Source organism: Glycine soja, chromosome 2, assembly GCF_004193775.1.
Source record: "Glycine soja cultivar W05 chromosome 2, ASM419377v2, whole genome shotgun sequence".
NCBI classification, from domain to species: Eukaryota; Viridiplantae; Streptophyta; class Magnoliopsida; order Fabales; family Fabaceae; genus Glycine; species Glycine soja.
In genome coordinates this window covers 43,876,296-43,998,833 of record NC_041003.1, presented here as the reverse complement: position 1 = coordinate 43,998,833, position 122,538 = coordinate 43,876,296, and the positions used below count along the sequence as shown (strand labels likewise).

The following is a 122,538-nucleotide window of genomic DNA, read 5'->3' as shown; positions in this document are numbered from 1 at the left end:
AAAGAAATTTCGACAATCATTTACCACAATGGTCAGATTGCAGATGACCCAGTTTGTGGATCGGTGTACACATCTGCAAACCCAATATTTATTTACGTCAGTCGTTCTGTTACGTTTACACAATTCATTAAAAAAAATTAACAATCGTCTCCCTGCTCGAGTCACTTAAAAAGTTGCTCAATTATTATTTTGTGTCCCTATTTCATTTCATCAGACATGTTATATTTCAGCACAACTACAAGACAATGACGATCTTAGAGGCGCGATGGAAACAATTCTTCAGAATCCACAATTGAATTCTGTCGAATTCTATGTTGTTACTGACCTTATTCCTCAACCACAATCATCATCACCACAACTCTCATGTCCACAACAACAACTATCGTCTCCACAACAATTACCGTATAACAACAGAGACCTCAATAATCCAGTATCTTCATATAACAACCTTGAAACACAAGACCCCTTTGACATTTATACTTCATACACACAACTATTATCCGAAAATCCATCTTTTTTTGATGTCCAACAAACCTCCTTTGACCAAGAAAACCATCATTCATATCCCTTTACGCCACCTTCACAATAATCACAAACGCAAATATCAAACCGAAATGAACATCTCATTGCTAACGAAGATCTCATTATACGATTTCATGATGAAAACATAGATGATTTTAGTGAGGATGAGGACCCACAGTTCTTTGATCACATCAATGAGGATAGCGATGACCAAAGCGATGACGAGGGTGTTGGCAGACCAACGACACCTTCGTCACCTCCATTGCAGTATCACCAACCTAGTTGTCCAATAGACTTGAACTCTGACCACTTACCACACTACATTGATCGACACCATTTTGTTCAGCAGCAACATAATGTACAACCACCAACAGGTGCACTCGAGGTTTGCATGACCTTCAATGAAAAAGCACAATATATTCGAGCATTCAAAGAATACAACATCATAAATCATTTTGACTGTAGAATAATTTACTCTGACCAGAAAAGGCTAAACTTCGTGTGTAAATTACATGAAAATGGTTGTACATGAAGCTTAGGCGTATGCAATTCAATGAGGCATAACCAATGGATTATCACGAGTATCAGATGTCATCACACTTGTCTCACGCCAATGCTTAGATAAGATCATCGACAACTTGACAAACACATCATAACATAGATCATCCAACCAATTGTCAAAACAAACTTAATCGTCTCCATCAAGACGTTGATTGCAGAGATCAAAACGTTTATAAATTATATCTCATCCTACAAGAAGACATGATTAGCAAAGTAAAGAGCGTTAGAGATGATTCATGGAAAACTGGGAAGAATCATATGCTAAACTGCCAAAACTTTTGGGAGCTGTGCAATCTTCTGTTCCTAGGACTGTGGTCGCTGCTCAAACAGAATCTGTGTATGACAAAGGAGAAATTGTACCGGGCAAAAGAATGCTTAAACGTGTCTTTTGGTCATTTGGTCCATGCACTAAAGGTTTTGCATATTGCAAACCCATAGTACAAGTAGATGGTACATGGCTTTACGGGAAGTATACTGACACACTGAATAGCTACCGCACAAGATGGAGCTAACCATATCTTCCCGATTGCCTATGCCATTGTAGAAGGGGAGACAACTTCAGCTTGGGGTTTTTTCTAAAGAATTTGCGAAGACATGTTACTCCGCAAATTAACATTTCTCTCATTTCAGACAGACACCCCTCAATTATAAGTGCCTACAACAATTCAACTAACTTATGGGGTTCAGGACACATCCCATTTCTTTTGTCTGCGTCACATTGCACAAAAATTTCTTCGCGGTAACTCAAACTGCAAACATTTAAAAAAACCACTCATGCTAGTGAGAATCTTTTTATATTTTCTTTAAATTTTACTTTCAATTAAATTTTATAACGTAATAGATTGATTGAATATTTACAGATTACGCATACACTGAGAAGATACACTGGCGACATCTTGGGGATATCCGTGCAAATAAGTCAAGTGCAGCTGGCTTGATCAATTACCCAAACAGAATTAGGTACAATGCTTCGACGAGGGAAAACGTTAGGGACATATGACAACCAATTTGTCTGAGTCTGTTAATTCCATGTTAAAAAACACAAGACATTTGCTTGTGTCATCGTTGGTTGAGGAGACGTATTTCAAAATCGCACAACTCTTTGCTATTAGAGGTCAACAAACTCAGGCAATGATCAACTCTGACTCACAGTATTCTGAAGTCGTCTCTGATGCAATGAATAGCGGTCAAGAAGAATCTAATACACACATTGTAAATGAATTCGACAGACACAATCACACTTTTATTATAACAGAGACTCAACCCCTACTTCAAACACCCAGACCACCTGAAAGGTTTAGAGTAATGTTACAATCCCAAAAGTGTGATTGTGGTGAATATCAGGCTAAACACTTACCGTGTTCTCATGTCATAACTGTCTGTAAATTTGTCAATGTTGATCCCATAAACTATGTGTCGATACTATTCACTTTACAACACATTTTGCATGTCTACGAGAACTCCTTTGATTTACTGCCACCCAAATCAATGTGGCAAGAATATGAATGAGATCAGTGGGATTCTTGTCCAAGGAGGAAGAGGACTGCAAAGAGTCGTCCCGTTTCAACTCGCATTCCTACTGAGATGAAAGAAGAAGAAAATGAACGGAAAAGTATAAAAAAGTGAAATTTGCCATCAACATAGTCATAACAGAAACAATTATCCTAACATATCTCAATCTCAAGTTTTTCCTTAGTCAAGTGTAATTGTTTAAGTATTTTATTGATAATGTAATATAATGTTCTTGTATAAATAAATTGTTAAACAAAAAGTTTTCTCATTTTGAATTAAATCTAATGACATAAACAAACTAATTATATTTAGTAATATAATTATATTAAAAATAATTATATTAGAAAATTTAGATTTTAAATAAAAAATTCACCTAAAAAATATGTTAAGTAAATTAAATAATAAAACAAAAATAATTATATTTAATAATATCATTTTCTTTAAAAAAAATTTAAAAAAAATTATAAAATTTAATTTAATAAATAAGTAATTTTAAAACCAATTAAAAAATTATATATTATAATATTTATATTTTATAATATTTTAAATTAAAAAAAAATAAAAAGCAGAGAGAAAGTCCCAAATAATATATATTAAAAATTAAATTATAAAATAATGTAGATTGGAAAAAAACAGGAGAGAAAAGGTGTATTTACCGGGGGAAATAACCTTATAAGTAAAATTACTTTAAATTTAAGGATAATTCTAGGGTGAATGGCTACCTCATATGGTTCTTGGTGGATCAGTATCAATTGGTCACGCCATGGCACCACCATACCCTTATCTCCACACTTGTCTTTCAACCAAGAAGCATCTGCTCAAGCCACCCAAAGGTAAAGAGGGTCGCTACTGTTTGGTGCTTCAACAATTTGATCCATCTGGGTAGTAGATACTGAAAGGAAACTACCCAAAGAAATGTACAATACTGATTGAGGTGGCTGAGAATCTAGCCATTTTATATAGTCGTGACTATGATCATTGTTCAAAGGGTTGTGTCCTAGTTCAATTCTAAATAAGATATAGCAGGGCCAATAGGATAGACTGGAAAGGAAAATATAGCTTTTAATTAAGGATTCAATTGTTTCAGCTTCTATCTCTTGTACTGTGGTGAGTAAAAGATATTTTGCTTTGGGAACCTTTGAAATACATTCCAAAGCAAGCTGCAGGACTCGTTGATCATTTTCATGAAGCACAGTTCGAAGGTCTGCCAAATGAGCTGAAGAAATTCCCGGGATGTTCTCTACTTGTCCATTTACATCATTTATAAAACTTCACGGATCAGACATGCACTCATATACAATTGCATCAATCTTTTGCTGATGATATGCAATAAAAAATGTTTCACCCTTTAACACTTATGCCTTCTCATCAATCACCACAGTTAGAGGTTGAACAATGATTGCTTAGATCAATGAACATACTTCCAGATTCCTGATACTTTAATCTGAAATTTAACATTCATTCCCTGGCCCTTTTAGATTGTTGTTAATAGTGTCCACATGGAAAGATAAGGTTGTTGTAGTTTAATAAACATCTTATTTTTATAAGTAATCAGGAGAAGGAAGGAATGAAATCTCCAACCAACAATATTCAACCAAATATAAATTGTTGAGGAACTATATATTATCCCCCCCCCCCCCCCCCCCCCCTCCAAAAAAAAAGGTAGAAATTTGGGATGAATGATGTAATAACTTAACATAAGCAATAAGCTTTAAATAACGCCAGTTATATAACAATATGACATTTGGGTCGGATTGTTAGACATCCAAGTCAACAAGTCTGTAGATTAATTCAATAAGAACTGAATGATACACAATCCTTTTGACTCAAACATTGTGGCACAAAAAGGTTATATATGTGCAGATGTCGGTTCAAAGATGACCGGAGGATACTGAAAGATGCATAATCCCTTAGCTTCAGTAGCATAAAGAGGTTAAAGCATGAAAAAGGGTTGGCTCTTGTACATTTTAGCATATCACTCGAAGGAGTACACAATTTCACAACCTCAAGCATTGTGGCCAGAACAGGTTAAATAAGTGTGGACCTCGGTTTAAAGACAACCTAAGATTTATCGGTCGGTTACCCAGGATGCATAAGGACTTGATTGACATATGATTGGAAGGTTTGATATAGAGAACGGTCAACAATCAATCGATGAGATATAGTAATGTACTTTAACTGTAATTAAGGTGATAAAGACTCCAATTGAAGATTAATTACAAAAATGATTTAAAGGATCCAAAGTTCAAACTTATAAAAATGCCTTTCAGTAAAAAAACGCCTTAAAGTCTATCAGAAAAATAATAATAATTACAGTAGTTAAAAGAAAGGGGTGTGCAAAAGATTATTTGTTCTCATGTCTTATTAATATTATGTTGTTTTTAGTAAAACTAAAATCTAATTTATTAAAAGAAAAGATCCCATTAATATATTCATTTTTTTAATAAGATTAATTATTGATAAAATGGATTGATATTCTAAACTTCATTAATTCATTAGAAGGGAAAAAGGAGAATTGGGATGAACAATGAGTCAATGTTGGAAAAAGAATTAATTGACACCATTGTCGCCTGATACTGCAAAACCAGTTTGGAGCATTCAAAACATTAGACGAAACCTTTGCTTATCTAAAACTATCACCCTGTAAATATTTGATAAAATAAATTCATTCGCTTCTAAGATGCATTTTTTGTTTTTCACAAACCCTATCATCGACTCGTTGTTAATATACTGTTTCCATTCCACTTCATATGATGTTTTAATAAAAAAAAAATTATAAATTAATTATCATTTTACAAAACTAATGATACTCTCATGCTGAAATTAAATGTATTTAATTACACATACGACCAGAAAAATAATTTTTGTCCTAATGTATGTTCACGGGAGTGATACTCACATGCTGAATTTTGACATGAATACATCATGTAAAATTTTGTCTTTATCTATCACTTTCTAAATGTATACGATTTTTTCATATGAGAACTGAAATTCACAAATTTTCATCATTTTCAGTAAATTTTGATCAATAAAAAAATTATTTTAAAAAAGTGTGTTTGAAAATATCTTATTCACAATCCCCTCGATGAGATGATGTAACAATGCCCGGGTCATTTAAAGCATTATTAATGTTATGGTATTTCTTGTATCGCTCACACAGCTTCTAAAATCAAGCATCTCTGTTCAAAGGCTTGGATGTCTGCAGTAAACTCAACTCTTGAGCATATTGATAAGTAATTACACACAATGCTGCAGAGTGCAGAGTGCAGCATGCAAGTCTCAAATTGCTGAATGTAAAAGGACAAATTGCAAGACACTCTACAATGCTGTATGCATCCTTAAATTCAACAACAATATACAATTGCATTACTCTTTTGCAATGAAAAATGTTTCACCCTTCAACAGTTATGCCTACTCATCAGTCACCAAAGTTATAGGGGTTGAAGAATGATTGCTTAGATGAATGAACAAACATACTGCCATAATCTTGCTACTTAATCTCAAATTTAACATTCTTGATAGTTGTTAATAGTCTTGACCAAGAAACAGAAGGTTGCAGTAGTTTAATAAACATCTTATTTTTACTAGTAGTCAGGAGAATGAATGTGAATGCAGCTCAAACCACTATATATATAAGCCAAATATAATTCAACACTAGTGTTCTAGTCTCGAGGATGCATCTCGACTCTCACCTTATCCCTTTTTTCCAATGACAATTCCGAAGGAACAATGTAAATATTGTTTGAAGAAAAACAAATTATTTGAAATTTCGTGACTAGAACCTCAATTTTTTTTTACATAACACTAATATATTTACTTATTTGGAACTATTCGTTGACATTTGACCTTAAATTGGCTTAATTTATCCAGTAATTTCGGATTAAAGGGGAAAAACCCAAGAGTTTTACTTCCAAGAAAATTCTATGAAGCAATATTATTTAGAGTTAAAAATTTAAAATAGTGCTTTTACTATATGTTTACATATTTAATTTTCCCTTTAAAAAATTGACTTTGAGGATAAAATTTATTTAATTTAAATTTAATTTTAAATAAATTCTATATTACTTTTTTTCATTTCAAAATAAGTGTCGTTTTATTTTATTTTAGACAGATTAATTAAAACTAATAAATAGATAAAATCAAATGATAATTTTAAAAAATTAATCTTATTAAATTGATAAAAGAAAATAATATTAATATTAGATTTAAAAACTAAAGCAATATTTATTAAAAATATTAATAAAAAATAAATTAATATTACATTAAAAAGTCAAATATATCACTTATTTTAAAATAGTTTTTTAAAACAGATAGGACCTGAATTCATCACTTATCTAATATACTATTAATTGCTTTAAATCACTAGTCAGTGTAAGTTGGGATCTCAAGACTTTAGTATTTGCATTTATTCAAGCTTTGAATGATTGTACCTGGATTAGTTGCATTTACATATCTTGTACGATTTCACTTTTTATATGGGTATAGATTTGAATTCTCTTGAGGCTACATGTATAGTAAATCCTTTTGATGGATCTTTGCAGGCGTCCTACGTACCCGATAATACTATAAATATAAATGTCTCTCCATTCTACAATCCTTTGGGGGAAAAAAAATAGAAGAATAAATATGTAAATTAATGATAATTTAATTTTGAAAGAATAAAATTTTTTATTTAACCCATAAATGTATAATAAGTATGATAATTATATGTTGTGTGTAAATTTATGATAAATTAATTTCTAAATTTTATAATTTAAGGCTAAATTGATCAGAAAGAATATAACTTATAAAATGATGTTATAAACTTGTTATATATTTTACATATTTAGAAATTAAATTATAATTTTTTGTTTTTTTACTAAATTATCTCAAGTTTATATATTTAAGGACTAAAATGATAATTTATTCAAAATAAAAGAAGGAGCTGTTGTAAGTAACTTGTGTTTAATCTTTTGTTTTTGTATTTAATGACAAAATAAAGTTTAAACATATAAGATGCTGTAAACTATCCAAATTTCTTGGCGATCCAAGGAAAATATAATTTACTAAAAAATATATATGTTAAATACATAATAAAAGTCCTAACAGTCACTTTGTGCTTCATAGTTCATACTTTAACTGAGAAAGAATCTATTTGAATTATCACATTTGTACTTTGAACAGGTAAATGTTTAGAAAGTAACATGAAAATATCTCCAACTAACTATGCATAATTAACTTGAATAATTCAGAAAAAAAAATCAGATAGACTTTTTTTTTTGTCTAGTAGACAAGCAAGATCTGTCTTTCTTGCTTACATGGTTAAGGTAACTATAAATTAAGCGGAACAATTCATCACACAACTGATGAATTGCCAGAAATAAAATACTATTAGTATTCAAAAGTTTACTAAAGTAGTTACTGCCCTAAAATAAATTTGTATAGAAACTAATCAAAAGGAAATTAATTCAAGTAGCATCTAAATAAAAATCAAAAGGAAATTAATTCGAGTAGTATCAAGTTCTTTTGGATTATTATCATAACAAAAAAAAAAAAAGTTCTTCTGAATTATATGATTTCAGAATCGAATCTTAAACCACTTTTGTACCAAATCAAATCATACCAAATCATAAAACCGCTTTTGTACCACAAGGAAAAAATGAAAAAGAGGAAGACTGTGGTATATCCACCATAATTTTTTCTTCTTTTTTATGAGTGTTCTCTATTTTTGGTTTTTTGATGACTGGTGAGTGGGTTATGGGTATATCCACATTTCTGAACATTGGGATCAATCCATCAGGACCATCACTGGACGACAACCATAGACCACACCTTAGAAATAAGCAAACGGGAAAGACAGAAGAAAAACAACGAACAAAGAAGTTAAGGGCTTAATTATTAATGTGTTCATATTTATTATTTTGACTTTATGTGTAAAATTTATAAGTCTTGGTTCTTAAACAAGTAAGTTTAATGTATTTGGATCTTTGTCATTGTTGTCTTCTAATTCGATTTTAACTTTGGCCGCTATAATATTACTACAAATTTTTGTCAGCAATTGTTAAACTAGCAAATTGAGTTTCCAAATTATCAAAATCTTAACAACAACATCGGTAACTACATTAATAATTGTGTTAATGACATGGACCAAAATACATTACATTGTTTGTTTAAAGATTAAAATTTCCAATTTTTAATATAAGATCAAAATAGTAAAATGCAGATAAATATAAAGACCAAATTAAAAATTAAACCTGAAGTTAATAATAACAACTGTGGACCTAATAAGAAAGTTCAAGACACGTAAAATTCCAAAAAAATAAATGAAAAAACGGAATGAAAATTTTATCCTGAAATTTGGAGCAGAGAAATTTTGTATTTTTCCTTTCCAATTCTATAGGAAGAGAAGGATAATTTGAATGGATAAATACAAGAATGTTTTTGAGTTGAAATTAATTAAAAATAAATGTACAGGGAATGGTCCTAGATATTTGTGGGAGATATTTTTTGGTTTGGGGGATCTTTCTCGAGCAACTTCAGAGTCTCTTCACAAAGCGACCCTACAAACAAAAATATCGGAAAAAGCTGCTTTCAATATTAGAAAACAAAATGAGCATACCCAATGGGACGAAAAGAAACAGGAAAATTTAAAAAAGTGACCTTGATTCTTGGTCTTTTATCAGCGTTTAATTTCCGAACTTGGTATCTTATCTTCTTTGAGAACAACCTGTTCTGGCGCTTCTCTTTGTACCTAAGAACACATGCTTCTCTTCTTGCTCTCTCTTCTTCCAATACCGGCACTTCTCCCATCTAAACACAGTTATATCATTCATATAATTAGAAATAAGAAAGTAAAAATTAAATCTACTCTAGCTAACAAAACTAACGTTAGAGTTATCCAAATATAAATATACCCTCTTAACTAAAATCAAGTAAAACTATGAGTACATAAAAGAATGCCAAGCACTATATATAGTAAAGCTTTCTACCAAAAAGTTATTTCAAATATCATATCTCTTAATTACTAAAATCAGGTAAAACTATGAGTACCCAAAAGAATTCCAAGCACTATATATAGTAAAGATTCTACCAAAAATGATTTCAAATATCAAATACTAAAACCAAGACTAATAGTTATAGGACATTAAAAGAATTAAAGAATTGCAACTTATTAATTTATCAAAATGTTAATTTTTAGCAGAAACGATCAAGTCCACGACCAATTAATTGTAAACATGCAGTTGAATAAGCATGAACATAGGTAATGAAAGTAAATATGATAGAGGAAGAAAGCTTATGATAATGAAGAATAATAATGGATGGTAAATACTAACATAGTAGGCATTATTGGTGGCGAATGAAAGAGAACAATCATCAGCCCATAGAGAGCCTCGGTCAGACCATGCATCCAAAACCTCTTGATAGTTCAAGTTCAAATTCAAAGCCACCATCTTCTCATCATCCATTTCCCAAAACCCAACAATATTATTATTGTTTTCAATCTTCATCTCTTGCTCCTCCTCATCAAAGAGGCATTTGCTCCTCCTGTTCTCTTTCCCTTCATTTTCATCTTCTCCTTCCTCTTCAATATTGGGGGGTTGAAACTCCTCCCATTCCATGAAATCCCAATGGAATTCACTACTAGAAGATTTTTGTTGCGGCAACGAAGAATCTTGTTCTTCCTTGGTGCTCAAGACCCCTTCGAGTTCGTCCAAAATATTGAAATCTTCATAGGTGTAAGGTTGGTTAGAATTGGCATCGGGCACTTCTTGTTCTTCTTTCTTGGGGCTTCTAAGCAGCGAAGTGCATCCCATCTTATCTCTACGAAGTTTCTCTCTCTCTCTCTCTGACTTTCTCTCACCTCTAGACTTTGTAATTGCATAATAATGCATGTGCTCCTACCATCCGACGTTATGTAACTATCAATAATAGTATGAAATACGCATGTTATGTAATGGGAATAATTACAATGAAATAATTGACCTCTTCAATTCCCTTCATTTTTTCCTCTCTTTTTTTTATCTTTCATTAAAAAAATACCTTAACAAAAGAAAAAATATTAATAGAGAAGAGTTTCTATTTAAAATAAAAATATAATATAAATAATAGGAATAATAATAGTGATATTAATACCAATAAACTAATAAATAATTATGATAAGCCATTAAAAATAATTAATAGCAAGGGACAAGAGTGATTTACACTGAGTCGTGCATAAATCGAAAGTTTAATTTAGTGCTATCATTGTTTAAATAATAATAATAAATTAGTCAATAATAATTATCACTTTGACAAATGCTTATAAATTATCCTTTAAGATAATAAAAAATTTAGAGTTGAATTAATAAAATATATTATTATATTAAACATAATAAAAAAGTGTGTATATGTATATATATGATTTTTTTTCCTTCTCCTTAAAAGGAAAGGTAAATCAAACACATTTAAGAAAAGTTTTAAAAAACTAAGTACCTTAATCGTGGAAGACCTTCTTGCACTATCTATTTTCTTGGTGATGGCAAAGGGCTTGAGTAGTTGGATGAGAGAAGCTAAGAGGAAGAAAAAGAATTAATTGTGGGAGTCAATATGAAAAATGACAATTTAAAAATACCACTCGATCCTCCAATATACGGATGACAAGATATTTTTCTTTAGAAAAGAAATGAGTGAGGGACTCCATTACATAGAAAGCAATATATAAATTAGTATGCACAGTAATAATATTAGACTATCTAATAATTTCTCCTGAAGGCTACAAGGTATAATGGAAACACATGAACATCTCTACTAATAATCCGAACTGTGTGGGTAATTTGTACATGGTTCACAATTCAGATCAGCTGCCTTGTAGGGTTAGTGTAGGGGCACCCATCATACCAAGGATTAGACCCAATGCTGAGCTGCCTCAGAATCTGATTCAATCTTCAGGCATCTAGTTCCCTTTTGGTGAGCAATTAGCTTATTCAAACCCACCATTATTGCCCAAATTCCCATATTGGCTAAGAAATTAGCCCACCACCAACTTCCCACAATGATCACCTAACAAACCTCCTCGAGAGGCTTTGTGACTTATTTTTTCATAAAATAAGTAATACACTAATATATGTGTATTACTAATTATTTTATGATAAATAAAATATAATTTCTATAGTAAAAATTAAAAATAAATATAAGTAGAAAATGTTAATCATATGTGAAAACCTCTTACGTACTTTGTTTAAATTTTTTTAAAACAGAACAATTTCGATGGAAAAATTCATTTAAGTTGCTTAATTTTATTGTGTATCATTTTTATATAGACATATATATTGTGACGCATTATTTTAACCATTTATGAAATTCGAGTAATTATCCTTTTCAATCTACAACTCTAAATTTCCCGCCAAAAGACTCATCAATATTCAATGTATTGTATATGAAAGAACCAATTCTTATGACTTAAGCACAAGATGCAAATTCAAATTTAAAAGACTGATTCATTAAGTAGAAAATTCCCATAACTTAATACCGCATTAAATCTATTGTTTTGCTTAATATGAAACTCATAGCAAACCATTACTTTTACTTTATCAAACTCTTAGAGATGTTTGTTTCATGGAAATGTTATTACATTTTTTGAGAATGTTATTTTCTGGAACGACATTAACAATTAAAAAAATATGTTTGGTTAATGTTAAAATTGGTTGAGAATCTTTTTGATGATTCTCAAAAATATTCAAAACATGTGTTGGGTTCACATTTTTTCCAAGAATATATGTTATAATTATAAAATGTCATCCCTGTATTAAAGGTATTAGATTTTATATAAACAACCAAAGTTTTTCAATTTTTGTATGCTTCTCGTACGGATAACCCGGTGAAAAGAATAGATATACCTCACACATAATCATAAATAACTAAAAACATGCGAGCATAATTGGCATAACTCTTTAAAAAATGGCAACAAATAAATCTGAGGGAAATTGTATGTAGAATATTTTACAAACATAGCACAAAATGTTCCAATCAACAGTTATTTTACAATTGAAACAAACATCCAGTACATAACTTAATATGTTATTGGCCCCAATGCCAATTCCAAACATAGGTATATGAAGTACGTGGGAAAAAATATGGCAGGTATTATTTAGATGTAGCAATTCAAGCAGTGGGTAGTCCATAATAGGTATTATTAATAAGTGTATAATATAATTTTTACATAATAAATATGATTCCCACAAAATAGGGATTCATATTCTTGCCCTTCTTTTACGGGAGTCTCATTTATCTGGGAATGAGAGATATCCAAATTTTTATTATTATCTTCTAAGAAATATGGAAATATATATTTTTATTTTCACATTCTCAAAAATCTAATAATATTGTTTGAAACAAACATTTCAATTAAATCTAAATTTAATTGAAATGAATCAAGTTGAATTAATTAAAATAAATTTAATTTAAATTAATTCAATTCAACTAAACCTCATTTCATTAGATCAAATATCTTTTTTTCTCTTGGGACCTGACCTGAACCATATTTGCTGAATTTATTCTGTAACTACATGAGGTGATACAATTAGCGAGTGAATTTGCAAGGGATTAGTGAGGATGATGACAGGTTAGAGTGGGAATATTTCCGCCTCTAATTAGCTTTTAAAAAATAGCAAGAATTTGTTCTGTTGCAAACTTTGTGAGGAATTTGCAAGAGATTAGCGAGGAAACACTCCGTCGCTAATCCGTGATTTTCTTGTAGTGATATGCCATTCTTTTTCCCTCTCCCTTTTCATCATATATATCCGTCAACTAGATAACAAGCTTTAAAAGGCACATTCTGTGTAGTGTTGACCGACATAATGAAGATGAAACAGTAGCGAATTAAGTCCAAAATTTCTAAACCAAATTTGAGTCATTTGTTTAAAGAAAAAAAAAAATCAAAAATTCAGTTTTTTTTAAATTAATTTAGTGTTAACACCATTCTTTTTCGATTCAGTATCAAAAACTAGTTTATGTGTATGTTGATTGTCAAAAGATGGTCTCTGTATTGCTTTCACTTTGACATAAACTATGTTCAATTTCTTATGTTCATAACTCTTAAAACAGCTATATGATTGCCACCTTGGAACGAAATATTGGATACTTGAATTGTTGCTCGTTTAGGTAGACCTTTCAGTATATGTTTTTGACCTGTTCGTCAAACTGTGTCTGTGTGTTGTTTGAATAAGCTGTGCAGAATCTAAGAAACTTTTTACGCTTTTACGAAACAAAAACTAGCCTTCGGAATTTGAACAGGTCTCACGAAAGAATTAAAGTGAACCTGCGCAGACTACCTGAAAATGTATACAAGCTTAAAAATTTATAACCATTTTCATATATCAGCAAAACTATATGCCCTATTATTGAATAAGTTTCTAGGCACTTGTGTATGTTGCAGGTCATTCGGATGATGTAATGGTGCTCCAGCTTCATGTGGAGAATGTGTGTCAACCACAGCTTGCATCTGAAAAGTTTAGCAGATTTATTATTATCCTCCTAACCTCCCTCTATAGATGAGGTTATGTATTGGGAAGACTATCAAATATGAAAACAAAATATCCACTTGGATGCATATCCATTCAGCAGTCGAGTACTCAGGCAAGTTAGCAGAGCAAGTTTTTCTTCCAAGAGATAACATGACTTTAAAAAAAGAAAACGAAAAAGATAAAAGATGATAGTAAAATATTAAGGAAGTACGTCAAATGAGCAAATTGGCGGCAAATCGCAAATACCTATTTGTAAAGTTAGATATGACTGTCCGTTCTCAAAAATAGGTTTTTTAGAAGTTTAGATTTCAGATATTACAATCTTTTTTTATTTTTCAATTTAATAAAAGAATGTTCGCATTCAAGAATCATTAGTATTGCAGAGTTTTTCTCCATTGTTTAAGTGAATAGTGTGATTGGTTATATTTCAGATGCAGACTCAAGACTCCTTAATGGTGTGTTTGGTAGAGAGGAGAGAAATAATATTGGAGAGAGATTTTGTACTTTTTTTTTGGGACCTATACCTTTTACACTCTACTTTAATTAAAAAAAAATCTATTTTCATCCTCTAAACCAAACACACCATAAGAGTTCTCTTGATGTAAATTGATAACATAATTACTTCTAGTGTGTTTAAATCCATTCTATTTGAATTGGCATTTTCTCCACCATAATTATTGTGAAAAAACGTTTACAATAATGAGTCTTGGTCAATTTATTTGCGAAAATGTATGTATAGTTCAAACGAAAAATGCACCACACCTAAAATCGGGTCAAATTCTAACAGTTCAAATGGATTCTGTAGGAATAAGATCGGCTAACCCTTATTTGGCGACTCCTGGAGCTGTTGGGCTGGGAATTTAGGGAATATTTGACACATGTAACTAAAACAAATATAACTTGCTTCTATGTCTTTTTGATGCATTTGAATTGAATTAACAGAAAATTTGCGTTCATAAAAAGGCATATACAACTTGTAAGAGTGTCATACATACCTGATGCGTGCTATAAGAATCAGGAGGGCATGTGGTTCCTCCATATCCCATCTCAGGATTGTCATAGTTAGCAGGATATCCAGGACCTGTGTAAAAACAACTCCATAGATTTACAAGATGCGTTTAAGAATAATTAAAAAACGTGTTTAAGCGTTTTTCTTAAAACTAAAAAAAGTAATCTCTGAAAAATAAATATATAAAAAAAATGCACTATATCCTAAAAACAGTCTCAAAGCTTATACAAATGGATTCAAACTTTCTAACTTGTGAGAAAACAGTGAAACAACCATTTTTTTGAGGTTTTATATTCATCATAATTTTTAAAATGTGCTTTTTAATTAAATGAATTGTTTTTCTTTTTAAAAAAATCAAACAGGTCCCTTAAGAACAAAGTTTAACTAAGTTTTCAAGTTAAACTTCTGTTGTATCTATTAAGCACATAAGATGAATGACCAAGAAAGTCAAATTACTTGGTTTTGTATCAGCAGCCATCGCAGCCCTAGCCCTTTTTTCTTCATTGGCCAACTCAGCACGTAACTTTTCAACCTCGTGGTCCATAATAATCATATTATTATCCATAGTCCGTCTGTGCTCAAGGTTACTAGCATGTGTCTTCTTCTCAAACTCAATAGCATTCCTATATGCATCAGTAGATATTTCAGATTGAATGATTTTTTTCCCTATCATCTGACTAGATGCAGGAAACTGAATATAGGCTGATAAGTAACTGAACTGATCACAGGGTTCAATATTAGAAATCAAAGAAAACAGAATGAGATATAAATCAGACACATTTCTACACACATTGAACAATACCCATCAACATCAGTTTTCTCAATAATTCATTAGAAATGTAATTGCAGTCATTATTATCCAAACTCCTATTTATTACTGCAATTCAATTACATAACCAAAGATGAATACTGGTCTAGTTTGAATTTGAAAGGGAAAAAAACAACAGAAGCTAAATGGTAGTAAATGATGGTAATGTGGAGTCACTACAGCATTGAAACTTGAAACAGAGGACTATTTGCAGCAAGTATCTGAGTTTGGAAGTCAGATCACCACTGTCTTCATAGAAACAAATAGTCTAGCATGGAAACAAAGCAAAGACAATGGACTGACAATACATAATAAATCCAGAAGCTAACAGAAAGAATATCAGTATTGTCAATGGCATGGGTCAAATGACATGCAGTAGCCAAAAGCTAAAAAGAACACCAGGGCACATGGGTGTGTAAGTTGCCATATTGACATGTAAATCTCATTTTTAGGGGAAACAAAGATTAAAAACCAATGCAATGAAAGGAGTAGCAAGGGACAAACACAAAGAACAAAAAAAAGGTACTAGACTGATTTTTCCCATGATCTCAATGATCCAAACATGGGTTTCTATCATTCTGTGCTACAATTCATTCTAGTTCTGATGGGAGGGGAACCTAACAACTAGCTAGGACAAACAAAACATGGTCCTTGGGGAAGTACCCACAACAATTTAGCAAAAGATCTTGTACAAACTAAACAAGAAAATCAAATCAAAAACACTTAATCTGTGTTTAATCCAGAGCACCTCAAATACAAATTGTCCAAAATGTATGCATTCACCCAAGGTTTTAAACTAGAATCGCGGTTACAGTCATGGTTTCATCGCAATCCTTACTTAACATAGCGAAAAAATTGCGAGACAAATGCTGCTAATGCGACCACAATTGTGTTCGCGTAGTCCCCAAAATCACTGTCAAACTGTTTTATAAAACATAGCATTCACCCAATTACATTCAGCTTCCACCTTCCTTTTTCTATTTTTTCACCTCCAAGGCGAAAACAAAAACAAAAAATGCAATATTCCGCCAAAAATGCAAAATGAAAACCAAAATGTCCAAGCCATCTCACTTGAAACTCATTCTAAGAATACCCTAAATAAAAAAATATTCTCACAAAGCTATTAACACAGATTCACAAATAAAATTAACTAATTAGTTAAATTAATTAAGTTAATTAAATAAACAATTTACCTTCCTCGTTGAATCTCATGGCGCATGGTCTCTATATCTGCTTTAATCGCCGGCACAAACAGCGCCTCCGCGCGCGCCTTTGCAAGCTCGCTCTCCACGGCATGCAGCTGCGCCGCGAGCTCATTCCGCTCCGCCGCGAGCTCCTGCACGTCCGTCCGCACGCGATCCAGCTCGGCGCTGATGGCGGCGACGGCGCGGACCTCGGCGTCGACCTTCAGCGACTTCTCGTAGATCTCGCGCACCTCGGCGTCGCGCTCGGCCTTGATCTCGGCGGCGGCGGCGGAGAGGCGGCGGAGCTCCTCCTGAGTGGCGGCGAGGTCCTGCTTGAGCGCCACGTGGATGCCGGCGAGACGCTGGTTGTCGGAGAGCAAGGCCTGGATCTCGCGGTGGCACACCTCGACGCGCTCCTCGAGGGCGCGGACCACGGCGGCAGAGGAGGAGGAATGCGCAAGGCGCGTCTCGTCGAGGCGCGTGAAGGAGGAGGGTGCGTGCTTGCGCCCCGCCATTTTTTGCAGTGTGGTTCAACTAACTATGAGCGCGAGCGAGTTTCGTTTTCGTTTGAATTTGACTCAAGTGAGTGAGGAATGAGTATAGAGACGCAGTGATTAATAGTGTCAAGCTAAATCTACGCTTGTTTTGTTTCTCTCTCTGTTATGTCCTTCACTGTTTTTACCTTTTAGAGTTATTTTATCTACACTTCTAGTTTATTGATTTTTCTTCAAATTTAATTCTAGAGTTTTTCTTAATTATTATAAGTAAATTATTTTATTAGTTTTATTTACTTAAACGTTTCTTTGTTATTTTCTCAAAATCTCTATAAACTGAATCTATTAATTTGTTTGGAATTTTTTCTATTAAAAAATATTAATTAAAATATAATTTTCTTTTTAAAAATTTATTCAGAATTTATTAATTTATTTTCTTTTAAAATTTTATAACTGCATAAAATTTGGACTCATGAACCTTTTAATTTTTTTCCTACCTAAACTTGTTTTATACTTCTAATTATTTCAGAATAAAATAAAGATTCAATGATTTTATGTGAAAAATATTATGGAAGGTATTAACTGTAATAATAAAGAAATTAAAGGATTAATTTAAGAGAAAATTTATTAAAAATTCGAAGTCATACATTAATAGGAAAAAATGAGTTTATTAAATATTTTAAACATCAATTGATACTCCTAATGTTAAAGCGTCAGTAATGACAATTTTATTTGAAAATTAAGTGGTTAAAAGTGATTAATGTATTGGAATTAAGATTAAATCATTTGATTATTATGTAAGTTTAATCTTTGGTGAAAATAATTTTTTATTAGACTCAACTTATTTTGATCAAATTTTGCATTAATCAGGTTCTCTTTCCTTTAAAGAATCATAAGACAAAAAATAGTTATTTGAATTAGAAGTGTTTAAAATTTATTACATCCTCTTAATTTATCTAATTAGACTACTAGAGATTAATTTTGACAAGCTTAGCATATTAAAAAATTAACTTGATGTAAAGATTAATAGAGATCATGATAGTCTGGGACCCCATTTAATAATTTCTCTTGTTTAATAACTTTGTTCACTCAACTTGAGATTTTATGTTCTTCAATTTATTTTTCTTTTCAAATATGGTTTGGTCAACATATACAGCCTTCAATTGTATATAAGAACCCACACCTTTCTCATTGACCAGTTTAGTCTGGACCTTTTCCATGAATTATTTTGCTTTCTAATTTGTAGCATGTCCTATATTCAATTTATGAGTTATTACAAGTACACTAGTGTAAGAATGAAATGTGCGTAAACATGTTTGAGAGAGCTTCAATGGATCCCAAAGGTGTCATAACTATCTACTAGGGAAAACACAATTGTGATGTACTTGCCACCGAAAATAATAGCCACAATATTGTTACTACTTGCAATTCAATGAACCGTAAAACAATTTCTCATTGTGGACGAAGATGAAGTGAGTCTTGGTGGGATCATGAGGGAACATGAAGGGTGAGTTAGGAGATCATCGTAGGCCTTCTTCAAATTCTTTTCCTTTGTATTGACTAGTTTCAAAGAGGCATAAAAAATGGTATTCAATAAGGCCATTGGCTGAAACATGACACAAAAAAAACAAAAAGGATATTGGAACATTCTTATTATCATTCATTGTATGACTTTGTTTGCTTTTATTTTCAAACTATTTAGATGCAAACAAGAGTTCACAGAACTGTTGGAGAGAGAAGCTATAAAAACATTTTGTAGGAGAGGATCCGGGAACCTTCATTTAGTAGTTTCTATTTCCTTTTATAATATAAAAACGGGGTTTAAAATATTAAAAATTACACATAATTTGGAAATGCATTGATCTATATATTTATCAGATGTTGATATAGGTACTAAGATAGTAAGTTTATATCAAATGTTTGATATAATGACATAACTCATTATCAATTTCTCTTGGCTCGTGCCAAACAATCTTTTACAATCACAGGTTAGGGTTAAACATGGCCAAATCAATTTTGCTCAAACGAAAAAAGTATTTTGCTGCATATCAAATTCGCATTCAACCATATAACATTAACCTGACAATCAATTACTACCTAAATGATTTTTAACAATCAATTGCTTTCGTTTCTCGCTACAGAACGGTCTTGTGGACTAACAAAGATAAATAAGGACATACATATTAACAAAATCTATCTACACTTTTATATGGCGAACAAAACTTGTAACACTACTACTACACAGCATCAATCTATGCAATAACTTAACCATGAAGCAAACAAACTCTGACATGGCACAAACGACAACATTCCCGGCAGCTACCTACAAGGATTGATCAGAACCGAACAAGGCCAACACATGACATATTTTTAATCCAATCAGAACACTAATGGAACACTATGAAACCTTAGAGCTGCAAGGATCGATCAGAACGAAACAAGGCCAAACACTAGGTGTTCCTACGTATGAAACCTTACATAAACCAGAAGCTAAACGAGCAAGTAATTGATCTAACGTACATAACCATTCAACTCGCGGAAGGAAAGTTTGCTAATGATAAAAATAAGCAAAACCACCAAAAAATCTAGCAACTCTTACCAGCGCAACTAACCGTAGACCTTACTCATTAAACATTCGAAAGAAGTATGCAAATAATACTGCTATGAACATCAATAGCTAGAGGCTCACCATGCAATAGGCATAATCAGCATTCGTATTTCATATTTTTAATTGAAGATAAAACACATTGCCTAGGATTTCGTGCATTACATGATATGATTTCCTAGCTTAAGTTACATGGTTCAAACCTGATTGAAAAAGGCAATATGAAAATAAAAAGAAATATTCCGAAACTCTTGGATGGTTAGTTATTTTAAAAAGATGAAGCAAACAAAATAATAATAATTCGAAAATTTTAAGTAAAAGAAAATAAAAACAGGACCAAATTTGTTTAATTTTAAAAATAAAGAAACTTAATTAATTCAGAGAAAGAAATTGAGAAACCAAAATCACAACTGATTCAAACTAAAGGAATAAAAAAATGTAAGAAATACTAGCAACACACTTTTTTAAACACATTCTCTATTATTAGTTGAAATTAATTGAAAATCCCAAAAACTTATAGATCTCACTTCTAATTTAATGAGTTCCATTGATTATTGTATAGTTTCTAATAAAATTTAATTAATAATAATGTGTTAGAAATAATGTGTTGCCACTTACTAGCACTCCTCAAAATGAGGGTAATTCGGCATATAACACTTTTGCAAAATACATAATTGTACAGCTTGTACTATATAGGTGTTAAGGTTAAATACAACACTGCCAACATGTAGCCAGGAACAATTTTTTCTAGAAAAGAAGCAAACAAATTACAGCTCAAATTTTCTCGACTTAGGACTTATTGATCCATGAAGCTCTGACTTAACATAAAACATCTCATTAATGCCACCACCTGTTTGAACCAGATGCCACATGGGACAAGCTAGGGAATAGAGATTCAAGCATTTATCCACAAAATGACACGATTTTCAAATTCCAAGCAAGCATAAAGCATGTTTTCATGAAAGTAGCACACACCAGAAACAATCAAACTACCTCGGCAGCTTGGAGACTATCTATCCACTTCCCTCTCTAAAAACATTCACATGCTCAAATTAATCCCTGCCTAAAAGTAAAAATCCCCCGGCGAGTGACAACAAAACCAAAAGGAGCAAAGAGGTCTTGCTAAAAGTAAGTGAACAACCTACCTCTTTGCTTCCATTTCAAGTTACCAGCCAACTGAATACAACAAATCCCTCAGACCATAAACCATAGTACAGAAAATGTTTACTATCGAAGCCCTCAGTATGGGCGTGATCGATTCCCACCATAATTATCACGCCTATCAGGTCCAGAACTGCCTCCATCTCTATAATTGTCTCTGCGTCTATCTCCACCGTAGCCACTCCTATTTCCCCTATAGAATTTTAAAAATAATGATAAACATAAACAAACAAAAATTAATATATTCATCCGTAAACACAAACATTTATTTGTAACTTAGAAAGTCAATTGTATAGTCAATAATTACATTCAAAACTGTTATAGTGCAAAACAAAATACATCCCAATCTAATCAACTCAACCTCTAGAACAAAATCAACTGTTGCCTTTTCATTAATCTACAGTAATTTTTTGTGCATCTCATTCAGGCATTATTCCAATGTGATTTTACCCACTTACTATGATAGACATCCACAATAAAATAATGAGCAAGTTCAAAGATTTATAACAAGATTAATCAGCCATCAGCTGATATCTATATTTTAGGCATTCTAACCAAATCATTAATCACAACAAATGGAGACGCTAGATTTCTAGTTATAAGTATGATTATATGAGCTTTTAAATAATAAATATGCCTGGTTCCATAGTTGCCAATCCCAGATAGTGCTATTTACTGACCCCAAAAACACTCTTTGGCAAGATGTTTGCTATACTAAAGCTTATGGACACCATAAATAATTTAAATTGCCCACACTAAAATGCTCAAAAACAAAATACAAAAAAACCCAAAATTAAAGATATATTCATCATTAATTATATAAAATTTTCGACACGTGTCACTATTAGTTTAAGGCATACTTAACAAGTCAATAATCGAACAGAGCAAAATCAAAGCAGGGAAATGGACACGGCTGGAAATAAGGCAACATTATCTGGGAACTTCCAAAGAAGAGCAAATAGCAAATAAAAACGAGTAAACAGGTAGCGAAAAAAAATTGCCTACCAAAATAAAAATAAATATCAGCTTGGGCCTTGGAATGGGTAAAAGATGTGAATGAGAAACAAAATGAGTAAGCAAAACAGAGGAGACAGTGCAGAGCCCTGGGTGCAGAGACTGGGGTGGCTGGAAAGAGGACAAGTTTGGCCAGAAAAAACTTGTTTTAGGAGGTGGTAAAAAAACAAATAGCTGGATCATTCATATTAGAGGGAGAGAGTGGGGGAGACACCAAAAATCACCAAATGTACTAAAAAAATACAAAAAATAAAAGAGGGACAAAGTGGTGTTTTTACTGCTGGGGTTAAAGTAGCAGCTGCAATTTCAGCAAGCAGTTTCTACTCCATTAAAACACACCATGATGCTCCACACATCGATATCATGAGGAGGCCAAACAATGCAATACTTTGACACAATAGCAATGTGAAATGACACATTTTACACTTCTACTCTGACAGGTTCTTCTTTAGATATATTATTTCATATTATGGTTGTACTTTTACCTTTTGAGAATATATCATTTAACAAGTTCTAGAAAAAATAAATATTAAAATAACATTTATTGATTTTTAAGCATACAACAGTAAACCAGAGAAAGATATGAGGTTTATTCATATGTAATTTTAGAAAAATAAGATTTTTAACCTTCAGCTCAAGAGCATCCTGACGAAAAAATAAAAACGTGAGAGAAAAATATTAACCCCCAAAAGAATCAAACAGTAGAATCTAAAACATATTGCGCACCTCCTTTTCAAATTCTAACAAATGATCCCAGCATCAACCCAATGAACTACCTTTATGCAAAATCTTTTAAGATTATATAGAAAATTGGTATCAATATTTTTTTATCATTATAATTATTATTAAACGTGGTGGTGGAGGGTGTGCTGCCTACAGATGCTACTACTATGACATCATTAAAAGAGGAAATCGGAACCTAGAAAACACTGAAATAACAATCACACAGCATTTACATACTGACTCTGACACTGCTACAACTAAATATTTCAAGACCAGTCATTTTCAGGGACAAAATAAACACAGTCAACATCAATGTGAAAAATGATAAATAATGGAATACCCATGGTTATATGCAGGTGGAGCTTTTGGAGCAGATTTTTCTGCCATTGCAACACCTATTTTGTAACCCCTCAAATCATAATCTGAAATGAAAGATCAATGGTAAGTGCCACTTCATGATAGAAGATAAACAATAAGTATCTTAAAAACAAGAGAGTAGTAGCAGTTAGCTCAATTACTATTGTAAAAACTGCCGGCAGAATGAGCTGCAGAAGGGTCTTCGTAGACAAGACAACCATCACCCTTGTTGTTTCCTTTCTCATCAGTGTATAGCTTTATGTTCCAAGGCCACTGGTCTTTATACCCCCTCTTCTGTTTTATTCTTCCAACCTAAACAGTTACAAAGACATGTGAGTATGAAGCTCGACACATTGCCAAAATCAGATATACATATACAGGAACCAAAATCTATAGCATGTTCTGCCCATGGAGTCCACAAGAGAAATGAACAATATGCTCAGGAAGCCGGGGGGGGGGGGTGGTCAACTATTTCTTGCGTAAATAAAGCTGAATTCTCAGATATACACATGCATGCTCAATTGCTCAGTAAGAAAATGGATAATAAGTTAATTTACTCTGAAAAAGGGCATTTTCATGCAAACCATAGCTCAAAGAACAAATAACTCTCTTTATAGAGCTCGTACAGAAGTCAACAGATCAGAACATTACTTGTCCAATGCCTCCAAAAAGTTCTCTCAATTCTTCAATAGTCACATCCGGTGGTAAGTTTGATATGTAGATTCTAGAGTTGTCACAGGAATCCCCACAATTCTCATCACATTGCTTCACCTTAGCAGGGGGCTCAGCGGGAGCTCCACCAAATCCACCTTGACTACCAGCACCATAACCACTGTCATTTCCAACTGGTGGCCCGGACCTACCACCATATCGTGCATCAGCTACATTGTTGCCGCTGGTTACGGCATTACTCCCATATGATGGAGGACCAGATGCAGGTCCACCTGTATAGCTTGCAGGCGGAGGAACCACATCCGTTTCATAATTTGAATTTCCACCATAAGAACCGTACGCAGGTGGGTAGTTTCCACCAGCACCGCCATAAGATTGGGCTGCAGGCGGAGGAACTTGGCCATACCCACCATCATCAAAACCTTGACTACCACTGAATGAACCACCTCTATTGCCTCCCCCACTTCTACTACTATTGTTATTACCCCTACTACCACCGTTATAGCCATTACCTCTTCCACCATCAAAATTACCAGATCTACCCCCACGACTGTTACCATGCCCCCCTCTATTATAACCACCGCCACCACCACGGTCATTAGAACCAGAAGGAGATGGAGCACCACATTTGTTACATTCAGCCCTTCTCGCAAAGTTCAAATTCCCACAACTATATTATAATACCAATTTTCCAATCAAATGCATAAACGTAAGAATCATCAGGTGCATGATATAATAAATCCACAGTTCCAATTACTGAAAACACAATATATTTTTCCAGAAAATAAATAACTAAAAAAAAGTAAAATTCGCAAAAGCAGGGTAAAATTTCAAACCTTGGGTTAGGGCAACGCCAGTCTCCGTCTCTACCACTGCCGCCACCGCGGCCGCCACTTCGTCCGCCACGATCTCCGCCTGTAGCAATGAAAATAAAATTAAACTAATCAAGACGTTTTACGATTAAAGAAAAAGAAAAGGAAGAAAAATATAGAGAATATTAGAAACCTCGACCACCGAATCCTCCGCCTCCTCGACCACCATGACCATATCCAGCACTAGCTGCGCCTCCGTAGCCGCCGTCTTGATCGTAAGTTCCAGACATGATCCGATTCCGGTGAAAGAGAGAGCGAAAGAGAACTTGTCTGGGTACAAGTGCAACTACATGGGGACTTGAAAGTCTGAAACTGATCTTAAATACTAGTTTGAGAATTTGATTTTAATGTGGGAATGTTTAGTTTTTGTAAAAAGAAATTACTGAAGCCTTTACTTTAGTCTTTTTTTAAAAACAGTAATATTTTCTATAATAATTTTTTGTGATATTGAAATTTTTTTATGTTAGTATTTGTTAAATGCTGAGGTGAATGAAGAGTGAGAGACTGAAATAAAAAAAAAAGGTATATTAAAAATTGTAAAATAAAAAGAAAGTATATCTATAGGAATTAAATTGAAAATTGTATAAAATAAAATGAGTCATAATTAATGACAACTACGGGTACAACTAAACTACTGTAAAATAATAATTTCTTTCTTCTTTATTTTACACATTAAAATTCAAAAATATATATTAAAATTTGTAAAAAAAATATTTTTTTTTACTTTTAGCTAAATATAACCATAGACATTTGTGTTTTAGATGCGAATATTTCAGTCTTAGCATTTGCATAACATAGTAGAAAAAGAACATATAAAATATACGCATAGAGGAATGAGGACTCGAATTGAAACCTGTAGGAATAAAACTCCTAAAAAATTCTCCTTTAAAGTGAAGAAAAACCTAAAACTAAAAATAAGTTGACGCATAACTTTTTTAAATCAGCAAAAAATATTTTATATAATAGGTACCAATGATACCAAAAATTAGAGAAACATCAACAAGAGTCATCCAACTAGAGCTAAAAAAAATTTATATAATCATCTAATACTAAAAAATATATATATAATCATCTAATCTCAACTCATTATAATAAATTTATTGATTTTTAAAATAAAATTCAAATAATAATATATAATTGAAAGACATATAAATTAGTAGTTAATCATTAATCTATGTTTATTATGCCAGTGCTGCAGGAGTTTATATCAATCTTCCTACAATTCCTTTCCGCACTCTCTAACCCGAACAATTCGCGCACCTAGACCACAAAGAGACACCTCACACCATCAAACACCCGAGACTTAATCTTACGATCTCCTCCCCAAAAGCTCACAACACACGTATTACATATGCATCCACATATATCAACCAATAAGGCACGCTTGTATGTTACTGAAACTGACTTTTTTACTGTTCTTTTCTCAGCTGTTTTTGTGTTGTCTATGTAATTGTGTTAATGGGATAGCCGGAAAAAAGACAACAAAGAAGTCAGGTCCGTATGTTATTGCTCCATAATGCAAACGGAGTAATAAAATCTGTTGTTAAGGAGTGAAGCCAAGACCAAGCAAGAAATTTAATCTGTTGTAACAGCAGCTGACTATCCAGTAATTCCTGCTTAAAAATGCAATTGTTTCTTTGTTTCCATAAGCTGTATATAGTTGCCCTCCAAATGATCTTCCACATGTGGCTCTCCCTCTTTGTTCTTTCCAACTCCGAGTGTAACCAAAAAGTGACCGCACACGGATCCAGGAGGGACCATTGCCAAATCCAAGGATATCCAAGTATAACATTCATTCCATACTAACTTATGCTCATTTTTTAAACATAAATTTTGTCATCATTTAAAACTAATGTTATTTTTAAATTCATGTTAATGTTATATAGAGCATTATATTTATAAAGTGTCCTTTAATTTTTAAATTTTAATTTAATTTATTCCCATTTCCTCCTATCTTCCATTCCTAGTATGTGGCTGATTGGGATATTTGACATAGTATGGGACAATGAAAATGTGTTTATTTGATGGACTATATGTTGTTATTTGTGTTTGTTGTAATGTTATGTTTAACTTTTAATCATGTGACAGCAAATGTTATGGTTGTAATGATTTAACACATTTTGTTGAATTATAAGATTGATTAAGTGATAAAAGGAGAAAGAAAAAAAGTCATGGGTTTGATTTTTTCTCTAACAAAAAATTAATAATTAATATTTACTGATAAAAAAAATGACACATCTTGTACTTCACTTTTTTATTAATAATATATTCCCGGTAGCTTATAAAAAAAATCCTACATTACTTCGCACAATATTAATCAGTATTAATGTGATATGCAATTCCTGGCATGTTTAGAGCAAGATGAAATGTTCAGGAAAATGTTGAAAATATCCATGAGAGTCAGTGATATTCAAGTCCTTAACCTCTCCCGGTCTATTCTAGCTTTTATTTTTTATTAATAAAAAAGCATCAGATTGACAATACATATCGAGTCAGCGCCAATTTGCATAGCATCATAGGCATAGAGGAAACAAACTATACATTGCAGGCTCGTGTCATAAGTACTCATATTGCAAACATTACACTCTGGTTCTAAATAGCAGCAGCAGCAGCATTATTTATGAAAGGAACCCTTTGCTCTTCAAATCCTCTACAGCATCCTTAATAATCTTCTCCATTGGAATGAATTGCAAACCCAAATCCATCAGTTTCTTTGCTCCATCCTTTGTTCTCAATAATCCCGGCTGGGTATCTCGTTGCATCCTTTAAAGGAAAATGACACAATACAAAGTAAGTTCTGTATAAATGATCACTAGTAGCATTATATCAACCTTATATTTTGATTATGAAGACAATATACAGACAAGTCTAAAATAACTATTCAGCTTCAAATGCTACTCTAACTAATCACTTCCTCACTTTGCATGTTTGAGAAAGACTGGAAAGGTGTACACTACAACATGCACTATCCATTGCAGTAAAAGCCATGTAGGGTACTGATCAGGTCATAACTCATAAGAATTAAGAAACCACAACATTGATGGTACACAAGATAGATTAGTTAGTGCATGACTGAAAACCATTGCTCTACACATGAACCAAATTGCTTGGTATTCAAATAAGAATCAGAATTTCTTCAACAACTCATTCAAGAATCAAGCAAAATCACCTACCAAAAGATGATTGCATAGCATTGCCAATACATGTATCAAGTGTGTGGCTTACTTAGGCACATTATACTCTGGATAGAGTTCAGCAACTTTTGCCACAAAGTCACCATAGTGAGAGATAGCTTCAACACACAAATGCCTACCAGCCGCTGATTTGTTCTCATACACCAAAATATGTGCCAATGCTACATCCTTAAAGTGGACCGATCCCATAAAAAAGTCCTCATATGTTTCGGCACAGCCTGCAACACAGCATAGAAAATATCACAAATTCTCAGTAGCCCCCAAAACATTATATATTGACTATAGCAAAATCAAAACAAGTCATCAGCGAAGTAGCAGATCTTAATGAAGGCATCAAGTTCTAATTTTCTATAGGTCCTATCCAGTGATCCTATCCACTACACAGTAACAGATTTTATAAAATGAATCTCCACCAGGGCCAAAATTCTTGGATACTTTGGTAATTAACAACAGTCAACAACAATAGTTTTATCCTGCTAGGTGAGGTAAGTTACATGATTGCACGACACAATCAGACAATTAAAAATCAAATTCTTAGATATATTATTCACTATAAGATCTCCTTTATAATAACTTAAAATATTCTTCTTGGTCTCCCTCGACCTCTTTTCACGTGACTAAAAACAATGCTATCTACTCTCCTCGCTGGTGCCCCTTGGATACTATTTGGCAACACTGCCACTAAATTTAAGAACTTCCTTAATTTACAAAGCCAACATTCAGAGAAAGAGAAAGCAAAACAAAAGTGCACACTAAATCAAAGATACTTCTACAGCAAAATATGCGAAAAAACAATTTCTTATCCATTCACCTTGTAGAAGGCGCACGAGCATGACCATGCTCGCATTAAGCCTTGGTGGAATAACAGGACCCATCACAGTGCCAGGATTCACCACCACAACATCCAAATCATTCTCTTTAGCAAAATCCCAAGCAGCTTTCTCAGCTAAAGTCTTCGACAATGGATACCACAACTGTTCCACACACACACACACAAAAAACACAAACACAAACACTTAACACACGAAGAAAAAAACAACAAAAACAAAGAAAATGAAAAATTGAAAAATTGAAAACCCTTTCTAACCCCCTTTTGCTTGCAATATTCAACGTCGGTCCAGCACTCCTCCGTCTTGGCAACATCGCCGGGCCAATTGGGGCTCGGCGTAACCGCGGAGATGGAGGACGTGAGCACCACGCGCCGCACCCCTGCTTCCTTCGCCGCCGTGAGCACGTTCATGGTTCCCTTAATCGCCGGGTCCAGAAGCTCCTTCTGCATTGAAACCGAAATGGGGTCATGCAAAAAGCCAAAAAGATTGAAGATTTAAGAGAAGTTTGGTTAAACAAGACCTGGGGGTCGTGGACTTGGTCGACAATGCAGGGAGAGGCGAGGTGGAAGACGCCGGCGCAGCCACGCACGGCGGCGAGGACGGTGTCGTGGCGGAGGAGATCCATCTGGAAGAGGCGGAGGCGCGTGGACGCTCCGTCGAGGGATTGAAGATGCTTCGTCTCGGCTTCATCGTCTGTTGTTAGTGAGAGAAGAAGGAAAAGCGATTTAACTTAGAAAGGTTTTGTTGCAATGAAGTGATTAATAAATGAATGAAAGAAAGAGTGTGGGATGGTAATAACTGAGGTTTTGGACGGTGGCGTGAACGGTGTAGCCGCGATCCAAGAGGAGATGGACGAGCCATGAACCAATGCAGCCGCTGCCGCCGGTCACACATACCACCTTCTCCATCCTACGACACTGTCACTGTCACAATGTTGCTGTTGCAGATAGATTAACTATCAACCTCCAGTTTTTTAATGTTTCAGTGTAATCTACTATAGCTAATAGCTTGAGGATTCGTTTGTTTTATGTCCAATAAAAATTTCTCATGATAAATCTACTTGTTATTATTATTATTACATAAAATAGCCTACTTAGTGAAGTTGTACTCTCTCATTCAATACTAATTCTCTTTAAATCACATGTACGGAAGATTTTTGAGTTAGGCAATACTATTAATTGTGATAAATCCGTCATTTTAAATATTTAATATAATTGTGTTAGACTCAAATTAGTGATCAATCGTTAATTTGAATAATAAGTTTTTTATTATTATAATAAAAATAAAATATATTTTTTATTTTTACAAAATTCGTAAAATTCGTTATTTTGATTTTTTTTTATTTTTCGTTCTCATAAATTATAATGTGTCATATTTTGGTTTGGTGTAAAATTTGGATCAAAATTATCAAATTCGAGAGTTTACGTAGACTTGTGAGAAATTTATACACTCAACTTGTAAAGTCAACTTGTAGACTCGTAGGAGTCTACTTCATATAAAAATAATAACAAAATATCTATAAATAATATATTAATTAAACATTTCAACAATATAATAAAGCAAAATAGTAAATCATAAATTTCACAATACTTAAATAGCCAATTCTAATAATGCATTACTACTAGATAATAATGTGCAAATGTTATAGTAGTGGTAGATCATTCTCATAGCGGATTTGATGTTATTAGAGAACAAGGATTTGATATTATTAAAGGTGATAATTTTTGTGTTTGAAAATAATACACTAAATGAAGGTATGTTAAACACTAAACAGACAAAAAACAACCCAAAATGACTTATGTTTTTGTCTACTTTTTTTAATTTACTAACTTGTTGACTTGGTGGTAAACTCGAGAGTTTATCGAGTTTACTTAGAGTTTATAAAGTATATTGAGAGTCTATAAAAAAAAGAGTTTACTCAAGAATCAATTCATAAAGAGTAAGTAGACTTGTAAACTCGTAAGAGTCGTAAACTCGTAAGAGTTAACGAGTTAACTCGAGAATTTGATAATCATGATTCGGATAATTATGTCTAGGTGAAGATTTTTGGAGATTAAAATTTGTTATAAATTATTAAAAAAACCGTCACAAATAGCAAAAAAAAAGTACAATTTGTGATAATTTTTCTACCATTTATAGTAATTTTTCTTCAATTTATTGAGATTGTTATGTAATGTGTGACAATTTTTAACCCAAGATTTATAACCACCATAAATTGTTATACATAGGTTTGAAATTACTTAACCTTATTCTGAGTCAAAATATAATATATTTTAATTTTGAGAACAAAAACTTATTTTAATCCTATAATAAATATTTAAAAATGGCATTAACAAAGATTTTTAATTGCTTAATGGTGAATTCTATGATAGGTGGTTCACTGTTACACCATTAATATTAATCGTTTGATATAGTAATAATGTTAAGTAAAAAAACATTCATGTCTTAAAACGAATCATGACTCCTAATTATTTTAATTAGATATAAATAAATACAGATGTTAAAAGTTGCATTTGATGTGTTATCAAATTATGCTATGCAAGTCTACGTCTGAATTATTAGATGATACCGAACTTAAGTCATCATCTGATACAACATTTAAGAGTTGACATTTATATCTTCACTTAATATGTTGTGTCTGAGATTCACTTTGTAGATACATTTTTCTAGGATATATAGAAATCCTATGATTAATAAATGGAGATCAAGATTTGAAAGTGTCAAACTCTATCAAAAAGGCACATTCTACTGCGCAAATCTGCTTTGACTTATAGGGAAGCGCTTTTCTGATGAAGTACTCAACACGGAAGCCAACGAGAGTGAACTCTCTACATGAAGAAAGGATGTACATTTAATGCAAGCATTAAATGTCTCAATGACAATTATCATTAGATGAAGAGCAAGTGAAAAAATTTATCCATTGTGAGACAACGGATACTTTAAGGTGAAGGTTATAAATACCATAAACTTTGAAGAACAAAGACACAAACCTTACGCGAGAACATTATTTATTCTAAAGCTTTTTGTATATTTTTGTAAAGTTTAAAAGCTCTCAAAATACTTTGATCATATTGAGAGAAAAAGACTAAGTGTTGATTGTAAATTCGTCTATAAGACGATCATAGAATTAGTCAGTGTGCAAACCCATCAGCAAATATTTGTTGATTTGTTTAGAGTCGACAATGATTTGGTAGGACAAAGAATATTGGGTGATCATCAAGTTGAAAGTAGAGCTTGAGTTTTAGAGCCAAAAGTAGCAATGGAAAATATTTGTAACTTGTGTGAAGTGAAACTTGATGTTTTTGCCAAGAATTAGACAAAGTTTCAGTGATTGAGACGAACTAGTATAAATCCATGTATATCTGATTATTTTCTTATTTTTTGTCTACTTTGACTAGTCTAGGGTTTGAATTTGTTTTTAGACCATTGGTATATCTCTTTGCAAAAATATTTTTCATCAACTAACTAAGATTTTCAAAACCTGTTATCTATCTTTACAAAGATTTTTTTAGACGAAAAACTTTGTTATTTACAAAAAGAAATTAAAAATTTCTAAAATCACAATTTAATATCTTTTTGTGATATTTGTCTTTACAAATAATTTAACAGACATTTAGATGGCTTTACCGATTACCTATTACTTGTTGATTTTAATTTACAATAATATCAATATAGTTCTTAAAAGTCTAAAAAGCACATAATCAAGAAATGGACATCCTATGCCACCCATCTCTTTCCACCAAGCACAAGAACAATATATTTATCATTGCTTATCGAATGAGGTGGGTTGACCCACCTAACCAAATAAAAATGGTAGGGGTGAGCTAAATTGCTCAACCCATCAATTTGGGTTGGTTTTCCAATTTGTGTAATTGATAAAATTTATGTTGTTTAACTAAATTTTTTAATTGGGTTAATTTTATGAAATAAGATATTAAAACTTTCTTTTATTTTTTTTTTATCTTTTTCTTCTTTTTTCTTCACTTTTGTTAGTTAAGACATTCTTGATAGTAAAATAAAAAATGAATCAAGTAAAACATATATTCTAAATATAAGAATCAAAACATAAAAAAGTACAAGAATGGAGAAGTATAAATGAGAAATTAAATATAATTTTTATAATAATTGTTCATATAAATAATAATAATTTGAGTCCCAATATAATTTTTTAAAATATTATAAATAAATATATTATTTTTCATGTACTATTTTGTAAGAGAGATTTATAATTAATAGAGGAAATTTAAAACTTTTTTAAAAAGTGAGGTAACTTTTAAGATTCAAGGCTCATGGGTTGGTTCTAACATACTGGACGATAAGTTTTTTTTTTTTTATATATATAGTTTATGGGCTTTATATAGGTTTGGCCCAATGGAGTGCATTAATCCATTTTGATGGCTTTGAGTTTAGGACAAATTTGGTAGAGAATAATTTTTTAGTTTTTTGGAAATCTTGTATCGGGAGTTATTGTTTCTCATGTTCGATATATCTTTTTTTAAAAAAAAGTAGTCCTGGAAAAGATTTTTTTCAAGAATGTTTTTATCTAGATTTTTCAAAAAGAATTCTTATGGGAAGGTAATTAAGAATCTAACTTTTTGAGCTAATTTTATTTTATTCCAATAAAAATATCAAGATTACTCTAATTAGATTATTTAATATAATAATAATTAAGATAACTAATAAAAATATCACGTAATTATCTAATTCTAAAATATATATATATATATATATATATATATATATATATATATATATATATATATATTCTAAAGAATATCTATGAGCAATGTTCCCTTAGGATGATCCAAGAAAATTATGTTGTCTCATCTTTCACCATTACTTTCAGGTTATCATATATTTCCACGGTGATCATCACGTTTCCAAACATATCAATTATATACATCAAAATTAAATTTAACTAAAATAAATTTCATTTAAAATCAAATTTTCAAACACTCATCTTCACATACTTTGAATACATACATAGCAAGAGGTGGGAAGAGGAGAAAACAATGAGAAAAACATTTCGTAGTTACTATTGATATTTGACACATATAGAGAAACAATTTGTCATCCTGATATATATCAGCGTGGGTAAAGCTAGGCTCTTCCTACATTTGCATGCTAAGAATCTCTGCCTGAGCTACCGCAAGCTGCTTTTGTAACTCAGAAACTTGACTTTCTAGGTAAGATATGATTCCAACACAACCATACACGGGGTTTGTAACTCTTGCACTAAACTGCTCACTGCATCTTCTCTTTGGTGAACTGGAAGATCCTGCATACATATAGAAAAGTAAAATACACAAACAGATTAATTATATATAGGATACACTACCTAGAACTACGCTGAGCTAGCCATGCTACTTAATACTATTCAACGTAAGCTAATTAGATATTGTAAATTGTTGATTATTATCTCAATGAAATTCTTTTAGCTTATGAGAAACTAGATATTAAAATGACCTTTAGCATTTTGGTGACATTGCTGCAGCCAAAGACCTTGTGCACAATGGCAAACTTGGAGATCATTGGAAGGAAAATAAGGAGCAAAGATGCAATCCTAGGAGCAACGACGTCTCAACAACTTGCACGAAGCACAAGGTAAGGAATTACCCACCATTTCAAAATCTAATCACGAATGATCACAAACTAACCAAGGAAACAAGGTATTTTTGCTTTCCTTAATTTGAATATATATATATATATATATATATATATATATATATATATATATATATATAAGAGGAAGATACGTTAATATTTAAACATGTTTATAATGGTGAGGTTGTCTAACTAAAATAAGTAAGATGCGTAAATATTATAAATTTTTTTATACTTTTTTTTCTTTAATTTTTATGATAAAAAATAATGATTTAATTAAGGTTTTATACTAAAAATAGATTGTTTTTATATTATTACATAATATTTATTTTTTTCAACTAAGTATATGAAAAAAATATGTTTTAATTTAATACATGTCGTTGGTCTTCTTTTGTTGGATGATGACAAAGTGTTACGTTATCACATCTTATTATCACATCATCGTAACGGAGAGAGAGATTAACGACAGGTAGTAAATTAAAACAAAAAAATATTTAAGTAGTTTTTTTGATAAAAAAAATGAATTTTTATGTAGTAATTTGAAAACAACCTATTTTCTAGATTTGAAAAATATATTTAAGTCAATATGAAAAAAAAATTAGTTAACAAATGATAAGGAAGACTTTTATCAAAATAAATAATTTAATTTTAGATAAAATAATAAATGATAAATTTTATTATTTTATTGAAAATAAAAATAAAAATGATAATCATAAATTTAAGTTAGGTTTAAAAACAAATCTTATAAGCAAATAAGAAAAACTCATTTTTCAAAGACTTTTATTTGATCAAATAAATTTGTAAACTTGTCAAAAAAATTAAAAATTAATTAAAATAACTTGATGTATGTAATTTACTTTTATATAGACTTAAGAAATTTTATCCTATTTATTTTTTAAAGATAATTCCTCATTCAAAATAAGAAATACATTAAATTAATAAGATCTTTTTATTGGTAGGAACAAAAAAATATTATTTAAAATAACTCACCTATCAATTTATTATATTTGACCAACTGAACTAGATTAATAAGATAATATTAAAGATAAAATTAAAGAGTTATGCTTACATTTAATATCCGGATAAAATTAAAAGAAAACACACCAAAATAATAAGTTGAAATATAAATTTTTTTAGATACTTAGTTGCAAAAATAAATAAATTTTAGATAATAATCTAGAAATCATTTAGTTTTGGAAAACTTATTTAAGTAAAAAATAATTATACGCATGCACGTGTCCATTTGAAAAGTAGTATCAACGAATGTTGACGTTGAACTGTAAATTTCGCTTGGTTGTATTTTGTATTTTAAGAGCTAGAAGCAATGCACTACGTGCCGGAAAAGGTGAAGTGACTTGAGAAGTAATAATGACTCTAATGTAATATTTCTAATACACTATTTATCGTTGAAATTTATTACAAACTACAGAAGTAACTTGAGAAGTAATAATCACGCTAATGTAATATTTCTAAGAACTATATTATTTATACAATAACTAGCTTGTGCAACAGTTAATTTATAATAAACCACTATACTTTTATTTTTTCATCATATCATTAGTTATATTTTGTACTACTCTTTTTCTTTCTCTTTTGTTCTCTTTTAATGGTATCATTAATGATTATATTTTACAATTAAACCGGGCACTATACAATGTTTTCGCATATAGATGCTTAATTATATTATTATAAATGACATAGACGCATAGGAAGTGAGTGAAGTGAAGCACTATAAGATGTGAGTGAAGTGGAGATCAAACTAGGAAATAACTTTAACTTCTCATGATTAATAAAGTAGTGCGCGATGGTTTACAACCAATTAGGTGTGGGATATATAGGTGGTCAATCCTTCCAGTTGTATACTTTCCACGTCCTCATTTGACTACGTACAAGAAATTTCTTTTTAAAAATTGTGTGATTCTCATGCATGTATGATGATCTGTACTCATCTTCAAAAATTGTAATTGTACACAAACATTGAGTTTTGCGTGTGTGTCTAATATCGTTGTTGATCTTGTATAAACAGGTTTACTGTTACATGCTAGCTGTTAATGTAAGTGTTTGAAAACACTAACTTGGAAAAACACACCAGCTATCAGAAGGGTCAAAATGTTTGTGGAAAGTAGGAGTGAGAATAGGTCACACCGGTCTACTGGGTCTAAAAGGCTAGACTCATGCTTTTTTAAAAATTTATTAATTTAAATAAATCAAGTTTAGGCTTATTAAAAAGTCTTATAAGTCTGATAGACCGGTCTATATATATGTATATATACTTATATTATTTTTTGGATATCAATATATACTTATATTATTTTTTGGGTACAATTAATATTTTTTTTGGAACTAGCTGACTTTGATTATACATTAGTGCTCCATAACTTTCATTCCTATAATCAAATAAGACTTTAATTACAATTTAGGTGTGAATCATGTGTTCCTTTATATTTCTCATTATTTTTATTGGCTTCCTATTCACGTTTTTTTTCTTCTATTAGGTTTCCTTTTCCTTTTAACTTTCCTATTAGTTCTTATTCCATAGCAAACAAAACTCATATCTTTTCCACTTCAAGCTTTAATAGAGGTAAAATTTCAAAACCTTACCTTTTATTTTCCATGCATATATTCTTTCTTAGTTGTGAAAGCCTACTAGCGTTTCTCCTTCTTTTCCATGAAGGAATACTAAAGATTTAATGTGAAGAAGACTTTTAAAAAAACTATCAGGCCAGACTAGACTTTTAAAAAGGTCAAGTTAGGTCAAAATAAAAGTCTTTAATAAATTATAGATCAGGCTTATGTCTCAAAATTTCATCGTAGGCTAGACTCAGACCTTTTCAAGCCTAGCCTGACCTATTCTCACCCCTAGTAGAAAGGATTGGATAATGACTTTTGAACAATATACAAGTATAATAAAATGGTTTTTGAAGTGGTCTTTTTCAAATTTTTATTTTTTAATTTATAATCCAAAATATTTTTAAAACAAATGAAAGTACATATTTAAATATTTCTTCTAAGTATCAATTATTTTTTAAATATTATTAATTTTATATTTTTAAAAGATTATTAATTTTATATTTTAAAAGATTATTAATTTTATCTTATAATCATATAATTTAGTACGTCATTTATATTAATTTTTATTTTTTAAATCCTTATTTTTTAAAATTTTATATTATTTTATTACTTAATGTATTATATAGTATTAAAAACTATAAAACCAGTTAAATCTTTGAATCTTAAATCTTAAATCAGTACATTTACATGTTGAATCACTAATTCAATTTTAAAATATCGGTTTTTAATATATATATATATATATATATATATATATATTAATTTAGAAAATGAGCATGAGCCCATGCATAAAATGACTGGTAGCTGCATGCCTGTAGCAGGAACGACCCAAAACCTTATAAAGGAAACTGAATTTTTTTTCTTCCTTTATAATTATTTAAATATTTAACTTTTAATAAATAATAGTTTTTAAAAAAAATAATTTTCACATAAAATTAAAATTAAATGTATATTAAATAATGATAATTTAATAATTATTATTTTAATAACAAATACACAATTAATTTTACATAATTTTATATTAATCATTACAATAAAATATCAAATATAACTAATTATATATAATTTTATAACAGAGTAGAAACTCGAGACCTTGTTCATCCCTTCTTGATCCGTCCCCGTGGCTTCTTAAGCAAAAATTTCTCTGTTTTCGTGCACAATATTTCTCTTTGTCAAATCAGCTTTCATTCTCGATGCAAAAGATTCCCGTAAAAAGGCACAAACGGAATGTTGGATATTCACAAACGTAACTCATTTAGGAAATTTTTGAAGGATTAATTATGTTTTTCTAGTACCTGAAATTTAGAGTGAATTTGATTTTGGTTTTCTAATTAAAAAAAAAAAATCATTTTAATCACTTAAATTTGAAAAATAAAATATTATATTTTAGTTTTTTTAGGGACTAAAATGACTGTTTCAAAAAAAAAATCTCTAAATAATAAATTTAAGAGATTAAAATCATTTTTTTTTAAACTTAAGGAACTAATTTATTTATTTATTTTTAAATTTAAAGACTAAAATGATCCTTGTTAAATTTGAGAGATAAAACCAGATTTATCATAAATTTTAGAACTAAAACCATAATTAAGTTACATTTAAAATACAAAAATCGTTCAGCAGCCATGCTTGTCCATTTTATAAAAAGATAGCTAATGGTCTAGTAGAATATTCTAAGCCACGCGTGGGCACTGTAACCAATTTTCTTATTTCAATTTAAGTCTATTTTCACTTTCCCACCTCGCAATCAATTTTCTCTAGCTATTATGATGTTTTTGAATAAGAATTTTCGTGACTCGTGATGCACATTGCACACCATATACCCATTTCCATCATTCCAATTATTTCCCTTGTTCCCTTTTCCTTGGTTATGACTTATGAGAACCAAAATTTCGAGTTGATGAGGCGAGTTAATGATTCCATAGAATGCAATGGAGTTCATCTTCATTTTGCTCTTTTTAATTCTAGTGTAACCTCAATAGAGTTTCTGATTTAGCTTTCAATTTTGTATCCTTATTTTGGGAGTTACTTCACAAGTTAACCTTAGACTTGAACAGTATGCATAATTTCTACTTTTCTAATAGCATCATGTATGATCTATCTGTTAGAATTTGTAGATTAATACTGGCTAATTATTAATATTAACTACGAAATTAGCATTTAAATTTTTAACTAATAATATTAGCTATTTAGACTTATAATGCAAATGTGTCTATAATAGATTAAGCTCCTTATTAAAGTGATTTCAAAGGTGAGAGCATATGTCTGAATTCTTCAGTGTCTACTGACTTTTGAACTCCATCTATATTAGACTATTACTGAGATGTATCAATGATCACTGCTAAATAATTGTGAATTTATAGGAGTTAAATAGTCAAATTTTGGCTTAAAATTAATTATTTAGCAGTTATTTATGATTAAAAGTTGAGAAAATTAATTAAATTGAATTTTTGGTTGCAGATGTGAAAAATGAGGATACATTTAGCAAAAGTAGCAACAGAAAGGAAGAAAAAGAAGAAATTCTGAAGCAGGCCCAGCCCAATAGGGGCGCTAAGCGCGCATCAGGCGCTAAGCGAGCAACTACAGGCGCTGAGCGTGACGTTAAGCACAAAGGCAAAAACCGTTACGCGCGCTAAGCCCAGCTAGGCGCCCAGCGTGCATGGCGCGCCCAGCGTGCATGGCGCGCCCAGCGCACGATCTGAACGCGCTAAGCGCGAGGTGTGGCGCTGAGCGCGACTACGAAGGCCCATGAGCCCACTTCAGCAACTATAAATAGAGAGGCAGTCCCAAGGAAACTTCATCCCGTCTCAGAGCACTACTCTCAGTCCTTCAAACCGGAGTTTTCTTTCCTCTCTCTATATATTCTTTGTTTTATTAGCCCTATTCTTTTCTTTCATCCCCAGTTGTAAGCCCTCAATGGCCATGAGTGGCTAATCCCCTAGCTAGGGCCTGGCAGGCCTAAAAAGCCAACGATGTACAATGAGCTTGAAGAGTTATCAATGCAAAGGAATTTATTCCAGGTTTTTCTGTTCTATTTCTTTTCTTTTATTCTTGCATTCATTCTTAGATCTCTTTTTGGGTTTTATTCGCTCGGAAGAGGGTAATTCCCAATAAATATTTAAGATTCAATGCATGCATCAGTTTTAGGGGTTATACGCTTGGGAAAGGGTAACGCCTAATAGAACATCTAAAGAAAAGAATCATTGGGTTAGCATTGCTAGGCATAGAATGATAACTCACTGCCCATGCATTTAAGCAATATCTAGAATTTAATCTTAATGCATTTTAATTATTGAATCTTCGCAAAGGCATTTGGGAGATAGGTAGTTAAAATAGGCTTGCCAACCTGAGACATCAGGGGCAAGTAGTCAACAGATGTGGGTAGAACTAATATCATTTCATTGATAATTGAATATCATATTTACATGCATCGTAGGCCAATTGGGTTTGTCTGGTCTTGGCATTTTTATCAATTATTTTTTCCTTTTTACTTATTTGTTTGTGATAGCACTCTATTCCTACTTTTATTCTTGTTTTTACTATTTCACTTTCACTTACAAATTGAGGAGTATTTAATAAATGCAATAAAATCCCTGTGGACACGATACTCGGACTTCCGAGATTTACTACTTGTAACGATTTGGTGCACTTGTCAAAGTCTTAACAATCAACAACTTTTAACTAAATCTCTCAAATCTCTTTCTTCCCCTACTTTGCTCATTTTATGATAAACAGATACTTTTACTATGGCCAATATAATTGAAGATTTTCCAAGACTCTGTATGCTATGTTTCACTCATCTTTCACGATTCAAGGTACCTCCGTATCTAATTTAATTTTTTTACTGTCATTACCTCGGTAATGAATTAGAGAAACCCCTACGTTATAAAGATGTACTAATATTAGTTATTATGTAGTATTTTAACAATGCTCAATGTACCATTAATCATATATAATATGAAAAAAATCATGGTGTCATTAGAATAAAAATTGGTCATTTACATACAGTTATTTTTATATTTTTTTCAGATTAACTATGCAAATTTCCACTACAATACTAAAATTTACCTTTAGCAATCTTACTGCATTGGTTTGTCGGAGTTTATAAATTGTAAGTGAACCATTCAAATTGCACTTGAAGTGATCGTCATTTAGAATTTTCCATCGTTTAACATCATTGAAGGGGGCAGTGTTGAGACGTGAGGCATGATGGTTATAATTATAGCAACCTCTACTTGGATTTTCTACATATATAAGCTAGTAAAAGATTGTGAGTTCATACTCAATGAATAGCTTCATTAGTTTGCATTTGGCATTGACAATCATCTAAGATCGGAGTAATATATATACCATCATATCTTTTTTATCATAGCTTCTTTGTTTAAATAATTAAACACATTTATGCACAATCAGAAGCCTCAAATTTACTGAGATTCAAGGTTTACTCAAGTTGAAAACTAACCCCAACCTAACTAATTTGACTAGACTAACATTTCACATAATAATAGAAAAAGAAACTAGGACAATTATTGGTGAAAATATGTATGAGTTCATCGGCATAAATGTTTTCTGCTTAAATGCTAGTAGGCAATGTTGTAGATAAATATCATGGAGCTACACCTCCATTAAGGAGCATCTGATCAAAGTGCCAAACACTTGCAAGTCCACCAAAAATTAAAAAAATACTTTAATTTCACTACCAAGTATATGAAATATGAATCAACCCTTTGGTTTATAAGGCGCAAGTAATTAACGTATTACCATGTCCTCTGCCCATTCTTCTTAACTGAGCCACATATTCTGAGATCTTTTTAATGTCTTCCACCTTATGCAACAAAAAGAAATTAATGAGAACAATTTTTTTCCCATGCTACTCAACTACTCTTGACAGCAATGGAAAGAATCACACTTGACATTGATTTACCTGACCAACCAAAAACTCGCTTTCTAGAAAGTCAACAAATTGAACGTCATTGTTTTCATTTGCTAACTGCATAGTGAAACAAAAATAAAAACCTAGTTATTGTCATACAGTATAGATAAAGAAAACAGTAAGACACTTGAAAAATTCCATTGGTGTATAAGGGAGGCAGTGGAATTAGAGGGTTTGAGTTGAATTGACAAAAATACTGAGAAAGTAGAACTATAGAAGTGGCGTACGCGCACTTTAACAATTGAACTTGTTTTTTGTTTATATTTACATCATACGCAAATACATAAGAAGCCTTTGTAAATTTAGAAGCTCCATTCCAAAGACAATGCAAGTTCCGTTGCTGCGAAATATAGCAAGTATAATTAGAGAAACCCTCCAAATTCACAAATAATAGAACAAAAAGCACTCATCAAGGAAGAGAAAACCAAGGTAAAAAGAAAACAAATTTAGAAGTTCGATGTTTGTTACAACTTACCATATAATGCATCACCCTTTTCTGCGTGATCAAATTTTGAAAATGGCATCAGCATTGACTGCAGCTGAACCCTGCCTCCTCTTTTATTCTGGAAATATCATCATCAATGAAAATAATTAGCGAAAAGAATGCTAGAAAATTATTGGTATGAAATATAATAATCAATGATATAGCAAAATGCCTGATATTCCATCATAATCTCAGCATGCTGTCTTTCCTCCGTACTTGATTCCTTGAAAAATCTGAAAAAAAAAATTGTAATTTACAGGCATTTGTCATAATAAAATTCAAATTAATTACAAAAGAACATGAGATTTTCGAGGCTAATACTTGGCCAATCCCTTCAGAGCAATATTGTCTCTGTCGAAGTAGGCATACATGGCATGATACACGTAGGAGACATTGTATTCCACGTTGTATCAAAAGAAAAAGAAAAAATAGCATAAGACATTTGCATGAACTATAGAGAGTTGCTGTAGTACCCAGAGAACTGTAAAGATTTTAGTACAATTGTTTTTGGGACCAATAATTGAATGTGTTTAAAGAGAGATATGGATGGAGAACTTCTTAGTACCAAACCCTTAAATTTCTAAGGGTACCATAGAATTTCTCTACAGAGTAACTCAAATTAACCCTCACACAACATAAAAAATATATATAACTTAGATTTAGTTTCATAGGGTTTTTTTTAGTGTTGTTCTTTGGTCAAAATTAAAGTTTTAGCTCGTTAATCACCAAAATAGTCTTTCCACAATCATTCATCACCAAAACATACCATGGTAAGGGTTGACACACATGCAGCCGGCCTGATGTGCTATTTTCTTAGAATGTGAATTATGGTGTAACTCAACCATACAAAACAGTTTGTATAAGATGGAATTTGCATCTCACTTACATACTCTGTTTTAGTTGTATCACTACTACTAAGTCGATGCCTTCACAACAACAAAAAAAAAACTAGTTGATGTGAGATATCCAGCCTACATGCCAACAAAAGCAAAATAAAGGTTCTTTATTTTGTCTTGGAGAATGTCAAGAAGCTCTTTTTTCACTTCCTCAAAAAAGGTTCAAACGCTATACCCAAAACGGGTTGTTTCTAAGCTTCCTTGGAGGCCTTAGCCACAACCCCACAACCCACATTTCTCTTGGAGAATCTCACATCATAAAGAACTATTCAGAGAATTCAAAAAGGGTGCAGAGGAAGACAGAGAAGGAACAAGTTTTGCTCTATCTGAGAGCGAGACAGAGATGGATGAAGAACTTCCCAAGAGCATGGTCAGAAAGATTCAGAAGCTCTCTGATGAAGTTAGAAGAAGGTGGAAAGAAACACAAGAATGGGTTGGAGCAAATTGTGCAACCGAACGTGAAGTGTGCTGGTACTAATACTAGTAATTGGAGAATAATTGACCGTTCAGATTAATTTGACTTTATTTATGAAGTGAATTGATTCATCGGAACGATTGTTCGATACTAACTAACGATAATTCTGAAACAATAAGATTCTCTAGTTATGAATTCACTTTTTCCTCTCTCATTTATAACCTTGCTATTATTCCTCCGAAGTGGAAGAAGAAGAAGAGGAGGAGTTGTTATTTTTGTTTCAAACTCAAACTTTATAATTTCTGAAGCACCCCATTATATTTATTATTGATAGTGTCATCGTAATAACTATGCAAAACTAGCATCCATGCCAAATGTCAATGAGAGAAATCAGAAAAGGACTAACTAACTAATAGCAGGAAAACAAGAAATCATGAAGCTCACTTATCTTAAATGAAACGCTATTAGCTTATTGGCTTTAAAAGAAAAGGTGTTGAGCAAGACTAATTCATTCTCATCCGGGCATGAACAACATTTGACTTGTCTAAATAGAAGGATTCACTTCGGATAGATAAGTTTTGGGTTACAAGTAGAAGAAGATTTCCTTTCAAAAGAATGATAATTCTTACACAAATTATTTCATCAAAATGAACTTTTCATATTTTTTTTTTCATGAGTTTGGGTTTGAATCTCATTACGTCCCTTTCTTGATTGGGTGGGCAACTCTCCTGTGAAGATTTAATGGCACCGGGAGACTAGTTAAGCAGTTGTAATTAGATGAAACTATTTGTGACTCATGATTTTGTGCAAAATTCTTTTAGGTGAATTTCTATTGGTAGTTTCAATATGTGATTGACATCTTATAGTATTAAAAGTTTTTCTTCATTTAGTTTTTCTCCATTTTATCATTTTGTTATGAAAAAAAAAAAAGACACAACGATTAAGAATGATTTCTATCAAAGTATAATATGTATTTTAATTAATTTAAAAATATCAAAGTCTGCATCAACATGAGACGTTTTTATATAATTGTTTGGTTAACATAAAGACTACAATGTTGGTCCCAAATCCAATTTCAACAACCCAAAAAAATCGGGTGTTGTTAGGTGCACCAGCACCATTACTTGTGCATCAAACAATTTAAGTGAAGTGACAAAAATGTCCTTCACTTAAATTTAAAAAGTCAGGCTCTCTCGTTTAGTTCGTACGTCGCTACCGCAACGAAGCTTCTTCCTCTTGCATCTATGCATTTTCTTTGCCCCGCTGCCGTCGTCCTTAGCCTCCATTGCCTCCGTTCAGACTGTCTCTACCACCGTCGTGTTGTTTCCAACTTTGAGGTAAGGTTTTTTTCGTTTCCACCGTGCTGATATGTTGCGTTTCAAATTCATGTAACGCATACGAATTAGATAATCCGTATGTTTTATTTATTTTTTAATTATTAATATATTAATTTTATTTTTATTTTTTGATAGTTAATGTTTTTTTATTCATAAATATATTATTTTTCTTTTCTTTAAATAGTTATTTTTAAAAAATAAAAATAGATTATTTTGAATTATGTTTCTAAATAGTTATTGTTTTTATAATTGTAAATATGTTAATTTTATTTTTGTTTTTAAATATCTATTGTTTTTTAATTATAAATATATTATTATTATTTTTGTTTTGAAATAGTTGTTTTTTATTAATTATAAATATATTATTTCGATTTAAAATAGTTATTTTTTATTTAAAAATACATTATTTTGAATTATGTTCTGAAATAGTTATTGTTTTTTTAAAATTAAAATATATTATTTTGAATTATGTTTTTAAATAGTTATTGTTTTTTTAATTATAAATACATTATTTAGAATGTTGTTTTTAAATAGTTAATCTATTATAATAAAAAAATAGATTATTTTCATTTTTGTTTTGAAATATTTATTGATTATTTTTTAATTATAAATATATTTATAATTATTATATATTAGTTTATTTTGTAAAAAAAAGGCAAGGAGACATATTTTTTGTTATTTTATTTAATTAACTAATTATAGTGTTTTTCTAAGTTGGTTTTTAATAAAGAAGTTATTTTGATTACAAATAATTAATTAAAAATAGATTTTGAAAATATATAAAAATAATAATTTTTTATTTATGAATTATTAAATAGTAGTTGATTGAAGTATTGTTTGATTTTTGACATAAACTGTTATGATGGTTTAAATGTGTAGATTATGGTTAGAACCAGATATTTGAGTCGGGCTTTGGACAGAGTTATAGGAAGAGTTCTGGGAGAAAAGATAATCGTGATTCAGATGAAGCTCTCAAGAGGCGAAGGCCCATAGCATTCGCATGTAGGCAACGGGAAGCTACCCCTGTTGTTGAGGATGATCATCACATGGATGACGCAGTTGATGAGGTCTTCCAATAGCCTTAAGAAACAGTTGTTGATGCCCAAGGTTTTCTAGGCGGGCCGCATGACACCTCAGTTCTGACTAGCTTTGCTGATCATGTTGCAGTCATTCTTTGGAATAGAGAGGTATTTATATTTTTAAATAAATTATACTTCAATAAGTATTTGTTATTGTTGTTAAAATTATTTAATTTTTTTAAGAACGTCTTGAATTGAAGTTATCCTCCCATGGAAGGAAGGTTCAGAAATTCGGGAGGCTTGCTGCAGAGATTAAAGGATTAGTTATTGTCACAGGATTAAGTCCTCTGATCGCATGTTCATTAGACACTGGCAATCGGGGACTTATATCGGCTTTTACAGAGAGGTGGCATAAGGAAACTAACAGTTTCCATCTTTCTATAAGAGAGGTGACCATCACCCTCGATGATGTGGCCTCTTTGCTTCATCTGCCAATCATAGGCGCCTTCCATAGCTTCGATCTCTTCATGTTGACGAAGTGGTGTTGTTGTTAATGGAATTACTTGAAGTGAGTGCAGATGAAGCCAGAGCTGAGACAGTACAATGTCATGAGGCATATGTACGACTATCATGGCGACGAGACATTTATCTAGCAAATGTGATGTCACATACTGGACTGTAGTAGCTCGAGCTTATCTATTGCATTTGCTAGGTTGCACACTTTTTGCTAACAAGAGTGCAACACATGCGCATGTGGTGTTTTTGGATGCCTTTCGAGACCTCACTTAGAGTGGGAGTTGTCGCCCTAGTGCATATGTACGATAATTTGAATGGTACGTCTAAGAGCAGCGGCATACAACTTGTTGGATATATCACTATTACAAGTAATTATAATTGAGTTTAATTTTTTTTGTTCTTTGATGTTGACTATTATATTGATTTGATTTTTTTTGTTTTAAAAATATGTGTAGTGTTGGATTTATGAGCATTTTCCATCTGTTGCTGAGACTATTATTGCTGAAGACTATCATGAAAGGAAACCACGTGCCTACCGTAGGACCTCTGGGAAAGCATTACCAATGTCGACATATTGGAAGCTTCTAGATTGATTGACGTTTAATGTTGTTTACTAGATGCCTTACGGTGACCAACCTGCAGTTAGAGAATTCAAGCTAATTTCTTGTTTTTCCAGACATATCCGATGGGGTCCCATTGTTGTCATACACCGACCATAGAGGGTTGTGCGATAGTTTGGGTATGTTCAGACTATTCCTCCACACTCTCCAGGTTCAAGATTATGCTTAGAAGATATTGACGACAGATGGATGCACTTCTCTAAATACCTTGCACCGGTGGGTCAGATTTGTGTTGTACCTGGATAATGTGCATCAAACTACATCGACTAGTTTTACATGATTTCGCATCCCTTCATGAGGCCGACACAGCTTGAGGATCTAGTCAGACATCTACCTGTCGTGCAAGATGACACATATGTCGAACCAGATATTCTTCAGTACCTGGTGGCGACAGCAGCTATGGAGAAAGCACTTGCACATGCACATTCTCATGTGGAGCAGCCTCAACTTTCAGTGGTAACATATATATTCATCTTACTTTGAATTTTATTTTATTTAAACATGCAATATGTATAAACCTTATCCATTGTTGTGAATGTCATAGGAGGCTTGCCAAGCAATAACTGAAAGTTTAAAGCGGTTGTTCAACCTAAGGATAATGACTAAAGGCACAAAAATATACTATGTAATGGAAGACTGCATAAGGATCGCTAGAGGTGTGGCTGCGGATCAGAATGTATATGTGCGGTCGTGACGAAGGCGGTGCATAAAAGACGCATGAAGACATTTATAATTTTTTAGGAAATGTGTAGACAATGTTTATCATTTTATTTTATTTGACAACATTTTTATTTTACCAATTTTATTTGAAATATTTTTTATATTACTATCGAACCACTTATATCATAGGTCATGAATTAAACCACAAACCCTATATTCCACATGTAACAAAATTTTTAATAAGTTTCGAATTAACCCTAGTCGACAAAACCCTTTTTTTTTATGTACCACTAAACCCTGGTTTGCATGTAACAATTAACCCTAATAACGCGCGTAACACTAAACCCTAGGTATTATAGTAACCCTAAACCATTTGAATGTAAAGTATATACATAATTATGTGAATTTCCAATGAAACAGTTGTATATTATTGTAGTACATGACAATTACAGAAGTACCTAAATCTTCACTGTTCACTTAAATCAACATAGTCTGTTTTCAACATCATCAAATTTTTGTATTGTTGCATTCTACTAATATATGGAGTTGATCACTGCTTTGCCTAAGGATGACAATTTCTAGACCATAACAAAGCTAGAGGCGGTAAGGAACAATGGTCTATTAAATAAACGTGTTACACATGCACAAACAATTTCAAGTTATTATGACACAATTAATTTCATAAAGTAAAAAACAAGATTTTGATGAATCTACCTTAACAAAGTGATTGTCATACACATGATTGATACATATTATGCGATGCACAGAAGAATCTGTTGGTAGTTGACTTCTAAGAAGAAAAAATGTCATGCTTTGTTGGAGAGACAGAGAAACAAGGATGACATTATACCTTGATGCAATGACATATACCATGTCGATTATATTCATCCACTTATCCACGGTAACCTACATGTTACAGTTATTATTACATTTATTTAAACTAAATTTTAAACAAAAAAATAACATAAATTACATACCATGGACAATCCATCAACAAGTAGGGACCTCTTTTAATTCCTCAAACATGTCTATGCCATCAAGGAGGTTGATATACTCATCAGATCATTTGGTAAGTTCTTTAAGCAAATGGTTGCGCACCAAAGACCATGAATCTTCACTCATACCTAATAAGGTAGCAATTGCACGATATCTACAATTACCATCAACTTTGACATAGACAATGTTTTCAACGGAATCATGAATTCACAGATGAAATTGATCCAACATCGGCATAGTCCTTCTTGGAATTGCTTGGTCAGATGATGATGCACTACGTTTGATTGAAGAATTACTATTTTGCATAGAATGTAAAGCATCAACATACTCCCAGTAAGACAGATCACACTTTGTTGATCTTTGATGTTTGTTCATCGGTTTTTTTTAAACACCTTTGGTGTTGACCTTTTCTGGAAGAAGACACATATAGTGTAGATCAGGGTAAGCAATTTCCCAAAGTTTACTCTTTAAAGTAACTTTTCCACAAACACCAAACTCTTCAAATTGTTTGGATATGATTTTCATCTCTTCGGTTATGCTCACTTGGGACTCAAATAACCCTTGGTCTGAAAAACTTAGCCTCCACCAAAACATTTGAATTGTCTCAAGTGGTATAGTACCAACAATATCTTTGGATAGCTCATATGCACATGGAAGACCGTGAGTAGTTCTCACGACACATCCACAACGAGAAGGATTTTTGTCAGCATAATGTACACGCTCAAACTCAATAGCAATATGATTTAACACATACATTGATACTATGTCAAGTAGTCTCTTGTATAAGGTAACTTTAAAAACATGCCCTACCACATGTGTACTTGTCTAAAAAAATGTCTTAATTTCAGTGTGTTGCAGCATGATCATGTTGTTCATGGCTTTCCAAACACCACATAAGTCTCCAAGGCTATTTTGTAATAGTCTTTTTAAAGCCCAATGAGTAGATTCAACCTTGCATATGAAATACACAAAAAACACTAAACAAATTCAAGTATTTTTTATCCATTAAGTCCTAAACCCTAATAAAAAAATGACAATTTTCATACCTGTTTGTTGTTGTGTTTTCTAAGTGCATCACCTTATTCGACGAGGTTTCAACAAATTTTTTTTGTGGGACATTATCCATGTTTGGTTGACATAGTCAACAAACATTGACCATGGTGAACAAATAATTTCAAACTTCTTGAGGCAATCATCGAACTGATCCTCGGAAGGACAATCAACCAAACTCCCCCAAGCATCCATCACATAATCTCATGCATTTTTTTGACCAACTAGGGATTTACATTTTTCCTTGACATTCTTGTCAATGTGAAACCTACACAACAAGTTGATACACTCAGGAAATACAATTTTCACTGCATTCATCAGTGTTAGGTCTCTGTCGGTAATAATAACTCCAGGGAGGGAATCATGTCTTAGAAAAAGACATTGAAATCGTTCTAGAGTCCATGCCACATTATTTAGACTTTTTCCCTCCAAATAGGCAAAATCAATAGAGAATGTCATCCCCGTTGGAGTCACACCAACGAAGTCAAGTAACGAGAGCTTGTACCTGTTCGTTTTTGAAGGTACTATTTATAAAAAATATCAAATTACAGACATTGCATAACTTCACTGCATCAAGATGACACCAGAAGATATCACATACAACATCTTCATCCTTTAATCTATGCTAATGAATATATTGATCCCGTTCAAGAAGCTTTATTAGTTGTTGCATTTCAATATCACTATCTCTTGTGGATGAACGGTATGCACTTCTTGCATTGTATATTTATTTGATTGTGTTAACAACCCCTAACTACACCATACATGTACTATCACACAAAACCCTAGGCAATTTTTTACTGCATATAATATTATAAAACATTAAAATTGATAACCCTATATGTTAAAAACCAATATCATCAACTTTTTCTACTTAAAATTATAACCATATAATAGATAAAAAAATTATAACCTAATCATATGTACTAAAATAAATTATATTATTCAACTTAATTCTAATTTATGAAATTATAACCACAAAAAACAACCAATTTTAGACCACAATAACTCAAATAAATTATACAAAAATTATAAATGTAAATTATTTTACAATTAATACCATTTTCAAAATATAAAAACAAATACTTACAAATTAGTTATCAAACTACACTTATATAAAAATATTTAAAATAACAATACTAATTACATTTCAAATAAATTTTTTTTATACACATTAATTTTTATAACAATCATATTAATATATTTAAAATTTAATAAAATTTAAAAATTTAAAAATTTCTTTTAATTAAAAAAAATTATAAATTTGTATAAGTCATACAAATTGATTAATCCGTATTTGTTATAAGGATTAAGTAATTGACTGAAGCGGCAAATTTGAATGCAATGCACGTTTGGATAATGGGATGTGTTATAAACCACCATCGGCGTACCTCTGTAACACTTTCACCTCGACTGAAGCGACACAATGCACCTCTCATGACAATGAAAAAACCAAAAGAAACCGTGAAAATGAATGAATGAATGTGTTGCCATAAAAAAATAACTTAAAAGAAAGAAGAAAGCAGTTAAGGGTATTTTAGGAATTAAGTTTTATTGCTGGGTGCACAAGCAATATAGCTGGTGTACCTAACAATACCCAAAAAAACCTCATTCACTTGGGTATGGGCTCATCACTTCACGGCTTTACCACTCTCTATGGACCCCGGTCACTTCACGAAACTCAGCGTTCCCCAAAACGACGCCGTGGCTCCGCTCCGTCCAGAACACCATTTCCCGGCACGGCGGCTAAGTCATGCGCGCCACCATTACCTCTTCGAAGCGTTGTCTCCTGAAGCGACTACCTCACCGCTTAATCCCAACCCTCTCCTTCGCGTCGGAAACTTGGCCGGCTCCGGCGGCGTCCGTCGACGATGGATTCCCGTACTCCGACGTGCCGAAGCCTAAGCGGAGAAACTCGGAGAGGAAGCCGTACGTGACGCCGATGAAGGCTCTGATCGAGCGGGCGAAGGCGGAGAGAGAAGCGCGAAAGGCGCAGCCATGTAGGGTTTTGGAAGAGCCACCGGAGAACGGGTTGTTGGTGCCGGAATTGGTGGAAGTAGCTCGTCGCGTTTATCAAGCTCGCGGCTCTCTCCTCTTCGGGCTGAGTCAACTCGTCCGAGTCATTCCCGTTTTGCGCTGCCGGTACGTGAGTTCACTGATTCGTTATTTGTTTAGCTGTTACTTTTTAGTCTTTAGTTACTAGTACTCATGTCTGACCTATAAGTTGCTTCTAATTGAGAAATTAGGTTTTGTCATGTTGTTAACCGGTTTTGCACAATTGAGTTTCACATAGAATGAGTGAAATGTTGTAAGCAAAATTGATGTTTGAATTGCATAATAGGCTTTATGTGGGTGTGATTTTTTTTTAATCAAAAAAATATACATAGGAATTGTGAGTATTGCTTTGCAACATTGGATGTTGTTGATTGTACGTGCTCCTTTTGGTTCTTCCTTTCTTTGTTACTTCATTCATTAATCTCTATTTAGATACAATCATAGAGTATGAAGACTTGGGGACTGCACAACTTACGGGATTGCATTTTGTGTTTTTGAGTGTGTGTGTGTGTGTTCCTTTAAATTAATTATATTTGAAGCATCATTCAGTGATATATGACGAATAGATCTTGTAGTTGACATAGGGCTACTAGAACCTTTATTCTTGAACATTTATGTGTTGTTGATTTAGGCTTTATACTGTTTTGTAAATCCAACAATTGCATTGGCTTTGTACTTGTTGGATTCACATTTAATGGTGGTTTTATCTTATCAGGCTTTGTAATGAGGTCCACATTGGTTATATCGGTCATGAAATTCGAACATGTACTGGACCAGAGAGTTTTTCACGGAATGCAATTCATGTTTGGACAAGGGGAGGTGTTCAAGATGTGGTTTTCTTCCCTAAATGCTATCATCTTTATGATCGTGTTGGTAAGCCAAGAGTTGGGCATGATGAAAGGTTCAGCGTTCCTCGTATACCTGCCATTGTTGAACTCTGTATACAAGCAGGTCTGGACCTTGAAAAATATCCTACTAAAAGGAGAACAAAGCCTGTATATTGTATTGAAGGAAGAATTGTAGATTTTGAATCAGTTGTGAAAGAGGATGAAACTGAAAGACAACACTTTTTTGAAAATGACAAACCTTTTGTGAATTCATCCTCTATGTTGACCCAACCTATAGAGAAGGTCCAGATTTTATTGGAGAATAACATAAGCCATCTGGATCAGTTAAGTGATGAAGAAAGGAACAAGTTAAGGGATTTAAGTAAACATACACTGGACTCATGGATTGAGATGACATCAGGTGCAAAGAAGATCATGGAGAAGTATACTGTGAATACTTGTGGCTATTGTCCTGAGGTTCAGGTTGGTCCCAAAGGACATAAGTTGAGAATGTGCAAGGCTTCAAAGCATCAGTCTCGAAATGGTTTACATGCATGGCAAGAGGCAACATTAGATGACCTTGTCATTCCCAATTATGTCTGGCATGTAGAGGATTTGAATGGGCCTGCTCTGAATAACAATCTAAAGAGATATTATGGGAAGGCTCCAGCTGTGGTGGAACTCTGTGTGCATTCTGGAACTCCTGTTCCTGATCAATATAGTAGCATGATGAGATTAGACGTGGTTTCCCCTGATCGAGATGAAGTCGATCTTGTCGCCTAAAATGCCATCACTTTTGGACTTCATATATATTGGACTTTCAAGTTTTAATCAACTACCGACTATGTGTCCTTTGCTAGTTTTTCTGTTGTCTGACTATATATAGTTTGTAATGCCTATATTCTCTGACATTATGTTACCTTCAGAAAAGATACACAGCTTGAAGAAGTCCAAAAAGTATTGCATTATCATGTTCCCAAATTGGTTTGCATTTAGCACAAACTGTGCAGTTTCTTGTGGGATAGTGTTGACACTAGACTTGATACTATGGAAAGGCTACACAGCACCTAGTCCAAACTTCAATGCTTATAGATGATGGTTCTTGCTGCCGGCATCAAGACTAACCTGATCTCCAAGTTGTTGCAATCCAAAATTATTGCATGCATACGATTGGTATAGTCTTGAAAAGTTTAGTTTACTTCAACCAGTTATGAAAGTAAAAGCTGATTTATCTCAATTTCTCGCAACCATCATATTTGTGGGATTTAAAGATAGGTGATGGAATTCGAAAAGAGTTTCAACAAGACTGCTAGACACTTGTTTTGTGGGCAATTGTTGCAGCTAAAGGTAAAATTGTTGTAGGATCCATCTCATTCCTGACAGAATATCAAAGTCTTCTCTTAGCAGCAGAGCTTCTTCAGATTTTCATCTGCTTTATTGTATATTTAAATATTTAAATACATTTTAATTAATTATTTCTTCTTTTGGATTGTATTTTAGTAAGTATCCTTTTTCTGTTCTCTCATTCCCTTATTAGTTGAAATGGAGAACACATTGATTTCATGTATCAGTAGCTACTTTACCCATTGGTTGTTTGAGAGGAAAGAAAATAAAAAAGAAAAAGAATTGAAATTTGAATCGAAGAGAAAAAATAGAAGAAAAACATATTTTTTGTCAATGGAGTCAATTTTACTTTTTACCAACAAAAAAAATAGTATCATTATTTGTGTTTTTTCCCATCCGTTTTCTTTCTTTTTCAATCAGACCATTAGATTTTGATGACTGCTGATTTGATTGCCATAAAAAAATGTTTCAACATTTTTAATTGTACAACTTTGGAGATTATTATAAGACAAACTTAGATCGTCTATGACAGTTTTCTAATTAAAATTAGAGTGTTATCTTAAAAGCTTGTGTTGACTTTTAATAGCACAAAAATAAATGTTTGTTTAGATAAATCTTAATGTTGTCTCTAATAAGAAACAACATTTAGTTTTGTCAATTATTAAAACATTTTCTTGAATCGGTGCCTTGGTGGTAAGTAAATAAACAAACAAATGTGGAGCTGAAAGTAAAAAGAAATCATCTAATCAGATAAAAATAAAAGTGTTTTTTTCTAATTTATTTAAATTTAAACGTATAATTTAAGAAAGAAATAATTATTAGCTGTTTGCAAGCGTAAAATTAACTATAACACAATTTTTGTAAAAGTAATTCTTAACTCTCTTTTCTTCTTTTTTTCCCCTTGATAACAAAACAACTTCAGTTACAGTATTCCTACAATTCCACTGTTGCATCATGCACCTTTCTAGAATATAAATTTGTATTTTGAAATGAACTTTCCAAAATAAAATAGAAGGTACAAAATACAATAATAAATAAATGTCATCAAACTATGAATGAGTTCAAGTCACCCATTAGACCAAGGCCCAAGAAGATAATGGACTCCTTGCACATTATGGAGAAGACTTTGAAATGCATAACGTCTATTTCACGTGATTTCTGTGGTCTCTTTCAAAGTTCAATTGAAATTTCTTAAACCTCTCGTAGAATAAATTCGTCATTCAGAGTCACAGAATTCTCCCTCTAGATTTATAGCTGCAGTTGGCAGACACGGTTTAACGACTAGTTGGGAATTAATTACGAAAATTCACCTGAGGGAGACACACTAACAAGAAAACTGTGATACTAATTTATTATATATGCAATGTATATGTCAAAATGTATGAATTGGTATATATATATATATATATTATAGACTATATAGAGTATAGAGTGTGTGTTCCCTTCATGAGCGTACTACCTAAATTAGACTATACATGAATGAGGGACCCTCCAATAGTACAGATGAAAATTTGAAGTGATGATTAGTATATTCTTTTAAGTGTCACAGTCTCGCAATAAAAGAGAACAAATCAACAAATTGACAAACGAAGGGAGGTGATAATTTAATTAATATCCAATTGGAGACAAGTCAATGGGAGTCCTATGTCTAAATTATATTTTATCAAGTGGTTACTCGATTGTAATTATAAATAATGTTATTAATACTTCTATATTTCAGGTATACATAACCCATGGGTAATTATTCTTCTTAGGGTTTTACCACGCTCATGCATGATTTACTCACCCTACAAGTGTAAATTATAATTAATGATATTTTTTCTTGTTCAGAAGTTCTGTTTAATGTTTTTAATCATTTCTTGAATTTACATGTTAGTGTATCAGAATCAATTCTCTCTACTCTCTCTCTCTACACACAAGTCTCCCTTGTAACCCATTTAAATTTTGCAAATGTTCTAAGCATTAGTGGTTCGTTTGGTCCGTGCGTGGTGGATAAACAAATAATGGGTCACAAAGAATCAAATACAGGCAGGTCAAATGCAGGGACTGCATTTGTTGCTGAGTTCATAGATCGAACCTGTGTACCATTTAAGTAGGAGAAACGGTCAAAAGAGGAAGAGAGACCAGTTTCAGGTTATGTTATTGGTCAATGACAAGAAGTACCAGAATTAGTTCAACTTAAAGGGCACTGGAGAAAAATACTATATAATGATTAAAAATAATTTGGTTGAATTAGAAAAGAGGGGATTTTTTTCTGCCTCCTGTAATTGCAATTTCTATTATTTTATGGTAAAAAACTTTGTTTTTATAATCTTCAATTTTACCATCATGTTTTAGCCATTAATATGTCCTTTTTATATTGATATATTAATATTAATCTAGTTAAAATATAAGGTCCACCGGTGGTATGTGTTAGACGCGCGTCATCATTAATTAAACTCGTATTTAGTGGCCCCTCAAGTTTTGAAAACTTTACTTAATAGAAAAAAGAAAAATATGCACATTCCATTTCATTTGGAATCATGCGTGTTGTGGACTTATTATTATTATTATTATTATTATTAAGACTTTTTTAAGCAAATTATTAAGATTATTTTTGTGAATAGCAAATTATGAAGACTATTAATTTATGTTTGCATCATATCATTTATTTGAGGCAATTAAAGTTGTTACAAATATTAGCGTTTGTCATTAATTTTAAAGTTATTATTATGAATTTTTAGTCATAGACTTAACTTAAGAATCAACCTCCTAATTACTTTTTTTTACCAGACTCCTACTTACATGTTAAAAATATTATTGTTTACCAATCATATCACACTATAATAAATACTTTTATTGTTGTTATAGGATATAATAATCATGATTTTGTATAAATCAAAGATTGATCGACGTTAGCATACCTTATCTTAATGATCTTATCATCATCACATTATATTAAAGTGTCATGACACAGTAAATTAATTAGTACATCACACCAATAATGATTGACACAAGTAATAATGATGTATATTTTTTAACTAAGCAATTGAGGGTTTAAATCTTAATTGATCTTAATAAATTATATTAGAAGAAAAATATTCATCTTATATAAGTTGGTAATTCTCAATCAAAGTTAATCACCACTTCACCCAAAAATTATAACATGGTTAGAAAAAAAATAATTAACCACGTTACCAAGTATAGTGTGAAATTGAGATGAAGATGGCGATTCCCTCTTGGATTGGAGTTTGTACGTAGTGAGTACCTTAATGAGACGAGGGTAAACACGAGGCAGAGTCGACAAGGAGTGTCAGCTAATAAATCTACGTTCTAGATATCCCTGTCGGTGACTCAACCAACAATTTGTCAAAGGAGAGTTTTGGCCCCATTTTCACTCACACGCATCGTGTCCATTTACCTATCTAGAAGTGCTTGCAATTTATAATTTCTTCCTTTGGACTAAACACAAATAGTTTCACACTTGATGATGAGTCTTACAATGTCGAGTTTCAGATTTTAAATTGCCTTTGCTCGCTACCCGCATCTAGGGCCGACCCTGTTGTACTTTTTTTGTGTTAGGTAAAAAATGTGTACTCTGCCCTGTTGCTTTTTGTTTGGTTGTAACTTATTAGGGCTTTTGCTTTCCTTCTTTTCCCTCTGCAGTTTCCAATTTCCTGGAATACTTGATGACATTCGTGTAAGATATTGATGTAAAATATATATTAATTTTGTTAATGATTAATTTTTATCGAAAAATTAATTAATATTTTAGTGAATTTTTTTTTATTTATAAACTCAAATTCGTCACATTACTTATATGATAGTTCTGTACTACTTGAAGTGACTTGTTGATATACATATACATAGAGTGAGAAATGCATAATATTAGAATTATTAACTTGCCACTGTATTACTAGCTAGTATGTTAATGCATGCAACAATACATCCATCAAGAGAAAAGGTTGTCCTCAGACCAAGCAAACTAATGATCAAGATTTTTTTCTTTTCCAAACTTTGCATCGTATATGGGGGTCAGAGTTTCCCAGAAGAATTTTCAGCGCCTCGTGAAATTAATGAGAACATGCATGGTTGTTGCGTATCAAACAGGAACAAGCACAATACCTATACAAATCCAATGTCCTATTTCCTCGTTGTTTTGCGCAAGTGGTGACCATGTTATTTACATATATAAGCATTCGTCCCCTTAGAAATGTACATCCGAGAAGCTTTTATCCACACAAAAAGTTGCCCCATGACAGCAATAACGTCAGGTTGAATAGTACGTATGTACTGATTCAACCTTCCACCCATGGCATACCATAAACTCTTCAATTCCATGATCATATTTCTCTAGGGTTTCTGCCATGTAACAATTTGAGTCAGATGAGCATAAATATGTTTGGATAGAAAATTTTAACAGAGGAAAATAATTTATCAAAAAATTTAAATTTTTTAATCTAAAATTTATTATTTGATATTTTTTATGAAGAATTTAAATTTTTAGAATTTTAAAACAAAATTTTAAACATCTAAAAATATGAAATTTTAGTTTTCTTCCTGGCTGAACTCAACTCGTGGACTATCGATCGGGTGCGAGCGTAGGAGGACACGTAGAATTACACCCATCAGTCAAGGGAGCAGCTGTCGTTGCCCATCACACAGCGAAGGTGCTCGCTGGCGCGAAGATGTCTTTCATCATTGACGAAATATTGTGGTCGAATGTGGTAATGTAGGTCGCCGTGTCCCGATTTCCTTGTGACCTCCATGGCGCATCAGTATTCTTTTTTTTTTTTTTGAAGTACACCAATCATATATTATTTTCTCTTTGCATTCATTTTCTTCTTTCACTTTGAAAATTTTAATTTTTTTATCCAAATATAAAATTTTGAAAATAAAAAAATTTCAACTGAAATATTTTAAATTTCATCATCCAAACACACTCTAATATAATTATTTTAGCTTAGGACTTTATTACGTTGCTCGAACTAAAGATATATTTTTAACAGATTAGAGACATTCTTGGTGTAACTAGCAAAAAGTTCATTTAGTTTAATATATATATATATATATATATATATATATATATATATATATATATATATATATATATAAACATTTTGTTAGCTTTTAGTATAATTTATATTTTTTTTTTGTTATTACAAATTTAATAACTTTTCTTTTTATTAGTGTTACTCTATAACATTTACTAATTTTAGTCATTATCAATAGCCTCTGATTGTGAATAATGTTTAATTTTCTTGAAGAGGCGTTTTCTCTTAACGAAAACATGATAAAAAAAAAAGAATTAAATCTGAATATTTTATATATACATAATACATTAAGACCACTACCACACACAAATTAAAGGACCATTGTAAATAACACGTGCACACATGCAAATTTGAAGTTGGACCACAAGCACAAGTAGTTGTAAACCCTCAAGTTAGTTTTACAACGTGCATTATTACATTGTTCTTCAAAACATTCGTCTATTAATCCTTAAAAAATCCAAAGCCAAAATGAATTTTTCAAAATTTCATCCATTAAACTAAAATAATTGAAAGATATAAGATGTTCTCATATTCATTCTAGAGAATTAAAGTGATTAGTTAAAATAACATTTGAAATTTAAATTCAATAATAAATTAAATGTTTGAATGACTCGTTTAATAGCAAAATATTTAGAATAATATAGTAATGTTTTAATTCTATAAGAAAGTAATTTAATAATTAAAATATAAAAATAATAAAAAAGAGAACTATAATTTTGAAAGAACATATTGAGAATGTACTCAGCATGCAAAGTTGGACGATGAGTTGGGGAAACAAAATATAAACACCGATTTTGTTTTTCCAGCTGGGCCAAAATTTCCGTTTTAGGATAGTGCATCATTGGATCCTATATCACATATTCACAATCTTAACCCTTTTGGAATCATAATATTAAAAATAATATTATTCATATAACATTACTTCATTTTTTTATCACTCTTCTTTATTTAAAATTCTTTATACTAACTTGATATATAAATGGCATCCCTCAGACAAAATCGACCCGTGATACAAGTTAGGGATGAATAATAAATAGAGCCGTCACTTTGTGATCATACGCCACCAATATCTTATCCAATATCTTATTGATTTCATTAATCATTACTATAGAGCATAGACGGATGACACATTGGTTTTTTTTTTTAAGAGATTGATAATTTATAAAAAAAATGTTAGATAAACTTACGATTAACTTCATACACCATTGTGTAAAAAAAAAAACTTCATACACGGTAATATAATGACATTTTAACAGTAACACATCAAATAATGTGTTACATATTAATAATAAACATATCAATAAGTAATGAAGATTATAAATATAGCTCATACAAGTATATACAGATGATTGATAATAAAATTTAACAATTACTGGTACTCCCATGACTATTCAAAAATGTTATATATACTTGTATGAGGTATATTTTTACAAGCCGAATTTATAGATCGATAGTAAAGAAAATAATATTTATCATATATTAAATTTAATCATAATCATATACGTAGATTTGCGTGCAAGGTTTCATTGGGTATAACATTTTAACTTTTCTTTTGTTAGAAACATAGTATTTTAATGTTACCCTAATAACTTTTTTAAAATTGTACAAAACATAGTCCTCTTTGCGCAATTTCTATAAATATTCTCTTTTAAAAAATATAATTCCAAATTAAATAAATAATTAAAGCATATACGCTACCCAACACAATCAAATACAGTTATTTTATTTGACTTCTGGAATAAGAGGACTGTAGAAGGCACGTCATCAATGACAGCAAAGCTTATAAAAATATATCTTTATGGAGAGTAAGATTGTAAAAACAATTACTAAACAAATCATACATATTGTAAACATCTAACCCATTAAAGTTTTTTTTTTCTCTTTTTAAGGCATACTTTTTAGGTTATTTTAGAGCTTCTATCTCCGGCGATAGCAATTTAAGCAATTAGTAGTAACTGTTAGTACTTTTATCTCACTAGCTATAATGACCACTTTGTCCTCCAAAATGATAAGGTTGTAAAAATAATGCGACTCCCTTACCTTTTTGGATTGCTTTTCCTTCCTTGTAAATAATATAACGAGGGAACCATTGTTTCCTTAAGATTGTGTTTGCTAGAAAGACGAGAAATAGAGTAATTGAAAATAAAATAAAAAGTAAAAATATAAATTAAAAAAATAATTGTGTTTGGTTGAAGAAGAATGAAGAAGAGATGAGAAGAGAGAAGAGTAGAAAAGACAATAGGACTAGTTTATTAATTGTTATTCATGTTCTCATAAAAGACACGATTTGAATTAGAGTTTATAAATGATGGAGGTGAGAAAATGGAACACAATTTCATTTTCATTGGGTTTTATTATATTCGAGAAAATTAGCGAAAAATTCATCTCACATTTTTTTTAAAATTATTTATTCAAATAATTTAAATAAATTATAAATTAAGTTATTAATTATATTTTAATTCAATCCAAAAATATATAATTTAATAAAGAGTAATAGCATAAACATATTTAAGAACTAAATTATATTTTGCAGTTAAATATATGATTTTTAATTTTGTTATAATTATTATTATAATTATAATATTATTTATTTAACTATTAAAATAATTATTTTATATTTTTAATAATTATAGAAAATAAAATATTAAATAATTACATATAATATATATAATAATAAAATTATAAATAAATATATAACAACATTATTAATAATATTAAAAATATATGTAACTAGGATAGGGAGTGACATACCCACCGCACTCCCATTTTTCCAAATCGAGAAAAATCTGACCTCAATTAAAGTGAATTTTTTCGGTCAAACTCAGAACAAAATCAGACACATGCGTACAGATTCGATTTTTATTATCATGTCTAAAAAATAATAAAAATATATGAAAAATAATACGAGTAAGTTCCATTAATTTTAAAATTATTATTTCTCACATTTATCAATTATACCAAAAAATCTTCACTCATTTTCATCTATCAAAAGTCAAAACCAACAGAGCATACGTAAGTTTTTTCGGTTCTCTTGTATTTCTTTCTTCTCACTTTCTGCTATTCCAAATCATGCTCGATCACATAATTAGTGACTTATTAATTTGTTACAGGTAGATAAATCATTACCAATAAACAAAAATTAATCAGTCCTGAAATTTATCACTGTTAACATGTAGTGCTTGTTAAAATTGATGACACGATATTTTTATACTTTTCCTTGTAATGATGCTTTCATCATCATATAAATCTCTATCAGGATTTGAGTCAGTTGCAAGATCTGTCTAGAGTTAATGCTTCATATGATTTATTAACTTGGACACTAAAATGACATAATTTAGAATTTGAAAGACTGTAAGGAGGTATATAAATATTAAGGTACATAATTTGGAATTTAGAACTTTGATATAATTATAATTATAAGGTCTAAGACATTTAACTTTTTTTGTGGAACATTAATGCATTCGAGTTTGCATTTATATATTTGTTTTGCAAGAATGTTCTTTCGTGACACTAAATACGATTAAGCATGTCGTGGATGAGAGTAGTAGTGATCGATATACTCATGTGACACAAAGTTGTCACTTGTCAATACGAACTCCAAAATATTCTTTCGTAAAAAGTGTAATAGGCGTGTTATGAATATCACTTCAAGATAGTCATACTCCATATATATATATATATGAAATATTTTTATGTAATGAATTATGAAATATTTTTACAATTAAAGGCTAAGAAAATAATTTATGACCTGTTTAATTATTTTAAAATTAGATAAAATTAATGTTATATCTTTAACTGAACTTGGAATATACTACCCCTATTATATTTAAATTAATTATAATTATAATTTTTATACTATCAAAATATTATTCGGTGAGGGAAATTAAGTCGAAGTACATAAAATAAACATGCTCTTTGAAGTTTGAACAATTAACACCTTCCCCAATGAAGGTGGCACTTTTTCCAACCATTCAATTATTGGATCTGTTTCTTTCATAAGCCATTACGAGATTTCCACTCATTTGTCGCCCATTGTTTTAGCCTAAAGTCTAAAAATCCCTGCCACACACGGGTCCATTGCTAGTTATACCCCTAAAGTCTAATTTTTGCTGCTAACATTCACATCATGCAAATTCTAAAGACAAGCACTAACATTTGACCTAGAGGGGAAAATCTATTAGCTCAGAGACGAAGACAGAGCCAAGTATGCAATTGGCAGTGTTTTGCACGCAAAAAAGATATGCTGCTTGGCACAAAATGAAAAAAAAAAAAAAGTAATTATGATTACTATTTATATATTTACTTAACTTTTTCTTTATTTTTTTCTTGTTAATTATTACTGGTGTGTTTGGAATAATTTTATGACGAGGAAAATTCAATTAAGTTTTTATGATAAATCTAAAAGCACTAAATAATTTTATTTTTATGGTATTACATGATTTTGTAGGGGTGGAAAACACACTCTATAATTTTTTTACATTCTTTATTCCCTACACTTATCCACCCGGCCACCCCCAAAATAGTACTATAATAATCAAGGTACGTTGATTTCTCGAAGCTGAATCAATTAGGTGAAACTCCTAGCGAATCAAATTAAGCAATGGGCAAGAATAATAAGTTGAGAGCAACTTTAAATTAGTATAAAAACCATATTATATGTCTTGTAAAACAAGAATTATAAAAATTGAACTAATTAATAAATATATATTATATAAATGTTCCTAATGAAAATACACAAATCTTAACTTAAAATTTTATTATTTAGAATGCAATGAAACAAATTGCAGATAATTTCATTTCATCGTGAGTTTTAATCTCAAAAGTTCAAATCACCCATGGAGCTATTCACATTTTGATTCTTTATTCTTCTGTCATAATTATTTAATACATATATATCCGTCTCAACATCAAAAGTGCATTCAATTAGTGAAATGAAGACTGACATTCTTTTTGTGAAGAGTGAGGTTAAAGTCACATTTTGTCAAATTAAAATAAAAAATACATTTCTAAAAAATTCGATCAAAACTGTCAACCTGACAAAGAACCATATTTTAAACGATTCAAAACCGATTTGTGTCTAAACGGATTGTAGGGATGTTTGGATCGATCATCTGGTCGATTCCAAATTTAACTTTGAATCAGCTTTCAAAATCACACTCTATATTTTCATGCGTTGGAAGAAAAAATCACACTCCGAATTTGAGAGAAAACAACAGAAAAAATTAATATCGGCACTTTAATTTAGTGATCAATATATCTTTATAATTATCACTTTAGCATAGGTAAAATAAATAATTATAGATATTTCTCGGTAAAATATTTTAGTTATTTTTAAATTTTTTATTAGTTAAAAATATTTGTTTGACTGTTTGATAAATTTTTTTTAATAATTTTTAATATTTTTTAAATGTTAATTAAACTTTTTTAAAGTGTTAGTTTCTACTTTTAGCTTTTAACTTTTATATTTTTAGCTATTTTTATTCATAATATTTTTATTAAATTTTCTTATTACTTTTTTATATAAATTATGATTTTATAATTTTATGTCATTTTATATTTTTATCTACTTTAATAATTAATTTTATCAAATATTTATAATTTAATAAACTAGTTTTTCAACTTTCAACTAGTTTTAGTTATTTTGGCAAAAGATAACTTTAATAAATTGTTTTATATAGAATCTTATTGATGAATGCCCTAAAACATTGGTTAAAAATCAATGAATATTTGTTTTATTAAAGATTTTACTTAGTATGCATTGGAAAATAAAGACGAAAATGTGTTAGTAATGTTATTAATATTAAAAAATTAACATTTCTCTTTTTTATATACTTTTTTTTAATTTTTACATAAGAGAAAATAAAATATTAAATTTTCTTAATTTTTATTTCTTTAGCTTAAATGGATATAAATTCGTACCATTTATCTTATTTTCTTATTCTTTGATTCTCTTTCTCGCTATTTTTCTTTTCAAATGATGTGTTTTATTTTGTTTTGGCCTTAAATTAGAGTATAATCTGTTATCTTTAAAATTTCTTCTAAATTTAAGAAGATGATGGAGAATGATGCATGCCGGAGGGGACCTTTTTCCACGTGTTGCTGCATCGTCCGTTTATTTCTGTCCCAACAAGCAAGATCATGTGGGTGACCTCATTGGGCTCCATATTGAGAGACCTAAGCTTAATATGACTTTTAGGTATATATATTCCCTGTTCAAATCCATACTTCAATCATGGCACATTTCAAATTGTCATTATTAGGGATTATATTAGTGATAAACAAAAGTGGTCATCGTCTCCAACAATAAAACAGGGATAATATTAATGTGATTTTTATTTTTATCATATTTATTATTTTTCATATATTTTTCTTAGTTCTTACAATTGTATAAATTTCTTAGGAGTGTTAAACCATTTTTGTCCTTATTAATACCCGAGCTAGTGTGTTAACAAAAGGAAAACGATTTATTCGTTTTCTTACTTTTTGAGACTCAAGCGACTACATTAAATAAGTGAGATTAGAAAATAAGAAGTAATTGGTTCAGAAACAATAAAACATAAAGTAATTGAATAACGTAATAGAAAAATGAGAAAATAAAAAGAACAAAGAATTACTTTGAGTATTTAAATCAACTAAAAATTGTTTTTATTTTAATCAACGATTTCAAATTTTAAATATTTTTTTCATACAAATAAAAGATAAATACTAAAAAATTTATCATAATTCACACATGTATTCTATTCAATCAAACGAGTTAACATATTAAATATACAACCACAATAATACTTAGAGAAATATTACCATTGATAATTATTTTATCACATTCAAACAAGATGATTTCTGGTAAAAAAATACACATGACGCATGAAAAAAACAGAATAAAAAAAAAGGCTATGTGGAAGAAAAAATTGACCCAAAGCATTCCCGTCCCACCCACCAAAAAACTCCCTACTCCCTACTCCCGAGCCTCTCTCATAAACGAACATACGATGTTAAATGTTCTTGGTCCTGACAAGAAGAAGAGTAATGTAGGTGAGTGCAGGTGACATGAGAAAGTCATAAAAGCTAGCCCCACCCCAAAACCATTTCTCTCACTCATCAGAAAACTCCGTTCTTCCTAACCCCCCCAGTTCAAATATGAATGAAGTCTACGTACAATAGACAAATAACATTAATTGAGACGTGGATGCTTGTTCTATGTGGCCACCAGAGGGATGAAACTCGATCAGAAACCTAGTGGGATACTCTTTTAACTTTTATCCTTATCAACCTCGTGATTTTACTCCTTTCTCACTTCACTGTGCTCAACCCTCCCTGCACCCATTTGCTCTGTAGAACATGAGAGAACAATAATAAACAACGTAACATGTTAAGGTCTATGCGTGTGTGTATGTGCAAATATGAAATATGTTCACGGTTCAATTAAAATACTATATTTGCCATATGAAGAAAGAGAGGAAGAAATGAGAAAAAGAAAGAATATCGGATCTTAATAATTTAATTTTATTATTATTATTTTAATGATGGGATAGATTATAAATGATTTTTTTTTCTTTTTTGACTTTTTAGAAATCGAAATGGTTAAAGTTGTTGCCACCGTACATAATATAGAAAAAAACAAATTAAAGAAAGTGAGAAATAAAGTGCCCTATACGAAATTACGTGGTTCTACAAAAGGCCAGAAAGCGAAAGTTCCCCCTTGAATGCAAAAGTGTGAATATTTCTTCGTGGAGAGAAGGGAGAAAAAAATTATTGCAAGAAAAAGAAACAGACAAAAAAGTAATGCAAAGAAATTGTTTCAGTACATTATCATGAGTAGATGAATCATGATTTTAGTGGATATGGGTCCAAAGTTCCAAATTAAAATTCAGAAATGTGGTTTTGTTTGAAAGTGGCTAGTGGGTCTATGCTATTTAATAACCAATAAAACATTAAATTATGGCTAGGTTATGATAATACGAATGAATATTGTAAATTAGTTTGTAGAATGTAAGGAACGGTTGGCTAGCAGTCGTTTTCACGCTTTAGGTGAGGGTTACCAAAATAAAATATGAGCAGCAATCACAAGGATCTCTTTCCTTTTCATTCAAGGTAGCAGCCTATGCCCTATATCTTCCCTTCATTTCTCGGTATAATAACTTCTAGAGAAATTAGTGTAGATTCCTTTTCATTCAAGGTAGCAGCCTATGCCCTATATCTTCACTTCATTTTCTTGGTATAATAATTTCTATGCAAGAGAAATTAGTGTAGAATTTTTTATATGGTCAACTAATTACAAAGAAACTAATTACAAATTATTGTTGAGCGTGATTTTCAAAATAATTGTTATAAAGTTAATATAATTTCATTATATACAGTAATTTATTATTGAATATCAATAGTAGTGTAAAAAAAATGCACTATCATCCTACTCTCATTGAACTCAATAAAAAAAAATATGAATTTGATTTTCATATATTATTAATATAATTTTTTTACACTGTCAAGTGATTAAATATTATTTAAAATATGGTTTTTAAAAATCAATAATTTATCATTTATATTTGTTGATAATGTTAGAATATTTACTCTTCTAATATATTTTACTTAAATTAAAAATTATTATAAAAAATTACTGTATAAAGTAAAAGGATCATTATTTTTTTCCAAGATGTAATGAAATAAATTAAGAAATGGCAATTATGGGTAATTAGGGGGAAGAGAGACAGAGGGAGGGAGTTGAAGTTGATGAATAGAGTAGAAAGCTGACTAACCTACCTCAGCAAAAGAAAGGATAGAAAATAAGCCAAAGTTCTAAAACTTAACAACAAAATCTAAGAGAACAAAATCTTAGATCAAGTTGCAAAGGGAGGAGCACCTGAAACAGAAATGCAAGAAAAGCTGTAAACGATAGGCGCACGTGTGTATCATTGTAGTTAGATTGAGCCCAACAGATCTGATACAAACCCGGGGACCAGATGAACAGTACTATTGCTGGGAACTAACTAGTTATTAGTCTTTATATATAAAGAAGGATTAGACCTTCTTTGACTCCATATGTGTTTGTTGTTGATGCCCTTGTTGCAACCAGCAGATCCAAAACAAGACAAGAATGAAAGATCAAAAAAGAATCAACATTTTAGTTCATAAACTTATTTATTTAATGAATTTATCTACCAAACTAAAATGATTGTAAATATCATGGAAGGGTCAATTCAATTCCTTGATTTCCTTCCATAAATTGCACTGTTTTGCAGGATGACAAACGGGGGGGGGAGAGAAAAAAAGAGCATACTATAATGGTATTGTTTGTAATATATGATTCTTCTTTGCCCACATCTTTCCAACTTTCTCCAAATTGTTTTCCAACTGCACCTCACTCATTGGAACTTCGCCGGGTCAAAACAAAAACGAAATGTCATGATGAAAGCAAAATGAACGTTGTGTTCTCCACATCTCGCTAGTTTCCTTAATGGCATCATAGAAATATATGGTACCCAGTGAGAATATTATAATGTAAAAATAAAGAGGGACATGATTCTCTCCCTCAATCTCCAACAGTAAACCCCATCATAAAGAACATAGAAATAAAAACGAGAAATGAATTTAAAATGAAAATGAAAGGCCTTGGACTCTTCTGTTAAGCAAAACAAGGCGTTAATTATAGTTTATGCCTCTACTAGTCCATTGAGCTAGCTCAATTCATGAAACACCAGAAAATAAAACAAAAAAGAAGCTAACATTTCACGTCATACATACCAGAGAAACCTAGTAATAATGAAACACCACTTCAAGTAGCAGAATCAGAGAGCATGAGACTAGTTACATGCACCAAAAAAAAATAAAAAAATCTGTGGTTCTGATAAATCGTTGATGGGGGTTCAATTTTTGAATTAAACTCAGATAAATTGTCATAACTAAATAACTACATATAGATAAACCGTAACCACAATTAATTTCCTTAAAAATAAAAATAGATAGTAGATAATAGCAGTATAAAAAGGAAAATAGGAAAAGATGATCAAAATTATTAAAATTATACTATACGGCAGTAGCAGTAACATTAGGTGTAGCAGTAGCAGCAACAGAAGGTACACTAACACCAGCTCCGTTGGTAGTGTTACCGGTGGTACTGCCAGCACCGTTTGTAATAGTATTATTAGGACTACTACCAGTTAAGGTAGACATAACGGTGGCGGCAGAGGTGACAGAGGTAGTTACAGCAGTTCTCTTGCGCTTCTTCTTCTCATAGGGGATTCCTCTGGCCTTAGCCTGACCTTCTCTTACCTCTTTGAGGTAAATTCGGACAGCCCGAGTCGCAAACGGATTGGACTCAGGACGACCTCCGTTTTCTTCGAAGGCCGCCCTGAGTCGTCCGATTAGAGCGTCCAGGCTGCCCCAGGCCTGCTTGAGAGGGCAGGCGCATGGGGCAGGTGGATTTGGGTGTCCGAAGTACGGACACCCCGCGATGTGCACCTTGGTTTTCCCGAACTGGTCGAGGTACTTCAAGAACTCGATCACGTGGGCGCCACTGCACCTCGCCAGCGTCAATGGCGGCTTGTGGTTCCGCAGGTACTGCAAGAACGTGTTCCAGTCGCGCCGTTTCTGCGACTCGTAGCGGCTCGGCGCTGCCGCCGCAGCCGGTGATCCCTCTGCCTGTGGAGCCGCCACCGCCGCCGCAGCCTCCGATGCAGCGTCCATGAGGATCACTAACAAGAACAACAACCAAAACCTTAACCAGAAGCAGGAGCAGCACCTTGTTGGATTGGTGAAATAGGTTTTAATGGGGGAAGAGAAGAGGGGTTAAACTTGTTGGAGTTAAGAGAGAGAAGATGAGAAATGAAAGAGAGATTGGGTGATGGGACGTAAAAAAGGCTAGTTGAATGAATGAGAGGGAGAAGGGGTTGAGTTGAGTGATGCTGGTGGGGGCGAGTGGCGAGCGTTTTGCACAGTGTTCACAATTTCACATGGTGGCCCCTCTTGACGTGACTACTTAACTATTCACCACGTTGCCCCCTCTACACTCTTCCTTCCCTTCTTCTCCTTCATTTCCTCATAAATATAATTATAAATCTTTCTACAATATCAAAAAAACACAATATCAATGATGTAACAAAGACTAATAATAAACCAATCAGTTCTTAATTTGAGTTATATTGAAATATTGGATTCAAATTTCTTTAAATATAGTGCTGAATTTTTAATTTTATGAATAGAAAAAAAATATTCTTTTTATTTTAATAAGATTTAAGTCTGAAATAATTTTTTTAATTTTTATCAAATTCAATTTATAATATTTCTTATATTAATTATTTTTATATTAGAAATATCCTTCATTAAAATAAAAATAGAAATAATATATTGACAAATAATTAAAAAATAAAAAGAATATTAATGATAATGATATTTTTTTAAAAAAAAAGTTATAAATTTTAAAAAAAATATTATTATCAACTGAATTAATTATTTTTATTAATTTTGATTAATTAAATAAACAAGTCTTATATATAAAAACATAAAAAATATAAACTATATTTGACAAAACTAACTAAAAAATCAACTTGAAAAATTAATCACATTAATTAGTGAATGATAAAAGCTAAAAAGCTTTTTTATTGAATCATAGTTAACAAGAAAGATCTTATTTGTCAACTAGGTTTCTAGGTTCAGTAAAAAAAAACTAGGTTTTTTAAAAAAATTAATCATTTAGAAAGTTGATGGATGTTTAGCGTGATAACATAAAAAAAGAGTAATAAAAAATAATATTAACTTAATTTTATATGAATTTTGAATGAGGAAGGAATAATGTGTGATGCTTAATAATGAACTCTACGCCACCTTACGTTATGAGTATTATACAATAGAAAATACATTAAGGTGATGGGGCTGATATTTTATTATTATGTAATAAGATAAATGTGCAGTGTGTTGAATAATGAGTCTAGGTTGTTTTGCAATTTGCAAGGGTTAAGGGTTAGGGCGTGTGGTGGACACGGGTGTTTGTTGCGCGTGGGTTGGCTATATTTTTGTGGATATTGGATGCCATCAGCATTAAATGGAGTCTTGAGATAGTCAAATAAACCATGGCCATGTTGATGTTGCTAAGTGCTAACCCCCCTCGTTTTATCAATTCGGCATGGTATGGTAAGTGTGTCTTCATTTCTCATTATAAACTATATATTCGAATAAAAATATAGTATATAGTATATAGTATATATATTACTACTTGTTATGGTCCGTGACTTCTCTCTCGTATGAAAAAGAAATAAAAATTTACGCACTCTCCCTTCTTTCAAAATTATCTCCATAGACCATAGTCCCGTACTGTAGTCGGAACGCCACACGGGGAGAGTTAAATAGTTTTTTAATTTTGAAATTGTTTTTTCTCTCTTTTTTTAATGGGTTGTGGAATATTCAGTTGTTGTCTGCCCTTCGTCTTTGCCTTCCATCATGCCTTTTGGTTGTAGTTTATTTGTTTTTCATTTAACATTCATTGATTGTTGTATTTATTTAAATAATTAAAATCAGAAAAGAAAAATACTATACTAAACCCAAAAAACTAGAGAGAGAAAGACAGAGAGGAGATTCTTTTCCAATTGATGAAGCCAATCCGCAATCTGAAAATAATGGTTTTTCCCCCATTGTTTTAGAAAGATAACTTAATAGTAGTATATCATTTAGATAGAGTAATCTGTTCCCATTGCTTACCTTACTCACAACTTTCACAAGTCTGAGTATTAACTGTGATTCTTAGTATGTCATCGACCATAAATTTGTTTGAACCAAAGATTTCTATTTGAAGTGACCAATTTTTATTTTTTTTGTGCCAAACAAACACTCTCATCAATCTTGATAATAATGACGTTCCACTAAATCAAACTGCAAAAGCATTTTCCACTTGTTTTAAGTTTTGCTAATTCTATTTCATGTTCATCGATGATAAATTAATAATTTTCGATGAAAGAGACAGCATATTCATTTCTTATCAACATAAGAGGATTTTGATAATTTGTGAATGTACATAATTGTTTCGATAGTAATTATTATCCCTTTTCGTTTGCCTTAATACACAACTTCACCATTTTCTAACTTATCTTTGGGTTGAATTGATTCTTCAATGGAGGTAAATATTAATAGACATTTGGTTGTGATTGGTGCAACTATTGTTGTTGATCCCAAGTATCCAATTATATGAATTGAGTGCTTGTGATGCCATAAATAAATGCACAAATATTTTTTGTCTTCTTTAGTTAGTCGCATTTTCTTGTTCTATTTTTGCTAAAAGTGCTTTTTCTTAATTTTTAATACTTTTCGTCGTGGTCAAATTTATTACATAAATTACAATTAAAAAGATGTTTATTTCTGTACGAACAATATTTCTCAGCATGGTTGGTTCTTTCACAATAAGAACAAGGCAAAAAAGTTTATTTTCTTGAAGAACCTTCAATTTTTCCTCTATTGTGCTGGAAAAACTTCTTGTCTTGTGGGTTTCTAGAACTTCTTAATTACTATGTATTTTTCTTGAAAAAAAGCCTTTAGTAGTTTTATCAAATCTCATTGAGACTTTATGCATGGTTGATGGTTCTGTATCTTGTTGGTTAACTATAATAGTGAGACTCTGCAATACTATAAAGTTGGGAAGAATTTGAACTAAATTTTTTAATGATTTGACCTCAAATTTTAAGGCAATGAAATCATGATATTTTATACAACCTTTCGATTTTTAAATGTCTCATCAAGATGCCTAGCTTATCTGGTTTATAACATCCATTAACATATTAGAATAATCCTTGACAGTTTTATTATTTTTTATCTTCATCAACCTAATTTCTTTAATTGTATTTCTCAATGTGAGGAGCCTAATAGTTCCAACCTTGTAATTATTAGTCTCCTCGATCAATTTCATCTTGGAGCTTGTCCTATACTTCTTTAAGTGTTCCTAATTAAGTCCATGATTTTGATAACAAAAAATGTGATTTGTTATTCTAATTAAATAGGTAGCTGATGATTTTTTCTCTCGTCAACTTTCCCTAGGCCTCCTATGTGATTTCCCCTCAATGGTGGTTGATCGACTTGGAAAATATCACAATATTTCATAAACCTTGAGACTTTAAATAAAACTTCATCTTGCTAGCTCAAATGTAAACATTAAAATTATAAGTGAAAAATTGTTAAAAGTAGACATATTTACTCTAAAATGCATCAAGAATAAGCTACTTAACCTCAAAGTGCTTCAATTAAAAAAAAAACTCAATGAACTTGAGTCATTTAATTTGATAACACACATTGAGTTTAAGGGAAAAATCTGGATTTGATGTGATTAAGTTTTAGATTGAGAATTAATCTTAGAGTTAACCTAAAAAATAAAAATTTGTAAAAATATTTTGAGATCTCTTCAAAGAACAAAAGGTCTAATTAAGATAATTAAAAAAATTTGCCTCATGGCTTGTTACAACATGAGAGAACTTTATCGATTTATGAAGCCAGCTTTGATATAGTTTTTTAAAGAACCAAAAACCAAAATAATAAAACTTGCATGGATAAAGTTTGAAAGATAAAAAAATGAATACAATATTTCATAAATGAGAACCTGTTTATAAACTTACAACCAATATGAAAGTCCTTAAAAAATCTCAACTACTATGAGATTTTATTTACTAAAAATAAATAAATAGCAAGTTTAAGAGACTTACTTAAATTTCACATTTAAAAAGAAAACTCTTGCACAGCTATAAGTTTTAGAGATTTGTGTGATTTCAGTACTGCTCTCCTTACAAGAAAAACAGTTTTGGCGATTGATTTCACATTTTGAAATTCCACAGCATTCAACTACAGAATCAAAGTTAGGCTACCAACCAAGCCACACTTGGAGAAGTGTGTGGGGAGCAAGAGAACTCAGACCAAAGCCTTTTGATTTGTCTCCACTTAGTATTCGCATAACTGATGATCAAATGTGTCACACAAGAACTGGTTGTAATTCCTTTTCTGAGGGAATTATAAGATGATCAAATGCTAGGTCTAGGAGGAAATTAAAAGACACTTTTTCAGAACCAACACTTGTTTCCTTTAATTTGTCAATAATTAGGAAAAGTGGTAATGTAGTTTCTCATTCTTTAGCTGCTTCTGCTAACTCTATGTCTGACAACTATATACTCTTGGTGGAACTCCCCAAGCTCATTGCATTGTATTTCTCTTCATGTAGATGTTGGTGCAGCTTCCTGTCATTGTATTTTTAGAGACCATCGTGGTTTAGTTATTGGGTGCTTCTCTGCCCAACATCTAGCTTGAATGTGGTGCAAAAGAGATGGTCTAACATCTAGCTTGAGTGCAACTCGCAGCTAGTTATTCACGCTTGTGCTGATCTTTCTATAGTTCCTTGGGGCCTTCGTAGGTGCTGGGAAAATTGCTTTTTTGCTTGTAAAAATATATTCTCTGTTTATTTTTCATGTCTATGAGAAAGGAAACTCTTGTGCAGATATTCTAACCAATCACGGGACTATAGATCAATCTGATTTTTTGGTAGGGTGTTCCACCTTTTGTCAAGGGGCTCTCCTCTCGTGATAGGATTATTTTATCTTCTTATGGGTTTTCCTAATTTTGGTTAATGGGTTTTGTTACAGTCCTCCCATTTTGTTCTTAGTTTTCTTTCCTTTTCTTTTAATGATATTCGGTGTGTTTCTTGCTAGTTTGTTAAGGGGTGTCAACATAATTTAGATGTTTTTGCTGGCTAGTCGTTCACACTAGTTTTATATAAAAAAAAAATTGAGTTTTGTTTCTTTGTTTAAGAAAAAACTATATATCATACTTGGATTTGAGTAGTTTCCATACTCAACTTGAATAAACTAGTATTTTACATCAAATTAACAAGAACAATATTTGTTTTTATTAATTAAAATTTATAACAAATATTTTTTATTATATAAATTATATTATAATTAAAAATTATAATAAATATATAAATTATATTTTGAATTTACAATAGAGGACTCAAATTATATCTTATTTTTAATTATTGACAAATTCTTTTTAACAAACTATTAAAATTTATTTTAAAGATAAAGATAAAATATGGTATATCAAAAGAAATAAACAATTAAAAAGATTAAGTATACAAATAGACATAAATGGAGAATAACTTGGGATGATGATTTAGCTAATAATTTTGTTTATAACTACTAAAAAAGACCTTTCAAAAATATTATATAACACATTTTACAATGATTTTTAATTGTCTTTGAATTTATTATTTTGAAAAGTATTAATTTTTCACGATCATTTTTAAATTGTCTTAAAATCTTGATTAATATATCGATCCTTTAAGAAATGATCTTACCATGTGTTATTTTTGTTTAAAAAATGTTAAAAAACAAAAGGATTTAAAAAAACAGTCTATACCATTTTTTTTAATGTTTATAATAGTTTTGTATTGGAAAAAAATTATGTTACAACTCCATGTGTTTGCACTCAAATGATTATCTATCATACAAAACATATATTTAAAGGGAATATATATTCACCGTAGCTTTACAGATTCCACAAATCTAAAATCTTTTTATATCTGCTCCTTCATTTAAAGGGAATAAATCCATAATAAATTCAATAAATATTAGGATTTTCCCTATCTTTGTATTGAGCACATGAACTCCTATACTAATAAATAAAAATTTACACTTAATCCTAAAACTGATATATATGACTTTGCCGAAACTATCTTCTTTGGAAATTCAAGAATTTGATGCCATAGGCAAAAACGAACACGAAGAGGATAACCCAGCCTACATGAGCAACCGCAACAACATGAAGGAAGTCATAGTCAAAACCCTAGTTTTGTTTAAGGAATTCCTTCAATTACATGCTTCCAGCACCTTGTATCTCCAATTCTGCATTATTGTCACCCAGTTGTGAGGTAATAAGGCCATATAGTGTCCAAGAAATAGGAAAAGCCCAATAATACCATCTCCACCACACAGGAATTTGCTGCATAACATTCAGTTAGGATATATAAACATAAGTTTTGATAGGCAAAAGAAAGAGTAATATTTGTAGAACTAAATGATGAATTACATGTCAAAATGACAATTATCACATATATTTAATGGGAATATATATTCACCATAGCTTCACACATTGCATAAATCCAAAAAATATTTTTTATAAATCAAGAAAAAAATGAAAATAAAGTCACATTTTGTAAGTAAAAGTAAAAATAGAAAATAAAAATTAAAAATATGTTCTCAAAATTAAGCAACTCCTAAAAATATGTTTCATTTAAGTGTATAAATAACATTATTTATTTGTAGTTTTTACAGATAAAATAGAGATGATAATTAATAAAATAAATTCTTAAATCAAGGGTATGTCCTTATAATGCCTACCTATGCAAATAAATTCATTAAGTGCTAATTTGTGGTAAAATGACCCATAACTGTCTCTAAAGTAATTCGAAATATGACATAGTTGTCTCTATAAGAACCAGTTATAGTGTGTGTTCTAAATTCCTAATTTTTTGCATTCTTCCTTCAATTCAAAACACTTGCACAGTTGCAGTGCTAGCTGGTTAACAATACTGGTCCAACCCCAATCCCTTTCCTTTTTTTTCTCACCCCACTTCGATTCCCCAAACTCCAATAATGGAAATCTGAAAAATTGAGAGCCCCACCTAAAGGCCTGATGATGAACTTGGAAAATGATATACCCTAGAAAAATGAAATGTCTAACTGCACTCCCTTTACCATTTATGTATATATAATATGTTTATAGTATCATATTTCTTTGCATTACTAATTGTTTTTTTAGCTGCTATAAGTATCATTTAACTAAAGTTTTTATGGTCGTTAACTGAGAGCTGACAAATAATAATAACAATAGTTTACATTTATGTGTATTGATAACAAGAGCCACGTGGTGATTGCAGTACCTATAATAGTTATAGCAGAAGTCTACTTCCTATGAATATATTATCTTTTTTGGCAAATGTCATTTGCGTATGATTCGGAGAACATAATTTTAGTTTTAAAAATACACACATGAAGGTGAAAAAAGCTTACCAATGACTAAGTCTTTTCTGGCCAATGCATTGTACTCTTTATATCTCGTATATACCCAACAGGAGTAACACCATTCAAGATTCTTCCAGCCAATAAAAGACTGGGGTACGAGCAACAAGTTGCCGCTGGACTTCTATTGATTCAGCGGGTCCACTTGCCATGCTTAACCTCACAGTAATGATGCTAATTAATATTATTACGAAAGATAATAAATTAAATTAAATAAAACTATAAACAAAGGCTAGAGCAGGTGCCAAACTAACTTGGAAATAGAATCCAAAACCTGAATAGTCACAGATGTTCCATTAGGGCCTTGCAACAAGGATGATACTTCAAATGCTGATTTTCCCTTTACCTCCATGTTATTGGCAGCCAATATTTCATCCCCCTAGCAGACAAACAGCAAAAGTAAAGGAAACATTATATTTCCCATTTGCTTCAATTTGGTGAAACTAAAGGATAGAGTATATTCTGATAAATGTAAAGACGGAGAAAGGGAAGTTGTTTTGAATGGTTAAAAGAACGAATTATTACTAATATCCACATAACATATATTTGTGTGTTATTAATTCCCATAAAAAAAAAAAAAAACTTGAGTACATGTTACGTAAGAGAAATTATTAGATACCACCATGTACTCAAGATTAGTTGTGTGAACAGCAAATAACTAACCCAATGATTCCCTTTAAACTATAAATAACTGAATTTAAGTAAAGCTGAAAATTAATTCAAGATAGAATTTTGTCGAGAACTTATTTTAAGTATGAATTTGTCATATTTATATTGTTTATTTGAGCATGTAAAAGTATTACTCTTCAGGTGTCTGCTTGACATTGCCCTGAATGAAAGTATGCTAATGAACGCACGCAAAGTTGAAAAGTTTCTAACCATTTTCATTTTTATCCCCCTTTATTTTTCTCGCCAAAATAGAAGAATTAAAAAAGATGAAGCACGTGCAAGATTAGAGTTTGATACACAACAACAAACAAGATTTTTACATAAGCATGCTGTTAAAGGCATAGAAAACAACACAGGATAATCTTCAAACTGTCATATTCAACAAATGCAAAAACTTGATGGACAAAATAGAAACCAAATGTAAAACTTTCCTCTCAAGTTTTTTTTTCCTATTATCTTATAGTGACCCATGACTTGGGCAAGAAATTCACATGTATAAAATGTATCAACTAATCTATTTGCTCAATGAATGCACAGCATCCAACACCAAGAGTCAGAAGACACGTAGAACTCATCTAATTCGGCAGTGGCCTTTTCAGGGTTTATGTTGAGCATATATTGAGGTACGAACAGCTTGTTGAGGAGTCAAAGCTTTTCCATTTACAAGCACTTGTTCATAGAAATCCAGCCGTATAGATTTGAACTGGTAATGCTATTTTTATATATACATAAAAACAAGGTAAAGCCTTAATCAGAATGACCAGTTATATTGCAAAGACATTGAGGAATTAGCAAATCATGGCATTAAATCAAGAATATCTTTGTAGTAGTATGCGTATCTTCTCCTTCCAGGACAAATCAACATCACGAAAATAAGGACCAAGCAATGTATACACGAGAATGATTAATATAAGGATAAATAATTATATTTATCCTTGTATACAACGCTACAAATTCTTTCTCAAAAAATAAAAATTCAAATTTCAGTGAAAGTAAATTTTTATAAGGATATATAATAATTTTTATATATCTCCTTTTTTCTCTAAAATTACAACAATTTATATATTTAAAGAAGTCCATAATTTTTATTAGTTATTGTTACTGAACTTTTATTAGTTAATAATATAACTTTTATATACTGATATACAAAGTAATTATATTTATAGCATAATATATATGCACATATATATTATTTTGGTATATAACATATCATTATTCTTATTAAAACAAAATTAATTACTTTTTCTTTATAGAGTATAAAAAATTTGAAAAAAATCTTGTAATTAAAGAATCAAGAATTACTTTATAATAATGTCAATGCTGATCAGGGAGAAAAAGATACTTTGCAATTTGCACACTGATAAGTTCAGACTTTACCTTAGAACAGTGACAAAGGTTCTAGGATCGATGGAGAGACAACGAGGTTTGTGACTTGTGAGGGACTCAGGGAAGACTTCTTGTCTCTTTATATAAGCAATTAAGCCCATCAACTAAAAATATTCAAAGATATTATCAACTATCAAATATTAATACCATTTCTTTTCTTTTTATTTTTTCGTGGATTTTAATCCCTCCTTACTTTCACATTAATTAATGTTTGGAATTCATTAGACGAATAAACATAACTGACCTGTCAATATTGTGATACTATTGAAAATTATGTAGCTCTTATAATGTCGTTCTTATTTTATCGAATTCTATCATTTAATTATATATAATTTTCATCTCAAATGTTCAATGTAGGCATTTTTTATTTTTGTTTGCATTGTAATCATGACATTTCTTATTGAACATTATAGTGAATATTATTATAAATACAAATGTTTTTCATTAATGATCTTTTCAATGTCTCATCATCTCTATTATATAATTCTGGATTCTGCAAGTCTCTTTATATTTATATTATTGTATATTAGTTAATTGATTATTTTATATTCATATATAATTTATTTTATTTTAATAATAATAGGCATATGACTGAGACAAGTATGCAAATGGAGAATACTTCAATGTATGGATTCTTCAAGCCACGATCCATAAAGAGATATGGACAATCCCACTTTCAATAAAAAAAATTATATTAAGAAATGAATGCAGAATTTAGAGAGATAGATATATACTTAGAAACCTACTTGAATGAATAAGTTAAACTGAACAAATCAATTTAAATAATGTATGCATTATAATAACTTAATATTTTCCAATGCAATGCACATTAACAAATGGTCGTTATATATCCTAAAAACTGATGTTGTTTTCTACTCACCAAAAATCGTTAGTCAAACATAACATTTATTTTTTTAAAATCGATTTTGATTTATACATATTTTTCATTTTTTTGTTATTTCTTACTATACAATTGTTTTTTAAAAAATCGATGTTGTGTAGTTTAATTTAACATTATTTTCAAAAATTAATATTAATATTAATACTTTTATTGTTGGTAGTTTCAACATCAATTTATAATCGATGTTAAAAGTCTTTCCTAATCCATGTTAAAAAATAGTGAGATCATATGTAAATTAATTACTCAAACTTTTACAACTACTAGGTCGACTAGTGGATTTTGAGAGGCATATTATTCTTCAAATATAATTTTGCAGCTTGTATTATTGGTACGTAATAACTTCTTAAATGGCTCTGTTGTTCTATTATACTTTATTATATAATATTTATTCACATTAGTGGACCTTTGATTCCTCTTCCCGTGATGCATTGTCCAGAATAAAATCAATGGAACATTCTACATCAAATCTTATTTGGAATCAAAGTACTGATGAGGGAAGTAATCTCGTAAAGATTCCACGCCAAACATGATATAATATATATCCATCTTTACCTCGTTTTTGCTTAACCAATTAGTTGGGTACTTTTGAAAAGGAAAATTCGCAATCAAAATTCACAAGTGACTTGATCCCGTTGCACAAAGTCAAAAACTCTATCACAAGAACAAATCACTCCTAGAAGCGTATGCATGTATCTGCAGTTTTTCAAGATACATTCGCAACAGACACTAAAAGGAAAGAAAAGAAAAGAGGCCTACTATTAGCTACAGCCTAGAATCACAAAAATAACAAATGAAAATTCCAATCACAAGCTTTGTGATGTGATCCTTCTGGGAACGAATCGTTTGATACACATCACATTATTTGATATGAGAGCTCATTTCTTTTTCTTTATTTTAAATATCAACATAGAATATAGCAAATTACTATATAAATTTGCACAAAAGATAGATGGATTCGTTAGGTTAAACAATTATGGTATGTATCATTGAATATAATTATATCGTTATCTTAAGTTGTAAAGCAATTCCTTTAATGAGTTGATAAGATTTTTTTTGGAAGGGTTTATAACATTATTCAATATAATTATATTGTTATCTTAAATTATGTTAAGCAATTTTTTTAATGAGTTGATAGAAAATAGTTCACGTGGGGCATTAATATATCTGTCATGTGATATATTTGATATTTGAAAATTCAGAATCCCTTTACACGCACATAAAAATTGTAAGTTAAAATTTCTAAGTATTTTAATTTACAATTTACTATTAGGAAGTAATAAATTTCATCATATTGTCTCGCCAACCTTCAACAATACATCGATAATCTTATGGAAAATTAAGGCATGCTTTGCTTATATATGGCTGGCTATATAATCGAAGCTTCATGAGCACAGGGCAGGCAAATCTAATGTATATTAGTTGGTGGAATATGCAATGCTACCAAAAAGTAGGATTTCATAATCAAAGGAAAATGGTACGAAACGTAATTTCACCATTATCCAATTTATAATTCTGAAAGGCCAACCATTAGTTCATTAAAAAAAATTTACATGTTTTTCCGTAACAAAAAAGTTGATTGCCTCCAACAGAGTTTGTGGTAGACTTGGGACATTAGTCTTTATTTTAACAATAAAAAATACTAACAATTACCAACACATTGTCACCAACCAGTTAAAGAATGAAACTAAAAAGTATACATGAAAAAGTATTACCAACACCCTCACCATATATTTTTTTATAAGCAATTCTCAGCATAATTTTCAATGCTATTTTTTCATCTTTTAATTTTTTAAATTAAAAACATTTAAAAATAGGACTTGTAGAAAATGACCCAAGTCAATATATATATATATATATATATATATATATATATATATATATATATATATATATATATATATATAATTGTATTTATATTTGTATGAATCCATCAACATTTTTTTTTATTTTAACAAAAATATTTCTTTATATGCATCAGCTTAAGAATCGAACTCACAATCATAAGTTATTAACTATGTGACACCATGTTAGTGTACGAGTTATGATGCATATTAATGCAGGTTGAATTTTATATTTTTGTTAAAATAAAAATGTTAGACTATCAATTAGTTCTTTAAATAACCCTAACAGTGTGGCGTTCGCTCTTTTGTGTATCCTGCGCGAAGCGAAAAGATAGATGACCGCCAATATTTTATTTCAGGATCCGACAGCGTTGGTTTCATATTTTGGTCCGGTTATGAAATTGGCACTGTGATGAGTTTTTTAAAGTTTAATCCATTGTGATGAGATGACTTATAGTCATGAATTAATATGTAAATTATTTATATGAATTTTTTAAAAATTAATTTTAATATACAGATTATTTTTACTCACACAATCATCCTTTATTTATATATATATATATATATAACGTCTATGGTATATAACAGTTTAATTTTTAATTAAAAAAATTTGTACCACGTGTACAAACTTAATGGCTAAAGTTTTACCCTTAGAATATAGGATTCCTTTCCAGTGTTTGTTTCCCTTTGTTACATGATTCCAAATTTTGTCTTCCGCAAATTTAGGGTTTAACAATGATGATTATTCTTTCATGCATCTGTTGTTCTTCATTTAAGGGGTTGGAGACATTAGGAAGATGAAGCAAAAGCACATATGGAGTGCTCAACTCTTGAGTGCATTTATGGAAAAACCCTCAGTCATATACGGGAAGTGGAGGTCCAACACCATTGAACGAGGGTGTTCAAACAGATTCCTTTTCTGCTTACAAGAAAGGTACCTAAACAATTTCAGTGTATGATTATTTTATCTTGTTTAAAAATCTTGATTAAATACCACAATATTTTCTATTAAAAAAATCTTTAAAATCCTGATTGAATATACCCCTAGTAATACAAGGATGCAAAAACAAGTGAGTTCTAAGCATGTAGACATTTCGCTTTCCAAACAAAATTGTTATAAAAAAACAAAAATGCAGAATGATATATGTCAAAATTAAGTTAATTAAACACGGAACAAACAAGATCTTCCTTTAGAAAAACTATCTGGGTCTTCCATCCATCACTTCTTTTCTTTCCATAACACCTTCAGAACTCTAATTCCTGTACAAATAACAATGAATACAACAAGATCAGAACTTTACATGCATAATGTAAATACAACGTCACAGAAGGAAAACCATCTATTATCTATTAATTCTGTTTAAAATGCACTGGTACATAGTAATCAAATTCCAAATGAGACTGGTGGCAATTTCGTGTTATAGATAAAACAGCAGAAGTTTGAACTAACCTCCTTTTTGCTGGAACAATCAATCCTCTTTTTTCTATGCTTTTATATCGGTCCTTTATAAGGGTGCAGCAACCCTAAATATGAACCAACAAAGGTAAGGAAAATTTACTTACGTTACGTGTTTCGTAAAAGAGACACCAACCAAAATCATAGCAAGAGAAACACAAGCCTACCTTGAGCTTCCGAATGGATCCAGTTATCTCTTCACTTAATAAAACTTGAACAGGTGCAGGTTCAAACCTGTTGTTGGTAAGAAAGAAATTTATAAACATACATTCGTAAACAATCATAACTATGTTGTTTTATTCAAGGCACAACAGAAACTCCACCAAAACTTAACTGGTAATTTTAAATTGTACAAAGCTATAAATGGAATAATGATTTACTAATTATGGCAACGGAAGTAAATTAAGATATACAAAAAAGACTACTTGTGTTTTCCTAAGCGTGGTGGGCGTGTCTTTAACATCTCCTGTTTAGCAACTTGACGCCTAAGGTGTCTTTTCTTCTTTTCCTCGTCTTCATGCTCAATTTCCTGAACAATTTCTGGTATGCTGTAACCAGGATAAAAGATGCTTAAAAATAATCTTTTATTGTGACGTGAGTGAGTGAGTGAGTGAGTAAGAGAGAGTGGTCATATTACCTATCAATTTCCTTAGACAATTCCTTTATCTTCTTAGCTTCTGCTTCTTTTCTCTGTTGTTCTTTCCGCCTAGCTCTCTTATTCAATTCAACTCTAGTAACTCTCTTAGTTTTAATAGGCCTATCCCACGATTATTCAAACAACAAGAATACATCAGATGTTTAGAAAACACTTATATTAGTGCAAATACACCATGTATATATAATGCATTGATCAAAAGGATATTATGTAAACCAATAACATTTACACAATGTTTATTCCAAAAAATAGTAATGTGTTATCCAGAAGTGAAAAAAACATTATGCATCCAAGAAATTTAATTAGCATTAGAAAGAGAAACTACTAAGTAAATGTTAAGGGAAACAAATATAAGATCACAAATTCAATAGATACTTGAAAAAAATCACTAATATGCATTAGAATGTCTAAATTCAAATTCAACACAAAAGAATGAGAAAAGAAAGAAAACAAAAGAACAAAACATTATTTGACTTGATGGGTAACGTACATTGTCAAAAAATATAATAAAGGTGAAAAATATCATGAAGTAAATAAACAGTATTTAAACAAACTTCACAAAGTCAGACATAGCTCACTTTTTCTCCAATGCATCATCATCCTCATTTTCAGGAGTACTTTCATCGTTGTCACTCCTATTGTCCACATCAAGAAAATACATCTGACAAAAAAAGTAAATTATTGATGAAAGAAGAATCAATGACAGAAGTTGTACAAATTCAAGTGCCTAAAGCTTAAATGTGACAAAGGTTTCACCCTACAAGAATTATATAAATGGAGAGATTAAGAGAGTGAGACTAACATCTTCTTCGGCGATAGCTTCTCCAGGAACAGTTAAAGGCACGGGTTCAGGGCCCAGTTCATTTTTGTAGATTTTTTGCATTACTTCTGCAACGGCAGAAGCCAATGTATCCTGATTTAACAGGTAAATTTTTAAAATTGTTTGTCAAGATGCATGACAAAATATATCACAAAGAGCTGGGGAAAGCATCATTTCTTAAGAAACTACCTGGTGACTTTCATATGAGGGATTGAAAGAGCAGCCTGGGGGATCAATCTCTACTGCTGGGATAAGAGTAGGCTTTGCTACCTGTTGAACAGGTAGCCATCATGTTATCAACTACCACTGAAAATGCAGCAAAGATAAAATGCAATATGAAATCTACTGATTAGAATGGACACTGCTCTAAAGTATACCTTTTTCACCTTCTTGTCATCCTTGCCTGCAAGGCAATATCAAAGAATACTGTGTTTAACATCTCATAATTAACACAAAGTAAACCAAAACTTCAAATCAATAAACATACAAGATACCTTTATCATCCCATAGATCAAACATGGCAGAATCATCCTGAAAAAGATTATTAAAACAAGAAATGTTAATAAAACAAATTCTAACTAAGGTTTAAGATGAAAAGCAAAAAATATAGTTGCTCCATATTGTCCAAATAGGATTGCAGCTGAGCATTTCAAACATAACCAACTCCTACTACTATTCCATCCATTCTGCATTAATGGGCAGCATACTGACCTTATCACCATCTTGATTGGCCACTTTCAAATTGGATTTAGAGGCCACATTACGGTTTTTAGAACACTTCTTCAGAATAGAAGATGGCACTGGCTTAACAAACTGATTTTTCTGTAGCAGGCTATCACATCGGAGCACCCTCTCCCTATGTTTCTCGATCTTCTTCTTCACAGCAAGATCTAGCAGTTTAATCACATCATCAAATTAGGCAAACACCAACATATCCATGGATCAACAAGAATTCAAAGTTGTGAACCCATTCATGGTGAAAAAATCAAACAATATAATTTTCCTATGACAAACAACCAAGCAAAAAAACATTAGAAATACAAAGTCTAGTACACTACAGTGTAGCCAGAAACATCCAAATAATCATAATCAGTTATTTCCACCAAAGTAGTCAAAATCTCAAATAGCGATGTGAACACAAAATCGCCAAAGCGAGATAAAGGAAAGACTAAGCTGGTCTCAAACTGAGGCCCCCAACAAACCAAAGAAAAAGAAAGAAGAAAACACATAAAAAAACATTTGGGCCACATGGCTCAATTCGCTTGAAACCCTGACTCCTAGGACCCATCACCCGAAACCCTAACTCCTTGAGCAGATAGCTAAAATACTTCCCTTTGTTAGAAAATGAAAGGCAACCTCACATATGAAGAGAATGCAGATGGAGGAGTGGGTGGTCGATGGTAGTAAGAGGAATAAATATTCAGCCAGTGATTCTGAGGGGAAGTAATCAGAGATTGTTTTATGGGTTTTGCCATGGATGTATAAAGTTTTTTTGTCTAAATGAAGGACATGGAGATCTCTTGCTAAGGTACTATCTATGTTATTTCACCCATTTTCTCTCATCTTTCCCCAGTCTTATCATTTCAATCGAAATACTATAAGCTACAAATTCTGTACAAGAATCTCTGGAAACGATTATCAAAAAATGGAGGCGCACCGCACACAGAATAAACTAAAAAAATACTTCAATATATTGTAAACCCAAATTACTTTTAATTTGCATCTTGTTATTAAAACTAAATCTAGCTTTCGTGTCCTTGATTAGATTCGCATAATTTGGGGGCAGCAAATGTCTCATTATCAAAATATCAATTATAATATAGGATAGCAGACTGCAATAGCCATTGTACTGAGGCATGTGCCCTGTTTGCTCAGGAGTCAGGATTCTCACCTAACACCGAGGGTTTTTGGTTGTGGGAAAAGGTGAAATGTTCGGGACTTTGGGTTGGATAAAAATATAAAACTGTGAGCAGCTTTTAACTGAAGTTAGAAATATTAGCAAAAAGAAAGCATAATATGAGGTTTAACTTCCGACTCGAAAGTAATAAACAGCAAACCCGCACCACACCAACGTTTTTACATACATAGAGTTCCACATTCAAAGTATCACCGGTTTTGGAGATTTAAACCAATAACTAATTTCCGCCGGAAAACCTGATTGATCACCTTTAGCGGGATTCTCCCCTCCCATCTATGAGACTCAAACCCGAGACCTTAAGGGAGACCAAGTCCAGTACCACTTGGACAAACAACTTATTGGTATAAATATATCATACACTGATAGAAGGTTATGCAATCATGTCAACACAACTAACTATAAAATTGATCATCTTATTTTTTTTTGTTTTGAATAATTTAGACATCACCACACAACTCAAAACTAGTAATGAAAAACATGATTTTCCAGATACAAGCCAATAGTTACGATAAAAATAAAAACATACCCATAGAAGACAAACTGAGAAAGGAAATACCTTTGGACTTGTCTTCATAGAAGAGAGAATCGGAAGAAACGGCTTGTAGAGAGCCACCAGAAAGAGCGTCCTTCGTTGATTTCTCGAAGAAATCTTCGATCTCTTCGGTGCTGATGTTAGCTCTCCATGCCTTCTTACCCTTCCTTGACCCTTTTGCCTTCTTCCCCATTCTCACGCTGCAATGGCTTCGCTTAGTACACTTCGCGTTTTTGTTGCTGATTTCGAAGACGAGGGTTTTCGGAAAAAATCACGAATTCACGGTCCAGCTGGTGGCGGCAGAACATAAGAAGGTTATGTATGTTATGCATGGGCGTACCATATTGTCGGGCTCTCTTATATGGGCCTTGAAATAGGCCCAGCCCAAAAAGACGGCCCGATATCACTCCTTAATACTATATAATTATAAAAAATAGAAAAAAAAATATAATATTGAAAATAAAAAAGGATAAATATATATACATATACAGATAAAAAAGTAAAAAAAAAAAACTACATGATATGATATGTGTATCGTGATTCGTGATGATCATATATACTTTTATCCACTGGCATATACTAATTAGATATTTTTATATTTTTTTTTAGATATATTTCACACATTTTTTTTAGAATTAGCTAAAAAATATTTCTCACACTAATTTTAAAATCATGTTTAGTCAATTTTTTTATAGACCAAAATTTGCACAAAATCCACATATAAATCCTTTTTGTACAAATACATTCTTGAAAATTAGAACCATTAAATTAGCATTGCTCATAAAAGCAAAGCCTCTACACAAAAAATTGAATTTCATAAGATAATATCTCAATAAGATTGAACCTTTATTACTTAACATGGTCTCTTTTTTTTTCTGACTTAAAAATTTATGTTAGAAGTATTTATATATTACTTAACATGATATGTACTTATATATTACTTAACTTGATCTACTGTAACTACTGACATAGTATATAATTTTAAATTATTTATGAACTTTATTCTAGTCCCATATAAGTAGGTTTTTAGAATTTTTTATATGTAAAACATAAAAAAAATAAAATAGGTGAATTGTGTTTTCAAACTTTTTCCCAAATCCATTTTTTCCAACAAGGTTTGACATTAAAAAATAGGATCGTCCTATACAAGTTATAAAATAAGGTTTATACAATACCAAAAAAAGGGCTTATAAGAATATTTTGATGGACCATGTTTATGTCCAATTTATCTTACCCACATAATCATGCGACGCATCCTCTGCATTGGATTCTTTCTTCTTTCTTCTTTCTACAACCGTGACCAGAGATCAACCACCTTAAATTAAATCTATATGGGCACCAACAAAGTAAACATGCTAAGAAATGAATTCTTAAAACTAAAATACCTAAAAGGACGCAAAGATTTAAACCCCTGAAACGGTTTTTATGTAGAAAGATAAAAAGGAGATAACATTGACACATTGACAACACTCAGAAGCAGAACACCCATCTACATTCTTGCAGCCGTTGAACCCCTTTCCGCTGCCAGCAAACTCCTCGTTGTCGCTGGTAGCACTACGCCATCCTCCTCTACACCACCACTAATATTCGCCAACCGCAAGGTGACACGCCCCCACCGATATTCATCCGTAATAATTTTATATTTGAACTTGGGATCAAAAACAAAACTTACCCAACAATCTAACTTACAGTTTTTTCTTTTCTTTTCACCTAATCATTTTCGCAAACACCTAATCTACAATCACATTCACGGATCAGATAATAAGGTTGCCTTGGGTAACGGTCTTGTGATAGAGGAATCCATCATTGGCGAAGTTGCTGGATTTCAACATCAGAACACTGGGAGGCGCCACCCCGAACACGGTGCCAACGAGGTTGATATGAACATGCACGTTTCTCACAAAAAGCCCAAAAGCATGTGATTGAGGTTCGAATTTGGTGTGGGCCAATGCCGGAGATGCAGATGTCGAATCTGGGAGAGGATCAAGCGGTGGGTCAGATTCGATTTCTTCGCGGTATGGTGGTTGGGCTTGGCGGTGATGTTTCGATGGGTGTTGTTGTCGCATTGCATGGAGGGGTTTGGGTGGGGTTAGATGTTGGGGGTTTGTAAATCGGAAGAAGGGGAAGATAAAAGTGGGGGAGGTTGGTGGATGACGACGGTGTTTGCGGCAGGTAGGAGGGGAATGGCGACGGTCGGTGGAGGGGTCGCCGGAAACAGCGGAGAGGAAGGAAGAGTAAAGATTTAGTGTAGAAGGTGGATAATAGTAACGTGTACCTTAGATTATTCTTAAGGGTTCTAAATAGTGGTGCATTTTGGACCATCTATAATGGTTATCCACCCTAAAAATGACCTAAAAATAGATAATAAAAAAAAACTTACATAAACAATAAAGATGAAAGATATGACATACGAGAGTCAACACTACAAAGTTATATTGATTCTCATACCCAAAATTAATATTCGAATGAAAAACAATATTTTAAAATCATGAATAAAAACGAAAGATTGTGAATTTTACATGAACAAAAACCACCATTGATCCTAATTTATTTCAAACATTTTATCTTAAAATTCTCATATCCAAAAGAATAAATTTAGTCGAAAGTTAAAGATTTATAAGATTATCTAATGCACTGAAAAAGTAGAGAGAAAGTGATTCATTGTCCGGAAAGTGGAGCCAAGGGAAAGAAAAATAAGTAGAAACAAAAAGGCAAGTAATTAGTCACAAAATTGATTGCCCTAATTAACGGCCCAGATAAATCCTATTATTAATTGATTTTATGTAGGATGTGTGGGACACATGGCAGACCATGTACCAACAACTTTAGCATCATATCAAACCCCTTAGGTCCCACTTTCATTCAATCAATGTTGTATGTGACCATCTATCATGATTCATTTTGCCACCTTCCACTGTAATCAGTGCATTACCACTTACCACCATGCATTCATTCATTCACTCTCACCTCTTCACTTCTGTTTCAACTTTCAATGGATTTGCATCACCTTCTTCTTTTCCCCTCCCTTTCCTATGTAATCTTTCTACCTAGGGAGTCATCACTACCTAATCAATCAACAACATGAGGACTTTGAAAAATATACAAATTATGATGTTAATGTAAAATTTCAAGAGTGTTAACAATGAGTACTTTTTTGTTTAAAAAACAATGAGTACTTTTTAACATTTTTTTTTACTGTAAATTATAAATTTGCAAGGGAGTTACATTAAATTAAATGAAAAGTGATATATCAACTAAAATTTATATTAATTTTTAATAAATTTCAATTAATAATAAAAATATTAAAAAAATGTATTATTAGTTTATATTGGTCTTATTCAACTTTATGTAAGATTATTTTCGATAAAAGATTAGTGTTGTTTAATTTCTATAAAAAAAAAAGTGTTAGTAACATATGGTAATCTTAATATTTTATCACCCTTACACACATATTAACTATATATTAAAAAATCATATATGCTTCCTTATATAAATTTATGCCAATTGCACTAAATTTTTGGTTTGCATCCAGCACACCCCCAATCAATCCTTGCAGAAAATTGTACTAAGTTAATTTCTCGGACTCGCACATGCAGCCAGCCAAACATGACCACTGCACCCTTAAAAATTGACATTTAAAAATCTTAAAACTGGCCATAAAAACAACATTTTTAAAATTAAACTAAAGCGCAACAGCCCACATGTTCAACTAGTTTGACCATAAATGAGACGTTTTTATACTTTTTTTTAATTAAATTATAGTTTGTTATTCTGTATGATTTTATCTCAAATAAATTATTAAGTTAATTAGTTTATTGACGATCTATGATACTATGACTTAAAACTTTGACCAATTTATCCTTTGATTTGCTATGAAAACATTCATTGACTAATATTTGACATGCCTCTCACTAAGTTAGAATGAAAAGAAAAAATATATAGTATTTAAAATGTTAAATACCGAGAATTGAACTAAGCCCTTCTATTCAGAAGTCCTTGGCAAGGAGAATCGAAGAACCTAATTAACATGCAACCACCTTGCTTTTATGGCGTACGATGGAGATGCTGCATGTCAATGAAGACGAGGCAAAAGTTTGTTTCAGAAGTGAGTTGAGGTGCAAAGAGAAGCGAATTCGTTCAAAAGATTAAGGCCAATGAGAAGGATTGAGGCTCTAGACAAGGCAGGATTAGGAGAAAAAAAGATAGATATCGTTAACAATTAAAATTGATTTATTTATAACCATTTTCAAAGGTAGAAGCACATACCGAGTATTTTTATTTTTTTATTTCTTTAAAATAAAACACAAATAGATTATTGTCTTAAAATAAATAATAAATATGAAATAATACTTTTTTTTCATTTATAAAACTCAAACTCAAACAATTATTTTGAAAGGTAGTTGCACTTACTTTTTAATTTAGTTCCTATAATTTAAAACATGTCAATTTAGTTCTTATAATTAGTTTTTTTAATATCCAATCTGGTTCTTGCCGTGAAATCTCCTTAAGGTTGTTTGTTCGACCACAACATACTACTGCTCATTGAACTTGTCTCCTCTTGCCCTTGACGACATATTAATAATTTTAGCTTCTAATATTGTAACACCCAAAACAACTGTCATCACGAACTGAAGACAAGAACTCCAACTCAACCTAACCTATGTTGCTCACGGGTTGTAGGTGGAGATCCAAACCTGATGATTTTTTTTTGTCCCTTTTTCAAGCTTTTTTTTCAGTTGTTCTCATGTTATTTCTTAAAAATTAAACAATTTTAAATTAAATTATAAAATTAAATATTAACCCAAATTAAATAGATAAATGTGAAATAACTGAAAAAATGACAAAAGAGAAACTAATTTGGCGGAGATCCACGTCTTCTTGAATTTTTTCTCTACACAACACTTCCCTGACGTCACAAACGCACCCCCTCGAAACCCAGACGCCATGGAAAGTCACATCTACAGAACTCTACAATAAAAAGCTATGCCATTGATCGAACAAACGACGTTAGCAGTCATTTCACAAAAAAGATCAAATTAAAAGGAAAACTAATACAACTATAGAGATTAAATTACTATATTCAAATCTACAAGTATCAAATTCAAAAATAAGCATAACTATAAGAGCTCTCAAGGTTATTTAAACCAAAAAAACAAAAATTCTTAGATGTTACTGTTTTTTTCCCCTCTACATAAGATTCATTCAACTAATCCATACCTTTTAAAAAAATAATTAATCACATTAAATTTATTGATAATTTATATTATTTTTTTAATATTATTCTTCATTTTTCTCTTTACTTAATTATTTATTACCTGATTAATTAATATGACTTCTTTTATTTATTCTTTGATCCTTATAAAAAATAAAGTGTAATAATTAACAATATTATGAGAAATAAATAGTTAATATATCAAAATATGAAAATACTATCTTATTAAAAAGAATAAACAATAAGGTAAAAATCATCGTATAAAAAAGTTAAAACACTCCATATTGAAAGACACTATGACTTTTTTTTTTTTTTACTAAAATGGAGTTGAAGACATACTTTAAAAAGTAGGTGTTGTTTTGTAATCCATGCTGCCACAAAGTTTCTTTTTATCTTCTTTCTTTATTCTTTTACCTCAAAATATCCGGCGGTTACATTACAAGATGATTACACACATTTATTACTCCTCCTCAACCTCATCACTCACTCCCATCATCCCCATCCACCACCACCTTTCTCTCTGAACTCAGTAACTCACCCCCAATGGCCGCAGCCTTAGAGTGCTGGTCCAGCCGCACCACCACGTCCGCCGCTGCCGCCACCGACGACGACACGGTGGAGCAGGTCCTCATGCGCACCCACCACAGATCCGAGGGAACCACCACCACTTCCACCCACAACAACAAAGACAACCTTCCCTCCGCCATCCCCGTCCACAAGAAGCTCCAGAAGCTCACTCGCAACGTCTCCGAAGCTATTGCTTCTTTCAGAAACTCCCTCAACCTCGATTCTCCTCCTTCTTCCAACGCTGATGCTTCTTCTCGGAAACTCGCGTGGGGAAGCGTTGTTCGCAATCTCACTCAGCTTTACCCTGGAAGCCAGCTCCCCGAGAAACTCATGTCCAACATTCGCAAGCATTACGATTCCTTGCCCCTCAGGTCCCTACATAAAATGCCATCCCAAGTTCGTTTTTTTTTTTTAACTAGCTGTAGTCGTCGCAGTTGCAGTTTCGTCGCGATCCTTGATTTTACAGAAATAAGTATTCGTAACTGCAGTTGTGAAGCAGTTGCGAGAGTTAAGTTATTTTTTAAGTAACTGTGTCGCGATCCTTGGTATTACAGAAAATTTGTATTCCCAACTGCATCACAATTGCAGTTGCGAGACTTTATTAAATGTCTTGAGATGTGACTGATTGTCTGCAACTGCAGCTGTGATACAGTTGTTGTGGAGATTTCAAAAACTTTGAGGTTGAGGCTAAACTGAATTTTGGGTTTTTTTTAAGCCTTGATGCCAGTCACCCATCTTGTCAAGCTTCAATCTTTTCACACCAATGCTTGATCTTGATTTCCACTTTTCAGTTTCCCATCATGGGTTTTGCTTTTTTCGCATTTCTATACTCTCCCAAGTTCACTCAAGTTTTTAAATTGTGTTTTCTTCTTCTTCTTTTTATTTTTTTTGATATTGCGGACAAATGTGGTTGATGAAGCCACAAGCCCGCAATTGCGGTGACAAACATCCCAAAAGCGTCAAGGCTGAAATCACGGTTACTGACTGTTTCTAAAAAAAATTTGAGCTCACTGCTTTAGCTTTTAATAACTTAAAAAGTCAACAAACATGCGTTATGGAATCATGGGTGTTTTGTTTTTTTGCTTATTATTGTTTTTTTTTCTAGTTTTAAAAAGGTGTTTTTTCTCTCAATGTTTTGCAGTTATGCACAGGCGGAGTTTGATATGAAGAATGTGTTTCTTCACATAAAGTTGATGGAGCAAGCTTCAGAGAGTGACCAGCCAGCGATTTTAATTCAAGAGGAATGTGATGGTGAGATTCAGGGGTCTGCTTTGAGGCTCACGTTTGCTTGCAACTCTCCGATTTCGTGGCCTGCAATGTCGGGTGCGTTGGATAGTTCCTCCATTTGCTGCAAGAGGATGCAGATCTTTGAGAAGAAGGGTTTCACCTTGGGGGTTGTGCTTCTTGTGGTTCTACCTGGGCATGATAAGTTGGTGAGGACCAGGGTTGAAAATGCTTTGAAGTTTGCCATGAAGAAGCCCAAAACCGGTGCCGTGAAGCTTCCCTTTGGGCTCTGTGGGTGCCAGGAAGAGAATTCTAAAGGAAGAGAGCTTGTGGAGATTGAAGAAGAAACCGGTGATGGTTACCGCGGAAAGGAGTTTGAGAATTCAAGCCAAAGGATTCAGCTTCAGGTGCCTTTGCCTTCTTCATCTTTTGTTGTGTCAGTGGATGAATGGCAGACCATAAAGTCAGGTGGGAATGAGATTGAGAAATGGTTGTTGAATTCAGATAGTGTTGAGTTTGTTGAGCAGATTGGTCCGAATTCATATAGGGGAGTGTATATGGGGAAGAGGGTTGGGATTGAGAAGCTGAAGGGTTGTGATAAAGGGAATTCTTATGAGTTTGAGCTCCACAAGGATCTTCTGGAACTCATGACTTGTGGCCATAGAAACATTCTGCAGTTTTGTGGTATTTGTGTGGATGATAATCATGGATTGTGTGTGGTGACCAAGTTCATGGAAGGTGGATCTGTTCATGACTTGATGATGAAGAACAAAAAGCTTCAGACTAAGGATGTTGTGAGGATTGCTGTTGATGTTGCTGAAGGGATCAAGTTTATGAATGACCATGGTGTAGCATATAGAGACCTTAATACACGGGGGATTCTGTTGGATAAGCATGGGAATGCTTGCTTGGGAGATATGGGTATAGTCACTGCCTGCAAGAGTGTTGGAGAAGCAATGGAGTATGAAACTGATGGTTATAGGTGGCTAGCTCCAGAGGTTTGTCCCTATTCATTCACACTCGTTTTATTTAGCAAAATACTTGTTGCAATTGTGAAAGTTTGTGTCACAGGATTATGTTCCATAGTCATATTTAGTTCTGTAGTGTCTTTGCCATGCATAGTCCGAAATATTCTCCAGCTGACCAGCTTTTTCTTTATAAGAAAATAAAAAAGTGAAGAATAGGATTTCAATTTGGAATCTATCATTTTTAAAAGATAGGGTCCCTCCTTCTCAATAGTGACACCTAGTCCTACACACCTAATCTAAATCCTCCTGGCTTTTAGGTAATATAATGGATGAGAATGTGTTCTATGCTTTTTAGCTGCTGTTCCAGAAAAATCTTTTGACATGTAATGGTCTGCTTTTTCTAAATATAGGGTGCAAAAATACTAATTCTTCTATTCTATGCTCATGGATTTTCTATATTCTTCCTCAATCAATAATTTTTTTTTTATATGCACCAACTATATTCTCACTTATTTGGTTAGAAATATATGATGTTGGCACAAATTATAAGATCGAAATCTCTCCAACATGGAAATGAAAATGATTGTCTGCTTGTGATGCTTATTTGACCAACTTGGTGTACTCCTTCAGTAATTTTAGAACTTTACCAATTTACCAGCACTGTAGCACCTGGTATTCAAACATTGGCTCAAGCCATTTTCTCTACCCCTTCTTACCCTGAAAAAGCAGTTTATGTCTTGCAGTCAACTAATGAAATTTCTTAAAACTTTCATTGTATTCTTCATGCGTTCAAGGAAGAATGACAGTTGTTATTACTGTCTGCCTTGTAAAGTTTAATGTCTGTAATCTGTTGATTCTCCTAAATAATGTTTCAGCAACAGTAATGTATAGGAATAGCATCAAATTGTTTCTCTCTCTGCCCAGCTTCTCTGTTTGTCCTCATATACACTAGCTAGTTCAGTGACAAATTCCAGTCTAAAGCGTTTTAGCTCTTTTGTCTTTTTTGTCTGTTCTTCATGTTTCAGTACACCTTGAAAAAAAGACATACTAGATGTTCAACTAGAGAGCAATTTAGAGTAACTTTTGTGTGCTTTATTGTCCCAAAGAATGCTATTTAGATCCATTGTATGCAAAGCAATGCTGAACTAACTTACATTTAAAAGAAACTTTATGTCACTTGTCCTGGCATCATTGTTTGAGCATGCCGAACATGTCTTAATAATTGTTTCCTTGCTTTCACTTTGTTGTGTTTACCTTTATTTAAGCACTCGTGTATATCATTCGGAAAATAAGTGTGCTTGTGTAATGCCAATTATACCAGAATTAATTCTGCGCTGGAGCCCACATGTCATAAGGCTTTAAATCTTTAACATGATCTTTGCCCCAGCACTCTTGCTATTTGTCCTACTGATAAAGGTACTCAGAAAGCTCTCACACCTCGTGTGCAGGCAGGAAAAAACATACAAAAGCTATCCACTAAAGCCATTCATTCAAAGAGAAAAAGTGATAACTGAATAGAAAGGCACGTCAAAGTTTTTTTTTCTCACGAGTGATTATTTGGTTGTTGTGGATAAACAATCTGGTTGTCATGCTTTATATATTATCAAGTCTTGCAAGAGAAAATCTCGTTACACATCACTTACAAACACACCAATTCACGTGTGTATGTGACAAACATTCATTTTGCGTGACCCAGGCCACCCACACACACAAATGAGTGAGATGACAAGCTGCCACTATAAATCTATAATAGATGTGTAGTTGTGTACTAATGTGTGCTTATGATGTATCTAGGCTCCTTTTTTTTTTGTCCTTTTGAGTGCATGATATTCTCTTTGAAGAATGAAAACTAGTGAGCGATTATATGTGGTAGATTTGAATTTTGCAAGGATCTATTAATTATTGATAATTTTCCTTGTAATATGATTTGTTTGGATGAGAGGAGAGAAAATGGAGAGGAGATGAAATATGGATAATAATGCATTTTCTTTTGTTCAGTGTAAAAAGTTTCACAAAGTCAACCAATCAAAAATATGATTTTTAAAATAATTATTGTAAAAGTCAACAAACTATGTTTGCAATAAGATGATAATGTAAAAATTCTTTACATTGTTGATGCATATAGTATTTATTTAATTCAAATATGACATTTTTTTAGTACACATTGTTTTCAATGCCCCCATGCTGACTGGTTTTACTCTCATTTTTTGTTGGGCTGGGAACAGATAATTGCAGGGGATCCAGAGAATGTGACAGAGACATGGATGAGTAACGTTTATAGTTTTGGGATGGTAATTTGGGAGATGGTAACTGGTGAAGCAGCTTATTCTTCATTTTCACCTGTACAAGCAGCAGTTGGCATTGCTGCATGTGGCCTTCGACCTGAAATCCCAAAAGACTGCCAACAAACTCTAAAACACATTATGACAAAGTGCTGGAACAACACCCCTTCAAAACGTCCTCACTTCTCTGAAATTTTAGCCATATTGCTGCGACCAAACAACAACAATAGATAAATTTCTATTCTATATATAACAAGTTCATGGATAAGGAAATGATAACAAGTCCATGGAAAAACATGAATCTCCGCCATATGCTTTTATGGCAGTAATGAAGATGTAAATTTTCTGCTTTTCACAATCTTGTATTTACTATCATCTCTTCTTGATATCATAAAAAATCGAAATGCCTGTCATCATAATTCTACTGTTTTTTTTCCTGTATTATGATTGTCTGAAAATGGAAATATAATACAATAGTGAAAATTTTAAGTACCATGTTTTTTTTATTATGTTATTGATGAAGATATTTACTCTTCGTGATCCAACATAAGTGTCCTCTTATATTATTTTAGAGAGAAAAAAAATAATAAATAAATAAAAGAAAATAGTAATTTAACTAGTACTAATCTTATTATTTTAGAGAGAAAAAAATAATAAATAAATAAAAGAAAATAGTAATTTTACTATTACTAATCTTATATTGAAAAGTTAAATAGAATACTTATTTTAGAATTTTTTTTATATGTGACACTTATTTTAAGATGGAGTAAGTATTATTTTTGTTAATAATTATTTTTTATTTTTTATTAAAAAAATTATTGATTGCTTTTAGTGTAATTTTTTTTAATTATATTTTTTTATTCACAAAATTTGAATAACTGATCTTAACTTAAGGGGTGCAAATCTAGTTTTACTAATATTAATTAATGTAATTAGTTTAAGTGTTTTTTTAACAAAAAATATCTTAATAATTTAATTAATAGAAGTTGACACTAATTATTACCCTCAAGATTTATTCTATTACAATAGGCTTCAGATTTATGAGAGGTAAACAAGGAGCATTATCTTGTGAAAACTAGGATAATGTGAGGTATAGAAAAGCCAACAAATAACACATTTTTGGGACCAGCCAATGGTCATTTTGTTGGTTCCAATCATATAAAACATTCTTATATATAATACTAGCTTAATATCCATGCCATAAAGGATATTGAGTTTAATCTACATTTTTTATATTATAAAAATTCTTAATATAAATTTAAATTTAAATTTGTTAGTGTTATCAATCAGAATATAATTATCCCAATTGCCATAATTTAAATCAGAATATATTTTAATGTTCAATAAGAAAATCATATTAACTACGAGTATTTTGATCTTTTTTTGTTACATTACAATTACTTTAATTAATATAATTTTGTATTTTCATGATATAAAAATAGAAATATATTTTTTCTGAGATAATTTTTTTCAGTTGCATTTACTAAAAATAGTGAGATGTCTTAATTTAAACTTAAATTTGCTACAAATTGGAACCAAAATTTATATCAGTGTTATTAATTAATTTAAATCAAAATACATAATATTATTATCACTTATCAGTTAGATTAGAATGTTTAAATTATGAAATTATGATTAATTACCACGATTAAATATTTTATAAGTAATTAATCACCTTATTTTCTATAAGTATGCATCATTTATATTTTTTGCAACACAACATTTATTTTTGGGATACATTTTCCTTATATATATTTTGATTCTATACTAACCATGATACTATAAATTAATGGAAGAAACTATGAATTAGATTATGAGATTCACCGTAATAGACATGTGATTTTATGCAAAACATTTAAACTTTACACTTCTCTTACTATATCTGTTTTCGAACATATGATTCTTGTTCATTTTGCATATACAACTTTTGATAAAAAATAATAAAAAAAAAAGTTCATCGCAAATTAATGTTGTTTAATTATAATAAGTCACCAACCCAAGTATTTTTATCACAAAAGAAAAAAGATGAATAAGAAAACAGAGAAAGAGAAAAAGAGTAAAATAAATAGTGAAAAGAACTCAACCCTAATACTCTCAAAGTATCACCAAGGCTTTTCCACCAAAGTCACCCATAATCACAATTACCATTTTTGCTCCACACACACCCATCACATAAAGCCTATAACCTTTGAAAAAATATCACCAACAACAATAAAAGAGAAGAGGTCAACTTTAAAATTATTTAATTTACTGTTTGATAATGCTATTGTCTTATTAGAAAAACTTTTATTTTATATGATAAAATAAGAAATTCATTTAGAGAAAAATGATTGATCTATTCTAACGCCAAAAATGAGAAGAAAAAAATGGCTCACTGTTAATTGATCTATTTTAAAAATAAAAAATAATTATTATTTGGCAAAAAAAATATGTAACACGAATTGGAAATTCAAAAAGATTAGTTATATTTGCCTCTTTAATCTTGAGAGTGAAGAGTTACAAAATATGTATTCAAAATCTACAACAAATACAAAATAAAAATTACAACTTTATTAAATAAGTAAAACAAATATAAAATATTTTCAGCAATAAAAACAAACAACAAATTTAAATTTTCATAGCACTTGAAAATGTGCACCCTTTCCTCACCAGCCTTTTGCACATATAAATATGAAAGAAACTTGTTTCAATTTTATCTCTAACATGAACTTTTGAAAAAGAAAAAAAAAAGCGAAAATGAAGCACAAAAACCAAAGTTCATTAATAAATTCCTCACAATGAAACTTATCAGTGATTATTATATCCTAGAAAGGATCAATAAAACAACAATATGAGATAAAAGAGACCAATTGCAACATGAGTACTGTAGAATGCAATGAAATAGAAGCAAAAAAGGGATATAAATAAATATTATAAAGATGCAAAACAACAGTATGAGGAGAATCTATACCTTTAGCGAGAAGAGTAATCAATATACTTAGCATGAAAAAATTTGACGAACACGCATTGTGAGAGGGGAAGTGGGAAAAAAAATATGAAGATACAAATTGAAAAAGAAAAAGAAAAATATATATCATAGAATGCATGCAATTAGAAAAGAAAAAAAATGTAGAAAAAAGATAAAAACAACAATATCAAAAGGATCATACCTCCGGACAAGAAGAACTTGTCAAAAAGTTAACCCCTCCGAAAAAAATGACTATGAAAAAAAAAAATTAATCTGACTGAACGTGATAAAAAAATATTTTTTTAACATGACTCATAGTTTTTATTTTTATCATTGATTATTGATATAAAACTGCTATAGTATTGTATTGGTTCGTTATTTGAATTGATTAAGGTTTAATTTCCTTATTTACTATATTAACTTAAGAAATAATAACTAATTTTAAAAAAGTGAAATTTCGATTGATTTATAAAATAATAATTGCACAATTAATTTAAGGTAAATTTGAAATGAAAACGATGGAACCTATTTTAATGTGTTTGACATGTGTATCAACATACATAATCAACATCTGTGTTTTTATATTGATATTGATTAATACATGATAAGTGTGAGTGATTATCACATTTAAGTCTAGAAATTAATGCATGATTACCAAATTAACTTGAATGAACTTCACAAAGAATAATTTTTTTAAGATGACTCATAATTTTTATTTTTATTATTGATTATTGATTTAAAACTGGTATGGTGTTGTATTGGTTCTTTGAATTGATTAGGGTTTAATTTCCTTATTTACTATATTAACATAAAAAAATATAACTGGTTCAAAAAAATATCATTGAATATAATATTTATTTTCTTTGTTCACAAAAAAAACATAATAATATAATATATTCAAACAATAAAAAAATACCAGATTTGAATGAATTTATGTCTCTTCATAAAGTTGGTAATAAATATATAAACAAAACAGAATTTTGATTGATTTATAAAATAATAATTACACAATTAATTTAAAATAAAGTTGAAATGAAAATGGCAGGACCTATTTTAAGAAGACACGTGTCGTGTGTGCTAATATATATAATCAACCTTTGTGTTTTATATAATATATTGATGATAGTTTAATATCGATATAGATAAAAGAGATTGTTATTATTATTATATACACTTATACATTTTTGTTTAGAATTGATTAGAATTATAATTAGTTAATTAAAATTTATTTAATTATATTTAATTCAAAAAGAGTAAAAATAACAATTTTTAATTATATAAAATCTTTTTTTATATAAAATATAAATAATAATAAACAAATATAAACATTGATATAGATATATATTGGATTGATTGTGGAGCGTAGGATGAATTGAAGGATCAAGATTTTGTGAGAGTGTGAGTTTCGTGATTACTTAAACCCTAGTATTTCTAATTTCTTCGACGTTTCTCTTCAAAACCCTAGTTAGCCTCTTTTTGTCTCCCCTGCAATCAACGGCACCCCCCACAAAAATGGTTGGTTCCGCCTCACTCTTTTCTCAATCGAATCTTTCGTTTCCTTATCTGAATGCTCAGATTTCTTATTTGTTTCTGTTTTGTTTGTTTGTTCTACTTTTGTTTTTGTTGCAGACAGGAGAGACAGTGAACCCAAAAGCTTACCCTTTGGCCGATGCGCAACTCGCAATAACAATCTTGGATCTTGTGCAACAAGCTGCCAACTACAAGCAACTAAAAAAGGGTGCTAATGAAGGTAAGTTTTTTTTTATCGGCAAATTGTTAGTTGTTAGGATTGTTAGTTTTTGTTAGCGGGGGATTCGAACCCGCTAGTGAAGGTAAGTTAGATAAAAAAGAATCAGCATATTTTGAAAATTGGTTAAGTAAGTCTTATTGGTGTTAATGTATTCGATTGATTCGTTTCAGCGACTAAGACACTGAACAGAGGCATTTCTGAGTTCGTTGTGATGGCCGCAGACACTGAGCCTCTTGAGATTCTTCTCCATCTTCCTCTCCTTGCTGAGGATAAGGTAATTAATTAATTTCCCTTCAAATCTTACTTGCCTTTGTTTTTCTCAGCTTTGCACTTCAATTGGTCTTTCTTTAGTATTAGGGAGTTGCCTTAGAAATTTAAGCATGTCAACTGGTTCCAAATTCAAAATTGTGTAATGGTTTTTACTAATTGAGTTTTACTGTTACTATTGTGGTCCTTGAGTCCCCCCTTCTACTATATTTATTTATAAAGAGTAAAATTTTCAGCATAGAGTCCAAGGATTAAAATTTTAGAATATTCATGGGTCCTGTCGGACAGATGCAGGGAATGGGGAATTTATGATTTACCCATGCTTTAATGCCCAGAAAAAGGACTTGAAGACACACCAATGTCATATACTGTCTGTCAATTATCAGTTGTAATATTGTGTAGTTTGCAGTTTCTGATGCTTAGGACTTTTGTATTTGAGGTTTTGTTTCTCATTTGGAATTGAACAATTTACTATCTGCCTGTATACTGTACAGTGTGTAACTTTTATGAAATGCTTACCCTGTAGCCCGGTAAGAATATGCTTATGGAAATTTTGTAGCTTTACAGTAACCCCTGTCATGGCTTTTCACAAGTTCTTTTCATGCCTCCTTATCCTATCTAGTTGTCTATTAGTTTAGTGGTTTTTTAACCATGAATTTTGGTTTCATTTTATCAGTCAGAAAAGAATTTTTTAGCTAATGACATTGCCACCTAGTGATGCTTAATGCCTGATTCGATCCTTATGCCTCAATGATCTCACTTTACCATCCTAAGAACATGAATATAATTTTTCATATTCTGTGGTTGAGGTTACTGTGTGATCAATAAAACCTTGTAATTTAGGATGGAATTAGGAAAGACTCAATGCTGGTAAAATTTAGATAGCTACAGATGTTATTTTTCAGCTTGCATTTTTTTTTTCTTTGGCCTTCACTACTCCAGCTGCTGTTATTTCAATTCTATGATGTTTCTGGGATTTTTATCTGTATGGCAGCAAAGTAACCTTTATATTTATGATTATTTGAATATTTTAGAATGTTCCCTATGTATTCGTTCCATCAAAACAAGCACTTGGGCGAGCATGTGGAGTCACACGGCCAGTGATTGCATGTTCTGTAACAACTAATGAAGGAAGTCAACTCAAATCCCAAATTCAGCAACTAAAGGTATTCACAGCGCTTTACATTACGAATGTTCATGTATTTGCCAACTATATTAATCATTCTTAATATTAAAATCTGGACCCGTCATTAAATTGGTGAAAGTTTTAATTTCACAATTCATTGGCTTGATTGTAATTGAATTAATTATGTTGGTGTGCAGGATGCTATTGAGAAGCTGTTAATTTGAAAATTTGATATTCGGTATGACGGGCTTCTTGAGAGGCTTTGACTGGACCAGATGTTGTATTCAACAGACAAAGGTGTTTTATGTGTAAACCTACATTTATATTTACTTTTGCCGCGAAGGATTGTTTGAAAGTAATTTTGAAGTTAGCTCGCCGTTGTTATTAATTACACTTCTGTTATAACTTATAAATTGTTCAATGCTATGCATGTGGGGTGCTGTTAGGAAAATTTAAACTTATCTTGTTCTTTTTGGATAAATCAGAATGGGTTAACTTAATGTGCTCTCTTTTTTCTGTTTTTTCCCCATATTTTTTAAAAATATATTTAGTTCGTGAAAACAATTAGGATCTGAAAAAAAAGTTTATTTATTTTTTAATTCTGTCGAGTAACTCCTCAAAAGTTGTTATTATTGATTATTTGTATAGAGAATCTGTTTTGAGTAACTTTTTTTTTAAAATTTGAAATTATAAATTTATAATCATAAAATAAAATGTTATTTTATAATCAAGTAATGCATAACTACTATATAGAATTTTTAAAACATAAATCACCTTTTTGAAAGAATAAACACTCCTTACATTAGGACAAAGTAACAAGCAATTAGCTGGTTGACGCTGTTAGCTACAATTAACAATGTTCAATGTATTTTCTCCCACCTCATATAGCTTGTAACGTTTTAAAAAAATATTCAGATCTCCCTTCACGGATGCTTCGGATTATGGTGTCTTTGGAGGTTTAAGACTTTAAGGAGTTCTCTGACATCACTTTTTTTTTTTTGACAAAATGATTTCACTTTTTCTGCGTCCTCGAAATTTGGCTGTGGCGGAAATTATTTCCTGCACCCCCCATTGCTATTTGCACCTATTCCCGAATTTAAAGTTACATTTAGTAAAATCTTTCTGAAAATGTAAATTTTTACATTTCAGAAACCTTTTTGAAATGCAATTTTACATTTTGGATCTGGTGTTCTGGAAACTTAAAAGAGGTGTAGGAGCAACAATGGAGGTGAAGGAAGCAATTGTCGGCTGTGGCGGGTTCTGGGTTGGTTAGATCTGCACACAAGTTTTGGCTGGGGATGCTAACTTTGGTGAACTCCATGTTGAAAAGATCTCCACACTTGTTAGATCTACTCAAATATCCATGAGTGAGTTCTGTTTCTTTTTTTTTAATATAATAGCGATAAATGTAAAATTGACGGAATGATCATTTTAAGTATTGTTATAAACTTACGAGATTTTTAAAAGACACATAAATGTGAAATATAATTGACTAAAATAATATTTTAGCCTATATAAAATTATCAGTATTGCGTCGAACCAAACTCAGCTTAATTTGACACATTTGGGAGGTACATGAACTGACTTTGTAGGAATCTCTTTTCCTCGTGGATCACTATGTAATTGGCTTTAGCCTCCTTTGAATAAAAAAGAAAAAGAGTTAACACATTACAACCAGACTTTGGTGTTGATTGTCAGATTAATACTAGAAATTTCATCATGCCTTAATTTATGTTTTTATTTTTAAGAATTTTTTTTAATTACAGCCAAGTTCAAAATTTTACAATAATCAGTTAAATTTCAAAACATAAGAAAACTTTATGTAAATATATATAAAGAAAAAGTTTGAAAAATCACATTGTATGCATTTTTGTTTTTGGTAGAACAAAGGAGTAAAACGCCCAATACAAACATTTTGTTCCAAGGAATCCAACTATGGTTGAGAGTTGAGACATTAGTTTCTGTTTTCCATCCTCACAACGGCGACGTGGCATGTAGTCGTCCCGGTGCATTCGTTTTGTCGATTCTTCCATAATCACAGGCCCACTCATTCTCATCAAAGGAGAAGATAGAAAGAAATGGCTTAGCGAGTAACGCGAAAACCACCAATCTCCCAAAACCCTAGGTGAGTATTTGTAACAAACTTAATTTTTTACATGCAAATCCATAAATACCCTCCTCTCTCTCTCTCTCTCTCTCTCTCTCTTTCTCTTATATCATATCAAACTCACTAAGCTCTTCACACTCACATCTTCAACTCAAAAGAAACCCAAACGCACGCATTCTCTTTCTCTCCATTCTGTGATTCTATTCTTTCCTTCTCTCAAGTTCCATTCGGTACCTTCCCTACCTTCCTCATTCATCTTACGATGTTGCTTTTCTTCATTCTTCAGCACTCGAATCACATGCTACTCAGGGTTTTGCATTTTTATTTTGTTATATATCCTGAACAGTATCATGGATCTTCTTTATTATTATTATTATTATTATTATTATTTTTATTTTAACTTGATTGTTTTTGTTTTCGTTTTGGTGATAATTTCGATGGCGCGGTTTCGTTGCGTGTTCTGCAGCTTACTGCACTATATGCTTCCTAGAAAGAGAGCGAGCGAAGGAGGAGTGGTTGTAGAAGGAGACACTGACCCCACCAACAGTTCCAATAGCGGTGCGGCGTCGTTTTCGAAGAAGGCTCGGATCGGAAGCCTTGCTGCCTGCTCGGGTGCCGGTGCTGCGGAATCGGCGGTGAACGTCAGCGGCCAGGGATTCGGTAGCGGCAGTGGTGACGACAGCGTCGGGAACTCGGTCGGAGGAATGGCGTTGGGGAATTCGCAACCGGCGGAGATCGATGAGGATCTGCACAGTCGGCAGCTCGCTGTGTATGGCCGGGAGACCATGCGGAGGCTCTTTGCGTCCAGCATCCTCGTTTCGGGGATGCAGGGTCTTGGAGTTGAGATTGGTAATTTGGTTTTATAACACTAATTATGAAATTTATCTAAACAGGTCCTTAGATATGCTGATCATACTAGCAGTGGTTTTCTGACCCCTCTCTTAATTAAAGAAAATTGTTTAGTTGTGACTGTTGTGTTGTTTGACGGTATTGGTGTTAGGAAGATTGATAATTTAGTCCCTGGTCTCCTTTGTAAGCTGAAAAATGAAGTGAAGGAGAGTAACTGACTTATACAATTCATAATCTTGTTATTTGTTGTCCATGCTGAAAATGATTACTAGTTGCTCATGTTCGTTATTTCAAGCTTTTTATCGTTAACTTGGGAGTTTGGAACTGGTTAAAAGTCATTGCTGCATACATTGGGCAACCCTTCTGAAGGTTCTTACTTATGTGCTATTCTCTAATTAGTTAAGAGAGTATATAAATACATAATGCAGTTTAAATCACTTGTTTTGTGACTTGAGTTTTTAATGGTGTTGCAATGTAGATTCAAATTTAAGCTCTGTTGTTTTTCTGTATTCTAATGTAGTTTACTACTTGCAGCCAAGAATCTCATTCTTGCTGGGGTGAAATCTGTAACCTTGCATGATGAAGGAAATGTGGAGTTATGGGATTTGTCCAGTAATTTTGTGTTTTCAGAAAATGATGTTGGCAAGAACAGGGCAGAGGCTTCTGTTGGTAAGTTGCAGGAACTTAACAATGCCGTGGTTGTACTAACCTTAACAACTAAGATGACAAAAGAACAACTTTCTAATTTCCAGGTACTTCCAATCTTGCTTTCTACTCCTTTTTTTATTCTTGGAACTTCATTTTTTTTTCTTAAATGCATTTATATGTACATCTGCTTCATATCAAGTGATTATATGTGTGCTGGCGTGTTTTGATGTCAATGGAACTTTTAGAAAAAAAAAGGATTTTCCTTACCCATACGTTGATATTGCAAGGGTAACTTCTAATGTTTCATAGTTATTTGTGTTTCAATTTCATGTATTTGAAACTTCTGCTACAGTTTTGTATGGATGTGTATTATTTACAAAACCTGGTGGGTGATTAACAATGAGTGAACTATATTATGCCATTTAAATAATGACTGATTAGGGAGGGGGGATTCCTGTAAATGCAGAGTCAGTGGTTCTTATGTCTGTAATACTACTATACTTTTATTTTGCTTTACACATGCCTGAGTTATTTGCTAATGTCTTAATTGTACTTCTGAGTTCTGACTGTAATGAGGCACTTGACTATTTTCTCTCAACTTTATTTGAAGTTAATGAAATTGTAAATATTGTTAATTAAAATAAGGTATGTGCATGTTATGTGATTATTGATGTTTGCGGTAGTAGTTAATAGTTATGATAGTGTGTTCTGGGGTAAGATAAAAGTATTGATAATAATGTGGTAGCCTGGTAGGAGACAATAAATTGCATCTGTTATGCATGATTAGTTATGTACTGTTAATTGCCAAAAATGAATTATGGTCTTTGTATTGTTTGATAATTGGTATTATTGGTAAACATGAAGGGGAATAAGATTACTCCTATATGATATATTGATTGATAAAACCGTGTGAGAGGAGCACATTTGAATTTTCTTGGCCATTTAAGCAAGATGTGTCGTTGGGAATATTTTAATTTTGAAGTGATGTATAGCACTCAAATTGTGAATGTTGGTTAATGGTGCACTTTAATGTGAACTTTTCCTGCTCAGCTGCAATCATTAATTCATTTGTATCTTTATTTATTTCAACCATTTTGTAGGCTGTTGTTTTCACTGAAGTTAGTCTTGAGAAAGCCGTTGAGTTCAATGATTACTGCCACAGTCATCAGCCTCCTATTGCCTTTATTAAAAGTGAAGTTAGGGGCCTTTTTGGTTCTCTGTTTTGTGATTTTGGGCCTGAGTTCACTGTTGTTGATGTCGATGGAGAGGATCCCCATACTGGTATAATTGCATCCATCAGCAATGACAACCCTGCTCTAGTTTCCTGTGTTGATGATGAGAGGCTCGAGTTTCAGGATGGAGATCTGGTTGTATTCTCTGAAGTTCATGGTATGGAAGAGTTGAATGATGGAAAGCCAAGAAAGATAAAAAATGCTAGAGCATATTCATTCACTCTTGAAGAAGACACCACAAATTATGGTAGATATGAAAAAGGTGGCATTGTCACACAGGTCAAACAACCAAAGGTTTTGAACTTTAAACCACTCAGGGAAGCACTCAGTGATCCTGGTGATTTTCTGCTGAGTGATTTTTCGAAGTTTGATCGCCCACCTCTACTGCATTTAGCATTCCAGGCTTTGGATAAGTTCGTTTCTGAGATAGATCGCTTCCCTGTTGCTGGTTCAGAGGATGATGCACAGAAACTTATATCTATTGCCAGTAATATTAATGGTAGCTTAGGTGATGGAAGATTGGAAGATGTGAATCCAAAACTTCTACAGCAATTTGCCTTTGGCGCTAGGGCAGTATTGAATCCTATGGCAGCCATGTTTGGTGGAATTGTAGGACAAGAGGTTGTAAAAGCATGCTCTGGGAAATTTCATCCACTTTTTCAAGTAAGTAATATTTTTTCTTGTTAATCATTGTATCATCTGTATTTTGAAATATTGTGCAGTGCAACTGAAGTGTGCCCATATGGAAGTCTTTTCCAAATATTTTTCTACAGTTAGTTGGCCATTTGGATTGTGTGTTCAGTTTGCTGCTTCACTTGATGTTTTATTACTCTGGATCTTCTGTAGTTTTCTTTAAAAATAATTGCATAGGCATAATTCATGATTTAAACAAAGCAACCTATATCATATCTTGAATAAAAAAAAAATCCATCTGTTGAGCAAGGCACTTTGTTGAATTTGATTCTTATAAATGAAATTTGAACTTGACTAAGATTTTGATTCCTGGATCATGTACTTTCTTTTAGGGAAAATTACACTTGCACCCTTCGAGGTTTAACAAAACTTCAGTCAATACCCCTCCTTTTTAGGGAAAATTATTATATACAAGTCTCCCTTAATATATAACAACATATCTGTCGTTTGTTGTTTGTATATCAAGGGAGGTCAAAGTAATGTAAAAAAAAAGAGGGATATCATGTGTAATTTCATTTAACCTGAGGGGATGAGTGCAGGTTGCCTTTTTTTTAATATTTGTGATTCTACTAGCATTCAAGTATTATGTTGTACCCTCTCTCTGCATAACCCCCCAAGACTATCTGAACTGAAAGTTATCCATACCTCGAGGCAATATCATAGGTGTATGACTGTGAAATCTCTGAAAAACTTTGTGCTTTGGTCCACTCATAAGTGAACATATCAAGATTTAACCAAAATATATTGTGTGGGTTAGTTTAAATACTTGATTTTCTAATATTGTATGGGTGTGGGTTGGGGATGGGAGTTCCAATCCTAGTATCCTACAGTTCCAAAATATATTGGCATTTTTATGTTTGCTTAGTATATAGAATAACAGAAATAATACAAGTCTATTGGCAACTATATCTTGCTCATGTTTCAATTTTTTCTTTCCCAATTTATTGAGCATTCTTTTTTGAGGTTATAATACTTGTCCTTCTTGTGGTTTTAATTTTAGTTTCTCCTCTGACCTTTGTAGTTTTTGTACTTCGACTCTGTGGAATCACTCCCTACAGAACCACTGGACCCTAATGATTTAAAACCATTAAATAGTCGTTATGATGCACAGATTTCAGTTTTTGGACAAAAGTTACAGAAGAAATTAGAGGATGCTGAAGTTTTTGTTGTTGGATCTGGTGCATTGGGGTGTGAATTTTTAAAAAACCTTGCCCTAATGGGAGTTTCTTGTGGTCAGGGAAAGCTCACAATTACTGATGATGATGTCATAGAAAAGAGTAACCTAAGTAGGCAGTTCCTCTTCCGCGATTGGAATATTGGCCAGGCTAAGTCTACAGTTGCTGCTTCAGCTGCTGCATCTATAAATCCCCGTCTGAATATTGAAGCTCTGCAAAATCGTGTTGGCCCTGAAACTGAAAATGTGTTTCATGATACCTTCTGGGAAAATTTGAGTGTCGTGATTAATGCACTAGACAATGTGAATGCAAGACTGTATGTTGATCAGAGGTGCTTGTATTTCCAGAAGCCACTTCTTGAATCTGGAACTCTTGGGGCCAAATGCAATACCCAAATGGTCATTCCCCACCTAACAGAAAATTATGGCGCATCAAGAGATCCACCTGAGAAACAGGCACCGATGTGTACTGTTCATTCATTTCCACATAACATTGACCACTGCTTGACATGGGCTCGGTCAGAGTTTGAGGGTTTGCTTGAGAAAACTCCAGCTGAAGTAAATGCATATTTATCTAATCCAAATGAATATACTAATGCAATGAGGAATGCTGGCGATGCTCAAGCGAGGGATAACTTGGAGCGTGTTCTTGAGTGTTTGGACAAGGAGAAGTGTGAGACCTTTGAAGATTGTATTACATGGGCTAGGCTAAAGTATGTTGTTTTATAATATATATGGTTTTGTTCTCTTATATTGTCAGTGTGTTAGATTTTTCTGTACGTCCTACACTCATGCATTGATTTTTTTATTCACAGGTTTGAAGATTATTTTGCTAACCGAGTAAAGCAATTAATTTATACTTTTCCTGAAGATGCTGCAACTAGTACTGGAGCTCCTTTCTGGTCTGCACCAAAACGGTTCCCTCATCCACTGCAATTCTCATCCTCTGATCTGGGTCATCTTCAGTTTTTGATGGCAGCTTCTATATTACGAGCAGAAACATTTGGTATTCCAATTCCTGACTGGGTGAAGAATCCTAAGAAGTTGGCTGAAGCTGTTGATAGAGTGATAGTACCTGACTTTCAGCCTAAGAAAGATGCAAAAATAGTGACAGATGAGAAGGCCACCAGTCTCTCATCCGCGTCCATAGATGATGCAGCTGTGATTAATGATCTAATCCTCAAGTTAGAGGGGTGCCGGACAAAGCTGCTACCAGAGTTCAGGATGAAACCAGTTCAGTTTGAAAAGGTCTAGTTTTCTTTCTTTGAGTTTTTGTTCTGATTGAATTCCACAGTGATGATGGAAGCCTTCTCTGTTGTCTTATTTGAATTTGGTAGTTTCAATTGGGGATTTTGGGTAGGTGTGGGTTGAGTTTGTATTTGCTGAGAAATAGGTGTACATGAACTCTTCCACTTGCCATTTTATTTATTTATTATAATTTATTTTTATCCAAAGTTAACAATTACCTTTGTGCCAATCTTTTTTTTTTTACTGAAACCTTTGTGCTGTAAAACTACAGGATGATGATACAAACTACCATATGGACCTGATAGCTGGGCTTGCAAACATGAGGGCACGGAACTACAGCATTCCGGAAGTTGACAAGCTCAAGGCCAAGTTTATTGCCGGACGGATCATTCCAGCAATTGCAACATCAACTGCCATGGCCACGGGGCTTGTCTGCCTGGAGCTGTACAAAGCTTTGGATGGAGGGCACAAAGTTGAGGACTACCGAAACACATTTGCCAACTTAGCACTGCCTCTCTTTTCCATGGCAGAGCCAGTTCCGCCAAAGGTTATCAAGCATCAAGATATGAGTTGGACAGTCTGGGACAGATGGATTCTAAAAGACAATCCTACTCTAAGGGAGCTTCTTGAGTGGCTGAAGTCAAAAGGTTTGAATGCTTATAGTATTTCATGTGGAAGTTGTCTGCTCTATAATAGCATGTTCCCTAGGCACAGAGAACGAATGGACAAAAAAATGGTGGATTTAGCTAGGGAAGTGGCCAAGGTGGAAATACCTTCTTACCGTCGTCACTTGGATGTTGTTGTCGCCTGTGAGGATGATGATGATAATGACATTGACATCCCCCAAATATCCATCTATTTCCGTTAGGTTGTTTTCGCCCCTATAAGCATCAGGTGTGTCCGAGACTTGTCTTTAGTTAGAAAATAGAATATGTTGGACCTTCCAGTTTCTTATTCATAATGCTTAATTGGTTACACACAAGACGACACTGTCGACCGCAGTCCACAGCACATTTCATATATGAATTGAAAAGCAACTTTCGTTCCTTGTATTGTATGTTATATCATTTGCTCTAATTTTTTTAATACACCTTGTTTCTTGAGATGATGGATTGATGGTATGCCGTCATTTCCATCATGGTTGGAAGCATAATTATGATGGCCCTTGGGGAATGTAGTTTGTTTTGCACAAGTATTTTTCATCGAAAATTTTATTCGGGTTTTGTGGAGTCGTTTTATTTTTAATTTTTTGGATGGTGAAGTCTTAACAAGAGCAAAATGAATGAGGTGTGGTAGAGGTAGAGCCAATAAACGAGTTTTTTGGGAGGACACACCATCAAGTTTTTTCAGTCAAATAATGACCATGTAAATGTTTATTAGTTTTTAATTAAAAAATATTTATTAATTTAATTACTCATTTCTTTAATCTTAATATTTATAAAAGCTTTATGTTTAGTTCCTATACTTAGAAATGGTTCATATATACATACCTTTTAACTTGTTTTAGTCCCTACAGTGACTTTTTAATCTTGTTTTAATCTCTACAATTTTGGACGGCAGAAACTAAAATAGATTTAAAAATGTGAAGTGTAAATGCTGAAATGTAAAGATTGAGCTTGCATATGGACCAAATGAGTGATTAATATTTTTTTAAGAGATTAATAAATTTATTAAACCATGTTTATTTATTAGTACTATATTATAGTATTACTTTTTAATAGAGATGATTTATGATTAAAAATACCATATTTATTTGTCATCTTTTAATTGAAGAACTCGATAAAGATATAAATTTGAATTAAGTTTTCTTTATTGTGTTGGCTTTGATGCTGGGTAATGGTAAAAAATTTCCTACGATTTGTTGAAAAATGATTTTGACAATGGATCAATACTCTATAGTTTAAAATAAAATGCAAAGGATCCCGCCCATAAAAGTAGTTGTAGGTAAAATGCAATGTAAGATAGAGTTAATTGTAAAATTTATTCTCCTATTTTATATATTTCATTAAATAAGTTTTCTTATTTTTTTTAGTTTACTATTTAAATTTTTCTATTTTTCAAAATTTATTATCTTAGATCCTCAAGCTGATCTTATCTGTTAATTTATTAAATTTTAAATATTGATTAGACTAAAAAGTTCATCAATATTTTTATAAAAAATAATAACTTAAAAATATCATATTTATTTGTCTGATTAAGATAACAAATTTTAAAATATAAGAAAACTTAAATAATAAATTAAAAAATAAGATAACTAATATGATGAAATAGATAAAATAAGGTAACAAATTTTATAATTAAGTCTATAAAATAAATTGTATCAATAATGGTAAGTCGCTAATCTTCTGCCATGGTTGATTGTTGCAATTTTTAGGGTCAAATACACAAATCTCTCGACGTGGTTTGAAAATTTTTCTATTTGATGATGATTTCCAACTATGTAATTTTACCAAAAATAAATTGTATGAGGTATTTTTAAAGATATATAAGGATGTAATTTTTTTTGTTAGTATTAAAAATGTAACATTATTATTATTATTATTATTATAAAAAATGTAACATTTGAACTTTAAAAATCGTCATCATCATCAATCGTTACAATGAGCAACTAATTCATTTATTGATGTGTACTTAATAAAATACAATATTGATAAATGTTAATGTGTTAATTTTTTTAATATATCATGACAAAATAATAGTATTTCGCATCTAAACAAATTAATTGGTATCAGTATTATTAATTAATGGCTATATACTAGTTATTTAGTTAATATACCTAAAGATTGAATTATTCTTATATCTAGTACATTTTCTGGAAATTTTTATGTATACTATTCTATTTCTTTAAACATTAATTTTTTTTGAAATATAAGTAGAGTTATGGTTTAAATTTTGTTACTTTCCACTTGTATCTATCTGTTAAAAATTATGCGATAAAAAAAAACATTTGATACATGATTGCAGAACCCGTTTATCACATGTGCACACAGAATTCTTATCCCGATCACAATTATTGACAATTCTCCATGAAATAAAAGTCCATCCTTCACGTTACAGGGAAAAAGAAAGAAAAGTCAATCCTAGCATGCGGATAGGTGAAAGTCTTTTCCTGCCCTATTGGCCTCGATTCTCTAGTTTCTAATCTTACCTATACAAATACAATAAATCTAGAATTATGTTGAATTATTTGAGAATTTTTAATTAGATCTCTAACTAAAAATTGGGTCTTAAAATTGGATCCTTAATCTTTCTCAATTTTTATAATTAGGTCTTAGTATTAGTAAAATTATCACATCTTATTATTTTTTCTGACAGTCAAGCTGTCAAACTAATTCCAGGGATCCAAGTAAAAAAAATATTAAAAAGATATCTAATTATAAATTTATAGTTTAAAAAATTATTAAAAAGTTCAAGAATCTATTAATATATTAGAATAATAAAAAAATAAATTAAACCTAGAATTAAAAGGATAATATTATCCTTGTTTTTGTATACTTCTCTATTTTAGTGAAGATAATTAATCTTTTTTTGTTTTCACCCTTTACACAATGAAACAAGATGAATGAAGTTCTTTTTAACTTTCTTTTAAAACAATATACAAAATCATCTTACTTTCTATTGTTTTTCTTCTTTCTTTTTATTTTTTTTCACTTTTTCCCTTGAACCAAACGTGATCCAAAATCAAAAGATACCTTTCTTGCTCAACTTGCATGGTTTGTTTGGATGAATTAATTTAAGAATAGAAAGTAATTTAACATTAAAGAAGTTTGGTTATTTTATCCAAAAAATGAAAAATAAAGAAATTTCAATCAAAGCAATTAAAGTTTTGAAAATTTTAAATTTTTTAAATTTCTTAAATAATTCATTCAAACACACACTCAATAAATTTACATAAATTCTCTTTTAGAGAGACAATTATGTCTATTTAGATACAAGTCACAAGTGCTTTTGAGATATTGTTTATTGAAAATATAAAACTTTTTTCAATAAAGAAATTCTTAAAATAACTTCTAACCTTGTATTCAAACAGATTTATGTGAGTCGACTAACATTTAACCATTATGAGTGTCAAAATGAAAGGAGGGCATTACCTAGATGATTAGTGGGGATCTTTGTGACCATGCTAATTCTTTAAGTCCAAGAAAGAAGTGGGAGACCAAAGAATCTAGCTTCTGAGTATTTAGACAAATTGTGTTTCGATGGTACACAACACAACCTTAGGAGTTAGGACATGTATTTGGCCAGCACAAGGGCCGGGGCTATATAGGTCGATAGCAGCTGAATTTTACTATAGTGTCAAAACTTTGTACTCCCTCGGTTAACATATTTTAAAATAAGTGTCATTTTAATTTTTCTTAATGTAATATTAACTATTTTTTATATTTTAATAATAGTTTTTTAGATTTCCAAAAAAATGTTTTTTTTAGAATGCTACTGTTGTACGGCATCGTTTTTAATAAAGAGGATTGATTCTTTTTGAAAATAAACCATTGGAGTGACTATATAGTTTATATTATAATAATGCTAATTTTGTAAAATTATTGTACTATTTTATATATATGAGTTTAATGGTTTAACAAACTATAACCAACCGAATATCAGAAATTAATTTTAAATATATATATATATATATATTAATTTTCTTTAACATTCAAATATACTTATAGTATTCATATGATATATTCTCTTATACTATTAATATCAAAAATCAAATTCAAATATGTATTTTATTTTAAAAATTCAAGTATTCTCCTAACATACATGTAGTATATTGTTTTTAATATCAAGTGAACAGTTTAACTTACTTCTTATCTCTTTTAATTTATCATTTTCAATATTTTTTGTTCTAACTTAAATTTTAATATTTTTTAAAATAAATTATTAGTAATTAAAAATAACAATATATCATAATATAAATTATTTATAATAAATATAAAATGTTATTTATGAGTTTAAAAATATTTATTTGTTATAAATTTTAATTATATAAAATAAATATTTATTTTGTACAATGCACACAAAGTAAAATACTAGTTATATTTTATTTGTGAATGTTAAAATATGATCATACAAGTTAGAAAGGACAAAATACAAAATGATTATTAGGAAAAAAATTTGGTATAACACCAATTGAGAAAAAAATATAAAAAAATTGGTTAAGATAAGTTGGACAAAAAAAATCACAAAAAATGTTGGTCGGAAGAGTAAATTACATAATTTTCAGTAAAATGAAGAGACAACAAAGATATTATTGGAGGTAGGTATGAAGAGAAATTTCAGGCTAAGAATTACTAGTATTCTTGAAGCTTTATTTTTATTTTTTAATCTTATCTGCAATGATATTGTATAATTTATGTAACTAATTTCATCTAATGAGATAAGATTTTATTGTTGTATCTTATAAATTATATTTTAAATTTTTACTTAAAAATATATTCTATTAATTCCTAGGGATAAGCTACTTAGTTATGTAACGTTTTTAATGAATCTTATCTAGCTATATACATCTTTAATGCATGAATTGGGTTTCTGTTCTACTGTAAAAAAGGTTTCTATACATTAAATAATAAAAAGCACTAAATTAAAATGTTGAATATATGGTCGGATAATAATATTACAACTGCACGATGACCCAGCATTCTGTAAAATTCATACATTTCCGGCAGGAAAATATGTTTGATTATCATTAATGTTCTGTTGCTTACCTGTTATTATCTTACCAACTAAGGATATGATCTGGGGCCTGTCTGTGATAGTAAACCATAGCGTGGTGCCAAACATATTTTAGTGTTTTTCTGACCCTGATACTGTGATATCGTTTATTTAATTGCATTAGCATGTGTGAGTAGTAAGAACAAGTTTGGTCAACATTGGAAAATTACTCTTTTTATGTTAAATTTTTATATATGATATGGTTAGGGCCTTAGGGGATGAGAAAAGCAAAATAGTAAATATAAAATTTTATATATAATTTAATGAATTTTGACAAAATTACTTATGCAATATTTCTCGATCTATCTTTTGTAACATAAAAGATAAAAGAAATACATTCCCGTCTTCAAAGGCTAACAAGTGTTACGGACGGTTGCACCCAAATAAAGAAAAACACAATGTTGGTTTACTCACATGAGTGAAAAAAAAAGGAAAGAACATTCTCGTTAATTGCTAGTTCAATGTTAAATCAATAATCACAACATTGCATGTGCATGTGGTTTTTCTATCCTTCACTGATCCATTCCTGCTTCCACTTTTTTCTTACTCTGTGTGACCATGTGATGCTTTTCAGAATCCACTCACTAGATGGTAGTGGTGGAGATAAAAAAACCCTTTTACTTTATTTGAAGTCATTGATGCAGTACACTGCTAAACACGCCTCACTTCTTACCTGGTGTTATTATAGCATATGGTCCAATGCAAGTGACCACTTGAATAGTTCCCTCGCCTTTAATTTGTACCTTATCTTTTTCTATCCCTTATCCCCTAAACTAAACTTACAAAAATAAGAATTAATAATAATACCGACAATAAATGACATATTAAGTCTTGAATTGGCCCATAAAAAAATCACATATTGCTTAGGATTCAACATGTGATACTAAAAGTTTAATTAAATATTTTAGATTCGAATCTTATATATGTATTTATATTAAGCAATTTTAGGGAAAGTTTTGTTATTTATATTGATCTTATCATATTCGAAGATGATTGTCTATAATAAAAAATAAATGTAATATAGACAAAAAAAATCAACATGTAATTGATTTAAGTGAAATTATGTTCAATTTTTTAAGCTAAACTTTTAGGTTTAAGTATTATAGATAAAAAAAAGTGATTCGGTTATATTTCTGAACAAAGATTAATTATTAAAAAATTAATAAATATTTTGTATTTTTTAATTTGATAAAAAATATTTTTTTAATAAATATATACTCTTTTTCAATTCATTTAAACATCCTTTATTAGAAGATAAAATCATATTTACCCACAAGAATAAAAACAAACAATATTTTATATATATATATATATATATATATATATATATATATATATATATATATATATATATCAATTTTGTTAATAATTAATCTTTATCAAAAAATTCAATTAATCTTATCTCTTAACATTTTTCCCATAAAACTTAAATTTAAAATCAATTTCACTTATACCAATAATATGTTAGTAAAACAAAAAATACTTAAAATGCGCAACACATATGAATATTGTCCTTTATTTTGGTGCATAAAGAAGGGGAAATACACGTGGTTGACATGAATGGCGTTTAAGTGGCCCTTGCTTATGCTTCCGCTTGTAGAAGATGGCTGAAGCTCATGCAGTCTTGATTGGTGTTTGTTGGGAGAGATAAGGACAGTGCATGTAATTGTCAATTAATGGACTGTAAGCTTCTAGCTCCATAAAACATCTGTCTCCCATCTCATTATCGCCATCAATCACTGCCAACAAGTCATCTTTCTTATTTCTTACTTTGCATTACCCTAACAATTATATTACAATAACATAATTCTTTCTGCATTTCAAATTAATTAATGCAATATTTATTTGGGGTGAATAATGCAATGAAATTGTATCGCTCACTATTGATGCTGTGGATCTAAGTGGTGATCTGCTTAATTTTCTTTAAATAACTATTTAAATATAAATATTGCGAATATAAAAATGCTAAGAATTTTCTCTCTCTTTAAAATCAATTTACAAACACTACTTAAATTAGTTAAAATTTAATGTGATTTCTGATTATCAAAAGCTTAAGAAAATCAATTTAATTGTGCTAACCCATCATTGTCGCTTTTTGTCCATTTTTAAACAAATTACACTTGACCTTTGTGTCGATTTCAACAAAATTATCGAATTTAATTTGTATATATTTAAACTGATTATCAAAATTTAATTTATAGTGTGCAATTTTCATTCTAAGGCTTTTTATTCATTAAGGATAGCAAATGCATTGTATTTTGGTGGATTGATCAGGGTACTTCTTGTACTCTTTGACCTTTTTTAATATTAATATTTTCTGTATTTTTAAAAAAATATATTATTTAAGATATTTAATCAGATTTATCATTTTAAGTTTTAAACACATAATATTGTACTAACAAAAAAATTTAACACATAAAATAGTATAGCAATAAAATAAATTCTTATTAGAAAGATATATAATTATTATATAATGTTGTGTGTGAGAGAAACACCTAAAAAGTTCACTTTTTTTATCGATTCTAATCACAATTGCTATAAGTTGATTTTTCACATCATGTTGTTATAATTGATGCATAAAACAACTTTTTACATCTAAAATGATACAATTTAAAATTTAAGATGTAAAACAAATTTAACTTTGATGGTTTAACCTGATAACTCGCTGGCTCAGGTTGGGTTATATATTCCAACCCACAAACTCATTTAACTTGCCAACACAATATGAGTTTGGTTGGGTTAATCCATTGGGTTGTGTCCTCCCCCACCTTTCTTTAGTTCTTTTTCTCAAACTACATTTAACACTTATATTTTTTATGATTATCTCTTACATATTTACTTGACTTACTAGTTTTATAATATTTATCTCTTTTTTTAATCATATTAATTATAAAATTAGGAATTTTTTAAGACAAATAAAACGATAAATTGTTTTGTTAATTTTTTAAAATAAAAATGGATTGACGGGCCAGTCCAACCCACAACCCAATTCAAAAATAGATTCAGCCCAATCGAACTTGTTTTGCAGTATATTAAAAACGCATTGAGTTTAGTTGACCTGTTTAACACCACAAGAACTATAACCTATATTAAAAGTGTTTATATATATATATATATATATATATATATATATATATATATATATATATATATATATATATACAACTTCTTTCTTGGATATATAAATAATACCTATTAACTTATTTTCATAGCCAATTCAAACACAAGTACACTTTTATAGTTTTTTTTTTTTGTTGTGAATTACACTTTGGTAGTCTGATTCACATAATTAAAAAACTTGTTACATACATTTAAAATATATACACTATCACTGACACAAATACATATTCAGTTCGATGGAACCAATTCACAGAAAATCACTTTAACAACACAAGTAATCAATTCACAAAACTCATACATTAACATTTACATATCTATACACTACAAAGGTTAAGTAGTCTTATCAAGAAAATGACCCTCCTCATAGGCATTACTATCCTTCAACACACCAAAGATATATCTACAGGTTAGATATATGTTGATGGTTTTCTAACGCTATTAGGCATACTGGATGAACTTATTTCTCAATATTTCAGATTTTAGAATTTGTTATATGAGCTATAATACACGAATACAATGAAGGTACACCCACACACGCATATCCATATAAAAAGGCTAAAATTTAAAGTGCCTTTCTAGATCAACGTTTTTGCAACTGATGTAGGAAGTTTTGTAAAAAATTTTAAAAGTTTGAAAATGCATCAATCTTTTTCGATCGATTAAAATAGAAACCGTTAAAACAAAATTCATCTAGAATGGCTTGTTTGAAATTTTTAAAAAATTGGAAGAAAAAAGACATTTACATTTTAGATCAGTTGATTAGGAGGATGAATTTTTTTTAAAGCTTTCTAGGTCGCTTCATCGTAAAGCCAATCCAAAAAGTATATTGTAGATAATTTTTTGTCAATTGATTTAAAATATCTATTTCAATTTAAAGAAAATGTAATTATCTCACGTACTACATTAAATTTCAAGGATCTTTCATGTTATCAAGATAAAAGAAAAAAATCTATCAAAAACATAATTAATATGAAAGATAAGAAATATATAAAAAAACTCACATAATATTCTTTATAAAATTAAAATATTAGCTAGATTTCTTATATTCAATATACCAAAATCGTAAATATCAAGTAGTCAAGAATATAATAAGAAAATTATAGATTCATTAGATTTGTTTGTTATAGTTGATGTACCATAATGGCTAAATTGTAACTTTCATTCACTGTCTTTTTTTTTAAAAAAAAATTTGTGGTTTCAATTCTCATATTTTTAATTAAGATATTTTATGTTTCATTTTATAAAAATGTGTAATTTTAATTCATCTATTTTTTAATTGTAATATTTCATCATATATTTTTTTAAAAATCTATAATTTCAGTCTCATTTTTTAATTTCAGACTTAATTATATATTTTTTAATTATTTTTTTTAATAAATTAAGCTTGTTAGTAATTAAATAATTTTTAAAAAAATTATCATGTGAATAATGAATAGAGACATATTAATTAATGTTTAAAAATTATATATAGATTAACATTTAAATTTGACCAAAAAATTAAAATTGTGAATTTATTAAAAGTAAAAAAACAAAATATTTTAATTAAAAATTAGAAAACTAAAATCATAAACTTTTTAAACATAAAATGTCTTCATTAAAAAAAATAAAAATAAAAATAAAATTACAACTTAAAAAATTATAGGTTGAACAAAATTATACCACAATCTCAAATCTAAAAAATGATATGATATAAATATATGAGATTTGAGGAAAACAGGGGAGTATAATTCTCATCCACAAATAGTTCATTTTGTAGTACAAACTTGTAACGAGGGCCTCTCATCCTCCCTTGATCTCTATTAAACCCCCATCAAAGCCAATTACAAAACAAAATAAACCAACCC

General features: G+C 31.3%; 12 protein-coding genes across 15 annotated transcripts in view; 5 read left to right on the top strand and 7 right to left on the bottom strand.

Moving 5' to 3' along the window:
• Window positions 1-8,898: 8,898 nt before the first annotated feature.
• On the bottom strand, window positions 8,899-10,458 carry LOC114396881 (zinc finger protein CONSTANS-LIKE 7-like). The gene is made up of 3 exons (XM_028359058.1): window positions 9,909-10,458; window positions 9,235-9,384; window positions 8,899-9,134 (listed from the first exon to the last, which is right to left on the bottom strand). The coding sequence occupies exons 1-3, from the start codon at window positions 10,386-10,388 to the stop codon at window positions 9,111-9,113; spliced, it is 654 nt and encodes a 217-aa protein (XP_028214859.1). The 5' UTR covers window positions 10,389-10,458; the 3' UTR covers window positions 8,899-9,110.
• Window positions 10,459-13,786: 3,328 nt separating this feature from the next.
• On the bottom strand, window positions 13,787-17,707 carry LOC114396875 (protein FLC EXPRESSOR-like). The gene is made up of 4 exons (XM_028359052.1): window positions 17,086-17,707; window positions 15,541-15,707; window positions 15,071-15,156; window positions 13,787-14,053 (listed from the first exon to the last, which is right to left on the bottom strand). The coding sequence occupies exons 1-4, from the start codon at window positions 17,589-17,591 to the stop codon at window positions 13,922-13,924; spliced, it is 891 nt and encodes a 296-aa protein (XP_028214853.1). The 5' UTR covers window positions 17,592-17,707; the 3' UTR covers window positions 13,787-13,921.
• Window positions 17,708-20,842: 3,135 nt separating this feature from the next.
• On the bottom strand, window positions 20,843-25,287 carry LOC114396870 (transcription initiation factor TFIID subunit 15b-like). Its single transcript, XM_028359049.1, has 6 exons — window positions 25,108-25,287; window positions 24,939-25,017; window positions 24,082-24,772; window positions 23,592-23,742; window positions 23,414-23,495; window positions 20,843-21,529 (listed from the first exon to the last, which is right to left on the bottom strand). Exons 1-6 carry the CDS (start codon window positions 25,202-25,204, stop codon window positions 21,415-21,417), a joined length of 1,215 nt encoding a protein of 404 aa, XP_028214850.1. The 5' UTR covers window positions 25,205-25,287; the 3' UTR covers window positions 20,843-21,414.
• Window positions 25,288-27,378: 2,091 nt separating this feature from the next.
• LOC114396859 (cinnamoyl-CoA reductase 1-like) lies at window positions 27,379-30,001 on the bottom strand. 2 transcript variants are annotated; one of them, XM_028359044.1, is made up of 6 exons: window positions 29,798-30,000; window positions 29,519-29,691; window positions 29,256-29,441; window positions 28,980-29,142; window positions 28,200-28,386; window positions 27,379-27,737 (listed from the first exon to the last, which is right to left on the bottom strand). In XM_028359044.1, the coding sequence occupies exons 1-6, from the start codon at window positions 29,904-29,906 to the stop codon at window positions 27,593-27,595; spliced, it is 963 nt and encodes a 320-aa protein (XP_028214845.1). In that variant the 5' UTR covers window positions 29,907-30,000; the 3' UTR covers window positions 27,379-27,592. The 2 variants fall into 2 exon arrangements, with proteins under 2 accessions (XP_028214845.1, XP_028214847.1); XM_028359046.1 differs by having other exon boundaries at window positions 27,606-27,737; window positions 28,148-28,386; window positions 29,798-30,001.
• Window positions 30,002-34,109: 4,108 nt separating this feature from the next.
• LOC114376654 (ferritin-3, chloroplastic-like) lies at window positions 34,110-49,592 on the bottom strand. The gene is made up of 9 exons (XM_028334863.1): window positions 49,570-49,592; window positions 42,909-42,995; window positions 42,760-42,820; window positions 42,579-42,666; window positions 42,414-42,443; window positions 42,095-42,156; window positions 41,925-41,995; window positions 41,791-41,825; window positions 34,110-34,276 (listed from the first exon to the last, which is right to left on the bottom strand). Exons 2-9 carry the CDS (start codon window positions 42,956-42,958, stop codon window positions 34,110-34,112), a joined length of 564 nt encoding a protein of 187 aa, XP_028190664.1. The 5' UTR covers window positions 42,959-42,995; window positions 49,570-49,592.
• A 2,116-nt stretch (window positions 49,593-51,708) lies between these two features.
• On the top strand, window positions 51,709-54,545 carry LOC114396855 (APO protein 3, mitochondrial-like). The gene is made up of 2 exons (XM_028359041.1): window positions 51,709-52,238; window positions 52,867-54,545. The coding sequence occupies exons 1-2, from the start codon at window positions 51,850-51,852 to the stop codon at window positions 53,759-53,761; spliced, it is 1,284 nt and encodes a 427-aa protein (XP_028214842.1). The 5' UTR covers window positions 51,709-51,849; the 3' UTR covers window positions 53,762-54,545.
• A 14,646-nt stretch (window positions 54,546-69,191) lies between these two features.
• LOC114396846 (protein LIGHT-DEPENDENT SHORT HYPOCOTYLS 6-like) lies at window positions 69,192-70,353 on the bottom strand. Its single transcript, XM_028359037.1, has one exon. The coding sequence runs from the start codon at window positions 70,033-70,035 to the stop codon at window positions 69,376-69,378; it is 660 nt and encodes a 219-aa protein (XP_028214838.1). The 5' UTR covers window positions 70,036-70,353; the 3' UTR covers window positions 69,192-69,375.
• Window positions 70,354-83,169: 12,816 nt separating this feature from the next.
• Window positions 83,170-87,858, bottom strand: LOC114396838 (ribosome biogenesis protein NOP53-like). Its single transcript, XM_028359031.1, has 12 exons — window positions 87,593-87,858; window positions 85,830-86,008; window positions 85,613-85,649; window positions 85,496-85,521; window positions 85,308-85,388; window positions 85,101-85,211; window positions 84,877-84,959; window positions 84,281-84,400; window positions 84,069-84,191; window positions 83,811-83,877; window positions 83,638-83,711; window positions 83,170-83,447 (listed from the first exon to the last, which is right to left on the bottom strand). The coding sequence occupies exons 1-12, from the start codon at window positions 87,759-87,761 to the stop codon at window positions 83,441-83,443; spliced, it is 1,077 nt and encodes a 358-aa protein (XP_028214832.1). The 5' UTR covers window positions 87,762-87,858; the 3' UTR covers window positions 83,170-83,440.
• A 5,305-nt stretch (window positions 87,859-93,163) lies between these two features.
• LOC114396829 (serine/threonine-protein kinase STY8-like) lies at window positions 93,164-98,240 on the top strand. Of its 2 annotated transcripts, XM_028359025.1 has the most exons (4): window positions 93,164-93,718; window positions 94,489-95,569; window positions 96,988-97,061; window positions 97,765-97,860. In XM_028359025.1, the coding sequence occupies exons 1-3, from the start codon at window positions 93,324-93,326 to the stop codon at window positions 97,051-97,053; spliced, it is 1,542 nt and encodes a 513-aa protein (XP_028214826.1). In that variant the 5' UTR covers window positions 93,164-93,323; the 3' UTR covers window positions 97,054-97,061; window positions 97,765-97,860. The 2 variants fall into 2 exon arrangements, with proteins under 2 accessions (XP_028214826.1, XP_028214816.1); XM_028359015.1 differs by lacking the exon at window positions 96,988-97,061 and having other exon boundaries at window positions 93,168-93,718; window positions 97,765-98,240.
• A 3,901-nt stretch (window positions 98,241-102,141) lies between these two features.
• On the top strand, window positions 102,142-104,392 carry LOC114396822 (NHP2-like protein 1). Its single transcript, XM_028359002.1, has 5 exons — window positions 102,142-102,283; window positions 102,398-102,518; window positions 102,689-102,792; window positions 103,820-103,951; window positions 104,109-104,392. Exons 1-5 carry the CDS (start codon window positions 102,281-102,283, stop codon window positions 104,133-104,135), a joined length of 387 nt encoding a protein of 128 aa, XP_028214803.1. The 5' UTR covers window positions 102,142-102,280; the 3' UTR covers window positions 104,136-104,392.
• Window positions 104,393-105,146: 754 nt separating this feature from the next.
• LOC114396808 (ubiquitin-activating enzyme E1 1-like) lies at window positions 105,147-113,071 on the top strand. Of its 2 annotated transcripts, XM_028358990.1 has the most exons (8): window positions 105,147-105,278; window positions 105,795-106,036; window positions 106,485-106,867; window positions 107,402-107,619; window positions 108,616-109,410; window positions 110,462-111,327; window positions 111,430-111,862; window positions 112,134-113,071. In XM_028358990.1, the coding sequence occupies exons 3-8, from the start codon at window positions 106,498-106,500 to the stop codon at window positions 112,728-112,730; spliced, it is 3,279 nt and encodes a 1,092-aa protein (XP_028214791.1). In that variant the 5' UTR covers window positions 105,147-105,278; window positions 105,795-106,036; window positions 106,485-106,497; the 3' UTR covers window positions 112,731-113,071. The 2 variants fall into 2 exon arrangements, with proteins under 2 accessions (XP_028214791.1, XP_028214784.1); XM_028358983.1 differs by lacking the exons at window positions 105,147-105,278; window positions 105,795-106,036 and adding an exon at window positions 106,108-106,248.
• Window positions 113,072-122,471: 9,400 nt separating this feature from the next.
• The window catches only part of LOC114396799 (uncharacterized protein At5g39865-like), a 1,618-nt gene continuing 1,551 nt past the window's right edge, over window positions 122,472-122,538 (top strand). The window contains exon 1 of the mRNA XM_028358972.1: window positions 122,472-122,538. This exon is cut by the window's right edge and continues 1,551 nt beyond it. The gene's annotated coding sequence lies outside the window, so the exon portion shown is untranslated.

What these genes read in the sequence shown, in the direction of transcription:
- LOC114396829 (XM_028359015.1), top strand. Translation starts at nt 93,324, where the DNA reads ATGGCCGCAGCCTTAGAGTGCTGGTCCAGCCGCACCACCACGTCCGCC. An exon ending in TACGATTCCTTGCCCCTCAG is followed by an intron (nt 93,719 to 94,488) that starts GTCCCTACATAA and finishes AATGTTTTGCAG; the next exon opens with TTATGCACAGGCGGAGTTTG. An exon ending in ATAGGTGGCTAGCTCCAGAG is followed by an intron (nt 95,570 to 97,764) that starts GTTTGTCCCTAT and finishes GGCTGGGAACAG; the next exon opens with ATAATTGCAGGGGATCCAGA.
- LOC114396838 (XM_028359031.1), bottom strand. Translation starts at nt 87,761, where the DNA reads ATGGGGAAGAAGGCAAAAGGGTCAAGGAAGGGTAAGAAGGCATGGAGA. An exon ending in CTATGAAGACAAGTCCAAAG is followed by an intron (nt 86,009 to 87,592) that starts GTATTTCCTTTC and finishes TTAAACTGCTAG; the next exon opens with ATCTTGCTGTGAAGAAGAAG. An exon ending in TGATCTATGGGATGATAAAG is followed by an intron (nt 85,522 to 85,612) that starts GTATCTTGTATG and finishes ATTGCCTTGCAG; the next exon opens with GCAAGGATGACAAGAAGGTG.
- LOC114396859 (XM_028359044.1), bottom strand. Translation starts at nt 29,906, where the DNA reads ATGGAGAAGGTGGTATGTGTGACCGGCGGCAGCGGCTGCATTGGTTCA. An exon ending in CGCCACCGTCCAAAACCTCA is followed by an intron (nt 29,692 to 29,797) that starts GTTATTACCATC and finishes CACTAACAACAG; the next exon opens with ACGATGAAGCCGAGACGAAG. An exon ending in ACCAAGTCCACGACCCCCAG is followed by an intron (nt 29,442 to 29,518) that starts GTCTTGTTTAAC and finishes GTTTCAATGCAG; the next exon opens with AAGGAGCTTCTGGACCCGGC.
- LOC114396881 (XM_028359058.1), bottom strand. Translation starts at nt 10,388, where the DNA reads ATGGGATGCACTTCGCTGCTTAGAAGCCCCAAGAAAGAAGAACAAGAA. An exon ending in CCACCAATAATGCCTACTAT is followed by an intron (nt 9,385 to 9,908) that starts GTTAGTATTTAC and finishes AACTGTGTTTAG; the next exon opens with ATGGGAGAAGTGCCGGTATT. An exon ending in ATAAAAGACCAAGAATCAAG is followed by an intron (nt 9,135 to 9,234) that starts GTCACTTTTTTA and finishes TTTTGTTTGTAG; the next exon opens with GGTCGCTTTGTGAAGAGACT.
- LOC114396822 (XM_028359002.1), top strand. An exon ending in CTCTCCTTGCTGAGGATAAG is followed by an intron (nt 102,793 to 103,819) that starts GTAATTAATTAA and finishes TGAATATTTTAG; the next exon opens with AATGTTCCCTATGTATTCGT. An exon ending in CCCAAATTCAGCAACTAAAG is followed by an intron (nt 103,952 to 104,108) that starts GTATTCACAGCG and finishes GTTGGTGTGCAG; the next exon opens with GATGCTATTGAGAAGCTGTT.
- LOC114396875 (XM_028359052.1), bottom strand. Translation starts at nt 17,591, where the DNA reads ATGGCGGGGCGCAAGCACGCACCCTCCTCCTTCACGCGCCTCGACGAG. An exon ending in CATGAGATTCAACGAGGAAG is followed by an intron (nt 15,708 to 17,085) that starts GTAAATTGTTTA and finishes TGATGCATATAG; the next exon opens with GAATGCTATTGAGTTTGAGA. An exon ending in ATTCTTATAGCACGCATCAG is followed by an intron (nt 14,054 to 15,070) that starts GTATGTATGACA and finishes TAAACTTTTCAG; the next exon opens with ATGCAAGCTGTGGTTGACAC.
- LOC114396855 (XM_028359041.1), top strand. Translation starts at nt 51,850, where the DNA reads ATGCGCGCCACCATTACCTCTTCGAAGCGTTGTCTCCTGAAGCGACTA. An exon ending in ATTCCCGTTTTGCGCTGCCG is followed by an intron (nt 52,239 to 52,866) that starts GTACGTGAGTTC and finishes TTATCTTATCAG; the next exon opens with GCTTTGTAATGAGGTCCACA.
- LOC114396808 (XM_028358990.1), top strand. Translation starts at nt 106,498, where the DNA reads ATGCTTCCTAGAAAGAGAGCGAGCGAAGGAGGAGTGGTTGTAGAAGGA. An exon ending in GGGTCTTGGAGTTGAGATTG is followed by an intron (nt 106,868 to 107,401) that starts GTAATTTGGTTT and finishes TACTACTTGCAG; the next exon opens with CCAAGAATCTCATTCTTGCT. An exon ending in ATTACATGGGCTAGGCTAAA is followed by an intron (nt 111,328 to 111,429) that starts GTATGTTGTTTT and finishes TTTTATTCACAG; the next exon opens with GTTTGAAGATTATTTTGCTA.
- LOC114396870 (XM_028359049.1), bottom strand. Translation starts at nt 25,204, where the DNA reads ATGTCTGGAACTTACGATCAAGACGGCGGCTACGGAGGCGCAGCTAGT. An exon ending in CGGAGGATTCGGTGGTCGAG is followed by an intron (nt 25,018 to 25,107) that starts GTTTCTAATATT and finishes TCATTGCTACAG; the next exon opens with GCGGAGATCGTGGCGGACGA. An exon ending in TGCCGGCAGTTTTTACAATA is followed by an intron (nt 23,496 to 23,591) that starts GTAATTGAGCTA and finishes CTTTCATTTCAG; the next exon opens with ATTATGATTTGAGGGGTTAC.
- LOC114376654 (XM_028334863.1), bottom strand. Translation starts at nt 42,958, where the DNA reads ATGTATGCCTACTTCGACAGAGACAATATTGCTCTGAAGGGATTGGCC. An exon ending in GCTCTGAAGGGATTGGCCAA is followed by an intron (nt 42,821 to 42,908) that starts GTATTAGCCTCG and finishes TTTTTTTTTCAG; the next exon opens with ATTTTTCAAGGAATCAAGTA. An exon ending in GGCAGAGGACATGGTAATAC is followed by an intron (nt 41,826 to 41,924) that starts GTTAATTACTTG and finishes TGGACTTGCAAG; the next exon opens with TGTTTGGCACTTTGATCAGA.
- LOC114396846 (XM_028359037.1), bottom strand. Translation starts at nt 70,035, where the DNA reads ATGGACGCTGCATCGGAGGCTGCGGCGGCGGTGGCGGCTCCACAGGCA.